Raw genomic sequence first — 124,912 nt, 5'->3', positions numbered from 1 at the left:
AAGACCTATGACTTTATCTTTTCAATATTTCAAGTTTTTGAGAAGAAGATTTTTAAAGATTTTCTCTATATATTCCTATGTAAAACTTGATCCCCCTCTTGTGGCCCCTCCCTACCCCCGGGGACCATGATTTGAACAAACTTGAATCTACACTACCTGAGGATGCTTCCATTTTAATTTGAGCTTTCCTGGCCTAATAGTTTTTGAGGAGAAGATTTCTAAAGATTTTCTCTATATATTCCTGTGTAAAACTTGACCCCCCTCTTGTGGCCCCACCCTACCCCCAGGGACTATGATTTGAACAAACTTGAATCTACACTACCTGAGGATGCTTCCATTTTAATTTGAGCTTTTCTGGCTTATAGTTTTTGAGAAAAAGATTTCTAAAGATTTTCTCTATATATTCCTGTGTAAAACTTGACCCCCCTCTTGTGGCCCCTCCCTACCCCCGTGGACCATGATTTCAACAAACTTGAATCTACACTACCTGAGGATGCTGCCATTTTAATTTGAGCTTTTCAGGCCAAATAGTTTTTGAGAAGAAGATTTTTAAAGATTTTCTCTATATATTCCTATGTAAAACTTGATCCCCTTCTTGTGGCCCCTCCCTACCCCCGGGGACCATGATTTGAACAAACTTGAATCTACACTACCTAAGGATGCCTCCACAAAAGTTTAAGCTTTACAGGCCAAATAGTTTTTGAGAAGAAGATTTTTGAAAAATACCAACAAATTTTCAATAATTCTCAATTATCTCCCCTTTAAACAGGGCGTGGCCCTTCATTTGAACAAACTTGAATCCCCTTCACCTAGTGGTGCTTTGTGCCAAATTTGGTTGAAATCTGCCCAGTGGTTCTTGAGAAGAAGATGAAAATGTGAAAAGTTTACAACGACAACGACGACAACAACGACAACGACAACGACGACAGACAACGGACAAATTGTGATCAGAAAAGCTCACTTGAGCCTTTGGCTCAGGTGAGCTAAAACGTCAATCAGCATGTATCTTAATGAAACATAATTGTACTTGCTGACAAGGTCATTGTATCGACCATAGAACTTGCGTACAGACGATTTTAACCGTTGTTCGTATGTAGAGCATGCTCTTGCATTACGAACAAGCTTGGAGACGTATAAGCAGGTGATGATAGTATATTGTTACATAAGTAAGGAAGGTTGACGATGGAAAACTAAAAGTCATTACGTTTATCCTATAGTTTTGTTGTTAGGTTTCCAAATATGAACCTTATGTCTCAGAATCTGTGGCATCTTTTACTTCAAGCTCACTTAGATATATTGAGTAAACATAAGGTAGCAAGGGGTAGTTTCGGATAGAGTATCCAGTCAATATTTTTGTAAAATTGAGAATTTCTGTACTTGAAGGCTTACGCGTGTTGCTAAAAATCATGAAATTATTTTTAATGATTTTCATAAGTTGAAGGGATGTCTCTTGTTGAAATTAATATGCAATATGTAGCCCAATATGTTAGGTACATGAGAATCAGAAGTAAAATGCGAAACCTGCGGCTATGACTGCTGTGTTGACTTTACACAGTGAAACTGCAAGTTACAGACGGGAGGGTAAACAACACGAAAAGTAGGTGGATGGGACATTGTAAACTATACACCGGTATGTTTCTGACATGTGATGGTGCAACATACACACGGTACGGAAGTTCAACCCTTTGCAGAGAATTGCCTGGGGGAGGTATAAAAAGCTGAAAAATCATGAAAAATTAGCTAAATATGAAAGGGTCAAAATTTCATAAAAACCAGTATGTAGAATTTTTTACAGGTTTTGACTAGTAATTTTCTTCAGAAATTGGTGATTGGCCTTATGAAGAATGAATTAAAGGTACTTGTGCTGAATGGGAACTGAGGAAATTCTAGTTACTACAATGAAATGTATAAAAAGACTGCCCCTGCCATTTAAGAGTAAAATTGACTAAATAAATGTTAATGGATAAAACATAATCAATGTATCTTAATGTCGAGTTAGAGGCCACATCAAGTGTTTTATCTTTTTTGCACAAGCTTTTGAATAAATTCTGCTTTTTATGAATATAGATATAAGTCAGCCAATAGAGGAATACAATTACAATATAGTACTCATGGGAATTCCGACTGACTGTTGGACGACCTGGTCTCCATATACTATATAGATGTTGTGTATCAGAAATTCAAGCATTTTCTAATGTTAACTTCAGAGTACTTGTGTGTGCAATCAGAATGGTTTTTAACGAAATAATTTTGTAGATTATCAATGACTAGGTAAGAACATTTTCGAGATTCATCTTATTTAAAACAACAACTGACGATGATATTACAAAGTCTAGACTTTAGTTTGTTTCGGGAATGGTTGTATAAAACGGTGAGAAATTGACCTTTAGATGTTATTGATTTTGTGAACTCCAACTATCACAATAGCTTTTTAGAGTTTTAAAGTATCCACATTATATTCACACCGTTTCTATAGTATATTGTATATTGCTATAGAGTACTCATGAAGTTTCTCCTTCACTACTGTAGGAATTTATGTAAGGAGTCAAGTAAGAGGAATTGTAGAATATTTATAATTACTGTTTCATGTATTTGTTGAATCTTATAATTATGTTCATAAATATCATTAAAATGCATTTTTTAACATTTTTTTCTTCTTAATTAGATTTTTTTTATCTCTTTTACAATTGAGAATGAACAAATGAAATATATATTGTATAATTCAACACTTCTTTAATAGAAATGGAAAAATCAATTGAAAAGTATTCACTATGAGTAAAAACAATAAATTGCAGTGATGCTATTTTTTTTAGCGATATTTGAAAACCATTTAATGTTTTGATTAAATTCATTCATTAAAAATTTTGTTAAAAATTTCACTTTGTTCGTATTTCGGAATTACGTACATAATTTTATATGCTTGTTATATTACAAAAACTACCTCTAGTTAACTTTTGGCGAGTCTTTGGTGAGGGTGAGAGCACGTACATGCACACCTTAGCATCCCGTCCAAACACACAGGCACATCGTCTTGCGGTTACAAAAGTATATACAACTAGACTTTGACCCGTGCGTGCACGGGTTGACATTGCATATCGGACATTTACGAAATAGGTACATCGACACATCGTATTTCTGACATCTACATAACAAAGCTATAAGCCTACAATAATGCTATTAATTTCACTACACTTTCCTTAGTTTGAATAATCTAACTTTGTATCGGGAGGGGCCCTCGCCACAGTAAGAATGCCCCATAAATATCCGTAATGGAGCAGAAAATTGCAGAATCGCTCCGAATCGATTTTGGAGAAAAATAATGAAGTTCCCTTGAAAAAAACCCAGTCACTGTAAATACCTTTCATCTAAAAATTTTTAATCCATATAATGGAAGAATTCAACACTTTTTCACCAACGTACACGTAATTTCTTTGATACAGAGACAATACACGGAACGCATTCTATCGTAAAACTGGGTCCGTAGGACATAATTCATTTTTGCAATAAAACACATTCTATCTTCACTCTCCTAAGAAATATAATGTGAATTCTTTTGCATGTTATCAAATATTTTTTGTCATCGCGATAACAAAAGAAAGCACATGTACTTAGTTGAAATGTTTATTTGTTATTTTAAATACTTTCTATCATAAGAAATCATTACTGTACCTACATTATATATGAACAGAATATATAGCAAATTTCCCATGAAAATTTACCCGTATTTGCATTATCATCTCTGGGTTTATTTATCATGCAAATATGATATTCTGGAAACATAAACTAAAGATCCCGTTAGCATAAATATATTGCGCAAGCGCAAGACTGTAAAATCCAAAAAATCCAGATGATTTCCGATTTTTTTTTGAGGAATTTTCCTTGATTATTAATTAGCGAAGCTTAACTGAGAAAAAATAAAATCAAATTGGTAATCTTCAAGTACAAATGATGTTTAAAATATATAAAACAAAAGACAGTATTCTTCCGATTTATTGCTATTAAAGACCAAAAATTCGAGTCTATTATTTTAATATAGTAGACAGTATAGATTCATTTTAATCATACATTTATTATACAACGATTACATTTGTTGATTAAATATGACACGTAGTAAATTCTTATTTTGATTTACCAATGCATTGGATATCACTTCAGGTTTCAATCAGAATTGCTATTTATTACACCGCGTAAATATGTATCACTCTTATTCATTGAATTTGTGCAGCTTTAGGGAATTCAAATCACTCGCAATTCCTTATGCATGGAAATTGTCTCATTCTAAAAAATAAGAGGTTGAAATTAAAGTTTATTTTAAGTAACTGCATTTGAGAAACAATATACGTATCAGACTTTGATGTAATAAAAATACATGCTTTAATAAAACAATTAAAAAAAAAGTTTTATTAAATTCTTTCACCTTTTATTTGTAAAAAAAATATAAATTATAATGGAATATATAACTAAACAGTTTTGGTATGGGCTGATTATAATAAAATCTTAGCGGTTATATATTAATAATACATAAAATATGACGAAAGTGTGTAAAATATTTTGTCATCCAATATATATTTTTATTTTAATTATTAATTGCAATAATTAATATATCCGAAGCAAATTTGCAGCAAACAATACTGTAAACAAAGATACAGGATAGTAATTGAGCGATGAGTTATGAATAACATTTTTTAATTAAAGTTAACATATATACAATCTTCTAATTATGTGAATACCGCAATATACTTACTACATATAACGCCGACGTCCTCAGTATGGCCACAGTTATGGTGACCTATCCTGGAGTGAGAACAACTGAAGATATTTGCCTCGCTTCCATGACATTTTACGTCGTCCAACAAAATCATCTCGAGCTGGTCACCATCAGAAAATCTGCTTGTTTGTACTGCGTTTTGCCTAAGTAAGTATCCATGTTTTCGTCACCTTATTTATTCTTTTTTTATCTTATTCTAATAAATACTTTGAAATATTCAATATTTGCAGCTAAGTAAAATAGAACACAACTTATTGTAAATTGAAAACATATAAATACCATGGGTTTCCCAAAGAACGACAAACAACTTTTGCAGCATTGCTATCAAAGTAGTCATCACAAATAGTACCATAAACATTATTCACTTGTATCTCTACACGTCCAGCACTTGAATTACCCCCTCTAAGTCGAATGCCTATAAAATGTGAAAATGAGTAATCAAATGAAAAAAACAAGCAAATATATATATATATATATATATATATATATATATATATATATATATATATATATATATATATATATATATATATATATATATATATATATATATACACACGCACAATTAAATACTTACTTACCAACTTACCAGAATAAGTAAATGCCGAGTTCAAATTGCTTTTATAAAACCCTTCGAATAAAAACCATCGGAAATAGTTATGCAATCTGAGCTCCAGTGAATTCATTTTTGATGTCAGTTGTAATGAAGTGCTTTGTAAAGAACTTGATGTTGACTCAAGGTTTGTTACGTGTGAATTGAGAGAGGACGTTTCGGTTTGGAGACTTGCTACCAAAGATTTAAGTGACGTGATTTGCAATTGGAGATGAGCATTGTCCGATTTCTCTGTTGAATTCAAGGAAGCAATATCGATAGAAAGAACCCCAAGCTTTGTCTTCAATTGACCAACTTCTTGGTGGATCGAGCGGTTGTTAGATTCAATTTTAGTTTCTTGATCATGAAGTGATAAAGTCAAATACCGTACAGATTGGGCTATGTTGTTCACTTTTTCAAGAATGATCTGAGTTCCAGAAGAATGGTTAATTAAATCAAGATCGGTTCTCAATGAGCTTACTGTCAAGTTCAGATTGTTCAGTTCGTTGAGTAAATGTTGCAAAGTCGAGGTTGTTGTCGTATTACTAACACCTAGCATCATCTTTAAATCTGTGATCTCCTTTTCCTGATCCTTCAGCTTAGTTTCTTGGGTTTTCATGTCTGCATTCATTCTGTTGATTTCCTGTACAAGTAGAGAGACTGTTGCTTCCAATCCCAATGGACCAACGGGAGTAGGTGTGGTTGGGTAACCATCGTTATGGAAAAGTAGACTTTTTCCTTCGCCGAAGAACATAACTACAAGCACAAGGGCTTGTAACTTTACATTAAACATTGTTTTATTTGTTTGATTTTCTCAATTTCAAAAATACGTCTGCTTAGAAATCCTTTGTAGAGGGTAACGACTTTTAACAGGCAAGGCATAAATGCTAACCAATCAATTAAGTTTAAGATTGAATACAGAGATAATTTTGATACCAAACGACGTAGTTTGTTTGTTCGCCCGACAATCTTAAGTGGTTGATAAATAAGTGCTTGACTTTTTTGAGAATATTTCTGATTGGTCTAGTAAAATATTTTGAAGAAATTTGTTCAATGAACCAAAATAAATATGATTTTAATTTCATGTAACGAGAAGATCGGTACAGAAACTTAAACAAAACATAACTAGATAATGTAAAATGATTAGATGACGTGTTTTTTTTCCTTTTCGAAATATGTCGTTGTTATTTTAATTTTAATTCATATATAAAACATTCTATACTTATAAAATGCCATATTTGCATTGATAATATTTTTGTTTTATCAATGTTATTGCTTAGAAAATGCGTCATATTTCATAAACTTAATGTAACTTAATGACATTATAAAAGTTATTTTAAATTTGCCTACAAAACAACTGCCATTATTTTGGACAGTTGATGCTTTGTTATAACCCTCTTTATATTATGATATATATTTATATTTTGCAGTCTTTAAAGCATAAAATGTAGCGTAAAAAGTAAATATCGTATAACATAAATAAAACTTTTGTATAACATAGGTTGAGGTTTGAAATGTATATACAAGGATGATCCTCTGCCATTTAGTCAACTGAATGGTCTGGAACGGTGACTAAATGGCTTAGCTAGACCATTTAGTCAGATTTTAGTAATCTTTGAGTCACATTTCAGTTGCCTGAATGACAGAATGATGTGGAAAGGTGACTGAATGACAGACCCATTCTATTCAGTCAGATTCTAGCAACTTTATTAGCCACCTTTTAGTTGACTCAATGACATAGCTTCATCCTGTGGAATTTCACATTGATGATGATTGAGTTGTTGTAGAAGTTCCTTAAGGATATGTCTAATTTCTAGTTTACCTCTACCACCAAGGTTCAAGTGTTGACTGCATTCATGATCTCAAGTAGGCCTAGATTTCAGGAACACAATCCACATTAAACGATAACGCAGACCATGGCAAAGAATTGCCAACATTTATAAAGATAATTTAGCCAGAATGATTTGTTTTGAAGAGACCATTATCTTATTGATAAAAGAGGACCGTCTTAGTAAAATGTTGTAACAAAGAATTTATTTACATATGATAACACGTTGTTTAAGGCCCCATTAATATAAAAAATGGTGTTATCAGTCTCATTTTATATTAAAACTTGAAACGCAATGTACATTCGTCGCAATATCTGATTTTTTAAGTTGTTATATCTTATTTTGTCCGAGTCTAAAGCTGATTGCTAAAGATTTGTTGTTACATCTTTGTCTTACAAGTACTATCGATACTTCAACATCAATGGGTACTTCAGATTAAATCAAAATAGACCAAATCGTAACTCATTTAAAATGATAATTTGTGTCTTCCGGTTCGGGAAGGCAACACAGGGATTAAAAGGATAACAGTTTTTTATACGCTATTTGTTTTTTTTTTCATTTAATGCTGATGCGCATTATCAAAACTGTTCTTATTTGTAGCCAAATAAATATATGTTCAAGCCTGTATTTATAAAATGACACAATGTGAATATAAATATACTTATAGATTAATTTCTGACACGAATTCAAAATTTCGTTTTAAAAATATATAAAATTTCAGTAATACTTGAATCTAAATGATAGCTTAGAGGACACACAGGTGATCGAAACGCTAGATTATTGAAATAATTGAAATAACTACTTGTTACTTCTATCTCTACCTGTAAAGGTATATGCAACCAACTATCCATTCTGTGAGAAAATTAATTTAGGGGTGTCGGACCGAGAGCAGTTGTTTCGCCCCAAACTTTGACAGTTTAAGGCTTAAATCTGACCTAAAAAATAACCTCTTTGGTTTAAAAATAAATATTACAAGATAAACCGAATGCCAATGGTGATAATGATTCGTTTTGTTTTTAAATAAAACATGTTTTGAATCAAACAGCTCTTTGCTTACTTTTTGGACAGTTTTATGTATGCTAAACGGTAAATGGTTATTGGCTATGCTTTTCATGTTCGTTAATTCTTCTACTGAGTAACATTTCTTTGTTGTAGAGGATAATTTTTACTCATACAAACTTCAGGATGCATATACTGAAATAAAGAATTGGACTGGCATGGAGCCGAATTTTAATATGGTGTATATATCTATGTAAAGTGAATCGTTCCGATTCTATCAAATTGTCGTTGAGCTGTATTCTACCTGTATCTCAAACGATCATGAAGTGAGCGACTAGCGCGGTAGGTTATGTTTGCCGTTGAGAGTAAAGGTATTTGTCTTGCTTAGATGTACGAGTGGTTAGTGCGGTGGGCACCCTCTGCTAGGAAAGTGGGTTTCAGAGGTCGTAAGTTCAAGACATGGCCGGGGTGGATGAAGATGACTAGAAGAGTTCTTTAACTTGAAAAAAGCTGTAAAACCTGATTAAGTTTTTCTCAGTCGAAGTTCTATAATTCAAAGATGCGGTATACTGTAAATTCAAAAAATTAACCACGAGGAATTTATATCCGCAGAAAATCGCGAGAAGCACCCCTTGTGGATTTTAAAACCTCACCATTATTTTCTCAGAGTTAGGAATCTACAAGAAATATGGATAAATGTTCTGTGTTCGTGAATTTATTTTATTGCGATTTGATACAAAACAGCGGAATCGCAGAATTAAGTACTCGCGTAATATAAGGAATTTACAGTAGTCATTTCACAATTTTCGATTATTTTCTAGTGTTTTCCTGCTTTACCAATTATATGAGATTTATTAAAGATTCTTTTTTTTCATTTTCATCCAAACCTGGTTAAAAAATTTTAATGCAGGTCCTGTATCTAAGTTATTACTTGTCCTATTTTCACCAAACTTGCATGGACGATGCATCTGGACTTACCTATAGACATAAAAGACTTGGATGCTGAATTTGGGTCCTTAATTTCGGATGCTGGAGATTAAGGATTTTAGAGGTGGTTAAAGTTTTTGTTGCAGGTGCCCTTTGATAGCAATATCCAAGTTACTGTTGGTTCTAACTTCACCAAACTTGCATGGATGGTGTGTCTGAATATACCGATGCACCAGACAGGCTTGAATGTTAAATCTGAGCTATAGGTTTCGGACGCTGGATGAGGTTACGGTTTTTAGAGCTGGTCAACGTTTTTGTTGCAGGTGCCCTCTGATGATTATATCTCAGTTACTGCTAGTCTTAACTTCACCAAACATGCATGGATGGTGCGTCTTACGTTACTGATGCACCAGACAGGTTTGGATTCTGAATTTGAGTCCTAAATTTTAGATGCTGGAGGAGATTAAGGTACAAGGTACTGGCAAGAAATGGTACTCAGCGAGAACTGGTCGCACGCCAGTCTAGATGCGTTTGATACTAAATGGTTAATTCAGTTGTATTCCTTAGCATATCTAGGAGTATGTGAGAAACGTATGTAGGTTGATTGAATGTGGTGGTGATTGTTGTTTCTGTTGTTTACTCTAGACATTTATTAGGTCTAATTGTTATGATGTTTCAGGTTATATATACGAATTGCAAATGAAATATAAACTAAGCTTAAGGTGACAGAGTTTGTGGACTTGGAGATAACTGTGTATAATTCAATATTTTTAACAATGTACCTTTATATTGTAAGAAAGAGTACACATGTATAGTGCTTTATTTATTTATTTATTTATCTATTTATTAAAACAATGTTATTCCTTTGTTCCGTCAGTCTAAAACTTTACCTGTGAACATCCGATAAAAGTGATCCTTATAATATCTGGCCGTAACTAGTGGTCACGGTACTTATGTCCTTCAAAATCAAACTATCCTAACGAGCATTGCAACTCTCTGATAATTTTTTCATACAGAACTGTTTTCGGCTTATATATATAACAAACATGTCCGAGGGTTGTTCGTAAAATTTTTGAAAACCTTAATACAAACTGACAAAAATAAAAAAAATTTATAAAACAACAATTTTCGTTAAATTCATGTGTTATTAGAGTAATATGCGACTTTTAATCATAATTAAAGCATAAAAAGGGATCTCCTAATTTCATCAAACGCAAAATGTTACTGAATTATACCCAGAACATCAAATTAAAACTCGACACTTTTCTTGTGTAGCCTTACCCAGTCATCAAATATTCGCACAAACTGTTCTATTTCATACGTTAAACTTTGCCTTTTCCGAAAACGTCTTTTTTGCAATGAGGGTCCAGATTTGGTAGATTTGAACGTCGCTTTCCCTGCATTTACTGGGAACGTTCAAATTTGCACATATGACGTAAAAAGTCATTGCCAACGTCATAATGAAAAAAAAACATCTCAATATTCGTGGAATTTTACTGAACACAAAGGGAATGTTTAAAATGATAATTAACATATCTTATTAAAATTTCGCCTTGCCTCTCTTCACCGTCCGAAGTCTAAAAACGAATCCTATTTGTAATTTAACATTTAAAATAGTATAAAATGGTACATTTAAATTTCCATTAAGTAAAGGGTTCTTAATATGCTTAAAATGAATATATACCGCTACTGTTATTTAAAAGGCTTGTCAACGAACTTTTCGGACAACTCTCGTAGGTTAAAAATACATCCCACTTTTTCCGAAAAAATTTAAACAATTGTTGACTTATTGGATAGGTACAGTCTACGTGTCACGGAGTTGCATGTAATTTTTAAAGCTACACTTGGAATAATCCAAACTGACGAAACATTCAAAGCGGCATAACTCAGACTAAGATAAAAATGCGTAAAACGGAATTTTGGTTGATGAAAGATAAAGCAAATAAGGCGGATATATTGTACACCGATTGTTAACAAAACTCTAAGTACCATTCAAACACAATTAGCACCATAAATTGCTGATCAATCTCGTGCGAGTTTTATCGTTATGTGACATTGTACGATAATATTCTTACTAAATCTTTTAAACACGTTGACAGTTTTTGCCGCAATTGGTTTTTACAATGTACTGTTAAAAGTAGTAATTGTTGTACTGCAACTTTGATTTAATACGTTTTGTTATTAAAATGTTTATGTTCTCAACGGTTACCAATTATAGACGTAACCATTGAAACTAAAAGTTACAAAACTTGAATAAGCTTCTTGATCTGACATAAAAAGATTTAACTTTTTATGTGCAAAAAAAGACGAATAAACTGCATGCGTGAAAAACTTGTTGATCATGTTTAAAGTTTAGCCTCAGTGTTAATATATTGAACCTTAGAGTGCATAAAGGTATAGATACTTATTAAAAAAAATGTACCTGAATATTTAATAACACTTAATTGCTATTCATTAATTCAATTTGAAAAATACACTTAAACAATTGACTGCAATATTAGTTTATAAAGAAATAAAGACATTAACATTATATAAAAGTGCCTATTTGGAAGGGTAACATTTAAAATTTACAGCGCGAGAAAACCATTGTCAACCGACGCGCAATGGTTTTCGAGGGTTGTCAATGTATTCGTGTCAACTGTTACCCTCCCCGACAGGCACTATTTAATTTATTAAACTGTGTGTCTTAGTTTTAGAGAATGTTTAATACTTTTATGTGAATTTACTACTTTTACTTGAATTTAAGGGCGAACCGTACGCGCATAATTTACGCACGTTTAACAATTCGTTGTGGTACCTGTTGCCAAGTGTGTTGCTAACGCTGAGGATAATAAAACGGAATATTAACTGCGTCTTAACCAATCAGATTTAAGTATTTAACATGAAATTATAATAAGATATTTTTGTTTTATTTCTAAAAATGCACTTAAAGCATGTATAAACAAATTCGTCAAAACACAGAACAATGTAAGACAGATATGGACAAGTTTGACTTTTAAAAAATTGCAACAACAAATAAACAGTGTACGTATATCCTCTATCTACGGATTTACGGCATATAAAACAATGTCAATGGTTTTTGGTTTTATATGCTGCTATGTCTTTGCTGACAACGTTCTTAAGAATATATCTTCCAATGATCCAACAACGAGGCGAAAGACTACATTCTTCATGTTATGTTAAGAATTGAATAGTTAGGTCACTCTCTTTCCTTATGAACTTTCGGATCAACAGATCGTTTCATCACAGGTGGTGTAGATAATTTCAACGGAGCTACTGTATGTCATGTATCCATTTCACCACACATGTAGATATACACTTTGGCATTCGTTTTATTCCATGCTAATTATTCATGATAAGACTCATGATTTGTCTTTATTAGCGTCCCTTAAAATGCGGTTCAGATTCCAAGCTGCTTTAATTACTGTCTGCTGATGACCTATTGCTTTCACTTGATTTTCCTTTATCATTTAAATGTTGACTTTCTGCACTGGAACTTTCGCTACTTAAACTTTTACTATTTAAATCATCGTAAAGCGCTTCAGGTTCGGGTTCTATGCTGCTCGATGAAAGGTCCGCAGAAGAACTTCCACTTTCACTTGAAATGTCTTTGTTTGCTAACTTTTCATAAACCGGCTCAGGTTCTGAAGAACTTGAGGAATCGTCCTTAGATGAACTTTGGATTTCCTTTGATGAGTATTTGTAGTCATCGTTTTGATTCTCCCTGCTTAAACTTTCGCTACCTACACTTTTACTTTTGGAACTCTGATATGCTTTTTTCTTATAAGACGGTTCGGGATCTGAGCTGCTTGAGGAATCGCCGTCGTATTTTTCATCTGTAATTTGACTTTCCGTGCTAAAAATTCCGCTGATTTTACTTTCATCTTTAGTAGTCTTGTAACCCAACTCGTCATAAAATGGTTCGGGATATGAGCTGCTTGAAGAATCGTCGTCATCCTTTTCATCTGTACTTTTACTGTCCGTGCTAGAAGTTCCGCTGTTTTTACTGTAATCATCGCTACTTTTGTAATCCTCTTCATCAAAAAATGGTTCTGGTTCAGTGCTGCTTGAATCTTCCTCACTACTTTCATCGCTAGACACTGTTTCAAATGATGCATCTGATTCACTTTCACTATCACTGCTTTCTTTCTGAATGGTTACAACTTTTCTTTTTTCACAATTACAACAATCTTTTCCAATAGTTGACATATCTTTTAGTTGTTCCCATATCCTTATAAAAGCAACCATGGCTGTGATTTTCTTTGTAGATTCAGAAGATTGGCAGAAGAGGTTGAAATATTTTAAAACGTCTCCCTTCTTGATCATATATAGCATTTTTACCGGACCTTCGCATTGAATGACAGATTCATATATTATGTCAGGAATGTCGTCGATGTTTGAATATTTCGTTTTAAGTAAATTGATGAATCTTTCAAAAGAAATGATGGTAGGTTTTTCAATAAGTTTTACCATCCAATACTTTACTTTTTCCGCAAATTGTTTACCTGCTTTTGTCCATACTCTACGTTTTCCTTCATATGGTTGATTTTTAAGTATATTAGATAAACCTCTTCTCAAAGTTTTATCCAAATATGGTTTTACATGATTGCCATTTTTTGCTGCTTTTCTTCTGAGTGATTTTAAATCGATTATTGATGTTTCACCTCGCTTTAAGTAGTTTGTATGTTTATAGTTTGATTGTGCTGACCCGGCTGTCTGCTGGTCGTTCTCATAACCATATTGCAATGGCGTTGTTGGTTTATACTTATAATTCGGAGCATCAGTTGATGATTGATATTTCCTGTAACCATAGTGTGGTGGTGTAGTAGGTTTGGTGCCATATCCAGGACTGCTAGTTGTTGTTTGGTATTTCTTGAATTTGTACTGCATAGGTGTTGTTGATTTGTAGTCATATTTTGGTGACACAGTTGTCGTTGAATACTTCGTATAATTATACTGCTGTGGTGTTGTAGTTTTGTATTCTGGAGTCTCGGTAGTTGATTTATAAATCTTGTAATCATATGCCGATGTTGTAGGTTTATAGTCATATTTTGGTGGCTTTGTTGTTGGTTGATATTTTTTGTAATCAAACTGCGGACTTGTTGTTTTGTAGTCATAGGCCGAGGTTTCCGTTGTTGTGTGATATACAGTGTAATCATAGGACTCAGTTGATGATTTTGATCTTGAGGGATAATTTGGAGCTCCGGTTGTTGTTTGGTATTTCTTGTAATCCTTTGGTAATGGTGTTGAAGTTTTGTAGTCGTATTTTGGCGCTTTTGATGTAAAATCATATTTGTTGTAATTATTTATCTCTGTTGTAGCGGGTAAACGATATTTTGGAGTTGTTGGCTCATATTTCCGATAATCATATGACTGTGTTGTACTTTTGTAGTCATATTTTGGAGAAGCGGTTGTCGATTTCTCATGATAGTAATTCATCGGTGTTGTAACGATGTCGCCATATTGCTGTGGTGTTGTTGTTTTGTAGTCATATTTTGGGGATGCGGTTGTCGATTTCTCTTGATAATAATGCCAAGGTGTTGTAGTTATGTCGCCATATTTTTTAGGTGTTGTAGTTTTGTAGTCATATTTAGGCGCCTCAGTTGTTGTTTGTTTGTAGCCATATTGTTTTGGCGTTGGTGTTTTATAATCATGTTTAAGAGTTTGCTTTGATTGATATTTCTTATAATCAATTGACTTTGGTGAACTACGGTCATAAAGATAACCTGGTGCTTCGGTTGTTGTCTGGTATTTCTTGTTATCATATGGCTGCGGTGTTGTAGTTTTATAGTCATATTCTAGAGCTCCTTTAGGTTGATTTTCATTATATCCCTTGTAAACCATCGGCATAGTAGTCGGGTCATAAACATAACTTGGAGCTTCAGTTGTTGTCTGGTATTTCTCATTACCATATGGTTGTGCTGTTGTAGTTTTGTAGTCATATTTCGAAGCTCCAATTGCTGGATATTTCTTGCTATGATATGCATACTGCTGTTGGGGTTCATGTTTGTATTCCGGTGCTTTAGTTGTTGGTTGATACTTTCTATAATCGATCGGCCATGGCGTAGTCGGGTCATGCACATAAGTCGGAACTTCGGTTGTTTGTTGATATTTAATGTAATCAAATGGTTGTGCTGTGGTAGGCTTAAGGATAAATTTTAGAGATTCGATTGCAGAGTATTTCTTCTTTTTGTACTGCTGTGGACGTTTTGTTGTCGGTTGATATTTGTTGTAATCATATGGCTGTGGCGTTGTGGTTTTGTAAATATACTCAGAAGTTGCAGTTGTTGGGTGCTCCCTGTATTTATACTGCTGCGGAGTAGTAGGCTTGTACACATGACCAGGAGTTTCTGTTGTTGGTTGATGTTTCTGATAAAAATAATGCCAAGGTGTTGTGGCTTTGTAGACGTAATTTGGAACGCTGGTTGTTGTGTGATACTTTACGTAGTCCTTTGGAGAGTGCGTAGTGGCTTTTTGGTAATTGCTTGGAGATTCAGTTGGATGGTAATCATATTTTTTAGGTCGAGTTACAGGGTGATGTTTTATGTAGTCTTTTGACTGTGATGAGGACGTCTTTGAATCATACTTTGACCCTTTGTAATCTGGATTGATGTTTTCGTAGCCTTTCTGTTGTAGCGTCTTTAGAATGTATTCTGCATTTGCTTCTTCAGTTGTTTGCAGGTAATCTTTTGGATTGTATTGCGAAATTGAGTCGTGTTCTTTATAATTATTCAACGACTGCTTGACTGATTGTCCATCTGGATATTTATAACTGTCACTTTTTTCATTCAGAATTCCGTTAAAGTGCAAGCTGTTTTGCCTGTTCATTGGTGATATTTTCCTACTGTTTTTCAAACCTCCCTTTGATGAATGCCATGCAGAAGATTCATAAACACCATTTTTTAAAAACTTTGATCCAAAATTGGTTTTCGATTCTCTATTTTTCACAGCATGGATCTTTTTGTATGGACCGGTAACTACGTTACCAAGACGGTGCGAAGTTGCGACATTATCTCTCACGTGTCCAGAAATTCCCCCAGGGTAGTTCACGTAATCCAAGTTCTTTTGCACATCTGAGAGAGTATTTTCAAACGTTGACAGTAACTGGTCATAGTCCAAATGAGGAGAATTTAGATCGTTTACGAACTGTTCGTTATTCGGATATATGTTGGCAGGATATGCATGCTCTTTCCAAACGATGTCAGGGTCGTGCATCATTTGAATCTTTGGCCGGTTTAAGGCATCATGGCCTGGTGGGTATTGAACTGGATGGACAATAACTCGAGAAAAAGCAACGTTTGTACAAAACGTCACCTGAAAAATATCAATGATTGAGAAATGAGTTTCGTGCGTGCATTGCTATATTTAAGTTATACAAAAAAGTCTGATACATCAAGATAATATTTGTCATGTTTAGCATTTAACAAATTTTAAATTTAACAAAATTTAGAACTGAAATACATTCTATTAGTAGAAAAACGCAACTTGGATATTATATAAATTTAACAAATTTCAAAATTTAACAAAGGTAAAACTGAAATACATTCTATTTGTAGAAAAACGCAACTTGGATAATATATAAATCACATTATATGAAATAAATACAACATAAACCTCAACAATCATTTTAAGAAAACGTTTCACGATTATTGACATTGAATTGGTTATAATTCATAATATTTAAAAATCATCTTTCGGTTTTTCTAAATCCGTTTTGTTATAAAAAAGAAACCTAATATAACCTGAAGTAAACTTATTTCGGATTCTTGTATCATTCGAAATAAGCAATTTAATGTTCATTCTATATGCTTGTTAAACTTAAAAAAAATTAAAAAAATACTTACTAGTACAGCAATTGATAGGAATCTCTTCAGCATAGTGATGTGAATCTGGTTTTCATGTTCTTGTTTCATTGTGGTTATATATACATGCAGGGATAATGCATTCGCATGTCACTTCCCAAGGTATTTGGAATAAACATTCTAATGAGATCATTAATATGCAATATATTGTTGTGCTACCGATAGATAAGGATGTGACATAATCCCGATGATGAATCGAACTATTATTGAGACATATTTAAGATCAATTTACTCCAGTTGGGAAGTATATAAATTATTCAACAGTGTCGGAAATTATGATAATATTTAAATAAGCTGCAAAGAGATTTATGTATCTTTTTATTGTTGACTGATTATCTTTAATATTATTTTTAAGTAAAGGTATGAGGTAAATGAAATGCTTAAGTTATTTATGTCTGTTGGCAAATAAAATTTGGATAAGGCCTGATTGCATTATTGCAGTGATTGTTTTGTTTCATAATATGACATGAAGATAATTTATTGTTTTCAATTACCCCTATACATGCAGTTTTGACCTGTTAAGCAGTAAATTGTTCTATAACAATGAAAAGAGCAGGAATTATTAATCAAGTTAATATGACATACCTTTAATTTAAGTAAGTAATGACCTTGATACAAAAAAAAAAAAACAATTTAACAAAATTTGGCAATGTAGTTTAAAAAATAATAAAAGATGAATAAAATAATTATAAAATGAAAGTAATCATATTCGTTTTCCATATTAATTTTTGTTTGGGCTGAAACACGTCCATTGGATTTATATTTTAGTATCGCTCTAATAAACTTGGAATTTCTTCTGTATTTAAAAACATGACTGGGGGGGGGGGGGGGTTCATGTTTTTTTTTTTATTGAAATATAGCAATGACGACAAACAACACACGCATAAAGTGCTTACCTTGAAATGAAATTATCTTTATTGATTTTATTGATTCTATGATTGATTATTGATTCCGTAGATCAAAAAGGTTTTATTTATAGACGATGACAAACAGGAAGATGTCGTTCATTGTCATGAAAATATTTTTGATTAACATGTTTAATGTATGAGTATTTTAAAATAACTGTCAACAAACAATCTCCAAAGAGCATGCAATCATGTTTCTATATTCTGTCATAAGTTTATGCTTCCGTCATTTTTGCTTACTACTTCAATAATTATGAATACCATTGTGCTCAAGCCTCATTCATAAACTTAAAAAAAATTACATAAAGGTCTACTTTAAAAAGAAATGAAACGCCCCCTTTATCACTTTAAGATTTAGTACAACAGAAAAAAAATGGGATTTTGCATTGTAAACGACATAAACAATACCCAGATAATAACGATGAAAATTTGTGTAAAGGGTTCCAAAATCTTCCGCATTTACAAATTATGTGAGATTTTCCCATTATAATTTCACGCAATAAATATTTTTGCGTCGCCGTGAATATCGCTAGGTATAAAAATGGAACGCGTGAAAGAGGATCTCTTGGACTGAAAAATTGATTGCTTTTCTCTGACAGGTATGTGTATTTAATAAGAAAAACAATACGTACGAATAACAATTCTCCGAAATATGAAATATTTACAGTACCAACAAAACCGTTTTTTTTAAAGCTAGTAACTAGACTTTAGGTCCTTATTACCTATTCAGCAGCTTATCACATGGGAAGAAACAACTAAATCAAAATGTTTAATGAAAATATTACGTGAATTAATTTTTGAAATTCTATGTACCATGTCTAATATAAATATTAATCGATTGGCAGAAAAGGTGTGCAAAATGTGAGGAAAAGAATAAAGAAAGAAACTCAAAATAAGAAGAAAGAGAGGGTGATAAGCCATGCATATATAGGGAATAAGGATGATATATATATATATATATATATATATATATATATATATATATATATATATATATATATATATATATATATATATATATATATAACCTTATTATGACCTTGCGATGTTAATAAATATGCATGTATAAATCATTTTTGCTAGAAATTATAAAACTTTAAGTTTCATTTTCAAGTTAATGATTTGAAGTATATAGTGCTTGTAATTTGAAACAAAAAGGGACCTAATTAGAAAAAAAAATATGTTACATATTTGTGATAAAAATAGAAATTGGCGCATAGCTTGATCCTATATCGACACCTGGCAATAAACTGTGACCAAACTATGTAGATCATCTTTATTTCGTCATGCATAAAATAAGAATTGTTCATTTGTATCATTGTAAACCAATATTTTTCCAAAATATAATTTGACGCCATGAGACAATACATTTTTCTAATGTTTTTTTGTCAGTGCTTAAAAACAAACTAGCCAGGGATGTTCAGGGTAAGTTACATCATGATGGTAAATGAATTGGTACATGTACGCTTCTCCATATAAAAGAATTTTGGTAATGTAATAATTAATTATAATTTAAAATCCGACAAGTGACGACAAAATGTTACCTTTTGCCGTGAAGAGCTAACCTTGAAATAAACTTATCATTATTGATAATATTGATTCTATGATCGATCATCGATTCCGAAGATCAAAAGAATTATTAATAGACGATGACAGACAGGAAGTTATCAATCATTGTCAAAACATATTTTTGAAAAACATTTCAAACTATAATCATGACAGACAATTGTTTATAAACTATCTTTGAAATGCAATTACTTACAGTTACCATTCACATTTCTTCAAACTTTTTGACTGTCAAATTTCAAAATCAATTTTGTATCAGTTTTACAGCTACACTTACGGTCTCCAATATCTGTAGGAAAGTTGCTCAGATCAGTACAACAAATTGATAAGAAGATCTGCTATTAGCCTGATTTGATAACAAGGAAAATATTAACTTCCATGTATATGCATAATACTGTAGTTTCATTAATATTCAAGGGTATCAATTTTTGTGGATAGAGTGGAAATCACCGTTTCAAGGATACGTAAATTCGTGGCCAATGACCCAATCAATACAAAATGTTCATAGAAATTGCATTTCAATGAACATTTAATTTTGTTGATCAACTGAACAAAGAAATCCCCGAAATTTGGTATTCAACGAATATTGATGAAACCACAATACCTGATATTTAACGTTTAGCAAAACAGGTGTGCGGGGATGTGAAGGGGATTTAAGGAAAATAAGGATCTTAAAGTGGATGAAAAGAGAAATGCGCTAAGGCATGTACCGTACACATACATGTTTTTATTGACAAAGGGTCTGATGAACCGATATTTATTGATAAAAGTTCTGAGGAATCGAATCATTTGTTTTCTACTGCCAAAGATGGTAACCCTAACTTGAGTGGTGGAATAACCTCTAATAAGAAATATAACTTCTGTTTGTAGAAAGTTTTCTTGAAAACTTCAAATAATCATTACAGGCACTTTGCTGCATGTACAAGGAATGGGGAGGGGATGAGACCCAGCTTATATTAAAAGCGACATTTCTTTAAAACTATAGAAAATAATTTTGAACAATCTGGTTCCCCCTTTTTTAACACAATGTCAAAATAAAATATAGGTAACTTTGACAATTACTAAAACACAAACATATAAATCACACTTTAAACAAGAGAACAATTGGCCTTAACGGTCACCTGAGTAGCATATGACCCATACACAAACTTGTCGAGGAGTCTCATAATCATCTATATAATTAGGTTTCATACTGGAGTAGAAAAATTATAAATTTGTAATGACGACCACCTCCCTGCTTGAAATCTTTCAAAAAGAACTGTGAAGCCTATAATTTTGGCGAAAAACTGAAAGATCTGGTCTACAAAATCATGAATTCAGTTTTCCTTTCAGGTGTGTGGGAGTAAAGAAGATAATTTTTAACAGTATATGCATTAACACCTATACATCCAATTTGGCCCTGCCCTAGAGTCAAAACCCATACTCAAGGGGACATGAACATTAAAATTTCAGTAGAAGTCTTCCTGGTACATTGTAAACATGATCATTATCAGTTTTTTTTAATAAGAATGTGTAAGAATAGAGAAGAAAATTTTTAAACGTTATATGCATTAATACTATATTGCCATAGCCCCCCTTCATGTCCTGAACCCCTGACCCAGGGGCCATGAATTTCACAATTTAGGTAGAGGAGTAAGTGGACATCATAACCATGTATTCAGTTTTTTACCCACATGTGTGTGTAGAGAAGAAGATTTTTTAAGTTTTAAAACATTTTTACTATATGGCCATACTGGCCCCACCATAGAGCCTGAATCTCTATCAAAGGGTCATGAATTTCACAATTTTGGTAGAGGGCTTCATGGGCACTATAACAAGTCATTTAGTTTTTAAAAAAATATATATGAGAGAAGAGGATTTTTTAAGATTTTCTAAGATTTAATTCAATTTAACTATATGGCCATATTGGCCCCACCCTAAAGCCTGAACCCCTGATACAGGGGCATTAATTTCACAATTTTGGTAGAGGGCTTCATGTAGATCATAATCATGCATTTAGTTTTTAATAAGTATATATGGGTGTAGAGAAGAAGATTTTTAAAGATTTAATACAATTCAATTGTATGGCCTTATTGGCCCCACCCTAGAACCCCCTGAGCCAGGGGTCATGAGTTTCACAATTTTGGTAGGGGGCTTCATGGACATCATAACTATGCAACTAGGTTATTTCCTCACATGTGTGGGAGTAGAGAAGAAGATTTTTAAAAATTTGGCTTTTTTGCATATTTGGACCCACATGTGGCGCCCGGGGGTGATAGAGCCATGAATTTCACAATTTAGATTTTCTTACCATAGAGATGCCTCACATTAAAAATGGTAACAATCAGCTTTATAGTTTTAAAGAAGAAGTAAAACATGTAAAATTGTTACAATGTAACGCACAACGCACGTCGCACGACGCACGACTACGGACGAAAACGGATAGCAATAAGTCACCTGAGTTTACTCAGGACAGTTGCAAACTCTATACTTTGTCTGCATCATTTGAATCTAATAGCATTTCATTGACATGTGTAAAATGAAAAAAAGAGTTCTTCATTCTGAGAGAAAACATGGGAAATCAAAATAGAAAAAGAAAAAAAAACCTTTATAACTTATTTCCTCAAAGAGAAAATGAATGTGCATGATATCTATACACTATGATTACACCGTAAATTGGAACTTTCAAATACAGAAGCATTCATTTAGTTCCTTTTTTTTTTGTAAAATCATTTTCCGGTTTACCTTTATAGAATTTCTAAAACTTGGTTAAATTTTGTTACTATCTTATTCAGTCAAATTTGAAACAAAAACTTTTTTGCTTGAAAAGATTAGAAACTAGAATAATTTATTATGTACTGCATGCAGAACCTTCAATATTTTATGATAAAAAAGGTAACTACTGCTGATTTCAACAATTTTCATTGAAACAATAACAAAGTGATACTCTGAACTAAATAGCATCACTTTATTTTGTTGTTTTATATGACAATGTATATTATATAAATAGTGCCGGTTTGGGAGTTCGCGTCGGTTGACAATGGTTTTCTCGGGGTGTCAATTTCAACAGTTACCCTCCGAAACAGGCATTATTTATCTTATTATACTGAATGTCTTAATTTTAAAGAAAATTTTACTGCTTTTGAGGCGAACCGTACGCGCATTATTTACGCGCATGTAACAATTTGTTGTGTTACCCGTTGCCAAGTGTGTTGCTAACACTAAGGGTAATAGAACGGATTACCAACTGCGTCTAAACCAATCAGATTTCAGTATTTAAAATGAAAGTATAATAAAACTTGATATAACTTATATACTCAGTTCGTATTTGTTTGAATTTTATGCTATGGTACTATTTTAATGATTTTTTTATTCACTGAATTTTTTTTTATACCTTGATTATATATGTTATCATTTTTTTGAAAATATGGCAAAGCTTTATTTACTTTTTTTTAACTTTAACATTTGAGTCTGGAAATACTGACGTTGTTTAAAATCAGTGTAAAGCATTTCTAAAAAAGGGGGTAAACTTAATAGCAGAGTGAAATTTTCCCTTATTAATTTAATATGTCAATATGAACTATATATACATTTGCACGAGGTGATTTAAAACATAGTCTAATTCTAATGTTAAGGAACCAATTTTTTATTGCCTGTATGATAAAATTCTAGATATACATTAGTTAAACAGACACTGATCCGCATTTTTTCTTTCAACTTATAATTATATTATTATACATGGTGATAAAAAGACTTCTTGCACATTTGTTAGAGAAGTAAATCCAGTTTCTTTAAATTGGTGGAAATGTAAATGGTTACAACCTTTTACTATGTTTCACTTCCTTTTTCAATGGAAATGGAAAGGTCATGCAATTTAATATACATGTATGCAAAGTATCAAATTTTTTGACATTAGCAAAGATAGGCAATACCAGTATTCATCGGTTAAAAAGTTATTTTGAAGATTGGATAACAAAAAGTAACTGATTTGATCGTCCAATAGTTTTTTGGAAATATAATAATTATGAATAGTTGCATTTCTTACATGTACCAATATTATTTTCCTGGTTAAAAAGAACTTACTGAGTATTTCAAAACATATTTATTACATGGCGAGGTTTAGTTACAATTTAATACAGAAAGAAACCTGAATATAAAACATCTGAACACACGTGCAGATGTATTCATATGAATAATTGATCATAAGATTCATGATGCATGTATTATAAGTTGTCTTCAAGCAGTGAAGGAAATTATTTAATAGAGCGAATTCAACAGTAAAACGCTGTTAGGAGATATGTATATAAACTATTTTTCAGGCATCATTAACTAAACACTCTTTTAATGATTGTTTATAACTGAGAACATATGCGTGTAATAAAAAAAAACTAAATATGAAAATCAGAATATACAACCATTTATTCCTCATTCAAATGCAGATGGGAAGCTGGATGTAACCCCTCGTAAAATAATTATAAATATTAATTTATTATGCAATGAAAAATAACAATTGAACTTTCTAACCATCTTTTTCGTATTTTACTTTCTAAATTTTCCAACTTTGGGAATTTCCTTTTTTAAAAGTATTATGATCATACATTACACAATTAGCTTCGAACGATTCTAATTCTTTGTGCAAATACTAGCTCTTTACAGGGAAGGAAGAATAATCCAAACTACAAAAAAAGATTAATAATAAAAAATGAAATTTTGCACCACTAATTTTGAACAGTAGATGATGAGAACAATTATTGAATATACAGATGTGCGATTTGTCAAGAAATAGTCAACAGATGTGTTAATGTAATGGTGCATAAAACACTATTTTATAAAATAACTGGTTTATTGATAGCCAACGCAAATTTTGGCGCTTTCATATTTCTGGTATTTAACACGACATCTAGTGGAGAATTATCATGCAGTTTTCCGCTTCCAGCCATGTCGTTGGGTTCGAAGCACCAACTGATAATAAGTGGGCATGTTTTACATTCCCCGTAAGGTGAGTCGACCTTTGGATATTCAAGGCATTCCGGCTGTACTCTACTAACATCTGGGCATTTATTTGGATCTATCCATGAACAGAATGGAATTTCATAAATTGGTGTTGGTGTTCTAACATGTTCCAATCCTAGAGTAATAACTATGTTTGGAGTTGTTAAATCAATATCTGTTTGAGATGTTACGAGTTGTGGAATAGGTGTTGAAGAATGATCAACAACACGAAAATGTTTAGCATGTGCCTCCTTTGCAGATGTAAATAGCTTCAGGTCTGATGCACCAGTTTTCAGTTGAATGTCTTTCTCAGGAACCTTGTCCGAAGAAACTTGATCTATTTGTGACGATATGACTTCGGAATTAATTAGTTGCATGTTTTTATTTTCTACGCTTTGTGGTGTGTTAACCCTGATAGAATCAGGTTTTGCCAAGTTTTCTATTGTTTTTGGATTGTCTAAGTCTTGTTTTCTTACCGACTTCACTAGGTCAGGTTTATCAACTGATTTTTGTCCAGATTGTAACACCTTGGGTATTTTTAAGTCATGAACGCTTGCAGCTCCTTTGGTTTTTAGCTGCGACTGTTTAAGAAGCTTTTTAGCTGAAAAAGTACTTGGTCCTCCTACGGCGTGTGAAGGTCTCTTTTAACTGAAGTCTGTTAATAACGTTTGTTTTCCCCCAACTGAAAAAAAAACAAATGAGGTTTATGAATCAGCTATCGTTCTCGTTTATAAAAGTTTTTGTTATTTAAATAATCTCAGGAAATCTAAATTATCAATAAAATGCGTATTGGGTGACTTTACTCGACAGTAATTGTTGTCTTTTTCCCCTTTTGAAAGGTAATTCGCCTTTTATGAATTTGTTGTTACATTAATCATGTTACATCTTTTTTCTTACATAAAAAACTTACATACTTTTTTACTTTAATCACGTTCTTACAATTCGAAATTTTGCATTAATACAATGTACTGTAATTTATTACAAATCGTTGCTATGTTAGGAAATTTTTGCTTTCGAAGTTTTAACACATACGTTGCTGTACACAGGATGAATCTCTGCCATTCAGTCAATTAAAATATGACTGAATGGTTAACAGGATGAATCTCAGCCATTCAGTCAATTGAAAGGTGACTGACAGGTAACTGAAATGTTACTGAATGGCATGTCTGTGCCATTCAGTCACCTTTCAAGACCATTCAGTTATCATTCAGTTGACTGAATTGCAGACCTTCATACTGTGGTTACTGAAAGATGACTGAAAGGCATAGTTATGCTATTCAGTCACCTTTCCAGACCATTCAGCTACCTTTGAGTTAACTGAAAGGCAAAGATTCATCCTGTGGTATTTAAACGTTACTTACAATTCTACCGTCATATAAACAGCTAAAAAACCCACTATATATGCAGCAAAAATAAACTAATCACATGTACCGGATTACAGAGTGTAAGTCTATCTTTCCATTATGTTTTTTGTTTTAACAAATTAAACAAGATATGTTATTATTTATACGTTCTGAGAGCTTTAAAATTTAAATTTACAATGTATTTATAAATCAAAAACAAAATGTTATCTTGTAATTGATGTGTGTGCAAACATCCATATTGTATTACAAAACCGCTGAAAAAAATTCAGTGCAGAGGTGTACCTATCCAGTTTACTATAAGATGACAAATTAGAAAGCTAGACTTTCGGATGATTTCTTTAACATGTAATCAAAAGTAAAAGATACATTTTGTCAAAGTTTTGCGACATCTTACCCAGTTTTTGTAAAAACAATTCATTATATGTTCTGTCAAACTATTAAGAGGACTGCATGGTCGTGGACAATTTTATACTGTATTGATCTCAATTAAAAGAAGAGCTAAATATCAAAATATAGGAAAAAAACCAACTTTTAAAGGTAAAATATATGTATCGTTTTCTGTATTAAATTATAGTTAATTGCTCACAATTCATATCTTAATCTAAAATAGAGCCAGTCACGCTTTATTGGATTTGATCACTCCCCGACCAAAGCCATCTCTTCTCAACACTCTAAGAATGATTCCTTATACCTTTATTGATCACATGCCACACTGAACTCTCAATTATTTCCTATTGACATTGAAAAATCTTAATATGTATGTTGAACTGATACTAATTTTTGCAATAAATGGTTATCGAATGGTTATTAAATTTTGTTCTCCGATTTAATTACAGTAAGAAGTACTTGTATTTCAATTCAACATAGAATCATCGTATTTTGATATAATGTAATGGAAAAAATGATATTATTCTTTTTGCTATTACATTACGTTTTGCAAAACGTGAAATCTTGAAATAGAAAAATGAATAATAACATTATTTTCAAGACTTACCCGCAGAACAGAAATACCAGACCATCAAAGACTCAAGGATGCCTGTTTTCATTTTTAAAGTACAAGCACAACTCTCAGTTCACTTGCTGTACTAATATAGAATAAATATCCTTGTGTGATATGTTTACATGTGAACGACAGCCTTGAGCCAAAAGAGAGTGTAAGAATGTTCCAGGTAATTTATTCAAGAAACTAAATACCGCATTTATAACGAAGACGTGTCCATGTCATGATCGTCAAACGAAAAATATTTGACCCAACAGCGTAAGGACGTCACTGCTTTGGCATGAAATGTAAAAATAGGTCGCAGATTATGAATTCAGAAGGCAAGTAGTTTTATTTATTTAAAAAAGCTTACGAAACTATCACGAGTGTTGTCAACATAGTCATTCTATGGCAAAATTAAAACTATGTATAGGTACACAGAGAGATATACATGTGTTTGCAACATAAATAGTTGTTAGAATAGAGTGTAACTTAGAGGAATATTATTTAAATGATTGAAAAGACCTACCAAAGGATTATAATAATGTCTTTTGCATAGTGTCCAAATAAAGATTGCATATAGATCGTTTATTATAACATACATTCTACGGAATTTTGTTAGAAGCACTTACAATATATAAATAGCGTATGATTATTTATGGTCGAAGAGAAATGTGTAATTATCTCCAGAAATGGGCTTGTCTGTGCCGTGTCATAAACATAAATAAAATTGTTGACCCCGGTGCATCATATTAATGGATGTAGTACAATTATGAGCGTGGTCCAATTGTCTTAGAGTCACGGAATTGAAGTGCAGTGTGCCAGTGAAAAGAATTGGTGTGCTGAAAACGCATTTCTCCAGTAGTCAACTAGAGGCTGTTTTTCTGCCTCCTTTTTTATAAAGTAAAATTATACTGAAACATTCTCAAATTAAAGTTACGATAAACGTTCAATAAATGAGGTTCAACTAAAACTTCTATTTTCCTAATAAAGATCAATTCTTACATTTGCCAAAGTTGATTGTAATTGATATTACAACGAGTTATACATAGTGCATGTGTATTCAACTGAAACATGTCTTTCTGTCTCTTCTTTAGGAAAAAAAAGGCTTCTGACTTTCCTCGTAGTGGTGAATTCGGTTTAAACATGTTGTCAAAGTCATCGCATGGTGTTAAAATTCTAAGTTCGCATTTAATATAACTATTATATTTTGATGTAAAATACTGAAATGTGATTGGTTTAGAGGCAGTTTATAATCCGTTCCATTACATGTTTCCTGAGGGTAAGCAGCACACTTGGCAACGGCTCACATTATACATTTATTGCATGATGGTGAGGGAGACATGGGGATTTATTCGCAATTGAAAATTCATATTCCCCGAGGGCAACGCCCGAGGGTGATATGATTTTTTAAGGGTGAATAAATCTTCATGTCTGTCGATTATTCATGCGACAAAATGTTAATATACCGATTCAAGGCAAGGACAATTAATCAACGATATACAAATTAAACAATTTTATTCAACACCGATAGATATCACACACAAAATAATGACAAAATAGTAGGATATCACATTCTAAATCTGAGACTGTATCACAGATAAAATAAATGTTTATTTCAAGTTTTCAATTACATTTTAACAGCAAACTAATTCAATTTTCATATTTTAACAATAGTATTCTATTCAGCATAGATTATTAACGCACAAAAAAAGACAAAAAAGTGAGATACTAAGAGTTTCTGATAGTTCTCTCTTCTTCCCATTGATGATGAAATGGGAGTAAGACTTGAGTCTCCAATCTATGTCCAGAAATTTCATAATGTGGCGGCCACTAATGCCCGCAACATCCAATACAGTGATACTTCTAGCACCCACCGAATGATTCATTTATACTTTAGAGTGTTTCCCTACATTTGAAATATCGGACATAAAGCTAGACAATGAATTTTTCCCCACATGTGCATTTGCATACACTGTTTGTCATCCTTTTTTGGGTTCAACTTTGATACATACTTTTCTCAGGAAAGCACAGGGCAGTTCATGTATGTTTTCTGAAAAAAAAATAGGAAAACAATTAATAAATTCTTTATAATCATGATAATAGCTATATAGTTGTAATGGTAATACACATATTTTAACACAGACCAGCCATAAAATAGTTCCTCAGTCCTGGTAACTGATACATCCGACCTTCAGTAACACTCCCAGAAGCATCAGCCCGGTGATTTTTATCCAGCTCATAAACAAACTGATATACCCACATTCTTCCAACTTCAACTTTTGCTACCTCAAATGTGTCTTTGGTCATTGATCTCAAATTTTCTCTTCCTTTTCAGCACGGGTAAAGCGTAATTTCAAACCAAACCTTTAATTTTAGACCAAACGAATTGATTAAATCAAAAACCGGTGTGTCTTTACTGCACAATTTCTGCAGATTTTGCCTGAAATTGGAGGGTGGTGGTCAGTTCCCTCAAGTCCTTTCCTCTACAAATCGATTGACACGGCTCTGTATATTTTGTTGCTCTCATTAAATTCATAATCTTTCACAATGTCGATGTTTTTTTTCTCTTGAAGCAAACGTTTTAACCCTTAACAGATGTTCTGTAGTGCACTTTTCTTGAAAAGATGCCCTGATTTTTCCTTGCACTAACGTTCACGTAAAATCCCTTCAACGACTTCTTCAGATCATCGACTGGCAAGTCTTCAATATTGTCTACATTTTACTCTTGGTTAAAAGGTCCCGAAAGCATTTTACGGCCACATTAATTTATATTTTCGTGTTCACTGCGTCTTTTTCATTTTAAAATGCAGAAAAGAATCCTCACTGCTTGGCTTGTGTAACCTCACCATCTTTACCGACTTTATTTTGTTATCGTTTGCGTCTTCGGGAACTACCTGGTCTTTTCCTGTAACTCGAACCGAACGTAAAATAAGTTATATTCGAATAGGTGAGACACGATGTTGTGTTGTGTTGGGAGATCAGAAGGTCACGTGAACAAATCAGCCAATCAAATTCTGTTTAAAATATGAATATTTATATGAGGTAAAATAAAACAAATTGTTAGTGAGAAAATTATTCAGTACGGTTCGCCGTAGAATTTATGTTATTTCAAATAAATCAGTTATGCGATTAATATAATTCGAGTGAATATGGCGTTTATCAAAGCGTGCGTCTGAGTATTAAGACATTTAGTTTTCTTTAGAATTAAGATACTCCGTATAATAAGATAAATAGTGCCTCTTGAAAAGGTAACAGTTGAAATAAAAACACCTCGAAATCCATTGTCAACTTTCGCTTTGAGTCGGTGGTGAATTTCAACTATCACCCTCCCAAACAGGGACTATTTATATAATGTGATACAGTGTCGGTATGAAAACTTATTCAAAGGAGGGTTGGGGTACTGTGTTGGCAGGATCTAATAAACAATTGACATGTAACTTTGTTTCTTTGTCACCAAGAATTAACTTGAAATGACACGTAGGGGTGTTAAGGAACAATATGGAAACTGAGTTACATTTAATTTCTTGGAAACACCAATATTAGTTATTATGTACATATTCAAATATTTAAGCAATCAAACGTTGACCAAAAACAAAGGCAAAATACTGGAGAATTTTTTTTTAAATTAGATTGTATTTCGTAGATTTACACATTGTTGACGTCATGCCTGAAAGTTGAATGTCATGTAAATTTGATCGGAAAGCATTCAAAATATAAGTAATCTAAGAACTCTAATAAAGTATTTTAATGTGATTTATTGAGAATTGTACAAAACAATAGTGGGAGAGATGTAAGTTAAATTCGCAGTATTGTTGAGAAAATCCTTTTATTTAATAGACCTTATGTGAAATTTTAATTCAGATTTTAGATTTTGATTTTAGATATCTAAACAGGTCTTACAATTTATTATGAAAACTATAAACGTTCATTTATAGTATTTTAGCATACATTTACGTATTCGTGTGGAAGGCCTGTGTTCTACATTAGAATTTTAATGGTATTCGTCCCAAATTAGTGATAATTTTTATAAAAAAAATCTGTACCTTATGAAATTGACAACATTTGATCTTCCGCATTACTACACAAATGCAAATATTTTCTCACCCTGATGTACTATAATACTTATGCCATTTATAGCGGATGGTAATTTATTAAAACGTTTGTTCAGTTCGTACGTTTTAGAGGGCATACTTGTTCTTTGTATGCATTCATATTATTACTTATTAGGTTAGTTACTGACTCACTACGGAAATATATTGGGTTGATCAATATCATAGATGGCGAGACGAAGCCAAGCCGTCTATGAGATTGATCAACCTTATATATTTTCGTAGTGAGTCAGTAACTAACCTAATAAGTGTTTTGTTTTCCCATGGACTATCAAGCGACATATTCATTTACAAATAGCGGTGATCTACGCAAAGCAATGTACAAGATGCCTTACATCTCGTCCAGTTAAACTCATTTAAACTCTTAAAAATGATCAATACCACCTTTCAAATACACTTTAAAAATCTTCGCTTCACCCATATTACTTATAATGTTTTGTTGCTATTCAATTTTAAACAGATATTTGAGCAAATTTCGACGCTGCCATTTTGCTCTGCTCCAGACAGAACAATGTGACGTCAATATTCAAAGGGCAACTACTCTAATTTAAAAATAATTCCAAAGGGCAACTACTCCAAATATTATAAGGACTTACTGAACATTCTGTGTTAAATAATATGATATATCGAGATGAGTAGGTGAGGCGGCTGCATATGACGGCCATATTGCCTAATATAAATCCTCAAAGAACCTACATAGAGATATATGAGGCAATCACGTGCCATGTTTAATGCAATGAAAGTGTGACATTTCAGTCCGAGGGAAAACAATATGTTATTGCATGTAAGTCATTATTATAGCTCGTTGGCTGCTTTGGTCACCGTAAGACATTATTAATAAGGTGAACAGAGTAAAAATCGGCGTCGTATTGATTTTGTTTCAAAAAAAGATATCGTGATCTGTACTTAAGAACACATGTCCGAAATGCATAAGACGTAAATAACTAACAGAATTTCTTTTACATTTCTTGTTGCGTGTAGTAAATGATGATTTAATGCATAGGATATCTGAAAAAAGGAAGACTAATGACAGTCATCATGTCCACCAGTCTCATATCAGCCAGTATTAATTCAAAAGTCTGCCAGTAAACAAAACGAGTAGCAAAGAACTGTATCTCATGAACAGAGCTCTGATAGCCATTTTACCAGAAGGATCATAATGAACAACTCTTTGCCTGGTAATGGATCCGATGGTCTCGCACCAAAATCCTTATCCTACAGCGTTAACCTAGCACTAGGAATATCATCGCTTGGAATAATACCCGTAATTTTGGTGGGGAACTTGATGGTCATTTTCGCCATGATTTTCTACCGTCGTCGGCTTAATACACCAACCAATGTTTACATAGTGAGCCTTTCCTTCGCTGATTTGTCTGTCGGTCTTGCAACTCTCCCAATGTATGCCTTCAACTACTTTTCCGCGGCTACATTCATCCGTTACAAGTATCTCTGTATTCTGAAGTATTCCTCCATTTTGTTCTCTCTGAGTTCCTCTATGTACAACCTGACGGCCATTGCAATTGATCGCTATATAGCTATAATTTATCCATTGAAGTATCCGCTGTGGATGACATCATCTAGAGCTCGGAAGATTGCTATTGGCATATATGTCTACAACATTCTCGTAATGTGTATTCCTTATTTTTGGCACAACGATGCCGTACTATCTAAAAGATGCGACTTCTACCAAGGACTCCCCCTGGCGTATACTGTAAGTTTTTCATTTGGGTCCATTTTCGTTCTTCTGACGTGCTGCTTAGCCATGTATATTAAAGTATATCGAGTTGCTTTGGATAACAGGAAAAGAACAATTGAAAGAAAGGTGCACATATACTACATGAGGAGGCAACAGCTAAAAAAGGAAACCAAGTCTGCGTCCACCATGGGTGTCATCTTGTTTCTGTTTGTGGCGTTCTGGTTTCCATTTATGATCTGTGGTCCTTTAAAATACACACCTTTGAGCCCAGAGATCGTTGACCTGATTAAGAATATAAGTCTCCTCATCGCCCAAAGTAACTCAGCTGTCAACCCCATTCTCTACTGTTGGCTGAAGTCAGATTTTGCCTGGGCTTTTAAGAAAATGGTACCCATCTGCCAGACGCGTGGATTCTCGAGGGGAATCGACAGTAAAAGAGTACCCAAAATCAACGTTATTCAAATGAATGACTCGTTCAGTGGACGAATTTAACCCTTTCTTAAAAAGAGATGTTTAACAGAATGAAATAATTGTTCCAAAGAACATGTTAGCGATAGTATGGGCACCTACCAGCGAAAATATTGTTGTTCATTTATTGTCTGTTATTTTTAATCATCCTTACTCAATTTTAACATGATGTTTGCTTCTGTTCTTTATTTCATTTCGCCTTGTGTTTTAAGTTCAACTTGTTAGGAGAAGTAAACATAATCAATTAATAATTAAATTCTGATTGTAACGCCTCGTTTGATTGGCTAAACAAATTCATATAAATCGTATAACATAACTTACCTACGTCACAAAACGACGACGCACGTGAAAAACGTATTAATCCACTTGACGTTACGTTTAAATTTTGTACAAATTAACATCTTTTAACTTATTTGTGGGCCCTATTTTCTGATTTTAGTGCTAAAAAATTAAATTATAAGGAATAAAATTATGTTGTATCGTATAACATAGGTAGAACTTAAATTCATTCCTTAAAAGTTGCAAAGTTCTTGTTTGTGATTTTATGGTTTCTCATCGACAAAGTGTTGTTTATTTGTTGTCTGTAACTATTGATCTTTTATTCCCTGTTTAGAGTCCAACTTCAAAAATATTTTGCGAACAGCTTGAGAAAAAAAAAGTTAGCAATTTCCAATAGTAAATAAAGTAATCCTTCAGGATTTTGTTCTGCTTTTATGTAATGTTTTATTCTATTTTGAACACATTAATTAAAAGAAATGAAAATGTATGCATGTACAAAAACATAACATTTTTCTGCCTCTTGTTCTTAACGAAGTAAACCGTATTAAACTTATTTATTTATATTTTCCTGTGAACGTCCGACTTTCAATTTTAGTGCAAAATTCGTCATTTATTAGAGGACCAATTCATTTTGTAGAAAGTGCATTGGAAAATAATCATGTATAGGAACATAAAGAGAATTTTTTATTATGTTTTCTAAAATGTAATTGGATATTCAACGGTTGTATTTTGATAATAAACTTTTTGCTTACATAACAATGTTTAGTTTTAATCTGATTAATGCCTTTTTATCAAATGAACTAAGATGTTCCGTATATTTTCATTTCTTAAGAAAACGTTTATTAGAAATGAATCTTGTCCACAAGAGGATCAAACATCGACTACAAAGAAAAAAATATATCATTAATCTTGCCATAAACATATAATTATATTTTATGCGATGATTAATTACGTGTGCACACGGAAAAGGATTATCTCGTTTGGAAAATTTCTCTCCTTGTGATAACAAGGTTTTAGCATGGAATTTGTGCCTCATTAAAATGTATTTACACACGCAATATGGACATAAAATTATTCAGTTGTTTTGGCGTAGAGCTTTAAGTTTATTTATAAGAAATGTTTTCCTTTATTAGTTAATATCATTACGATTTCATTTAAAGCGGAATGCTACACCAACATTTTAAGGAATCCTTGTTGTTACGGAAACGAAAGCTTGAATTTGACGAAAATGATTCTGATGTACAATGTAACAGAAATATTTCTTAAAAAACGTGGACGACCGTTCTTGGTTGGTTATGAACTGGAAAGTAAATTACAGAAATACCTGTATGTTCTTAGAGAAAACGGCGCGGTTATTAATAATTGTTATTGCAGCGGGAAAGGGTATAACAACTGGAAAAGACAAAACTTTGCTTTCCAAAAATGGGGACATCTTGATCTGACCAAAAGTTGGGCTAAATCGCTTTTACAGCGAATGAATTTCGTATAGCGTCGTGGTTCAACTGCTTGTAAGAACAATACAGTTGAAAATTTTGAAGAACTCAAAAATGAATTTCTTGAACGTATTGAAAAAACCGTGACAGAGTATGACATTCCTTCTGACTTGATCATAAACTGGGACCACGCTGGATTACATATTGTGCCCGTGTCTAACTGGACAATGACTTCGGAAGGATCAAAGCGTGTCGAATTAGCGGGGCTTGGAGATAAACGCCAGATCACGGCCATCTTCCCAGGGACACTCTCGGGTTTTCTTTGTTCTTTTAATTACTGGTACAATTAACGCTAACGGTAAGGCTATGGCACATTAAATTTAAACGTATTTATTTATGCAGTTATATAAAAGTCGTAATTTTCACTTCAGGCAAATTTTTTCCTCCACAAGTAATCTATGCTGGAAAAACGGAGCAATGCCATCCATCCTACAATTTCCCCACTGACTGGCACATTACTCACTCCGAGAACCACTGGGCAAATGCTAATACTCAGATGGAATATATAAAAAAAATTAATTCTGCCATACATTTCACAAATTAAACGCAAAGAAAATCTACCAAAAGGGCAAAAGGCCCTTTGAATTTCGATGTAGTTAGAGCACAGATGGGGAAAGATTTTCTAGAGTTTCTGGCCGAAAACAATATTAAAGTTGTATTTGTTCCAGCTTGCTGTACGGACAGATTACAGCCACTAGATGTGAGTGTACAAAAAGCAGTCAAAAATCATCTTAGAAAATCTTTTGAGGGTTGGTATTCCAATCAAATTGTCGCGCAACTTAAAGACGGCGAGGACTCTGATGTTTCTCCTGTGGACCTTACAATGAGTAAATTGAAGCCGTTGTCAGCTAAGTGTTTGGTGCAGATGTACCAACACATCAGTAATTCACCTGACATTATTCGCAATGGATTTAAGGAGACCGGGATCGCTGACACCTTAAAGGCTCATCTTGAAGATGAAATCCCGTTGGCCAGAGCGTTTACTAAGTAACTCTGAGTACCCATGACACATTTGTAAATATTTGAATAAAGAATTGTTGCTTTGATTTCATTCTTGTGTATTTTCTAACAAAAATTTTAAATGAATGATACCAGTAAAAATATTAAATGTAAGAAAATTTGAGTCCATCAAAATTACATCCGCCAAAATTAATGATATACATTGCAGACCAGAATCCACCAAATTTGTGTCCCGCCAAAAAAAACCGTCTATACGGTATCATACCTGAAAAAAGATATCATTGTTTAAAAAGGGATATATGCTTTTAATTATTCTATACGATTTATATTTATTATAAGAAGGGAACATATCTGTTTGGTTCCAACTTGCCCACTAAAGAGTATATATTTTGGTGTAATTGAAATAAATTCATACACTTTTCTCAGAGATTTGATGTTATGATTTAGCATGAGTTCAGAGATTTGTCAGTATTGCAAGTAAACAATGAGATAAAACACTCAAATGCGGTTCGTTAATTAGTTCTGTTCACTCGAATATACTTTATATTCGAATTCCCTTATTAAAACTTATTGGAACAGTTTTTTTTCTAACAATCTATAAATATTAAGACGGCAGGATGGTCGTTTAAAAGTTTACAGTTACATCCTTAACACGAAGAGCTCTATAAAAGGATGGAGTAAAAAGATCGTATTTAAAAAACTAATATAATATTTTTTTTCTTTACTTCTTGATAGTTTGTAGCTAATTAAAGCATAGCTAAATCTCTCAGGTAGATATGATGGCATATTTGTTGACCATTGAGCCTCTTTATGAAGGTTAAATCCTGCTTCCGAAAGTCTTAAGTTTCTGTAGAAAGTATTTAAAAAATATACACTCAAACTTAACCAAAATTCAATACAAAAAAGGGAGGAAGGTTCTATATGCTTCTTTCGGCGCTACGGTGCATTAAGTTTAACCTTTCTGCACTAAAGCGCAAAATTAATTTAATCTATTGTCCTCCTATTGATTTTTATTTGAATGAAACATGACATTAAATACATATTTATTTTATTAAAAACGAATAAAAGTTAAGATATTAGAAAAAATGCTCACAATTTCATCATCTAATTGATATTTTGACGTTTTGCTCTAGAAAAACGCTGTTTTCAGTCTCTTACAATTCAACATGCAAAAATAATTTTGAACTCTCAATTAAGGCATCAAGTGAATTTAATATTTTGAGACCTTTATAAAATATAAGCTAAATATGCAAATATGTGTCGATTTAAATGTTTAAAAATTGTTCAAATTGGTTTTTTTTTTCGGGAAAAAATGAAGATATTTCAATTGAGGAAACTATTTGGAAGTTTCATTTCTAATGAAAATTATTAAGCTAAAGTTACAGTACTCTAAAACGATTTGAGTTATGAAAAATGTATTTTTTTCCTAAAAACCTTCTGCCACAAAATATAATCCTTTTCTAACCTCTGTAAATACGAAAGTTTTGAAAAACTTTTTTATTCAATGTAGTTTTTGAAATTGTAAAAAAAAATATTATTCGGGTGAAATGAATAAATGATGCAGAATTTTCAGAATAGAGGTGGTCCAAAAACCTAAAACCAGACGAACGAAACTGTTTAAAACATCTTTGTTGCTATTAACAGATATTATATTTTCATTACATTTGTCCAAACAGTTTAAGGTAAACTCAAATAAAGGTAGAGAAAAAACTGAAAAAGATATGGTTTATATCACATCAAAGAATATCATTAACTTGTGTATTGTCTTGCGATGAACGATTCCGATAAACCAAACAGTGTAAAATTATAAATAAATGTAGTAATTTAAGATTTGCTCCCTAGGGTTACACATATTAGTGGAACAATTCATGAAAGAATTTTAATCATATAAAGCAATCTACGATAATACAGTGGATCAATTTATTCCTCTCCTTTGATTATTCCATGCCATATCAGATGCTTTATATGCTACAAACAAATACGCAGCAAATTGGAATCTTTCTACAGAAAAAAATAAGTTTCAAATTAAAAAGCTTTTTGATCATAGAAAACATATCGTTACTTGTTGTGTTTTAAAACAACAACACGCCTTCGGTTAAGCATCTATTCACTTTTATACAGACAGTGTGTTTATCTTTGTTAGATACTTACCTTATTATCTATATCAACAGTCAATGAATGTTGGAAATCACAAATGAAATTCCAAAGGAGTTTTGATCTTAGAAAACATCTCATCACTTAATGTGTATTAAAACAACAACTCGACTTCGGTTAAACATCTATTTATTCTTTTACAAACAAGTGTAAGACATTATCCTTAATATCTATATCAACAGTATAGTTTTTTCACGGAATGTTGCAAATCACAAATGAAATTTTAAAGGATTTTGATCACCATTGCTTTAGTGACTATTGCGAACACCTCAGGTAGGTTTATCTTATAGATAATATATAAACAAATCTGATACCTTGTATATTATGTGATTTTATATTTTCTTTTTCCAAAGTGTTAAAATATTGTATGCATGCGTCGTGATCAGGTGTGACGTGCGCTATTGAACACTGAACGTCGCAGATTTCCAATGCCACCATAAGACGAAGTACCAGTATACACTAAATGCGAAGATGTTAAAGTATCTAAAGCACAACATACCATACATAAAAATAACGCATGTGGGAATATGAAACAGGACAAACCCTGGTTTGACGAAACTTGTAAAAAACTGTTGAAAGAATACAAAGGGCTACTCCATACATACAATAATGAAAAATCATATGAAAACAAAGAAACACTTTTAGTTGGCGAGAAAAAATACCAAAAAATACATGAACAAATCAAAATATAAATACAAACGATATGAGGGGGGGCATGTTTGATTTTTTGAGAAAACACAACCCAAAACACTTTTACAGTTTATTCTTTAAGGGGAAAAGCAAGTCAGGAAAATGTAGCCTAACGAATGACGACTTCCAAGCATATTTTACAAGACTTATTGAAGGTAACAGCGTTGACCACAAAGAAAGTACTTGTGACTCTGTGAATTATAATGCCGTATATGAAGAGTTAGATAAAGAAATTACCTATGATGAAATTAGTAAGGCTATTAAAAAACTAAAATGTAACAAAAGTTGTAGTGAGGACTACATTGTAAATGAGTTTTTTATAAGATGTAATGATATTTTGATGCCTGTGTTACATAAATTTTTAAACAAAATACTAATGTCAGGTTTATTCCCTGATCTGTGGACAAAAAAATGTATTGTATCAGTACACAAAAAAGGTGACATTGATGATGTAAACAACTACAAGGGTATCTCTATTGTCAGTTGTTTTGGAAAATCTATTTACAAGTGTTTTAAATAATAGAATCCTAGAATGGGATAACAAATACGATATTTTGACTGATGCCCAGTTTGGGTTTCGACCAGGACTTAGTACAGTAGATGCTATATTTGTTTTACAATCACTTATTAACAAAACTCTATGTAACATAATACGTTTATATCGTTGTTTTGTGGATTTTCAAAAGGCATTTGACTCTATTAATAGATGCAAGTTATGGGATAAAATATATAAAGTTGGTATACGGGAAATTATTACAAGATCTTGAAAGCTGGTCATACAATGAACAAAAACTAGAAGTTGTGAATACTTTTTTATGTTATTTAACTTCAATTGAAAATTTTTACAAACACAAAAATACATGTATGTAGCAGATCAAGGACGGAAAGCACTTTTTTGCAATATCAAACACTATGAAAAATTATTCTTTTAATGTTGAAACTCAATGTTCTGTATTTGATACGTATGTACATAGTATTCTTTCATATGTTTCCACAAAGCACCCGATATAGAAAAGGTACATATCAATTTTTGTTAGAGAATTCTTGGGGTCAACAAAAAAACTACAAATAATTTAGTGTATTATGAACTGGGTAGATTTCCTTTGTATATTACAATAAGACTACGAATTTTCAAATACTGGTTAAAAATTAAAAATTCAAATAGCATTATCTTGAAGGAGGCATACAAAAGCATGCTCGTCAAAAACGATAACTGGATGGTTTCCATACAAAGCGAGTTATCTAGCATGGGTCTAAAATATTTGTTTTACGAAACTCGTTCAAATCAATGTAAAACCTACAAGATAATTGAGTGTAGAATATTAGATATTTATAAACAAAGTTTGATGTCATCTTTTTCGACATCTCCGAAAAGTGGGTTATATCTTGTGGATAATTTTTGTTTGCAAACTTATCTTAGGAGACCGATTAATTATATTTCAAAAAAATTTATAAGTATTTTTCGAACTTCATCACACTCTTTAAATATTGAAAAAGGTCGACACAACAAGGTGCCAAGAAATGAACGATTTTGCAATCATTGTAATAAAATAGATTTAGAAGATGCGTTCCTCTTTATACTCATATGTCCTTTTTACAATGAATTACGAAAGAAATATATAAAGAGTTTTTATTACAAAAAACCAAGTGTTTTTAAGCTAGCTAAACTTTTAAGTGTTAACAATACAAAGGAACTCAATAATTTAGAAAAATATATGTCTAGCGCTTCCAAAATGAGAGCGCAGCATTGTAATAATACTACAGTTTAAGCTACTTATCATACATTTATGTCCATTCATATCTTAAAATATGTACATGATTATAATGTCTTAATATGTCCACTCACTTACTGCACATTGCACATTTGTATATAATTTTATATATGTATTATAATTTGTATTCCGATGAGTTGTAAAGCTCTAGAATAATAAATTGAATTGAATTGTATATACATAATTATATACTGAGCGCATTAAAGAAGTTGTTTTTTTTGGTTACAATATGATATTTAAAAAAAAATACGTTTTTCTACAACACATATGCACAATCTCTGTCTTTGACATGTTTTGTGATTTCACATTCTGTTTTTAAAAACGGAATTTAAAAAAAGTAATAATTTAACAGCAGTTACAGCTCGCCGAATAACATTTTAAGATAAGAGCATAGTTATGTAATTTATGATTACAAATAGAACAGTTGTCAACAAATTACCTTTATTTTGCTAAAGAAAAAGATATATACAGAAAAAGGTTAACATTTTCTGCACCATTTGATGTTTGTAATGGTATAAAACAGATTTTCACATGTCCACAGCTAACCTGTGGTCTTCTATTTTAAAATTAAGTAACACTGATATTTCCAATAACTTGCATCTATTTCATTTTAAAAAAAACCCTGATTTTTTCATCTACAGGTGTTCGATGCTATAGTTTTTTTAATTCAAAATGCAGAATACATTGAAGCCACACCTTCCGTCATCAGTGAATAGAAATTATGACAGCTGGAACTGAAACGGCTCTACAAATATTTCCGCACGGGCTCAGAGAAAGTCCAGTTTTTGTCCAAGTGGAGGGAAAGGCCGAAGATGGCTGGGTATTTTGAGGAATCGGCTCTGCCTAAATTGATGACGATAAAGACATTTATTCCGGGGGTGTGGTCTTTATGTATGACGTCACAAATGTAATAATGTTTATTCCGCATCCCCATAACACGAAATCGAGAACAAAGGAATGGGTAGCAATATATAGAGGCATATATTAGACACGCTTTTTAAAACGCTTGATACATGTAACGTATACCATTCTTAAAATATTCTTAAATAACGAAAACAAAAAAAAGGTTTACTATAGATAAATATTTTTTGTCGTGGATCCACTTATCATAAAAGCAAAATCATTCAAACTTAAGAAAATGTATCATTTGTACAAATTTGCTTATTTTTTGTCATATTTTTGGACAATATGAAGACATTGCTGAATGTTTATCTTTATATATAGGTGATATTATAAAAATGGGATAAACCGCCAGGTATTCACCAGACGTATCTACATGTACCACTGATGGTCCGCGTTATACAAATGTAGCATGGCGATCCCTTGATCTTCCTCCACCCTCCTTGCAAAGTGAACAAATCCTAATTTCAACTGGTAATTGATTTATAACAACATTCAATAATTTCAACTATAAACGGGAAAAAGAATTATCAATGAAACAACCTCTGCTGGTTCGACTGTTGATAAATACAAGAACCGAACGGATTTAATTAATGAGAGTTTGATTAAATTCGATACTTAGCAGGAATTTTCGCGTATGTTTTTAACAATATTTTATACCACTACACATGATTCTACACATTGTAATCCTACTTACACACATAACAGCCTTTCCAAACAAAGATAAATAGCAGGTTCAGTAAATGTTCTCTTTACTCCTTACTAAAATTCTTACAGTAGTGAAGGAAAAATGTTAGAGTACAATACAACAAAATAGTCCAGAAGTGGTGTGAATTAGAAGTGGATACTAAAAAACTTATTATTAGAAACTTCGAGGTCTCAAAATCTTACAAAAATAAATAGCAATGAAACGTACGATTTTCAACGCTTTATACACCCACTCCCCATGACAAATTAAAATCTAGGCTTTTGATATCATCGACAGTTCTTCAATAAAAAAATGGAAGTCGTAAAAATGCTTACCATGGCATTGGAAATCTAAATAAAAATATTTTAAACCATTTGCATTGAACAAACAAGTATTTTGCATTTGACATTAAAAATAATTGAGTTTCTGATAGACAACATCAATGTAGTGTTTGGAAATAAAGTCTTCCAACAATCTGTTGGAATTCCCATGAGTACCAATTGTGCCCCATTGTTAGCAGACCTATTTTTGTAATCTTATGAAGCAGACGAAACTTGTACGTGAAAAAAAATAAATCATAGGCTGTAGCCTTCAACTCAACATTCAGGTATATCGACGACGCATTATCAAGTAACAATTATTATTACCAGTCTTACGTCGACTCGATATATCCCAGTGAACTTGAAATAAAAGATACCACAGAGTCTGCGTCGTCTGTTTCATTTTTGGATATATTACTGGAAATGAACAATGATGGTAACCTATCACCAAAACTTTGTGAGTAACGCGATGACTGTTTTTCTATAGTCAACTTTCCTTACTTTTATAGCAATATTCCTTCCTCACCTGCGTGTGATGTTTTTGTCTCAGTTAATTCGATGCGCAAGAGCATGCTCTTCGAATGAACAAATTCTAAGGCATGGAAAGCTTCTGACAAACAAGTTGATAAAACCTGACTATCAGCAGTCTCGATTAAAGTAATATTTTTGTAGGTTCTATGGTAGATATAACGACCTTGTCAGCAAATACAATTTTACACAGGGTCTCATGCTGACCAACGTTTTTCATATTAATTGTTAGACCATAATTAATTTCCTAATTGTCTACGGATTTTTACGGATCTCGATTATGACCTGCCCAATTGTGACAAGGAGCACGCGGCGGGTGTGACCGGTCAGCAGAGGATGCTCCCTGATCCTACCTCTAATATTTTTTAGGTCCCTGCTCGTATTGCTCTGCTTTAAATTTGTATTTCGTTTTTTTTGAGATGGTTGACGGTTTGTTATTGTCATTTTCTTCATTTTTCACCAAAGGGATGTACGAAATAAAAAGTCATCATGGAGTTTTACCCTAAATTACTTGTTATATTAGATCTGAATTTATCACAGAGCCATTTTTGGATATATAAGATGGTAAACATAAGTAAACGTGAAATTCATGAATTCAATTTATTTGCGTTTTAATATTGTACCTATGGCTCAATAAATGATGTCACTAGAATAAATTTTAAACAGAATGTGCAAAAGAACTATGATTTCTTGCCTATAGCAAGAGCGAGAAAAAAGATATCTTTTCAACTCGGAAGAAATATTTTTCATTCCTACACAATATCATAGAAACACATGTATTTTCACGAGGAATCAAAATCACAACCGTTACTATACAAACATCCAATCCCGCTTTCTTCACTGAGTTTCATCTATCTGTACTAATAAAACAAAGAATCACTCGCTACAGAGATACCCTGATCTCGTAGTTCCTTAGGTTACTACGACATTTACAAAATTGTTATTAACTAAGCAGTATGTAATTAATTAATGATGATTGCATTAAGGTCAACGGGGACAAGCACATTTTAAAAGATAAAAAAGTAAATACCCAGAAAATTAATAAATGCTTCGGTGGAAGGGTCTTTTTTATCATTAAAAATACAAAGACTATTGAAAATAAATTTTATACTGTATAGATTTTTAAAAAATAATTTTTATAGATTAAAATCAAAGGCGGTAACTCTGCAGGAAAAGGGGAAGGTCATTAATTAGGACACATTCCGCTCTCACATATTGATACTTCAGCATTAAAGTAATGAGTATTAAGCCAAAACATTATGCATCCAGATTCATTAAATCTGGGTTATTATGGATCGGATACCTTAAACAGAAAAAAATATGTTTCAGTTCCATTTTCTAGGTAGGGTTGGTAATAAATTCGCAAAAATGCCATTTTAATCATAGGTTATTAACGTTGGTCTCTTAAACATCACCCGTCGGTTTGTAGAATGCGAAATAAAATTCATTCATTATCAAATATGATGTCTAAACTTTAAAGTCTTTGCTTATTCAATGCTTTTATACGCCCGTAGCTGTTTTGGAGAAACGTTTCTTCGAAGAATGTTGGAACAATGCAAATCAGGGTGATGAAAGCGTGCAAGCATTTGAGAGACATAAATATATAAATAAGGAAACAAAACGAAAATTACAATAAGCTCTAAAACGACAGGAAGTTCATTTCATGCAGTTTTAAAACATTGCTTCATAACGCGCGGTATTTACTTTTTCTGCACTGCTTTGTGTGTCAAAAGAACAACGACATCCAAAAAAGCACTCAGTGCTAAAATAGGTAATATATTCGTGAACTACATACATTTTGTTAATATTCGAATTGTTGTTTGTAGGGTATATTTTAATTTCCAATATAAATTGATTAACAAACAATTTTTGTATGATGACTTTTCACAAAGAATTTGCCAATCCTACAATCAAGAAAATTTTCAAAGCTCGCGATTCAAACAAACTAACATAAATTGCACAAGCAAACACAAGACAGACACCAACCAACAAAGATATGACATAGACATTGTTGTAAAGTTTATGGAAATATATTTACACTTTTTACCTTGCTGTTTATCGTATTTAGTAACTATTATATATTGATCATATATAAACATCTTTTGAAAAAAAAAATCAAAACTATTTGAAATAAGCCGTCATATATACGTCTGATTATAAAGTTAAAAGACTGTAGTTTTTTCAAACAAAAAAGTGCATCCAGCAACAAAAATAAAATGATGCACTTTAAGCATCATCATATTTTTTAACGACAGAGCCATAGAAAAAAAACCTATTCAAAATTTACTTGTTAAAAGATTGTAGTAGCTATGTAGTACATGTAACATGCAGTTCAGGCTTCATTTTCGATGATTACGAATCCTCCAATTTCGCTGTATAAATTGGACCAATAGCTTCTGTTAAAAAAAAACAAATAAATGAAGCACCCCCAGGAACGATCCGTTGAAGAATGAGAAACACAAAGTTAGTTCTCCATAACTCTATTTACTTTACGAGATATCTCGAGCATTATCTTTGTCGGTGAAAATGAAACACAAATGTCCAAACTTCCAACCAAGATTTGGAAGCGGATATTTCATTAGCTTGTGGAAAGTTCGCTATAAGGTGACCCAAAAATGAATGATGTAGTTGAAGGATCGGGTACCCAAGTCGGATTGTAACTAGAATAAGTTCTTGATCTTTAAATATCTAAATTTTCATAAGCATTTTTTTTTTATAAAACTAAAAAAATTAATTTTGTGTCAAAGTTCATTATCATAGAATAATTATTCCTACATTGCGTGTTTGACTACATAATTATCTCTAGGGCGGGTGTATGGCCTTTATTTTTTTTGTTTAGTTCAGAGTAAAAATTGAATGGACAATCGATGGTTAAATGACGTACACATTTTAAGCACAGACGGGTAACTTGAAAATAGCAATCTGTTTAATTTAGCGTTCAAAAATTAAGTATCACTGGTTGCTACTTTTATAATTGGTATAACAAACTTACTTCTATCGTAAAACATAAGTTGCGGCATAGTGCGTCGCGCGTGCAAAACGTACGAAATTGACGTGGTTTTTTTTCTTCAAATTTAACATCATTGTTATATAACGAGTCTTGTTTTGAGTTTGGGAATACTTAATCTCTTTATTTTTTGTCTTATATAACCGGTAACAAACTGATTCAATCGAATGCTTCTTTTGGTTTATTTTTGGCCAAGTGACAACTTATCCAACCACTACCCAATGTTCGTGTCCATGAGCCCTAAAAAGATGTAAGACGTGTAAAAGAAATATGGAGTTCGATTTTAACCCATTCGATAAATTTTAGATCGCATTGTAGGTAAACTCTTACTCCTTTTCACAAATAAAGTGAAGTTTCGTTGAACATGGCCAGTCATTCCAATGAAACATTCGACCAGTCAAGGCTGCACAGTCTTCTGGAATGTGGTGGAAGTTATTTGGTTCCCCGGGCCACCAGTTAGTGTATTGAGCAACTGTTTGAGTTGACATCCATAACCATTCTCCGTCTACCAAGACGTCGGACAATCCAATCCAAAAACTTCCTGAAGCCAATTTTTTAACATACATACACTTCCATCATTTGCTTTCTATTCAAATTGTTAAGTTAAGAAAGCTTATAAAACAACTCATCAATAAAACACTGTTTATCAAGTTATCTTTTTGTTGTGTTGCATTGAGCAAAACAAGGTATTGATGACTCAGCTTTTATATTTTGATTAAACCCTGGTCACTTAGCTCTTTTTTTAAATTGCGTTTATGACAATTTTAACACACTTTGAAATAAATCTATTTTAATTACGTTCACTTGGTCCCAGATTAATTATAACCCTCACTGCTTTTCATATTCATGTCCTTAGTTAGTCAGTAAAGAAAAAAACCACTTGTAGGACCATATGAATAGTGATTATAAATTTCAAGATAAAACTAGTAGAGTCTACATAAATGCTAAAAATACTTTAAAAGTTACATGCTGATTACACGTATAACACCTGGCGGACGTCATACAACGACGAATGCAAACCGATAGTAATGGCTCATTTGAGTAACTCAAGTAATCTATTAGCGTACAGTATCCGTACCTGTAAATCTGCTGTTCATTAAATGCACTTCCAGAAATTCATCCTCAACAACTGTCTCAATTTCAACCAATCGTGATTGCATTAAATTGCAATGAACCTAAAAGATTACTATCACAAAATCGATTACAGATCAAATGAGATATTATAATAGTTGACCAAATCAATAAGAGTATTTGTTTGTAATAATATGACATCATTAGTCATGATTTATTTTAACCTCTGCTTCTGGCCATGTGGCTGGAACATCTGTAAAAAAAGCGTAGCATGACGACCCACGGTTAAGCCATCCATGAGGACACGGAGCAGACTGTGATGTCACTGAAAATAATGATAACAATTTCAAATAAAAACAGCAAACCATTTCAACCACCCCCCCCCCCAAAAAAAAAAAAAAAATTAACATAAAAAATCAAATCAAATCAAACATGGGATAAGAACTCCAACATCATTAAAAAAGTAAACTACCATGAACATTTTTTTTAAAAAAACCCCAGTAACTTGGCAATAAGAGGGACGACTTGTTTGAATTGAAAAAAAAATAACCTGAATTTTATTTATTTTACAACGATTGATAAACAAGTTCTACACCTTATATCAATTTATTTCGTTGGCACGAATGGGGGTCATTAATTTGGGAGGAAACCAGACCCGGAGAAAACCCACGTGTCCAAGCGAGCGAGCACCATACCCTTTCACGTACAACCACTGTCCATCACGGGGATCGAACTCGTGTCGCAGCGGTGATAAGCGAGTGCATTGTCCACTGCGCTACTTGGACAGTTGGATGTTTTGAATAAATATGTAATACAACTTACGCTAGAATATATTGGACACTAATATTCTTAATAAACGTGTAAAATTTCAATATTTTATGGCGGTCGTCACTATTAAATGACTGCCGTCACAATGCTCAGAAAACGACTAAGTTGCGGCATTGTAAACGCATTTTTTTTTTCTGTTTCTATTTTTTTTTCTGCGTCTGTGTTGTGTTTTCTGTAAAACTAGAGTCTGGTTTTGTTTTAATACCCCGATTAACTTTTTTTTTCCCAGTCAAATATTACATATTGATTTAAAAAATAAACATTTGATAACTGAAATATACACATGTAACGTCAATATCTACACATTTCGAACGCGTAATATTGCACCCAAGTTGCTGCTGAGACGTCATAAAATTGCTGCTTTTGCATCCTCTATGAAACTTAAACACCACATTTTACATTCTAGTGTGTGATGAAAATATGCTCTAAATTGAAAATCACTTTTTTATAAATCATTGTTAGAAACCAAAGACCCGTCTCGCATACGCGTATAATTGAATGCGAGACTGGTCGTGGATTTCCGATGATGATTTACAAAGTAATCTGAGTAAAATTATACAACTTAAGTTTGCATGAGCAATAAATACATGTATGATTTAAAGTAAAAAAAAAACACTACACTCCACACTCGTTGTTGAAAAGAGGGGTTTAAGGCTGAGACATACCGAATCGATACAAAGCAGTATTGTTCAAATCTAACAGTTATCTGTGCAGTAATTACTGTGAAACAATACAAGTCAAATATTTCAAATTATAAGTTTGGAAGTTTATTTCACGAGAGGCGATTCTGCATTTTTTGAATTAGTCGGAAGGAACACGAGATGAGCGGCTATGCCTCTTTTATAGTGCTACTGCCGACATACAAAATAAATTCTCGCATATTCTATTACAATTTAAGAATTTGCGATCAAATTTTGAAATTTTTTAACGAATTAAAAAGCTATAACAAACAGATTAGAAGAGTTTGAGAAATATTTTGACAGCGTAAAAATCTACTCTGATATATCGCATTTAATTTCATGGAAAATCTGAATATTAGTGACATTTTCATGTAAAGTGCCTTAAATGAAACAACATCAAAGTATATACATGTATACCTGTACGAATGAAAAACTTGTTTATTATTTCAGCGCAACATATTTTGTTTTCTTGTCTAGTTCAACAACCCAAATCCACTTTTTGTGTGTACGTTTGAGCTAACGTACATAAAAAAAAATCAGTCATAACATGCCTGAAAACTCACTACATTTTCATGGATTTATGGCATTTTATATTATATTCATATCAAATCAGTTACGTACATGATTCAAAATTCCTTAAATGAAACAGGTTTGTAAACGCAATCAGTATATTACTATGTACGTTTTTGAATGAGAGATTTATTCATTCATCATGTAACATTGATAATAAGAAAATTAAATTTAGTCAACATGTAAAAATGTTACTTCTCACTGAGTATAAGCTACGGCTATCGGCACTGTACTACCAATTAGTGCAAAAGAATGGACATATTTAATGCAGAAGCCTTATTGAAATTTACTTGCAATCTTGCATTTTGAAAAAAAGTGAATAATGCTTAAATATAATTAATTATTTCAACGATTATGGTTTATCACATCACAACAATACAACCGTATGCGTGAACTTACAAAGCGATTGAATAGAAGAGTAGATTCAGAACGTGGGGTGGCTTTTGTATTTTGTTGGTCTGTTGTATTTGATACACTTAATAGGTGTGCACAAATATATTTAAACAATAAACAGAAACAAAATGTAGCGATCAGTACCAAACAAATTAATGTTACCCGCGTTCTGTAATGTGGCTATTTATATAGCCCGCATGTATCGCCGAAGAAAGCATTTTATTGTTTATATTTATATCTTTTATTTGATAAATTATTAATGAATTGAATTGATCGAAAAAGTAAGTAAAGGTCATTAAATTATTGTTAATGTACACCAGAATGATATATGAAAGCTGTAGCCAGAGTGTCCTATATGGGAATTTGAGTTTGGTATCATCATGATTAGTTCGTGCAATCCCTGATTTTTCTTAGGTTGCTAAAGATTTTGACCGATCGATAAACTCTAGGTTAGAACTGGACCGAGTAGCTATAATTGATTATAAACTTGCTTCAGAACTATGAAGATACTTAAAAAGTAATATCAGTAAATATGCGATAAAATTTCCGTGCAAAATGTTAATTAAAAAGATTAAACATTTCTCTTTTTGAAAATAGATTCGTGTATGCAATTTGACAATGCCCCGAAATTGTGGAAACATAGACATCGAATTTGACCATCTTTATGTTTGTTACATGTTTCATTTTTTGCTTCTCGGCAGCTTAATTAAATAACTTAGATGTATTCAAAGGTTGGGGAGAGGACTGATATTTGTTTTCCTTAGATATCCTTTATTTATCTATCTTATGTTCGCGGGGGGAGGGGAGGGGGGTATTGCATGTGGAGTCATCAGAAGTTTGCAGAACTTTAACTATATCTTGTTATTCAAAATGTTTTGATCTCTTTTGTGAAAGTTGTAAGAAATATAGAATTGTAGAAAATTATTAATTAATCCTACTTCAAACAATTAAAGACGATGAAAGGAAGTATAGAAGAAAAAAATTCATGCCAAAAAAATTTGACGTTCGTGACGTCGTGACGTTTTCGACGAGCTACGTCAAAGTCGTGTTAACATCACTTACTAAAATTGTCATAAAATGCTTAAAATAAACAAGATTTTGGATATCTTTGTATATTTGTATTCAGAAAGAGCTGACTAATCAGAATTGACAAAACAGTGAGTTTGTGAAATTTTGACCTTAAGGGCCCTTTTCTCATGACGGCAGTCAAATAATATTCTGTTGTTTATCCAGTATGCTTAAGGAAGCCAATTCAATCATTCATCTTTGCTAGCCAATGCTTTCTGATCCGCAACGCCTCTCACAAACCCTTGCCATTTCGTACTATCAAACGTCAGGATTTTTTTCGGCACGTGATCTTCTTTCCTATTTTAAATCAGCCAAATGATGAAAAATGCCTACGATATACGTACCTGGTGCAGAAATGGCAGCCTCTGTAGACATTGATACTGACAAGTTGGAAGAACGTTTTAATGCCCAGTGTATTCAATAAATAAGAATAATGTGAAATGTTACATATAGATCGAATTCATTCGAAAGGTGAATCCTCAATCTACGAGTGCTTGCCTCTGTTGATAAACAATCTGGTGTACTAGTTGATAATGCACCATTGAATGATATTTCCATCACGAAGCTAGAAAAATAAAGGTTTTGAGCTTTTTGTGTTAGAGACACACGTGAATAAACTGTAGAGAAACTTTTGTGATTAAATCACATATGATTTGCATTTTTTTTAATTGGTCGAACGGTTTCAGTAAACCCCAATCAAAACCCTGAAAAAAATCCCGACTTTTGATAGCACGATATGCCAAGGGTTTGTGAGAAGTGGTGCGGATCAGAAAACCTGGATAACGAAGATGTCAATCATTAGACATTTATTTCAAAATGGCAAAATTCCTATCAAAATATCTCCATTGCAAGGTAAGAAAGTAGTCTTAAAAACACTAAATGTTGTAGAGGACATATTCATGTTAATATGTTTAAAAAGCAAACAAAAATCATTGAGAAATAATATTACACTGCAACCTCTTCTTTCCCCTTAAGATAGGGACTGAGATTAATTTTAGTCTTTTGCAAAATATTTAACCATTTTTCTGCGTATTGTATTAATATTTATTAAAAAAATCAATTTCACGGGAGTTCTGTTCTCCATTAGCATTAAACGAGCATAAAGGTAAACATAATTGCATTTATATATTTTAGAACAGAGTAATTGACAACACAAAAAAACGATATATCCTATTTCAATATGATAGAATAGTTTACTATCAAAGATTGTGTCTCAAAAAGAAATTTAACGTTTTACTGCGAAAAAAGGGTTATCTGTGGTGTTCCGATGGGGCCACATCGACCTTCGCACTTTCACCTTTAGGTCGAGGTGCGAGAGTGCGAAGTTGCGAATGCGAAAGTGCGAAGATGCAACGGCGAAGGAGCGAAAGTGCAAAGATGCGACGGCGAAGCGCGAAGATGCAAAGGCAAAAGTGAGAAGTTGCAAAGGCATAGAAGCGATACTACTATCGCTCCTTCGCCATCGCAGCTTCGCTCTCTCGCCTTCGCATCTTCGCGCTTTCGCCTTCGCATGTGGAGCTCTCTATCGTTTAAAGACAATTTTAGCTGTATAAAAGAACATCTGAGGCAGACGATGAACTTTTTAGAATTTATTTTCAACAGCTTGCGCAGATCCATAACTTTTTCGGGGGGGGGGGGGGGGGGGGTCGATGGATTATTATATTTGTCGGGGGGGGGGGGTGTTTCCGAGATATATTTTGGAGATTTTATTTTGTATAATTAATAAAATTAAATTTTCTCCCTTTACTGCATATGTGAAGTTATTAATATTGAATTTTCCGGGGGCGGGGCGGCGGACCCCTCTCCCCCTCTAGATCCATACATGAGCAAGGAGTGTCGCATAATGAAAATTAGAATGTTACTGTGATCCACGGTAAACAGACAGGTGGTAAGTGACAGGATTCTGGAAGTGCATATGTATACATTATGGCGGACATTACATTTTATGTGCCTGGAGTATATAATGATTAGGCATAGCCAGCACTAGTAAACATATATACACATTGACATTTCTATACACATTCATAGTAAGCACAATGGCCTAGCGCATGCGTACCAATAATATCATGGATTAATCGGAAAACCTTGGCGAGTACGGTGCCTGCATCAAATTCTTTGAATCAACCGAGACATTCTGAATGCTATCAAAAAAGGCGAAGGCGAAAGTGCGAACGTGCGAAGGCGAGAGTGCGAAGTTGCGAAGGTGAAGGAGCGATAGTAGTATCGCTCCTTCGCCTTCGTACCTTCGCACTTTCGCCATCGCATTTTTGCGCTTCGACGTCGCATCTTCGCACTTTCGCCCTCGCAACTTCGCACTCTCGCATCTTCGACCTAACGGCGAAAGTGCGAAGATCGAAGTGGCCCAATCGGAGCACCATAGTTATATTGTAACCGTTCATTAAAATTCTGTCACTTAAATTCGAATCTGTCGTGCGAGTAAAGCAGTAGAGATGTTGTTTTAAACAAAAAAAAAAAACAAACAAACATATATATGTGGTGAGGGGGTTAGGGAAATATACGTGATATATCTAGGTGTGAGTTTGTGGTTCCTCTGTGGGTAAAATTTCCATAGCCTGTTGATAATTCTATATTTTCATTCTTGAAATTGAAAAAAAAATTCAATGCTAAATTAAACTGAGTGTGAATTCTTATATACCAAAATATAAAATATAGTTCTTATTTGGTTAAAAACACTCTATTGATTCCAATAAAAAATGTAACCAATTGGTTTATATTATATTTAAGCAAAATTGTGATATAGTATACCTCGTATTTAAGTTTTTGATTTTCAAAACAAGTTTGGATGAAATAAAGTAAATTCAAACCTGTGCTAAGGAAGCAAAAAACTATAACCACAATTCTCATATTGTTGATCGAAATGTATATGATTTAGCAAGTCTTATCCAAGACAGTCCCGATGTGTACTGATAAAACTATGCACTATATACTGACTATGCATCAACAGTATTGATAAACTTTGACAAAACTGACGGTACTGATAATTTTAGAAACGTACCGAGACACTCCTGAGAATATTAAACAATACTATTATATCTTAATAACGGTACGGAGAAACCTAGAGAACTGGCAAGCACTGAAAAAGAACTGACCTCATTGTTTTCACTAAAACTGATTCCTATAAGAGTTTAAAATCAAATTTATTTCACTTTTGATTCTATGTATTAAGCTTAGTCGTTATATTTTAAACCATAAAGATAATTTTATTTTTGAAACAAAGAACACAAAATCTAAAGCTACTAATAGTTTCTTAGGTAGTTTAGTAGTAGCTTTAGATATTGTGTTCTTTGTTTTTTACTTAGGTAATTTATTTTTTGGTTCTGAAGAAGGGACTGGCTGTCCCGAAAATTTGACAGTTTGTATTGTTCGTGTCATTAGCCATTTTTAGTGCTTTATATATATATATATATATATATATATATATATATATATATATATATATATATATATATATATATATATATATATATATTGAGTTTACATAAATGTGTCTTATTCATTGTTATTTTCTTCATTTTCGAAAATTTTTCGTTTTCAAAAGATGAAAGAAACAAAAGAAACATTAAATTGTACTGAAATACTATTACTTGTTGCATGTACCTTTTGACAACAGCTTTGTGAATACAGACACCTGATCATTATTTATAGTCAATTACATTTGATATAAGAGTAACGGAAATTCAATTTCTCTGTACATTTGCATGAAGGGTGTTTGGAGTTATATATGATCTTGTGGACAATTAGGTTTGAACATTGTTTGTTTGCTGTACATTCCATGCAATTTTGATGGTCAGAGTAAACAAAACGCCCTTAATAGCCCATCCAGATACATGTACTTGATACCAACAAAAATGGGAGAAAGTACATAATTTATATGTATATGCAATTAAAATTAGAGAGCCACATTCGTTATCTGTTTAATTGTGCAAAATCATCTTGGGGTATTAAATAATAGTAGTATAAGCCGTCCCGCTGGGGAGTTCAACTGAGTGCATTTTTTATGCAAATGAGGTGTTGAACTCCCCCAGCGAGGACGGCTGGTAATCCAGCTTCTGGGAACTCAAGCTAATAATGCTATAGTACATTTGTAAGCTAATAATGCTAAGCTATAGTAAGCATAATTTCATGGCAGTTTTTATTGAGTAAACTATTCTTCTGGTAAAAACACGTCCGATCTCTATGAAGTCACCGAGAATTATGACGTTGAATAATGACGTTATAACGTTATGCGCCTTTCTAGAAAATTCTGAGGATGACGCAACGTTATTGTTTTTAACGTTCTAAATAGCACGCGACGTTATTGAATGTTCTAGACAGTTCTTAACGTTAATTATGTACTTGAACGTTATTCTCTAATCATTTGAATCAAGTGCATCATGCCGCTCACATCGCTTAAAGGAAATCTTCTACTCCAACAGCGCCGCTTGAAAGAATATCAGTTGAAGCAGAAAAGGATTCGACTTTTGAAAAGAAATGAAGAACTGCTCCGACATTTTGCGGAATTGGAGGACAAGCGCAAGATAATAGATATGTTAGCCTCATTGTTTATTTAAAACAAGCTAATTAAAACGGTGGCTTTCTTAACGTGAACCGATGTCTAATCATACATGAGCTACTAGTATATGTAACAGTACATGATCGATTTATCTAGGACTGTTTGAGTCTCTAAAAATCATTATATGTAATTATTTCACTTCAAGGAAATCCTGTAAATGGTTTAATTGTCCGAATTTTTCATTACAAAGAGCGACGATTTAGATAATATTTCCCTCTTACCTCACAGGTTTAAACAATCGTGAATTATATTTTCAATGTGACTTTGAAATAGTGAACATTTGATTCGCGTAATATTTATATAACCTTCTAGGTTCTAATTCGCAGAAAAAACATGACACGGGAAAAAAAATCCTGATATAGGGTACATTTGCTTAAAAAATTGAATCATTTTATCCTTCATTTTTAAACCATTCATTTAATATGTTTACAAAAATAATCATAATTCAAAAGATCCAAATAAAGTAAAACGTGTTTTCTTTCCCTATGCTACAATTTATTGCTAATTGGGCTTAGAATAAAAATACTTTCTTTGAATGCCTTTAATAATCAGATTGTGAATTGAAGAATTTATATGAATATAATTTCATTCAAACTATAATACTACATGTAAATTGTAGTTCAAACTTTTTAAATTGTAAAGAAATTTGTTATAAAAGTGTTGAATTTTGTTATTATTCAACTTTACGGCACTCAAAATCTGTTCGTTGTTTCCGTAAACTTGTTACATCCGAACTCGTAATGACCATAATTTTTTAAAAAAGATTTACTTAAAATTCTACCGGGGACTCACATATATATATCACTATATTTGAGATTTCGCTATAACCGTGTTTGTACTTAACGACTTTTACTGTATACTGTATGATAACATGTCTATCGACTTTAATTATGTGCTTCTATTTTGACAAGATTTGTCGAGGAAATAGGTAATAACGTCTTAATCTAGATTTGCAATTCTTCAAATAGTGATATTTCTTGTCAAATTCGGTTGTTTGCAAAATAACGTCGTCTAGTTATCAAGTTCCTTACCTTGTATACTTTTGATTTATTTTCCACAAAATGTTTAAAGCTGCTTGGTCCAATTTTTTTGATATTACAGTATCAAATAATTGTCCATACAAACCATTTATCTTAAAAAGTTATGGACTTTCTCCTATTTACACCAGCAGAATCGGTCTTCTTTAAAAGTTAGAAATAATCAAAGTAAATATAAATATCTTTGTTTTGGGCAAACGAATAAACAAACCAAAATGCATCATGGGAATGTTTAGAAAAGGGAACCGTTTAATTTCGTCGCCCGAATAATTGGGATTATTCAAACTGCATGCTATGCATCTACTGTAAACAAAGCAAACTTCAGAAATATTAGCGAACAACACGTTCACAGATTGATTTGTAATTTGCCTTAACATTACACCTCTATTTAAAGCGATGTCAAAGTTGTAATACAACCATACCCGTCTTGACCTCAGGGGTGAATTTTAACATGGAGCAAAATAACGCGATACTCTTTTATGTCGTTTGTTTTGTTAAAACAGTTTGTGCATAATTTTTTTTTTCATTGAAAGTTGGCTTAATTGACTGGAAAGACTACGGCAATGTCTATTATTTTACATAATTTTTATTATACTTAGCATAATCATCGTTTAAAAGCGTGCACAAAATTTGATATGAAATCGGACCTAGCAGCTTTCAAGTATATTTATATCTAAAATTTATTTAACTTAAGTCGTGCACGTAAATGCTAAAACTCCATTTAGGTATTATCTAGGGATGTCATTTTACTCAGTTGGCTTATTAAATTAATCGGAAACTTTAGTCGAGCGATAGTCGAGTACTCGATCATTTATTTGAAACTTTGTGTCCTTTATAAATCAAGTAATGCTACTGTCACATTCATGTTATATTCAACTAAAAACATTTGAAAACTTATAATAATATGTAATAAATGTATTTGATTTTTAATAAATCGAAAAATATTTTATCTAAATATCTTTTAGCAAATATCCCGGCTCTTCCTTTTTTCTTGTGGCTCTAGTAAAACTCATAATTGAGCTCCTTATCATCTAAAGCAAATTATATGTGATCTGTAACATGTTAAAAAATTGTCTGTAGTTTAAACAATATTCTATTTCAAATTGAAATAGGATCGGACAGCAGGAATTCGAACAGATATTGTCCGTGACTAATAAAACAATCATAGCATAATAAGTAAGAAACCGAACGCCTTGAGATAATGATCGATATGATTATATTTTTGATTATACAAATATCTAAACTCCAAAAAAAACTGATTAGAAGAAAAAAAATTGTTCTCCTCAAGTACATGTCTGCATAAGTAAATAAAAAGAGATCAATTATTAGCCGCTTAAAAATACATCAGGGACATGGATGGAAAAAGTGTAACTTACGGATCAAACATTGCCGAGAAAAGAAAAACTATTATCCAATCTTCAGCACTTTGAATTCGTAAAAACATAAAATCGAGTTCTTAAGTAAAACTTGGTTAAAGTGTGTGTGAAACAACAGGAGTCCGTGTTAAACTATTTGTTAACTGTATGTATACACTGATCAATTTCTGCTGCGGATGTTGAAGAAAGTGACAAACAACATGTGTATTGTGGATACCAGACTAGATTTGGTTTGTACAAAACCTTTCAAAAACTGTCAATATACAAGCTATATCCATTCTACGGCTGCTGTTGAGAATGATAGGGCATCCTCATCAGGAGAGTATGTATGTTTATCTACAAAAAATTATCAATTAGCTGTTAATCAATAAATACAATACAGAATATGTAGTGATGGAGCTATTTATACATATAAAAAGTTGAAACTTCTTACAGCAAGACACGAATTGATTTGTATTCAATTCATTAAATCAATTCAATTAAAAAATACAAGTACATATTAAGTAACAACAAACTGTGGTTTCATTAATATTCAAGGGCATCAATTTTCGTGGATGAAGTAAAAATCACAGTTTCAAGGATACGTAAATTCGTGGCCAATGATCCTATCAATTCAAACTGTTAGTAGAAATTGCACTTTAAATTAGACATTAAATTTCATGGATCAACTTAACAACACAATCCATGAAAATTGGTATTCAACGAATAATGGTGAAACCACAGTTATACATTCAGTTGCTTAATTATTTACAATGAATTTTTATTTCGATTAAATAAATGCAATAACATGTGACTATAGATCTAATCGATGAAAAAATGTTCCTAATTGTTATTTATTTTAAATGAACACATTAATTCCAATAACTCGTATATACAGCTTATCCTGTTACAATGAGCTTTTTATGTTGACAATCAAACACAAAGAAAAACGTGACTTACATGTATCTTACTGGCTATTATTTATACAAATTGTGTGTCTTAGTTATCTACTTCTAATTAATATGAATGATAATGACCAAGACTTACCAGTAAGGGCGTCCTGTCTGTCAATATACCTATAGACATACACCTCACTGTAGTATCCAACCCAGAGACGGTGAGTGTTGATATCAAAACTAAGTCCGATCTCTATTGATTCTGTCAATAGATGTGACAGGAACTGACCGTCCCTGTCTATTCTTTGTACCGTTTTGGTTTTACAATCACACACCAGAATGTGTGACAGCGCATCAGTACATATTCCATGTGGCCTTAGTCCGGATTTGGATGGATGTCCTGTGTAAGAGAAACGATGTCCACCACCACGCTCTGTCACCACTACAGCACCAGACCAAAAGATAGAGTTATTGTCGGACACAACGATATCACCATTGTTGTTCTCTGTTATAAAGTTAGGTGAATTATACAGGCCCCGGCCTGTGCTGTCGTGTTTTATGGTTTGTGTCAGTTGTCCGCCTTGGTTGTATCGGGTTACCTTGCCTGTCGGTGTACATGCATTTATATAACACATCGCGACTAATATATCCCCAGTGAACGTGGAACAGTACAAACACTGTGGTCTCCATGAAGAGTATTCTGTTTCTATAAATATGGTGGTTGTTTTCATACCGTTTGACAGTTTCTTGATGTTATAATTGCTATCTATATAAAAAAGGTCACTCTCACAGTTCACTGTGTGTAATCCATATGAATTAGTACATAACTTCCCCAAACATACATTGCGAAATAAATCACTACATACATCCTCCACACGATGTAGAGGGACACCTGTTGTGTCTGTCAAGATGAGATTATTTTCATCATCACTGACCCAGATCCGGTCTGATGTCACACAGGAAATGTGCTGACAATGGCCAACACATGTCACTGTGGTAGTGTGAAGTAAATTGGGGGAAAACATCTGTTTTTGCAAACACTGGTTTCCTTGGTGCGGTTTGTCTGTCTTTGTGGTTTGGATTCCATTCAAAGACTCCATCATATGACTTTGATCTACGAACATCAAACAGAAGTTTCCAGTCATGTTTTGTTGCAAGGAGTAGATGTACCTAATTCAATACTCTGAATAAATAATTTATCAAACTCATTTAACTAAATTTAACGTATCTCGCTGGTATATAAACGTATTATAAAGTTTTCATCTTTTAATTTCAATCAGTTTGAGCATAAAAAGTAAAACGACTACATGTACATACATGTATAATAATATGTATTCACACGTAAATAATTAAATGCAATTACATGAAAAATTTTCCAATGAATTAATTACAACCACCATGGAATGAATAAATACCGAAATAATTAATTACTATAGAATGTTTTATACATTTACAACAAGAACAACAAAAATACATACTAAGATCTCATTTCCAAATTTGTGATAACACAAATGTTTCAACACAAATGATAATGACTCAGACTTACCTTTCAGAGCGTCATGTTTGGTGATATATCTGTAAACATATACCTTGTTGTTGTATAATAATCCAACCCAGAAACGGTAAGTATTGATGTCAAAGCTCAGACTGTACAGTATACCCATTTCTTGTGGTTCTCTTAGTAGATGTGACAGGAACTGACCGTTCTTGTTTATTAGATGTACTGTGTTGTTTTTATAATCACAAACCAGGATGTGTGATAGCGCGTCAGTGCAGATTCCACGGGGCTCTAGTCCACCTCCTGTTGGAGGTCCTGTGTAGGAGAAACGATGTCTTCCTCCACGCTCTGTCACCACTACAGCGCCAGTCATATTGAAACAATCAAAGTCAGACACAACGAGATCCCCATTGTTGTTCTCTGTTATAAAGTTGGGTCCTCTATACAGTACCTGTACTGTGTTGTCGTTTCGTATAGTTTGTGTCAGTTGTCCACTCTGATTATACCGGGTTACCTTGCCTATACTTTTGTTAAACATTCCGACCAGTACATCCCCAGTGGACGGGGACCAGTAAACACACAGTGGTACCCATGCAGAGTCTGTTGTCACTATAAATGTGGTGGTTGTTTTCATATCGTTTGGCAGTTTGTTGATGTTATCATTCCTATCTATATAAATTAGTTCATTCTCACTGTTCACTGTGTGAAAACCTCTTTCACTAAATAAACCACTACGGGAATCCTCCACACGATGTAGAAGGGCACCTGATGTGTTTGTCAAAATAAGATTTTCTCTATCACTGATCCAGACCTGGTCAAAATTCGCGCAGGAAATGTGATAACAATAGCCAACACCTGTTAATGTGAAAGATTGTTTTAACTCAGCACAATACAACATTTTCATCAGACTGTCGTTGCCTATGCGTCGGTTTCCTCTCTCTGTGATTTTAATTGCACCCAGTGACTCCGCCACATCTTCTTTGTTAAAAGAATCGTCATGGAAACCTGGTTAGTGTGGGGTTTAAGATGTATCTGGAGGAAGGATGTCTTTTTGGATGAGAGAAATTGTAGCGGTTTGATAACTCTTTGTTCATATCTGCGTATGTATCTCTGTAGGCTGACAATGTGTCTGTTTATTTCCATCTTCTGTTTTAAGCATCTGTGTTTGAAATCAAAGTAACAAAACACATTTTTTAGAAAATCATTCTGTATATAGTGAATGACATCTTTATGTTCCTGAGCCTTTGTTAACATCTCTGATTGACAGTTTGAGAATTCTGAGCGACAGGTTTTAAAATCAGTCTTGATTCCGGGCAGGAGAGCAGGTCTGTAAATGAGAGCATGACTTCTGATTGTGTGAATGGTTTTTCTGTGTTGTTGTTGCTTTGTTTCATATAATGCTCCAGAGTGTAGGTGTTTTGGATACTTCGTATAAACATTGCTAAGATTGTTCAAGCAAATCTCTTGTTTTGGGAGGTAGTTTGTTTTATCATTGTATGACACAACATTATGGTCTATTGTTTTGAGATCTCTCACATGATTTTCTTTACACGGATTGCAAAGATCACACTTGCACGATATACAACAGTACTCTGTGTCCCCCTGGCACTTAGAACACTGATGGACTCGGTATGGAGTGCTTGCTGTGTCCATTGTGTTGAAGATGCAGGTGTCAAAATTACAATCTATTCAATAAAAAGGTAGTGTTTTCAAATGAGGTCAATAACATTCTTTAAATATATTAATAACAAACTTATAAAGAATGTTTTCATATAAAATCGATGTTACTTTAAAATGATAAAACATATCTATTTTCCCTAAAGAGATACGACATTTGTACATGTTGTTGAGAGAGAAATAGACAGACAGACAGAGAGACAGTTTACATCTTAAGGAAAGAGATTATGGGAGAAGTAGTTGGCGATACTTTATATGCTAACTTTCTATCTCTTTCTGTGAAAAGTTCTTTGCTTAAAATGCACTCCCCCTTCTGTCTGCTAGTTTGTCTGTCTGACTGTCTATCTGTCTGTCTGACTGTCTGCCTTAATTATCTAGTAATAATGCATTGAGGTGGTTATAATGTAATATCCGATCTTAATTCATACTATCTTCTTAAATGAAAAATACTTAGTCTTTAGTTTTTGGTCTGCATCAACACATTAATTTAGTTTTACGATTTTTCACTTAACAGTAATAATAAGACGTTGAATAGCCTTAAACAGCAGTTTTAAACACCCCCCCCCCAAAAAAAAAAAAGATTGATATAACACCATATGAGAAAAAAATAACTACTTATCATTTATATGTGTACATGTGTATATAGTGTGTTTCCTATCAGAGTGATCGGTTGATGATTTATCAAATATTAAAAATAGATAGTGTTTTTGTTATTAACTAGATACCAACGAATTTTAAATATGTTTTTATACCATGGATGACTTTTTTATTAACTTAATGTGTTGTTTCGTAGATAACATGACAGGAAATTGCACTGTTTACATTTCTACATGTAGGATTTGTATCAGTCAATCAAATTGTTGATCATTTTTATCAATTACTAATCGACACCATATAATCAGTTCAATTCATATGCACTGACAATATATCTTGTACATACAGTTGTTTGTTGCTGATTTTTTGTTTGGATTTGTAAGTATCAGAGTTAAGGTATGTTACAACTGATTTGATTTTTTGAAAATCAGTTGTACTGTTGATTAATAGCTGACCAATAACATGTTTCTGCAAGATTGAACAGAGTATTTTTCTATGACAGTTAATAAATTTACATTTTTACACAAGTACGGTAGGTAACATTCTGCAACACAATTATATTTTAATTAAAACCTATCTTTAAATCGATATAATAATATAAAATACAATAATTCTTATTTTATACTAGCCTTCTACATTAGTCATAACATTACGATCATACGATTGTTGTCACCTGTATTTATATCATTTTTATTTCTTGCTTCTGTACTATTGATGATAACAATCCTAATTATAAATAATCAAGTAACAGTTACTTCATTTGACTTACTCTGAAGAGGAATCTACAATGACATGCATGGAAATTTTGTTTATCTTTCTCCCTCACACGTTTTAAATCTTTGATATATTCTGTGGCAAGCTCAAAATTATGAGAATGGGTCAGGATAATTTTATCATGCAAGCAATAAAAACAAGCAACCAGCAGTTCACTGCACCTCTGCACACATAAAACTATATTTCCGAAATATATTTTACACATAATGATGAAATCAAATATTAGTACACATTCTGCTAAAGAGTTAACCTTGAAGTTTGAAACAAATGACTAAAGGGTGATGTTTACTGAGAAAGAAAAAAAATCCTCTGGTGATAATTTTTTTTTCAGTGCTTTATTTCACTTTCAAAATGTAAGTAATTGACCTAATATGTGCGTCATTAGCCCTTATATATTTTTTTGTTTTTGAAATGATAAGAAAAATCCGTTACAATATTAAACTTCTATTCAGATTTTTTAAATTGTCAAAATATTAGAAATAATAAAACTCTTTCAAAATGAAATACACTTCATTAAGGTATCCCATTCCTCAATGTCGATGTCGTTGTATGACGAATTTCTTGAAAAGTATATCATTGAAATATGTGGACAAAACATACTAAAAAAATAAAAAAAAGATAACGGGGGGGGGGGGGGTCAATATTCATCCCTCTGAGTAATGGCCCATTTAATTTGACATTTTTGCACCTAAAATATAATTTAAGTCTGATTAGGATTTGTTGTAGGTATTTTAGATAGCAAACCTTACCCCGACTAAATATGGCTTAATACATTCATTTCAAGGCAGCTACAACATGTTTCATATTTATGACCCTGAATATATGATGCAATATATACATTTGTTACTTAAAGATGTCTGAATGTTATAATAATACCATAACAATCACTATTTCCGCCTTCGTCAAATAAAAAAAATATATTATTTGACAAATCTGGCAATTTGGGCACAAAAAAAAGAATTTGATACGACCCTTGAAACAAATCAAGAGGAAAAAAAAGTTTTGTTTTAATTTAATTATTTGATGACTTTTAGCAAAACTTTTTATAAAAGGAAGAGAAGAAAAATCCACAGGACAGATATTTAATGAAAAAATGATACATTTCAAACAAATTCCCATGGAGTCATAAGTCAAAAATTTGTACAAATTCTTTAAAAAGAGCCCCTAAACAAACGATGTTTGATTTTTTATCTTAAAATAATTATCATATCATTATAGATCATGTAAACATTTTCATTCGAAAACCAGACCCTGCCTCGTTAATTGTAAAGAGTTACGCTGTTTTTATAGTGCCATATTTCATCTAGAATTGAACGTAAAAAATCAAGGTGAAATATCATTAAATATAGAAACAATGATACATGTAAGCGGTGATAAGAAGCAACATTCTTTCAAAAATCAAAACGTCCAAAGGAAAAATGGAAAACAAGAGCAGAGCAATCACACACCTCTACAAAAATTAGAAGTAGGATCAAGTATATATTGGTTAGTCAGCTTACCTGTATTTTGACCAGCAAGATATCTTTTGTTGTGTGTTCTCAACCATATTGTTGACCTGCGCACTAATTAGTTATGTGACGAAGCCGCTGTTAATGATTCATGTTTAATTTATGCCGAGCTGATAAGACTTGTCCGTATTTGTTCCAGAATTTGACACAACTTTTGTTCATCTAATAAAACTGCAAATTCGAACCAGGATCATGAACTTTTTGTGCATTATCAGTCTGAGTTTGTGTAAACATGAGACCTTGTAGATCTACCTGGTAAAGGTATTTGTCTAATCAATATTGTCCTCTCACAACTTCTTGTGCAATTCCGGCTGTGCGTTAGAAACACCTCCCCTTTTATAAAACTTGATAAAAATACAACATATTTTACGATTTCCTGAGATAAGAGCTAAACCTTTAAAAAATTCAATGATCCACCCTTAGTATATTTCACAAAGAAGCATAAAAGACTACCTAGCCGAGTCTTACCTTGATGGACAGATTCTCCATGTTGTATACAATGTCGCGATGATTTTCCGAACTCTGCCAGAAGGCTGCTATGTTGCGATTAGAGTAATGTCTTAGAGAGAGAGAGAGAGAGAGAGAGAGAGAGAGAGAGAGAGAGAGAGAGAGAGAAACACATTCATCATGATTCATCATTGTTGTTATCATTGCTGAGAGAGTGCAATTAGTAATTTTACAATGCTTCCTCGTCGAATCCTGAGTCGTGTGATCAAATGGATTAAGTATTAAGATATTGATAAAATTACTAAAATGTTATAACTTTAGCACCCAACTTTATATGTATTTGTATGTCTTTTTTAAACAGAAAAAAATATTGTATTTTAGTTCCATTTTCTAAGTAGGGTTGTTTGTGAATTCGCAAAAAATGCTTTTTTAATCATCGCCATAGGAATTTTACGCTAGATCTCTTAACCACCGCCAGTCGATTTGTAGAGTGCGAAATAAAATTCATAAATTATCAAATATGTATTTACTTTGTCTGCACTGCTTGGCGTGTTAAAGGACCAACGACATAAAAAAAAATAAGTATTCAATGCTTAAATAGATAATATATACGTAAACTACATTTGTTGATAATTGAATTTGTGTTTGTAGGGTAATTTTTTTTCAATATAAATTGAGTAACAACAATTGTTTTGTATGATGACTTTTCAAAGAGAATTTGCCATTCCTACAATCAAGAACATTTTCAAAGCTTGCAATTATAACAAACTGACATAAAATTGCACAAGCAAGCAACAAATATATGATATACTAGTAGACATTGTTATAAGGTTTACGGAAATATACTTCGATTTTTTTTCCTGTAGCATTGTTTATCGTGTTTAGTAACTATTATATCGATCACTCATTAATATCATTTTCTTTTGGAAAAAAAACCCCTACATTTTCAAACTATTTGATACAAGCCGTCATAAGAGACCGTATTTATCCGATCAAAAAGTGCATCCAGCAACAAATCAAAGTACTGAAGTACTGAGGGGAGTTGATTTTATCAATTATCATTTATTTTAATATCAATTTATCTTGCATGGCAATTAGTTTCCGTTTGTATTTGAATTACGCACTTTTTTATTATATGAATTTTTAGACTTTTCCGACAACAATTTCGAGAAACCCCATATGAATCATGTTGTGTTATATTTAAGATAGATTTCAACTACTAGTATGTATTAGTTATCGAAACAATTCTAATCAAATTATAATTGTCCTTGATTTTCTCGAGTATGCTTCCAAATATTATGAGTTCGAGTTAGTGTTTTTAATCAATGTTAACTTGGCTTTTTTGCAATTGTCTGATACTTTGTCAAAATTTTACTCAATTCCAGCCCTCATAATTGTAGAAAATTGACACAACGGTATTTTATGTAAAAAAAGACCCAAAAGAAAATTTGTTAAAATTACTACTGATCGGGAAAATCAAAGCAACTTTATCAAGGTAGATAATTTAAATCATTAGAATTATTCAATTTTGTGATCCAAGAGAAAATTCACATGTCGCACGGTATCCGTTATGCAAGGTTTATGAAAACCCCGAAAACTCTCAAACTGCTGAATTAATAAACAAAGTTAATATGTGTATACCGATAACAAACACAGGCACCTGACGTTAGAAATATTCCTTTTTACAATAAGATTCCAAGTACTCTTACAAGAACAATATTTGTCACGGTCGCCATTTTGATTTTTTAGACCGACTAATCTGACACGATTTTCTTGCAGCGGTTCGTGCAGAATTAATAGGTAAAAATAAATCTGTTCGTCACTTACTACTTTTTGTGTAAACTCGTGAATCACCTACAAGAATTACGATAAAACCGTTCCGTTCATTAAAAATCCTACTCCGAAAATCAGAGAAATAAATAACAGAGATTTGCAACTCCGCCATTAGCGCGTAAATGTTACGTGACCAACTTTACTTTGAGAACTACAAGTGCAACAGCAATCATGTATAAGTCATTAAATTTAAACCTGATAGTGAACAGGAACCTGTAAATATGTTTAGGCATGTTTTGATAATGAAACATCTACAACAAGTTTAACTCTTTATTTAGTTTTAAATTACTTTTTTAAAACTTAATGTCTTTTCACAAAGTAATGGTAATGGTAATGCATTACTTTACTCATGTAATGGTAATGTAATGCATTACTTCAAGAATATTAAGTAATGGTAATGGTAATTTAATGCCCTAATTCATGAAGAAATGATAATGTAATGCATTACTTTACAATGTGATTCACCCCAAGCCTGATTCCAACTAAGCCGGACAACATGAACATTAACATTTAACTTGGTTCTTCAATCGATAAGATTGTATATATTATTTGATCCATTGGTAACCCAAAATGTATAATCTATATAGATTTTGCTTACAATGCTTTGTTCAAATTTTTAAATCAGTTTAATTAATTAAAGAGCCAATGGACGAGAAGGCAAATTCGGACTTGTTTTTTATTTTCTATGTAAAAAAATTCTTTAGATACGAACAGCAGTCATACCGCAGGTAGACTGGAAGCCAATGAAACACCTATTTAATATGTAAGACATCTGTGTATAATCCGTCCTAATTTAACTCGCGGGGGTGTTAAGGAAGCATATGGAATCTGAGTTGCATGTAATTCCGTGAAATCACAAATCTTAGTTATTATGTACATATTCAAATATCTAAGCAACGAAACGTAGATCAAAAGCAAATAAAAAATACTGAAGACAATTTTTTTCCAGAAATTAGTTTGTGTTACGTAGATTTACACATTGATGACGTCATGACTAAAAGTTGAATGTCGTGTGAATTTGATCGGAAAGCATTGTAAACATATTCAAAATATAACTGATCGAAGAACTCTAATAAAGTACTGTGGTGTGATTCATTGAGAATTGAACATAAGAATACTGGGAGAGATGTTAGTTTTATCAATCATTCGCTAAAAGGTATGTAAATTTGCTTTTATTTCTCGGCCAGGCTTTCCTCTGTCGTTGTTTACGATGTAAAAATCCGACTAGAACAACACTACCCCGTATATATTGAACTTGAAATTTTATACGTATCGTTAGTTTGATCAATGCTTAAATTGAAAAGTGCTGCTAGAATCCCATGTTGTGTGTTGTTTTGATGCAATTTGCCGTTTTCCGTGCAAACTATATAAAAGTTGGGAAGGTTTTACTAGAACCGGATAAATAACTTTTTAATAAGAACAAACATAGGATTCTAGCAGCGGTTTTGATTAAACTGAGATGTTTTGCTTTCACTTGGTATGCTTATTTTATTTTGGAAACCGTGGGGTAGTGTTGTTCTATCTCATTTTATGTTAAGGAATATACGTAAACTATTTATAGTTGTCACGTGATAATGTACCAATGTGGCAGTAATGTACTACCCAATTTTATTGCACTGACGTCTATTTTAAAGGATAATACTAAGTTTTTGATCTTATTCAAAATAATTATTTAATTTCACGATTTTGAATATAACAGTAAAAATAAGACGCTTAATTGGCCATATGCTTCCTTAACACCCCTGCGCTTCAGCTTGTGCATGAAGTTCGGTAGTATTCAGGTGAAATATTGTCAAAATAAAATTAACAACTTTTCTAAAATGGTACATTGCGTTTGGAAACATTACATTCGATTCAACCTTCAACCTCTTCTATTGATTAATGAGCTCGAACACCAACTGAATCGCCAACGGCGTTGTGCATTCAATTACGTAACTCATTCCACATTTGAACCCGAGCGGTAATATTTTGATCAATAAAACTATTTGTTTATTTTCTATATAGAATTTAGTTTATACACAGAGGACTTAAAAAGAATTAATGCGTGTTTTTATAATATATATTTACTGATATGCATGAAAAGTTTCTGCACTATTTTCTTACACGTAGACTCAATTTATGTGTTCTACGCGTGCCTTCCGGTATGAGACTTCAGCTGATAGTAAACTAATAGACGGGGTCACGTGACCCCGTCTAAAACTTGTATGGATCCAAGCACTATTGATATCGAACTCTAGTCTCGTTTAACTAGACGCTCGGCTGTCTCCGTTAATATCCGACAAGCAAGAGAACCCCCTTTCTGCTTGTCGCAGATTTACGGAGACAGCTGAGCGTCTGGTTGAACGAGACTATATAAACTTTGGCGAAAGAATATATGAAACTACAAAAATATCTAAATTGTTCATAGTATATAAATGCTGATTTTTTCAAAGTTTTAATAGATAAGTTTCCTTCAAAAACAATGCTTCAGCATACATTACATCGAATTTTTGTTTATTATTTTCAAGAATTTAGTCTTGTCAGCGGTGATAATTTGTGATGAGGGCCAAACACTGTTTCACTTTCGGTTTGCCAAAGTAACTTCATAGGAGAGTTGATTAAAATCAACTCCCAAAAATAAATGTCACACTTTAAACATCATCATATTTTTTTAACGACAGTGCCATAGAAAAAAACCATCCAAAATTTACTTATTAAAAGATTATAGTAGCTATGTATTACATGCAATTAAGCTTCATTTTCGATGATTTACATGTATATATCTCTTATATACTCCAGAATTACTTACGAATCCTCCAATTTTGCTGTATAAATTTTGTTCAAAAGCTTCTGTTAAGAAAACAAATTAGTGGAGCACCCCCAGGAATGATCCGTTGAAGAATGAGAAACACAAAGTTAGTTCTCCATAACTCTATTTACTTTACGAGATATCTCGAGCATTATCTTTGTTGGTGAAAATGAAACACAAATGTCCAAACTTCCAACCAAGATTTGGAAGCGGATATTTCATTAGCTTGTGGAAAGTTCGCTATAAGGTGACCCAAAAATAAATGATGCTACATGTACATGTAGTTGAAGGATCGGGTTTCCAAGTCAGATTGTAAATAGAATAAGTTCTTGGTCTTTAAAATATCTAAATTTTCAAAAGCATCTTTTTTTAAAATTAAACTAGAAAAAGAAATTTGTTTCAAAGTTCGTTATCATATAATAATCATTTCTACATTGCATGTTTAGCTACATATCTCTAGTGCGGTTGTTTGGCCTTTAGTTTGTTTGTTTAGTTCAGAGTCAAAATTGCATGGAAAATCGATTGTTAAATAACGTACAAAGTTAAAGGACAAGCTGGAAACTTGAAAATATCAATCTGTTTTATTGAGCGTTCAATAATTAATTATCACTGGCTACGTCTTTTATGATTGGCATAACAAACTTACTTCTATCGTAAAACATAAATTGCCTGCGGCATAATGCGTCGCGCGTGCAGAACGTATGAACTTGACGCTTTTTTTTCAAATTTTATACAAATTAATATAACTTTTTTATAACGAGTTTATTTTGAGTTTAGGAATACTTGATTCATTTGGTTTTTTTGTCTTATATAACCGGTAACAAAAAGACTTAGTCAAATGCTTCTTTTGGTTTATTATTGGCCAAGTGACAACTTATCCAACTACTACCCAATGTTCGTGTCCGTGAGCCCTAAAAAATGTAAGACGTGTAAAAGAAATAAGGAGTTCAATATTTAACCCATTCATATATGAATTCGATAATTTTTAGATCGCATAATAGGTAAACTCTTACTCCCTTTCACAGATAAAGTTGCGATGCCATGAACATGAGAAGTCATTCCAATGAAATAATTGACCAGTCAAGGCTGCACAGTCTTCACCATGGGAGTGGAAGTTGTTTGGTTCCCCGGGCCACCAGTTAGTGTATTTAGCAACTGTTTGAGTTGACATCCACAACCATTCTCCCTCTACCAAGATGTCACTCAATCCAATCCAAAAATCTCCTGAAACCGTTTTTCTACCATATATAAGTTTCTATAATTTGTTCTCTTCAAACACCCTTCAAAATTGTGTTGTTCATAATGTGAAAATTGAAAGCTACCTTATGGAATAATTCATCAATCATGACATTGTTTATCAAGATATCTTTAATATGTTGCATTGAGGTAAATAGTGTTATGATGATGAGCATTGAATATTTTGATTAAATACTCGACATTTAATTTTGTTTCTAAATTTGCGTTAATTACAACATTAAATCCCTTTAAAAAAACTATTATTTTTAATGTGCGTTAATTGATCCCACAATCAAACATTTAAAAAAAAGATCATAAATGCATTCTAACCCTTCCGTACTGTTCTTATCCATATCCTTTGTTAAAAATATAAAAAAAAGATTAAAAATTGTATCGAATTTGACCAACCCGTATGTAACCATATGAATGATGATAAATTTCAAGGAAAAACTAGTAGTGCTGAAAATGCTTTAAAAGTCATATGCCAGATATAACACCAGGCGGACGTCATACAACGACGATAAAAAAAAACCCGATCGTAATGGCTGGAGCTACTCGAGAAATTTATCAATGCACAGTATCCATACCTTTAAATCCGCCGTTCAGTAAATGCACTTCCAGAAATTCATCCTCGACAACTGTCTCAATTTCAACCAATCGCGATTGCATTAAATTGCAGTGAACCTAAAAAGTTGTACCACTTAGTCGATTACAGATCAAATGAGATATAGCTGACCAAATCAATTAGAGTATTTGTTTGTAATAATATGACATCATAAGTCAATATTTATTTTAACCTCTGCTTCTGTCCATGTGGCTGGGACGTCTGTAATAAAGGCATAGCATGACGACCCGCGGTTCACCCATCCATGGGGACACGGAGCGGACTGTGAATTTGCTGAAAATAATGTAAACAACTAGACTCTTGTTGCAAAAGCAACAAAAAGGTCTTCCGTTTTGATATACATGTATCAATTTTACTGTAAGACATTGCTTTTCTAACAGAGAAAAAAGTGGATATGATAATTATTGTGAATGATATATACGGACGTTACTTACATGTAAAACAACGAGAATGAAAAAGAAATCAATTTCTGAAGTACTTTCTGTGACAACCGGAAGTAACGCCGAACTAAACAAAAATGTTAACCATTTGTACAATCATAAGTTAATCTTTCCTCAAAGTTTGGTTGTTCACGTCTCTGCCAAATCTAAGATCTCTTTGACACAATATTTTTTGTCTCGGGACCGGAAACGGACAAACGGAAGTGATTAATAAAAACAAAAGCTGGTATTTCTCATACATTTGCTCAGCGTACATCACTGTTTGTCAGGCTATGTGAAACACCCAAGAAAGTCAGGTAAACTTGTTAAAAACATGATTTGTTTGAACCTTTCCGGTAAGAACCGGAAGTGACAGTTGACAAAATTAAACCCGTCAAACACATCCCCAATCAAATTTCTATCAATCATGAAAGTATCGTGTCTAATTCGTTTACATTGACAAAAATCTCGCGGACATCAAATTTGTAAAAAGGAAAGCTACATAGAGACATTTGTGATGTCTCACCGGAAGTAAAATTTATTTGCTTATTTAACATTATATAGAAATGAAATATGTAAGATTGTATACTGATATTTTCATCTTATGTAAAATGAATAAAATATGAAAAAAAACAAATTTTTGAAGTGCTTCCGGTGACGACCGTTAATTACGCCGATCAAAACAAAATAGTGTATACACATGTACATACATAGGTCTATCATCCCACAAAGTTTGATTGTTCAAGTCGTCACCGTTTTTGAAATCTCTAGGAAACAAGGTTTTTTGTCTCGGGACAGGAAACGGACAAACGGAAGTGTTCAATGAAAATGAAAGTTAGTATTTCCTAACCATTATACAACAGGTCTTTATTGGCTATAAACATATCTTATATTGTCAAACAAAAACAGTTAAACTCTTAAACAACTTGAATTGTTTGAACTCTTCCGGTGTGGACCGGAAGTGACGGTTGACAAAATGAGAGCAGTTAAACACATCTTCTATCAAATGTCTATCAGCCATGTAAGTTTTGTGTCTTGATCACTTACAGTTTCTGAGATCTCGCTGTAATAATATTTGTTTTAAAAAGAGTACCTGAGATATTTGAGATATCTCACCGGAAGTAATTTTTTTTTGTTTATTAATCATCGGATAGATGACATATGAAAGGGCTTATACTTATATTTCAATTTTGTGTGAAAGAAATTAAATGCGTAAAAACATAATTTTTGAATTGCTTCCGGTGACGACCGGAAGTTACGACGAACAAAACAAAATAGTTTAGCAATATTAACAATATACTATAGGTCTATCATCCCTCAAAGTTTGAAGGTTCAAGTCTTTATCGTTTCTGAGATCTCATTGTCCATAGCTTTTTGTCGCAGGACAGGAAACGGACGACAGGAAGTGAATTTTGATAAAAATGAAAAAAACGCCTGGATATATTATCGTTCTCTATCAGTCCTAAAAATTTCAAGAAAATCCATCCAGAAATCTGGTTAAACTTTTAAAAAACTTGATTTGTTTGAACTCTTCCTGTGTGGACCGGAAGTGACGGTCGACAAAATAAAAACGGTTAAACACATCTTCTCTCAAATGTCTATCATCCCTGTAAGTTTCGTGTCTTGATCACTTACAGTTTATGAGATCTCGGGGTTCAAATATTTGTTTTAAAAAAGGCTACATGAAATATTTGAGATATTTCACCGGAAGTAGAATTTTTATGTTTAGTTAACATCGGAAAGATGCAATAAGTAAGCATTTATACTTATATTTCAATTCTCCGAGAAATATATTAAATGCGTAAAAGCATAATTTTTGAAGAGCTTCCGGTGACGACCGGAAGTTACGACGAACAAAACAAAATAGTTTAAACACATCTACAACTATAGGTCTATCATCCCTCAAAGTTTGGAGGTTCAAGTCTTTATCGTTTCTGAGATCTCATTGTCCATAGCTTTATGTAGCGGGACAGGAAACAGACGACAGGAAGTGAATTTTGAAAAAATGAAAAAAACGCCTGGAGATATTATAATTTTCTGTCAGTCCTGAAAATTTCAAGAAAATCCATCCAGCCATCTCTGAGAAATCTTGTGGACAAAAAAAGGAAAAAAAAAAATAATAATAAGAAACACTAGACTCTTGTTGCTATAGCAACAAAAAGGTCTTCCGTTCCTCATGTATAAATCTGTGCAAAAGATATACTTCTCTTGTAAACAGAAAATAGATATAATTTATACTGTAAAGGAATTCCCAAGAAATAAACAAAACAAAAAGACATAACGTCATTTTTTGAGTACTTTCTGTGACCACCGGAAGTTACGCCGGATCATACAAAACACAATAAACATTACCTTGTCTTTCCTCAAAGTTTGGATGTTCAAGTTTTTGTTAGTTATAATATCTCGTTTAGAAAAGATTTTTGTCTCGGAACCGGAAACGATCGAACGGAAGTGATTAAGAAATTGAAAATACGTAGTTTAGTACATTTACCTATGATACGTTATTGTTCATTACATTGAGTAAAATGTTTAAAAAATGCTTAAGAAAAAAAACCTTTTATTGCTTGAACACTTCGAGTTAAAACCGGAAGTGGCGAACGACCAAATGGAACTCGTTAAACACATGTTCATTCAAATGTCCATTATCCATACAAGTTTTGTGTCTGTATCTCTCACAGTTTCTGAGATCTTGAGGGTAGTTTGTTTTTTTAAAAGAAGGCTACCTGAGATATTTGAGATGTCTCACCGGAAGTAGAACTTATTTTTGGTTTTTTTACCATGTGTAGATGACCTATTGTATTTTTATAACCAAAATGTTACTTCCATGCTAAATATCCGACATATTTTTAAAAAATCAAAATTTTGCGTTCTTCCTGTGACGACCGGAAGTTACGCCGGATGAAACAAAATAGTGTTAACACATGTCCATACACAGGTCTATAACTCTACAAAGTTTGGTTGTTGAAGTCGTTACCGTTTTTTAGATCTCGTCGATATAAGGTTTTTTGTCTCGGGACAGGAAACGGACAAACGGAAGTGCTTAATGAAACTTAATTTTTTTATATCTTGTTTACTTTCCTATTTTACATTATTAATCATCGAAACAGCTTAAACTATAAAAAAAAAACCCAGTTTAACGGATTAACAATTTGATTTGTTTGAACTCTTCCGCTGTGGACCGGAAGTGACGGAGGACAAAATGAAACTGTTTAAACACATCTTCAATCAGCTGTCTATGAGTGGTGAAAGTTTTGTGTCTTGATCACGTACAGTACCTGAGAACGTGCGGGTACAAAATATGTTTTAAAAAAGCTACCTGAGATAATCGAGATATCTCACCGGAAGTAGAATGTTTTTGTTTATTTAACATTGCATAGATGACATATATAAGGATCTATACTAATATCTTTATTCTATTGAAAATAAATTAAATACGTAAAAACAAAAAAAATTGAAGAGCTTCCGGTGACGACCGGAAGTTACGACGAACAAAACAAAAATGTTTAAACACATCTACGACTATAGGTCTATTATCCCTCAAAGTTTGGATGTTCAAGTCTTTCTCATTTCTGAGATCTCGATGTGACAAGTTTTTTAACGCGGGACAGGAAACGGACGACAGGAAATAAATTTTGAAAAAATGAAAAAAACACCTAGAGATATGATCATTTTCTATCAGTCCTGAAAACTTGAAGTAAATCTATCAAGCCATCTCTGAGAAATCTTGTGGACAAAAACTGGGAAAAAAATAATAATAAACTAGACTCTTGTTGCTATAGCAACAAAAAGGTCTTCCGTTCTTCATGTATAAATCTGTACAAAAGATCCATTTCTCTTGTAAACAGAAAATGGATATAATTTATACTGTAAAGGAATTCCCAAGAAATACAAATACACAAAGACAATATGTCAATTTTTGAGTACTTTCTGTGACGACCGGAAGTTACGCCGGATCATACAAAACATAGTAAACATACATTCATACATTGCCTTGTCTTTCCTTAAAGTTTGGATGTTCAAGTTTTTGTTAGTTATAGTATCTCGTTGAGAAAAAGTTTTTGTTTCGGGACCGGAAACGAACGAATGGAAGTGATTAAGAAATTGAAAATACGTATTTTAATACATTTACCTATGATACGTTATTGTTCATCACATTAAGTTAAATGTTGAAAAAATTATAATGTTAAAAAAACCAACCTTTTATTGCTTGAACACTTCGAGTGAAAACCGGAAGTGACGTACGACCAAATGGAACCCGTTAAACACATGTTCATTCAAATGTCCATTATCCATACAAGTTTTGTGTCTTGATCTCTCACAGTTTCTGAAATCTTGGGGGTAGTTTTTTATGTAAAGAAGGCTATCTGAGATATTTGAGATGTCTCACCGGAAGTAGAACTTTTTTTGGTTTTTTACCATGTGTGGATGACCTCTTGTATTTTTATAACTAAAATATTACTTCCATGTTAAATAACCAACATATTTTTAAAAAATCAGAATTTGGTGTACTTCCTGTGACGACCGGAAGTTACGCCGGATGAAACAAAATAGTGTTAACACGTATCCATACACAGGTCTATAATCCTACAAAGTTTGGTTGTTATAGTCGTTACCGTTTTTGAGATCTCGTCGATATAAGTTTTTTTGTCTCGGGACAGGAAACGGTCAAACGGAAGTGCTTAATGAAATTTAAATTTTTATATCTTGTTTACTTTCCTATCTTACATTATTATTCATCGAAGTAGCTAAAACTATCAAATATAAACAGTTTAACGGATAAACAGTTTGATTTGTTTGAACTCTTCCGCTGTGGACCGGAAGTGACGGAAGACAAAATGAAACTGTTTCAACACATCTTCAATCAAATTTCTATGATTCGTGAAAGTTTCGTGTCTTGGTAACGTACAGTACCTGAGAACTAGCGGGTACAAAATATGTTTTAAAAAAGCTTCCTGAGATAATCGAGATATCTCACCGGAAGTAGAATTTTTTGGCTTATTTAACATTGTATAGATGACATATGTAAGGATCTATACTAATATTTTTATTCTATGGAAAATAAATTAAATACGTAAAAACAAAAAAATTTGAAGAGCTTCCGGTGACGACCGGAAGTTACGACGAACAAAACAAAAATGTTTAAACACATTTACAACTATAGTTCTATCATCCCAAAAAAGTTTGGATGTTCAAGTCTTTACCATTTTTGAGATCTCGAGGTGACAAGCTTTTCGTCACGGGACAGGAAACGGACGACAGGAAATGAATTTTCAAAAAATGAAAAAAACGCCTGGAGATATGATCATTTTCTATCAATCCTGAAAACTTCAAGTAAATCTATCCAGCCATCTCTGAGAAATCTTGTGGACAAAAACTGGGGAAAAAATAATAATAAAAAACCTTACAATCACTATAAGGTCTTCCGTTGGAAACGGAAGACCTTAAAAACCTTACAATCTCTATAAGGTCTTCCGTTGGAAACGGAAGACCTTAATTACAATCACTATAAGGTCTTCCGTTGGAAACGGAAGACCTTAATTACAAGCAGAAACAGCACCCCCGCTAAAAAAATAAAATGATAAAAACAAAAAATAAATTCAAACATGAGGTGCGATCTCCAACATCATTAAAACAAAGTTTATCACAATGACAAAAAAGCAGTTCTTAAGAAAAACCTCAGTTTAAAATAATGAACAGTGAGATGGATAACTTGTTTGGAAGACTCGCATAAATATGTAAAACAACTTACGCAAGAATATATTGGACAATACCATGCTTGATAAGCACGATATATTTTAATATTATATTACGGTCGTCACTATTATATCATATGCTGTTGTTAACCTCAATATGCTTACGGAAGCCAATGCAATCATCAGACATTTATTTGTACACTCGCTAATGCATTTCCTCTATAGACGATGATCAAACCGTTGTTATCTCTTTTTAAAACGGCAAAAAAAACGGACTATGAGGTCACTGTATCGCAAAAATAATCTTAGTCACCGTATTGCAGAAATAATCTTGGTCACTTCTTTTCTATGTACTTAAACAAAAAAACTACAGTTTGATGTTGAAACACACCAAGTATGCCAATGAAAACAAATGACTTACAAATAAAATATCTTAATAAACCCCTTTGCGTCATTTTTGTCAATTTTTCCTATTGATGACAATAAATAATAAGAGTCACTTTAGATCATGTTTTTGGTTCTAATTGTAAAAAAGCTGCACTAGAAAATGTTACATTTACAGTTTGCAAAGTAGCAAAAATAGTCAGTCCAAATCTATATTTCACTGCCAATTCCGATAAGGTCCCTCATAATAACCCAATATCACCATCATTTCAAGTATAAAGTTAATTCAAAATAATGTATACCAAGTAAAACTCAACAAGCATTCCAGGAGTATTGCATAAGCAATACACGTCCCCTACAGGTTTGTGTTATTCTATGAAAGCTTCGAAGCATACATCTATTTCAAAACTATTATAAACTAATCAGAGATAAGGAGCTAGAGGAAATTCAAACTACATAGTAGATATAGAAATTAAAAACAACAAGAGGCCCGATGGGCCACATCGCTCACCTGAGCAACACTGGCTTTATATGGGCGTTCAAGGGATATTGTGCCATGTGGCCCCTCAGTAGATTAACCAAAAATGAGTATCTGAATGTTCACCTTTTTTTGCATATACTTAATCTTTGACATATTTACCTTTATGGAATACCATTTTTACCAAAAATAAGATCATATGCAATATAAATAACTAAATTTTCATTTGGTGTACACAGTCAACTTATAGTTTCCTTTATTTTAGCCCCCCCCCCAATCACTTTATAAAACGATTAAAATACATGAGAGCATAAAGGTACATTTTCTCCCTCCACTACTAACTAGTAATAATTATTGTATTTTATAAAATTCTATATGTGAAAAAAGAAAAATGTACCTCAATGCACTAGAATGAATGCGCTCAATTCCTCGAATTGAAAACATTATTGGCCTTCTCCATTATAGACGATTGTCATTTACCAGGCATGAATTCATTTCGTATGACGTTTCATATCCCTACTCACTTGATTGAAGAATAAATTTAACTATAAATATTGTCACATATGTTTTAGAGCTATAATTCAAATCAATGTATTGGCAGGCATGTCGCTCTATTGTATCAAGGCCATCCACTATTTTCATCTTTAATTAAAAACAACATATGTGTACAAAGATGATTTTCCGTTGCAATAATTTTTTTAAGAACACCGATAACGCTTTTATCCTCATAATAATGTGTCAGGACTATGTAAACTGTTAAAAAAGCGTCGTTTTCATTTACTTGTGTTCGAAAAACTATCGAAAACATTTGTGTAGATTTTATGCAATTCATCGTTGAAGAAGGGGCACCAGAAAGTAGTTACAGCGTATCATCCTTTTAGCAAGACATTTCTATTGATCAAACAAAATTTCAGCGTCAATCGTAGAATCATCAGCAATATACATAGCTTGGTTTGAGTCATGTTTTTGTTCACATGACTTTATTACATTCAAATTAAGATTTTTAAACTTGGTATTTCCTATTCAGCATAGCTGCATTTAAAATATAAACAAACTAAAGCATGGCCTATGCTTTGTGTACAAACATATAGTAGCATTGTGCGCAAAGCTCTGTATCTTGCTTATAAGTCGAAGCTTGATTCTCAGGTTAGTAAAATTATAGGAACTTGTAAACAATTAAAACAAGAGAAAACTGCACTTAAGCAAAGAAAAAATCAATTTATTTTTCATCACATATATACTTTAGTTATATATTTCTAAAAGTAAGAATAATCTCCGTTTAGATTGAAATTGCTGAGCATCTTAATAGAACATGTTGCATTAATCAACCATTACGTAGAGATCATACTGAATTACACGCACCAACATAATTTGACCCCCCCCCAATGGTGGCCCCACCCTACCCCTGTGAAAACATGGTTTGGACAAACTAGAATGAATCAACACTACCTGAGTGTATTTGATTCCAAAATTTGATTCCACACAAGTTCAAGCTTTTCTGGCTAATTGGTATTTGTGAAGAATTTTTCGCTATGTATTCCTATGTAAAATTCGACCTCCCCAATGTGGCCGCACCCTACCCCTGGGATCATGGTTTAAACAAATTTGATTCTACACAACCTGATGATGCTTCCAAACAAGTTAAGCTTTTCTGGTTGAGATGATTTTTCTCTATGTATTTCTATGTAAAAATTTCGACCCCCATTGTGGCCCCACGTTGTCCCCGGGGATCATGATTTGAAAAAAATTGAATCTACACTACCTGAAGATGCTAACGTTACCACACAAGTTACAGCTTTTCTGAATTTTAACTGAATTTTAGAAGATTTTTAGTGATTTTTCTATACATTTGTATCTAAAAATTTGATCCCCCATTGGGGCCCCACCGTACCCCCGGGGATCATGGTTTGGACAAACTTGAATCTACACTACTTGAGGATGCTTCCACACAAGTTACAGCTTTTCTTGCCAATTGATTTTTGAAAAGAATATTTGTAAAGATTTTTCTCTGTATAGTTCACCTCAGGTGAGCTAACAATTATTTATGTCTCTGCTACATGTACACACACACTTAGTATTTCCATCAGCAAAATTAATCTCCGTTTAGACTAAATAGACTAGAGAAAATACTGACATCTAGCCTAAAACACATGGCAGTAATCAACTATTACGCAAAGACCATACCGTATTATTATTAGAATTTGTATTTTAGTTGTTAAAGTACCGTACCTGTTAATGTATCTTATTTTCCGCAAGTAACAGTCAGCTGTCGTATTTGATTGATACGTAAAAATTACAAAATACAGGCGATAGTTCCCCTAAGTTACAAACCGTAATTCATGAAAACAAAACGAAAATCAAAACAAGCTAAAACCACCGTCAAAGGTGAAAATGTCAACGCATTGGAATATTTAATCTCAATCTATTTCACAAAATCGGCATTCATGTATATTTCATGTTTCAAATATTCCTTTCGCACGCAAACTGATCCACAACAACCAAATTCATCTTTGTCAGATTGACCCATTTCTGATACGTTAAAAATGGCCGCTTCTTTGTTTCAAAGAGGGTCTTGAGATATGGAATACCGAACTTAAACTGATTGACCCCCATTCTCTTTTTTCGTAAATTACTCAAATTTGAATCAGAATTAGCCCCTAATTTTTGCAAATTATATTTTCCTTTACATAAGGATAATTTAAGCTAAACTACATTAATTTCATCCAGTAGTTCTTGAGAAGAAGATTTTTAAAAATGCACCCCTTTTCCTATAGTTTCAAGGTTTTCTTCTCTTGAATAAAGATCGGTTTTTCATTTCTGCAATTTATATTTGCCTTACCATAAGGATGCTTTGTGTCAAATATGGTTGAAATTGGCCAAGCGGTTTTAGAGAAGAAGTTCAAAATGTAAAAAGTTTACAGACGGACAGACGAACGGACGGACGGACAGACGGACGGCGGACAAAATGCGATCTGAATAGCTCACTTGAGCTTTCAGTTCAGGTGAGCTAAAAAGGGTAAAAAAAATACTCTTTATTTTAACTCCTGGAATTTCGCCAAGTCCATAAAGTATTTGCTGGTAGAGATTTGTGAAAACAATGCACTGCTATGCAGAATATCATTTCCTACCGTCCCTTGTACCCCGAATCAACAGACCAATAGCAACTCGATTGTAATAATAAAAAAAAAACCCGTCCATTAAATTTACAACACAATGCTTGACACTATTTTATAGAACTTATTTGTTAGTTAGAAACACTAGAAGGGATTATACAAGTAATGCACGATACTATTATTGACTACATACTTTTCTCGTTTATTCAATATACACCAAACCTGATAACGAAGCTGAACATTAAACAACTGGAATACAAAGAAAATTTTTTAAAAAATATGCCACCCAGACGCTACAAAAGTGTAAACTTGATCTGTAGTTTGACGTTTTAAAGCTGTTCAGCGAATTTCATATACTTTCTCAAATGCATCAAGAAAAAAGTGTGGAAAACTGGAGTGGGACAGACAGACGAATGGACGGACAGGCAGAAGGACTGACAGACGGAAGGACTGACAGACGGAAGGACTGACAGACGGACGGACGTGGATGAACGCTATAGTCCCATCCGGTGAAACCGGTAGGGGACTAATACCATCTCTGGCTTCTCGCTCCGTTTCGTTCTGTAAACATATTAAAATCTGATGAAAAACGATGTGATATTGAATCGTCTTATTCTGCCACCAAAACGATATCATCTGAATACTTATCTTAATAACTTCTTTAATTGGATGCAGTCAAATTCTTTAAAGCTTTAATTGATCAATTATTTTTTATAATATTATTCCGTTTTATTATGACAAAAATGCGTTGTCTGGTCGAATATAATGTTACGAATTATTATTGTTAAACATTTGATCAAATACGTTTCTTTCTTGATATTAGGCAACACAATATAGCAGGCGATAAAATAACTAAAAATCTTATACAAAGGTCCATTCTATCTAAAAAAAAAAAATAGACAAACACATAAGTCTTTGTCTTTATATTTTTCCTGCTTTTAGTGTCAAAATTTACTTTAGGATCATTACCGTTTGAATTTCTGATTTAAATCAACAATGTTAAAAATTGTTTCATGTCAAATTAATCCTCATTTTCTTATGATAATGATGGGGTATGCCCTTGTACCAAAGCTATTTTTTTAATTTATCATCTTATGAGGGCATAACAAAGCAAAGTGACTTTTTTTTCAATAACAAAATCATCAAATAAAGCTTTTTCTTATATACTTAAATTAAAGTGCTTGCAATTGGTAAAACAGACATTTTATGATACCAATCAAAATGTAACAAATTGTTCATATCATATTCAAGTATTAAATTTAAAAACATGTTGGGATAAAATAAAGTAAGCTCAAACCTATGCCAAGGAAGCAACAAACTATAATCACAATTCTCATAGTGTTGATCGAAATGAATAATATTTAGCAAGCCTTATCAACTGTCCTCTGAAAAGTGCTGACATTCCCAATGTGTACTGATAAAGATATGCATGTACTGACAATGCACCAGCATTAGTGATAAACTGTGACAAAAACTTACGGTACTGATAAATTTAGAAACGTACCGAGACACATATAGAGTTTTGAGAAAGTATGACATTACCATCATATCTCAATGACAGTACTGAGAAACATTGAGAACTGGCAAGCACTCAAACTGACTCATAAAAGTGAAAAATCAAATGTGTTTTACTTTTCGCATTTGTTTTTATCTTTGTCGTATTATTTTAAGGTCATATAATTATTTTTTTTAACTTTCTCAAACAATTAATACTTATAGCATTTGTTTAGATCAATTTACGGTGGTTATCATTCGTGTAAAAAGTTTTTGACATAACACTTTGTATATTCTTGCACAACTTGTCATCATAATTAAAAATTAAATTAAACATTACGTAGTTTTAGAAGGTTGATAAACGTAGAATAAGAAAGTGAAAAAAATCAGTTAAAAAGTGTTAAGTTGTAGATAAAAGAAAGTAAATGCTGTTCTTTTCTTGAATTAATATGTACGGAATTGAAATGTGTGTTACTCTTTAGGGATCCTTTTACCGTGCGTAAGGTTGAGGATGTCTTGTAATAAATGTGTGATGCGGCTTTTCATTAGGATAATTACAGAAAGGATCGAGGTTTAACATAATACGTGATAAACATTGATAAAAAGAATTTCTCATGGTTCACGATGTAATATGATTTTGTCCAACTGTTTGTGTGTTTTCTATACTTTCACCAAGGCTTGAGGATAGAAAATACACTCCTCTTTGGATGAAAATCATTAACAATCCAAAATCACGAAAAATCCTTTTTATTTTTTGATTTTACATATACGTGCTTTATATATTATTATTTTATTTATTCACGATAAGTTTTAAAGGAGGGGGTTGGGAGAGTTTGACCTAATTATGGAATGGTTCAAGACCAATTCTATGAATTTTTGATATGTATTTATTAAATTTGAATTATCCAGACCCCACCACTTAAATCTGCACGTGTCTCATTAGAACATAGGACAATTATAGATCTGTTATTGCTTGATTTATAACATACCATATATTTTTTTTTACAAAAGAATGATATAATATATGAGGTCTATAAAATCCAATTTTTCGAGATGTTAAATTCTTTATCAAATAAAAGTTTGACGCCTTTCTAAAACCTTTTGATCTTTAGTGTAGTAACCACCACACACACAGACACAACAGGGACACCCCTGTCCTATTTTGTCTCCTTTACATCAACCATATTGTTATTGAAGCAGTATACTGTGAAATCAGACTAATTTTACATTACGTGTCGTAGGGATCGGTAATGTCTTTTGCCACGTTAATAAACAAAACAATTATGATTATGTCTTGCTTAACGAGCATTTTGTTTATCAAAGAAAACGAATTTGAACTATAAAACAACAGCATTAAACGGAATTAAATAACAATTCGTTTTCAAAAGATAAACATCTAATTGTAATAAAATAGTACTACATGCTTCTTGTACGATTTGACTGATTTGTGAAAAAAGACCACCGATCATTGTTAAGAGTCAATTACATTCAATATGAGAGTAATAGAAAATCAATTCGTCTGTAGATTAAAATGATGTGTTTTTGACAGTTATATAAGCCAGTGTATGAGAAAGGGGGTCTTATGACATAACGTCACAAAGCGCGGAAAATGTTATACATAATAATCTTTTGGACAATTAGATTCTAACAATGTTAGTTTGCTGTAAATGTTATGCAGATTGAATGGTCGGAGTAAACAATGGGCGCTAATAAACTTATTAATAATAGAATTGTTGCATGTAAGTTAGGTTTTCTCTCAGATATAACTTGATTTTCCAACAAAGTTGTTTCTTTGTGGGGCCTTTTCACATGCTATTTGTTAATTCAGAATCTGTTGTTATACTATCGAATAAAGACAAACTTAGAGAAGATTGCAAAGTCCAGTTTTTTATGCAACAAAGACAGACGCAAATAAATGTAAACTATACAAATTGCTTTAATTTTTATTGCCCGACGTCATGACGTGAGGCATATTTATGGTTTGAAAGTTGCATTCTTCGAAACAGTGCAGACAATGGGAGCAAGCAATATCATGATATTTCACAAATAAAAAGATTAGCCGATGCATGTTTAAGGTGTCAAAATTTACATTCACAATTGATGAAAATGTTATATTGGATGTATTAACAACAGCGAGCAAGAATTGTCAAGTAAAAGGGATGTTCACCATGCAGTGCACGTGTGTAATCCTGATTTAAAAATAGATCAGCATTCCACCATATTTGAACGGTGGAAAAGGGAGAGGGGTCATCGCAACAAGATGTAACATAATGTATATTACAGTACAATGTAAGTAATAATTGGTGTTGTAATATCATTATTACAAGAGAGTCATCAGTTTGGATTAAAATGAATATATATTTATAGAGCCGGAATGTTTACTGGAGGAACAAAGTCGCCAAAGCGGGGTGTGGCCCGATTTTTGTTCTGTTGGGCGATATCGTTAATCTCGAAAAGGAATCATAACTCGCGTGTCCTACTTAATGTACATTACTACAGCTAACAATTACTAATCAAGTGTGTTTGTTAATTCAATAAATTTCTTCCAAAACATCCGATCAAAGGATGTACATACATGTATGTAACTGTTACAAAACAAATGGGAAAAAATTCATCTGACCCCCTCCCCATGGATCTCTGCAAATGGATGGGTTCATTCAAACAATTGGATCAAGATCTCAGCCTTTGCATGAATGGTTAAGCAGGACAATTAGTGGACGAGTCCGTTGGAATCATGTGAATACCCCAGAACACACCGTGTGTTTACGTCATAGGCACGTAGCATCGGGAGTTTGATTATGGATTTCCCTCCACTTTTGTTGAAGCAAGAATGAGAAACACAAAGTTAGTACTCCATAACTCTATTTACTTTACGAGATATCTCGAGCATTATCTTTGTCAGTGAAAATAAAACACAAATGTACAACCAAGATCTGGAAGCGGCGATTTCATTAGCTTATGGAAAGTTTGCTATAGTGGTACTGTACCAGTTATCGGCTAAGACCAGTTATCGGCTAAACTGAGAGTTCGGGTTTATAGCACACGACAATCCAAGATTTTTTAATTCAGTCGTCTTTTTTGAATTAAGAAAAGTAAGTTTGCTTGAAAACTTTCTTGAATATGTTTTATACATGAGCTTAAACGATCAATCTTTCAACATTGGGGGAAGTGACGTAATAAGTTAAAAATAGAATATTACCTCTTTGGGACACGTTATTATATCCCTTCTATGATTTGACATATAATATCAATACATTTAACATTATAAACAAAAGGAATTCACAAATTTTCCGAGAGATTCGTAGCGCAATTGAACGCCTGGTTGCACAATTATGTATTGAATAGTCTACGATTATAGCCGGTTACAAAATTTGGTCGCTCTCTGACGCTTTGTTGACATTAAAAGGATGAGAGAGAGAGAGAGAGAGAGAGAGAGAGAGAGAGAGAGATGTTCAGTCTTTACTACACAATAATACTAGTAGTTACTAAACACGATTAACAATGCTACAGGGAAAAAAGGGTAAACATTACAACACTGTCTATATGATATATTTGTTGGTTGGTGTCTGTCTCGTGTTTACCTGTGCAATTTTATGTCAGTTTGTTTTGATTGCGAGCTTTGAAAATTTTCTTGATTGTGGAATTGGCAAAGTCTTTATGAAAAGTCATCATACAAAAATTGTTGTTAATCAATTTATATTGTAAAAAAAAATTTACTCTACAGACAACTATTCGATTATTATCAAAATTTATGTAGTTCATATGAAGAATATATGTCGTACAAATTCTCGTGGTTTATATTTTGCAAACATTTTTTTGTTCGTCACACAAACGTATTCTCGTTGTATGTAAAATCAATATAATTCAAGGTATGCGTTTTCTCGCGGCCAACCCAAACCATATAAGCAATCATCTTTATCAAGAGGAATTAGATAATATATATATTTTTAAATAGTTTTGTTGATAATTGATTTCGAAATATATTTCTTTTAGAAGGCTAGATTTTCTTCAACAATCTGTAATGCTTGTTTTAATTTGATTGCGTTTCGCATTCTTCAACGGATAGTTGCTGGGGATTGATTCATTTTTTTTGGTTTATTTACAGCAAAATTGGAGGATTCGTATGCATACCTGGAACATATAAAATTCATATAAAGCAGCCAACCTAAAGTTGTATTTCATGTTCTTATGTAGCTATTGCACTCATTAAACAAGTGAACTTCAGATGAGTTTTTTTTTGTCAATGAGAATGTATATATATAAAAAAACTATAAAACAGTTAAAAGTGTGTATTTTCATTGGGTTGCTAGAAGCCATTTTTCTGTTCATAAAAACTACACGTTCTTTTAACTTAACCAGACGTGTGTATTAAGTCTTATCTAAGGTTCGACAGGAGATAATATTTACATAAGATCAATATTATGAGGACCGAACACGATCAGCAATGTCACAGATTAAAGTGTAAGAATTTTTTAACAAGTAATACTGTGGTTTCATCAAAATTCGTTGAATACCAATTTTCGTGGATTTCATTGTTAAATTGATCCACGAAATTAAATGTTCATTGAAGTTCAATTTCAACTAACATTTTGTATTGGTAGGATCATTGGCCACGAAATTATGTATCATTGAAACTGTGGTTTTCAGAAAATCCACGAAAATTGATACCCACGAAAATTAATGAAACCACAGTAGCTTTCCAAAGGGCTTGCATGACTAAACAAAATTATTCAATGGAAGCATGCATGTATCAATTAGGCTATCTTAACAGAAATAAATTTTAATTTTCGCTGCTAATCATAAATTTATAAACGGAACGTGCAGATTTAAGACGAAATGTCAGTCTTTTTTTCTTCAATTTAGAACATGTACATACATGTATATGTATCACTTGGAATTCAATTATTTCATTAATTCAATTTTTTAGGAATGTACACATATCATATAAGTGCATGTTAGCTTGAAAGCTGGAGATTAAATAGTCTTTTTTTAAAATTGTATATGTTATATTAAGATGCAAAATAAACTGAAAGGCATTTTTTAAAATATCCCAACCATATGAAATATGAAAGGGTATACAAACACGTATTGTTTTTAAATGTGTGTGAGCCAGCTTCATCAAAATCATCTTGACAAGCAATTAATCAAAGTACTGTAGTACTGAAAGCCGGGCTCTTTTGGTGTGTGTCTTTTATTCTTTATGCATGTTCTGATTATACATTATTTTCTTTTGAAAAAAAAATCAAAACTATTTGAAACAAACCGTCATATACACGTCAGGATATAAAGTTAAAAAGAGACTGTAGTTTTTTCGAACAAAGAAGTGCATCCAGCAACAGAAAGGATATGCCGCACTTTAAACATCATCATATTTTTTCAACGACAGTGCCATAGAAAAAAAACTATCCAAAAACTTGTTTAAAGATCATAGTAGCTGTGCACTGCATGCAACTCATTTTCTTTTTCGATGATTTATATATCTCTTATATACTCCAGGTATACATACGATTCCTCCAATTTCTTTGTTTCAATTTGGTCCAATAGCTTCAAATGATTCAAATGATTAAAGCAGCCCTGCTGAACGATCCGTTGAAGAATGAGAAACACAAAGTTAGTTCTCCATAACCCTATTTACTTTACGAGATATCTCGAGCATTATCTTTGTCGGTGGAAATGAAAAAAAAAATGTCCAAACTTCCAACCAAGATTTGGAAGCGGAGATTTCATTAGCTTGTGGAAAGTTCGCTATAAGGTGACCCAAAAAGGAATGATGTAGTTGAAGGATGGGGTACCCAAGTCGGATTGTAACTAGAATAAGTTCTTGATCTTTAAATATCTAAATTATCAAAAGCATTTTTTTCTTTATAAAACTAAAAAAATTAAGTTTGTGTCAAAGTTCATTATCATAAAATAAAATAATCATTCCTACATTGCATGTTTAACTACATATCTCTAGTGCGGTTGTTTGGCCTTTAGTTTGTTTGTTTAGTTCAGAGTCAAAATTGCATGGAAAATCGATTGTTAAATGATGTACACATTTAAAGGACAAGCGGGGAACTTGAAAATATCAATCTGTTATTTGATTGTTAAATAATTAAGTATCACTGGTTACGACTTTTATGATTGGCATAACAAACTTACTTCTATCGTAAAACATTAGTTGCCTGCGCCACAATGCAACGTACGCGCAAAACATATGAACTTGACTTTTTTTTCAAATTTCATACAAATTAGCATCGTTTTTATATAACAAGTCTTATTTTGAGTTTGAGAATACTTAATCTCTTTATTTTTTGTTTTATATAATCGGTAACAAACTGATTCAATCGAATGCTTCTGTTGGTTTATTATTGGCCAAGTGAAAACTTATCCAACCACTACCCAATGTTCGTGTCCGTGAGCCCTAAAAAGATGTAAGACGTGTAAAAGAAATAATGAGTTCGATATTTAAACCATTCATAGATGAATTCGATAATTTTTAGATCGCATTGTAGGTAAAATCTTACTCCTTTTCACAGATAAAGTTAATTTTCGTTGAACATGCGAAGTCATTCCAATGAAACAAACGAGAACCAGTTCTTATGGCTGCACAGTCTTCTGCAATTGAATGGTAGCTATTTGGTTCCCCGGGAACCCAGTTAGTGTATGTAGCAATTGTTTGCGTTGACATCCATAACCATTTTCCTTCTACCAAGATGTCGGACAATCCAATCCAAAAACTTCCTGAAACGATTTTTCTACCATATATACACATCTATCATTTTCTTTTCCTTTTCAGATGTACCCGTCAATATCTTGTTAATCTTACCGTGTACATTGACGAGTTACGTAAGCTTAGGAGATAACTTATCAATTAAACACTGTTTATCAAGAACTTATCTTTTTAATTTGTTGCTTGAGCTAAACAAGGTTATGATAATTAGTATTAAATATTTTTGGTAAACTTTGAACATTTTACTAATTTTTCATATTGCGTTAATAACGACATCGACGCACTTCGAAGTAAACTTTTCTTTGAAAAGTGTGTTAATACTATGAAAAAACAAAATCCAAACTAAGTTGAAATCCTTCCTTTTCTTGGAAAGTGTGTTCATACTGTGAAAAAACAAAATCCAAACTAAGTTGAACCCCTTCCTGCTTTTTATATACAAAGAGTTTTAAAAATTAGATCGATATTTACCCATGGGACTATATGAGCGGTGATACTAAATTTCGAGGTAAAACTAGCTAAGAATGCTTTAAAAGTTACTTGCCGGTTATAACACTTAGCTGGCGTCATATATATAAGGCCGAACGTAAACCGATAGTAATGGCTCATCTGAGTACCTTTAATACAGTTATTTCATGCATATCTTTAACAATTTAATGATATGCCACGGTATGCAATTTTAATGAAAAGGTAATAATGATATGGCTCATCTGAGTAGCTCGAGTAATCTATCAATGCAAAGTATACATACCAGTGAATCTGCTGTTCATTAAATGCACTGCCAGAAATTCATCCTCAACAACTGTCTCAATTTCAACCAATCGCGATTGCATTAGATTGCAGTGAACCTAAAAAGTTTCTATCATTAAATCGATTACAGATCAAATGAGATATAGTTGACCAAATTTATTTTTTGTAATGATAATACATCATTATTCATTATTTATTTTAACCTCTGCTTCTGTCCATGTAGCTGGGGCGTCTGTAATAAAGGCGTAGCATGACGACCCACGATTAAACCATCCATAAGGACAGGGAGCAGACTGTGATGTTACTGAAAATAATGATAACAGTTTCCAACAAAACAGCAAACACCCCCCTCCCCCCCCCCCCCCCGAAAATCAATTCAAACAATGCAAAAAGTTTTTTTTTAAAAACTTCAGCTTAATAAACTACTAATTAGAGGGACGACTTGTTTGGATAAATCGAATGAATATGTAATACCGCTTACGCTAAAATACATTGGACAATAACATGCTTAATAAACATGTAATATTTCAATATTATTGGCGGTTGCCACTATTATATCATTTGCTGTTGTTTACCTCAATATGCTTAAAAAAGTCAATGCAATCATTAGATATTTTTTAACACTCGCTAATGCATTTCCTTTTAGACACTGATCAAATCGCTGTTACCTCTTTTTTAAACGGCAAAAAACAGACTATGAGGTCACTGTATCGCAGAAATAATCTTGGACACTGTATTGCAAAAATAATCATGGTCACTTCTTTTCTATGAACATATACAGACAGACTTCAGTTTGATGTTAAAACACACCTAGTATCGCAATGAAAACATATTATTTACGCTTGAAAATAACGCACTATGAGGTCACTGTATCGTAGAAATAATCTTGGTCACTGTATCTCTGAAATAATCTTAGCTTCTTCTTTTATATTATGTACTTATACAGAAAGACTACAGTTTGATGTTAAAACAAACCTAGTATCGCAATGAAAACATATGATTAACGCATAAAATAAACGCACTATGACGTCACTGCATCGTAGAAATAATCTTGGTCACTGTATCTCAGAAATAATCTTAGTTGCCTCTTTTCTATGGACTTATACAAAAAGACTACAGTTTGATGTTGAAACACATCTAGTATCGCAATGAAAACATATGATTGACACATAAAATATTTTAATAAACTCCGTTAAAAAATTCCCTTTTGCGTCATTTTTGTCAATTTTTTCTATTGATGACAATAAATAATAAGTTTCACTTAAGATCATGTTTTTGGTTCTAACTGTTACAAAGCTGTACTGGAAATGTTAGATTTACAGTTTGCAAAGGTACCAAAATAGTCAGTTCAAGACTATATTTCACTGCCAATTTCTATAACATCGCAAAACTAATATCACAAACATTTCGGGTAAAGTTAATTCAAAATAGTGTATTCCATGTAAAATTCAATAACATCGTTGGCTTCTTGGTCCGTTTCGTTCTGTAAACATATAGAAATCCGATGAAAAACAATGTGATATTTAATCGTCTTATTCTGCCATCGAAATGATCTCATCTGAATACTTATCTTAATAACTTCTTTAATTGGATGCAGCCAAATCCTGTTGAGCTTTAATTGATCATTTATTTAATTTAATATTATTTCACTTTATTATAACAAAAATGCGTTGTCTGGTCGAACATAATATCAAAATACGTTACGTTTTACGAATGGTTATTGTTAAACATTTGTTCTAATACGTCACCTTGTGACATCATAGAAACGTGATATTCAATGAATATACAAGGTCAAATACTGCTTGACGCAAGGTCGTGCAATTGAACTCCCGATTCTTTCTTGATATTAGGTAACACAATATAGCAGGTGATAAAATCACTAAAAATACTATACAAAGGTCCATTCTATCTTAATGTAGACTTGCATATACCAGTCTTTGCATTTTTAGTGTCAAAATGTACTTTAAAGTTATTACCGATTGAATTGCTGATTTAAATCAGCAATGTTTAAAATTGTTTTAGTCAGATTAAACTTTACTTTATTATAATAATTTGGGGATATGCCTTTGTGCCAAAGCTATTTTTTGATTTATCATCTTATCAGGGCAGAACAAACTAAGTGACTTTTTTCAATTAAAAAAAATCATTAATTAAAGCTTTTTCTTATATACTTAAATTATAGAACTTGCAATTGGTTAAAAAGACATTTTCATGATACCAATCAAAATGTAACAAACTGCTTATATTATATTCAAGTATTAAATTTAAAAAAGTGTTGGGATAAAATAAAGTAAACTCAAACCTGTGCCAAGGAAGCAACAAACTATAATCACAATTCTCATAGTCTTGATATAAATGAATATGCTTTAGGAAGCCTTGTCCACTGTCCTCTGAAAAGTGCTGACATTTCCAACGTGTTCTGATAAAACTATGCATGTACTGAGAATGCACCAGCATTACTGATAAACTGTGATAAAAACTAACAGTGCTGATAAATTTAGAAACGTACTGAGACACTTAGACAGCCTGAAGAAAGTATTGCATTACCATCATATCTTAATGACGGTACTGAGGAACTTAGAGAGGAACTGGCAAGCACTGCAAAAAAACTGGCTTCATTGTTTCCACTATAACTGACTCATAAAAGTGTAAAATCAAATTAATTTTCCTTTTTTGGTTTTATGAATTAATCTTAGTCGTTATATTTAAAGGTCATAAACATTTTTTTTTTTACTTTTTCGAACAATAAATACGTTTATCATTTGTTTAGATCAATATACGGTGGATATCATTAGTGTAAAAAGTTTTGGATATAACACTGTATATTCTGTGTACAACTTGACATCATAATTAAAGATTAGATTAAACACTACGTAGGTTAAGCAGGTTGATTAAAGTAGAAAAAAGAATGTGAACAAAATCAGTTGAAAAGTTTTGAGTTGTAAATGTGAAGAATTAAATGTTGTTTTATTCTTTTTATCAATTGATATGTACGGAATGGAAATGTATGTTACTCTTTAGGGATCTTTTTAACATGCGTAAAGTTTATGAGGTTTTGTAGTACATGTGTGATATGGCTCTTCATTATGATTTTTACAGAAAGGATCAAAGTTTAACAAAATACGTAGTAAACACTGATAAAAAGAATTTCTCATGGTTCACAGTGATATTTTCCAACTCTTTGTGTTTTTTCTATAAGTCTCGAGGATTGAAAACACACTCTTCTTTGGTTGAAAATCATATACAATCGAAAATCACAAGAAATCCTGTTTATGTTTTGATTTTCCATATATATGCTTTATATATTATTATTTCGTTGATTCATGATAAGTTTGCAAAGGAGGGGGTTGGGGAGAGTTTGACTTAATTATAGAATGGTTCAAGACCAATTCTATGAAACTTTGATAGGTATTTATAAAATAAATAAATTTGAATTATCCAGACCCAACCAATTAGATTTGCACGTGTCGCATTAGAAGACAGGACAATTATAATTCTATGATTGCTTTGGTTAATAGCAAGCGCAGCTCGCCGGCGCGCAGCCCCGGCGAGCGAAGCGAGCTCTTAGACCCAGTGTGCGCGGGAAGAAGAACGAGCTAAACCTACAGTTCATCAAACAAAATTTTTTGTCTACGTCCCATCATGATCTCTAATGTTTTTACCCGTGGTGCTATGCCAAAAATGGCCGACTTTAAACTCGTCATTCAAGGTTTGAAGACACGTTTAGAGTACTGCATATGCTTTGGCGAGACTCAAGAGATTTGTTAGTTTCGTCCATACCTTTGTATTGAGTTGAGATACGTAAACAATGACGAACAAAGTTATGCATGACGTCACAGTGCTCTCGCGCTATATTTCCCGCGATAAATTTAGAGGTGGATCAAACATCTGTTATGCGTGTACTAGCTATTTCAGTATAGACAGCGATACCTGTCTCATTGGCATATGATTTGGGTTTTTTTTAATATAGAGATTATTAAAGTATATACTAGCAAGAGCCATACTTTACTGTCATATCGATTAATTTTTAAGCTAATTGTGCATGCACAATGTACAGTAGCAGGTAAGTATATGAGTATATCAGTTGGGAGGAAATAAACAATAGGGTATTTTGAACTAAATAAAAAGGAATAAGGGGAAAAAATAAACAGTTAAAAAAATTATGTATGCATATAGTCAAACCATTAAATTTAAAAGTGGGAAATTACACACCTACAAACAGGAACCGGACACATACACAGTCTCTGTCTCTGTCTGTCTGTCTTTCTCTCTCTCTCTCTCTCTCTCTCTCTCTCGGGAGAGGGGTAGGGGTTTGCGCTGTATGTATCGTAGAGAAATAATCTCTCAAAAGTTTTTTGACGTTCGTTGATACCTAAATAACACTAGGTTGACACTGATGCAATGTATGTGTAATTCTTTCTGTGCTTGCCAGAACGGTAGCACCGTAAAACATATTAACATACCATATGTTGTCTACAAAAGAACGATATATGAGTTCTGTAAAATCCAAATTATCGAGATGTTGAATTCTTTTTCTTAATCAAATAGACGTTTGACGCCTTTCTAAAAAACCCATTGAACTTTATTGTAGTAACCACCACACCCACACAGACACAACAGGGACACCCCTGTCCCATTTTGTGTCCTTGACATCACCCATATTGTTATTGAAGCAGTATACGGTGAAATCAGACGAATTTTACATAAATGTGTCGTAGTGATCGGTATTGTCTTTTGGCACGTTAATAAACACAACAATTATGATTATTTCTTGCTTAACAAGCATTGCATTTATCAAAGAAAACAAATTTTGAACTACAATGCAACATCATTAAACGGAATTAAATAATTCGTTTTCAAAAGATAAAACAAACATTTAATTGCAATGAAATAGTTCTACATGCTGAATGTACAATTTGACTGATTTGTGAAAATAGACACCCGATTATTGTTTAGAATCAATTACATTCAATATGAGAGTAATAGAAAATCAATTCGTCTGTACATTAAAATGATGTGTTTTAACAGTTATAATAGCCAGTGTTTGAGAAAGGGGGTCTTATGACATAACGTCACAAAGCGTGGAAAAAGTCATACATAATAATCTTGTGGACAATTAGATTCTAACATTGTTAGTTTGCTATAAATGTCATGCAGATTGGATGGTCAGAGTAAAAAATGGGCGCTAATAAACTTTTCACATGCTATTTGTTCATTCAGAATCTTTTTTTAAACTATCGAATAAAGACAAACTAAGATAAGATTGCAAAGGCCAGTTTTTTATGCAACAAAGGCAGACGCAAATAAATGTAAACTATGACGTCAGGCATACCTAAGGTTTGAAAGTTGCATTCTTTGTAGTAAGACTTTTCATCCGGCACCGACGGCTTAATCTCGATCTCCTCGGGCGTGATTTCTGATTCAATGAATCGAAGTAGTTAGCAGAAATTCTGTTAACCATTCCGGTTACTTTTCAGTTTTCCAGGACTTACGAAGACAATTATTTTTTTAATAGAGCGTAAGTTTAATTCAATTCTGCTTCATGATTGGCTAAACAGATTCTTTAATATCGTACTAAATAAGTTGCTTGTTTTCAGAATTATATGATGATACTTTTACATTACATCTAGATACTTTAACATTACATGCTGATACTTCAACATTACATGCTGGTACTTCAACATTACATTCTGGTACTTTAACATTACATGCTGATACTTCAACATTACATGGCGATATTTTATCATAACATGCTGATACTTCAACATTGCATGATGATACCTTTTAATCATATGCTGTTACTTAAATGTTACTTGCTAATATTTCATAAAATGATCGTATTTCATTATGCTATCATTTAATAATTATTCATTTGATGAGATATCGGCGCTTCTGATTGGTCGAAAAATTTCTTTGATACCTGCATCAATAAAATTTTTGCCGGATCTACTTTTCTCAACTGTTCTGATCTAACACTTTTTATAGAACGGGAATTTCCAAGATAAACACTGTCAACAAAATGTAAAGTTGTGTCTGTTTTATTGTCAGCGAACAAAATGCAACCTTGTGAATATAAATACTTGAAAGTTTAACCTTAAAAATAATAAACAAAACACATTATTTGATTCACGAAATGGAAAATTAAGCGTCTTCTCACGATTTCGTCTGCTTGAGATCAATCAACTTTTACAGCGAGGCTGGCTGTTACTTTTCCAGGAATATTATAACGAACATATAAGCCTATAAACTTTCACGGTAACACTGCTGTTCAAATTTGGTAACGATAATTTTTAAATTTACACACGTACATGATCGGTCATCAGAATAAGCGTCGTAAAGAAAAGCTATGAGTAATGCATCAACTCTTTCGGCGCATTCCAAGCGGCAGATATACCATTTAAGTACATCACTGTCTATCTAGTTACCACACCGTTTACAAAAGTCGCTTATACATACTATTCTTTGTCGACATATCAGCTATTTTCGTCCAAGATCGCCTTTCCTTGGATGGTTATGTCCAGTTGCATATTCCAGCGATCTCACATGAAAACTAGTTTTATTACGAGTTTTTCTGCACAGTGAATAATATCACAAGCTATCGCATGTATTTTCCTTTTGTTTTAAATTCAGCCGGTTCAGATTTTAACTCACTATTTGTGTTTAATCCATTAAATTCAGCTCAATAGCTCTGCATCAGCTGAAGGCGCATCCATTTTGAATATTGTTGCTGTTGTTGTTTTGTATTCATACGCGCCGCTTCATTTACATTATTTACATTTGTGATCAATGACACTTCACTTGTTTTTATTTAAAAATGTTTTATTAAATGATAAGAAATGAATTTAATATTTTTTTCTATTGATCGACGTATCAAAGAAAAACTTGACCGGAAAACTTTTTCATCAATGCGCTACGCGCATTGATGAAGTTTTCCGGTCAATTTTTTCTTTGATACGTCGATCAATAGAAAAAAATATTAAATTCATTTCTTAATTCTAAAAAGCTTTAAGCACCGGGATCGTAATTCCGTAAAACTTGGGGATATCATGAAAAAGAGAATAAATGACTAAAGTCAAGCTACTCAACAATTCAAACAAGTATCATTTTCTTATTTAAAAATGACACTTTTCGAATCCGATTGGTATTTTGTAAAATCTCTATTGTCAAAACTTCGGCTTGTGGTTCTTTGTTGAAAGTAGATTCTTGAGGGAATTGGGGCAAGGTTACATTCATTACATGTATATTTGTTGGAACATGCGCCCAAATATCTATGTGTCAAACGACACCTGCGTCCCTTAATTATCACGCCTCCTTGTTTGGGCGCCTTCAAATTTTGCTTATTTAAGCTATGTTTATTGTTTTTTGCACTTTGACGCCATTAAACTATGACTTTACCGTATAAGGGACTTTTTTAAGGAATCAAAGTTCGTACAATCATCCAGTAGATCCTCGCACACATCACGTAGCAAACCTACCCCTTAGTCTCGAGAAAATGGATGGGGGAGGATCAGGTGCATATTTAGTCAGTTAAAGCATATCTTGACAGCTTACACCATAGCATACCAAAGCATTGGAATCTCATACAATAGCATCAAATATTTAAGCATACCATTAGATTATTCGTAATAGATAACCATAATTCCATAACATACTATAAGCATAACATACAACATAATTACAACTCGGGTTTTAATGATTAATCAAAGTACTGATTTACTGAAAGCCGGACTCTTTCGGTGTGTCTATTTGCATATTGTGTAGTAAAGACTTAAAACTATCTCTCTCTCTCTCTTTTTCTTTTTCTCTCGTGCTTTTAATGTCGGCAAAGCGTCAGAGAGCGACCATATTTTGTAAGCGGATATAAACGAAAATATGTCTGTTTAGAAGAAAAAAGTTCAACAGTCAGGATTTTTGAAACAAGCATTATATATTAAGTCCCCATTTCTTCAATGCGCAGCAAAGTAGTTCTTAATTAATTAATGCGATTGGATGTGTCCAAAATGCATAGTCTTGTTTTTAAAACATGTTATTAATAAGAAAACTAAGATAGACAATGCTCTTGAAATTAAAAAAAAAGAAAGAAAATACCAACACTTTTGACAATACGTGGCTTTTTGTGTATCTATTTGGTATAGCGGAAGCTTTTACTTTGACGGTGTTTGGTTTTTTGTTTACTTTTGAAGTTGTTCTATTTATAGTAACATTGGCGATTTGCCTGCCTACAGCCAAGACTCTGCTTTCAGCAGAGCCCGGCTTAAACAAGAATAAATGTTTAATGGTAAACATTATCTTTTTTCATTATTTTACGAAAGCCGAGAAGGATCATTCGAGATTCGAGATTCGAAATACGAGATTCGAAATACGAGATTCGAGATTCGAAATTCGAGATTCAATAATTATCTAAATTAACCAATCAAATCATGGATCTGAAACCTGTATCCTAGCAACATCAAACTGTTCTAAATAAAAATCATACGTACATGCTCTTATATACAAATAAATGCTATGTTCACTTCTCCCTACCTAACTAAATAATTATTTGTATTTACTTTTACACAAAATATCTAAGTAGACTAGTAATAATGCAGTGTGCTTCGCGGATCTAAGTGATTTTGTTTGCCCTGGTGCATTTCCACCTGCGTTTGAACCCTAAGGTATTTCACCACCAGTAATAGTTTAAAACCCGGGTTTATTCACCCCTTTTGTGTAAAAATGCATTTTTGGTAGAGAACTTCATAAGCGTAGCTAATTTTTTCTGTAGGGGGTCCTCGGCCAATTTTAAAAAATTTTACTATGTAAATTTAATAAGCTCCAATTTTCCCGAGGAGGGGGTCCAGATCCCCTGACCCCCTCCTTTCTAGATCCCCGCATGAAGATTAGTACATGTATCTAAATAATCTAAATATAAATAATCTGTCCTGTTTCACTAATAAATATAAGCATTACTTATCGTATTTATGTATGCATAAAGTGATACACTAGTACTATGATTATAAACAAATCATTGAGATATTATCACATCATACGGAATTATCAATAAATACAATTTTTTTTCCTTTTCCTCAGTAAACAACTTATTATGAGTCTTACTTTTGGAATTGTTTTCAATATAGAAGGATACCTACTCTCTACAATTAAAGGTAGGGATGATAGGGTGCCAATTTGTTCACATTGCCGATTTCTTGTGCAGAGAACAGTAAAACCTTTTATTTGATTGTGCATGAATATTTCAAAATTAATTGTTGTACATATATTTTGTTATAATTCATTCATTGATATATCAACAAGAAAGAATAAAAGCATATGTTTCACAGCCAAGTTAAGTTTCTGTGTAGTTTCCTACCCCCCTACCCCCCACCGCACCAAAATTGACAATAGTTACAATTAAGTCATACAAATGTTTACTTTTTTTGTAAGTAAATCTCTAAAGATGTAAATAAGCACTGCAAACAAAGATGTGTGTATTTAATATACTACTACATTACACTTAGCCAGATAAAATGTAATCAGGATGAAGCTACAAGGGGTGAGTGGTGCAAATTTACCAATTTGTCGCCATACACACAGAACAAATAAAGAAACTGTGAGTGGTGTGTGGAATGCATAAAAGATGGCGGCAAATTATCTCAAATAATCAGTGCAAAAACCCACAAATAGGCTGTTATTTGTTACATATCCTGCAAAAACATTGATAAAAAATGTTATCGTCCCATAACACAGCCGATTAAGTTAATGTGTACATATGGTCAACGTACATGTAATTCTAATATACAAGAAGGCGGACGTATCAGGCGGGGATCCAGAAAATTAAATTTCAAAAATGATCGGTTGAATTACATTAAATGCTTTGAAAATTGTTTTAAACTATCGCACGGGTCAAAATGCGTGATAGAAGCTATGTACAGTGTAATTGGAAACTTTCATTTTATATCAATATGTAGTATTACCTATTATAACAGATGAGAGTATAGCACAACTGCCACAAGCAATACATGTCCTTTACCGGCACCACCTCCCTCCCCTTAAAAAAATGAAACAATTGCCGTTTTATTTGCTAAAATGTGTGTGGTTCAAGATTTTTCTAAAGGACATACCCGATTAGAATTGAAAAGAGTCGTACGTTTAAAACTAATTTTGTCAAAATTTTTAGATTCATTTGGTTATATTTTGGTCCATTTGGGTAAATATATGCACCAGCGCAGCTCTAATTTATATATAATCAGGCCATAAATTCAAAATATTTTCAAAAATTAATAGCTTTAAATCCAGTGGATGAAAGAAAAGGAAAGCAAGTCGAACTCGATGAGTGCTAATACCTGTGTTGAATGAATGGTACAGTAGGATATGCGCAAAAAAGTCCCGTCTACTCTTTCCTACCCTATAAATATTGGAATATTAAATCCGATTACAAGAGTCAAATTAAAAATCAAGTACGGATATGTACCTGTTTATCAAAAGTAAAACTACTCATAATTTATTTACAGTGCATCGTTATGGAGCTACACAGAAAGTTTTATATTAATTTGCCGAGCCAAAAAAAAACAAACATGGAAAACGAAGAGAAAACAAAGCGGGGCCAGAATAACTGACAAATTAATTAGGACTATATAGCCCCCCCCCCCCCCCCTCTTGAAATGTATATACTGAAAACAGATTATTGGCGTACAACATCCGCACACAATTTAAAGAAAATTTCATGTTTTTTTTTTCATTTTCGCTAGCTAATGTAAGACATCACAAATACCCCAAACCCCCTCACGGAAAAGGAAATGCTAGGTGATGAGAGAGAGAGAGAGAGAGAGAGAGAGAGAGAGAGAGAGAGAGAGAGAGAGAGAGAGAGAGAGAGAGAGAGAGAGAGTCGATGTAAATCACAGGTGCGCTAACACCGTAAAAATTAAAGCTTGCTAGTTGGTCTGCCCTACCCTAGCTACCTCCTCTCTTTTCTCGTTTTAGAGGCTTAATTATTGTCTATATATGCTTGTAACAAATCAAATCAATTTCAAATTCTAAATCAAACTGAATATGACACTACAAAACTCTCTCTGTGTCTGTCTGTCTGTCTGTCTCTCTCTCTCTGTCTGTCTCTCTCTCTCTCTCTCTCTCTCTCTCTCTCTCTCTCTCTCTCTCTCTCTCTCTCTCATATCGACAATGGCATTGTCATACCCTACAATATACTATTCTTATCTAGCTGGATTTTTGTCTTTGAGGTTGTAAATCATTATATCTTCTATGGTTTAAAACTTTATCATAACCTATATTTTGACATGTCGATTATTTCATTGAGTTTCGTTTCATAGCTAAAACATTTAGATTAAACAGATCTTTCTTCGCGAGCCGATTTTTACACGGTTGGGGCGAATACACTTCGGGTTAAAATTGTTCGGGGGGAAATACATACAGGGCAAACAAAACCACTTAGATTCGCAAAGCCAACAGTGTTATTTCTAATTTAATTGTTTATACTGTGTGGGGTAATTCATCAATGTTAATTTAACCATTTTATAACCACTAAGAGCTATTAAGACATTTATTTGTAGGAAAGAGCATGTACGAATGATCTTTATTTAGAACAGTTTGATGTTGCTAGGATACAGGTTTCAGATCCATGATTTGATTGGTTAATTTAGATATTGAATCTCCAATTTCGAATCTCGAATCTCGTATTTCGAATCTCGTATTTCGAATCTCGAATCTCGAATGATCCTTCTCGGCTTTCGTATTATTTAACATCAAAATATTTTAAAATGTTCCGTATGTTGAGGAGGCGTTTTTGTTCAAATATCAAGCATACTATACCATACCATACTATACCATTAAGTCTTTCATTTTAACATCATAGAATTGCATACCAATCTCAAAGCTTTGTATTTAAACTTTCATATCATATTATTAAAGTTGCATACTTTATGTATAAAATGACTGAAAATTGTCTGCACTGAATGCTACTGCATTTATAAGAACAGTAATAAATATTGTTAAAAAAGATTCAAAACATTAGTAACTACATACAATACAATGATACCATTGCGTATTTTCTGGCATACTTAGTAATGAGCAAACTCAATCAAATGCATATTTTTGTTTATTATAAGCCAAGCGACGGCTCGTCCAATGACATTTTCCTCTCCGTGAGACCTGTAGAGATCTAAGATGAGCATTAGAAACACTGAGTACGATTTCGTACATGTAAAAGTCAAAAATAGAGTTTGATCAGTATGTAAATCTTCCCAGTATGAAAACTTACTCCTTTTAACAAATAAAATTATTTTTGTTTGAACATGATTCGTCATTCCAATGAAACGAATAACCAGATTTTAAGGTAGCACAGTCTTCAGTGTTTAGGTTATTGGGTTCCCCGGGCCACCAGTTTGTGTACTTAGCAATTGTCTGGGTTGACATCCAAACCCACTCTCCCTCTACCAATGTGTCTGTCAATCCAATCCAAAAGCTTCCTGGAAGAGTTAGAATGGGTTTTCAGTTGCTGACTGGCAGAGATTTATTAGGTGTTTGTTAGATTTTCAACAAAAATTAAGACTTTTGAATTACTGCAACTTCAGATTAATACCAGTCATACTATTCCACCCCCACCCCCCCCCCACCCCCCCCCCAAAAAAAAACACCCGGATGTAAATGTTTATATATTTTTACACATGCAACGTCTATCACAAAAATGTACAATCCCCTGGCAGTGGTTGTCACAAATTTTAAAATTTAAAAAATGCTACGTACCGGTAGTATACTTAGTTAAGTTTAAACTGATAGTAGTTGCGTAGATGCTGTATACGATTTAATATTTACGCACGACACCCGAAACCCGAAATAAGTACACAACGACGGATGGGAAAAGATACCAGAAGCAATGAGTCAAGTAGGAGACTCAGATGACCTAGAAATGCTCAAAATCCTTACCTGTTGCCTTGTTGTCCATCAGATGCAATCGAAGAAATCCATCCTCAACAACTGTCTCAATTTCAACCAATCGCGAATGCATTAAGTTACAGTGAAACTGTAAAAAGGATATAAAAATAAAATACATTACATATCAATTATAGATATGTTTGAGCTAGGTTTCAAAAATGTTTCTTGAATGTAAGGATTTACGGCAATTCGTCAAATATGTAGACCTCTGCTTCTGTCCATCCGTCTGGGGCATCTGTAATAAAGGCGTAGCATGATGACCCGCGATTCACCCAACCATGAGGACACGGGGCGGGCTGCGACAATACTATAACAAAAAAGATTGCATGATGAAAAAAGAAACCTTAATATGACGGACGTTCCTCACTTTAAGTTAATTTTCAGTGAAAGATTGGTCCTTTTTTGTTTGCATTCAAACATTTCAATACCAAAAAAACTAAGGGAAGATTACCAGTCAAGTTTCTGGATTTAAAATATTTTAGAAATTTCTTATTTTAGCATGCAAAATGCAATTAGACGCTTATTGACATTGATTAAGTTACGTAATACATTTTCCATTTTCATTAGAAAAATCATACAACAGCAAAAGTAAATATGAAATTACGTTGTTGAAATCTTCACATTGCAAAGATAAGAAAATATTATAAGATAGGTCGTTTCTGACCTTCTTTAACGAGAAACAAAGCTAATAAAACACCACTTTTACGATACCAAGAACTTTGTTAATCATTTCAAGGACACATAAGTAAACATTTAATGTAATTAACAGAAGTTTCATTTGTGTCATTGAATAAAAATTAAAGACTGTATCATTTCGAAAGCTAAACAACTACGTATACCTATAAGAACCGCTATTTTCCGTTTAGCTATTGGATTGTTATCAATTGAATTGGTGAAATGTACATATTATAATATTATACCTAAGATGTGTTCATGTCCTGTACATTATTGTTTCTAATAATCTTTGAATAAAAATGAGATGATTTATACAAAATGACTAAAGTCAGTGTTATGAGAGAGAGAGAGAGAGAGAGAGAGAGAGAGAGAGAGAGAGAGAGAGAGAGAGATTGAGATTTAAGTCACAACAAACAAGAAACAAGTTTGATATATATATATATATATATATATATATATATTCAAACCAATCTTTAGAACAAACATGATTATTGACTTATATTGTGTTTCTTAAAGGTCCCGAGAAACAATGATTTTAAATATTCGTCACAGCTTCTCAAATTTTAAACAAACTACGTAGAACGGGCATGTTTACAGTTTGTAGCCATGCATAAGACCAAGCAAAGAATTATTTTTCCACATAAATATGTCATCCTTTATTTAAAACACTGACCACTGCAAACCCGGATGAAATGCTCGTTTATGTTACATATTTTTACGATCATTAAAAAAAATCAGAACAAGTTCACAGTTGACATAATATAAATCAAACCTGTGCCTAGAATAAAGGAAGTAATCAACACGCTTCTCATGATAGCTATGATTGTGATTTAGCAAGCCTTATCTACTAACCCAATTCATGTGTGCTATTCGTATAAGACGGTCATTGGTTTTCATTACTTTTCAAATTGATGTGGATCATATTTGTGATCATAACGCTAACAGCCTACTGTGCTTGCAATAGGCTGTTAGCGTTATGATCACAAATAATGCAATGAAATACATTCGTTTTAATAGATAATATTGCATAGATTTGAAGTAGCTGTTTTTATTCCTGTACTGTATATGTAATTACATTATAGCTACTGTGTACAATTCGTTTGTATTGCACATGTGGGGAGAACGGACATAATTTATTTTGTACATATAGAGTAATCTTTAGCAAAAGTTATTCTCAATCAGCTTAATGGAATTAAATTATCATGAAAAATTCCTTAACTTTGAAAGAAAGTTATGTTTTACGTGAAGAGAAGAGAAAATTTGGGTAAAAGAAAACCCTTTATCTATAAGGAATGATTTTTTTTGAAAATATCATCAAGAATTTAACTCAACAAACAGCTTTTCGGTTATAATTTGGTTTGTTTTTACATATATATCAGTTTTAAACAAAGTTCCTCACTTCTCATTTAATGTTGGACAAGAAAAGAAACAGGACCTTGTCCAGGTAATAAACGCAAGATGAAGATAAATGAAAAACACAGAATTTGAGTTATGGAAGGAGTCTTCTCATTATAAGACATATTTTTTATATCAAGAAATTTGTGAAAGTTTGACAAAGTCAGACATATTATATAACCAAATGATTTTATCTGTTTAATCAAATTTGACCACTTTGTTCTCTTAAAAGGTCAGGTCAATGTCGCTATTTTTTTTTTATCTCAGCTTAAAAGTTGATAAAAATAAATATAGATTTTGCAATTACATTGACATCTGTTTAAGATATGAAGTTTCTGTTCTTCAATGATATGATGTCAATCAGCTTGCACTACGAAAGTGGAATTAATATTTACACAAAAATTGATATTGCTTACCCAGTATTTCCTATAGATTTCTTAAATTTTTAAGAAATTTTGATTCTTTTTTCATCCTACAATATTAAAGTGTTTCTGATTTTTGGGAGTTGATTTTAATCAACTCTCCTATGCAGTTACTCAGACAAACCGAAAGTGAATCAGTGTTTTGACCTCAGCACAAATCATCGCTGCTGACAGGATTTAGTTCTTGAAAATAAATAAATTCGATGTAATGTATGCTAAAGCATTGTTTTTTCAAGGAAACGTATTTACAAATACCTTGAAAATAGTCAGATTTTAAATGGTACGAACAATTTAGATATTTTTGTAGTCGTATGTATTCCTACGCCAGAGTTCAATATAGTTTCGATCAACTTGACGATCGGCTGACACCGTAAATCTCTGAGAAGCAGGAGAGACTCTCTGCTTCTCAGAGATTTACGGTGTCAGCCAAGCGTTTGTTTGAAAGAGACTAGAGTTCAATATTGCTTGGATCCATACAATTTTCGAGAAATATTTCTATTACTGATACATAGTTTGATTGAACTAATTTTATCTTCAAATAATATTTAACATGATTCATTTGGGGGTTTCTGGACATTCTTGTCGAAAAAGTCCAAAAATTCATATTAAAAAATATGCGTAATGCAAATACAAATTAGAAACTACATGTACTTGTCATGCAAAATAACATATTATTGATTTTAAAATAAATAAATATTATGAAGACCTCATATCAAAATATATATTGACAGAAAAAGTATTTTATTGACCATTTAATAAGAGAGAAAAACTTATTTTTTCACACAATCTCTGTCTACAAAAACAGCTAATACCTAATAAAAAATTGATAGGCAATTCATATTTTAAAAACATATTCTGAAACCTAACTATCTATTAGATCACATTAGTTAAATCAATTCCAACATTAATGTTATTGTACTTAAAATCGTAAAAAGACTCATATATCTACATAAATTCTGAATTGCAAAAACATCTGATATTTTCCTACGCCAGTGTTCTGCAAAATAAGTTCTTTTTTATATTGAAATTCATATTTTGTCGCATTCGGTCGACAACGTTCCACAAGAAAAACCGCAAAACATTATCATCTATAGACATAGCAAAAAATAAATCAGATATTTTCAACGAAATGTTGAGAATCTGAGTTAATGAAAATAAAACTAAAATGTGTCCATATACTAGTAAGTAGAATGGGGTTTGAACCGACCATTATCGAAAGCTAATATAAACGAATTGAAGTATAACTACATGTAAAACAAGGAATCTTACCTATCGTTCTCTTTAGTTATGATTTCTATGTTTATAATGATTCCAAATATTCTTAGTGGCAAGTATTGCCAGAACACATAATTTACTGTCAATGACGCAAAAGGATGTACAATGCCTTAAACAAATTTCTTTGGGCATGTAGACTTTGTCATCAAGGCAATGCTTATATATGCATATCTTCCAAATGATAACGGACTAATTTATAAATAGAATCGCTACAAAATAAAAAGACTTTGACAATTGTTCATTTTTTCTTAACAATTCCATTATTTATACGTTTGTTTAGAAAAGTGTTTTTTATTCAAAGATTACGGATATATCTGCAGTGACAAAGAATCGTTGTTGCTAAAGGTAATTAATTAATATATAGTTTGATTTTGTTTGACACAAGACAATGGAATCTTGGAATCAAATGGATTTCAAATCAAGTTACATAAAACGAGAATACGTTTGTGTAGCGAAACAAAAATGATTGCAACATATGAATCACGAGAAAATGGACAACAGATAATGTTAGAGTACAAAGTGTCAACCATAAAGAATGTCTATGGGTTCCTGTCAAATTTCTTATTAAATTTCTATAGGAAACTGAAAAAGTGAAGAAGATTTTTAAAGTAAAATTCACTAATAATTTTTTAAACAAATTTTGTCACTTACACCAATTTCCTCCAAAGTATAGAATTTACGTTAAAAAGTACGTTTAACAGAGTTTAATTATCAAAACAGCAATGTGCTATAAAGTGTAATCAATATATAATGCAAAGATATGTGTAGGTATTTTTTATTATGATTTACAGGCGTACTCAATAACATGCTAATATTTGATTGTTATTGGCCAAAGAGCAACTCATCCTATCACATTTTCCTCTCCGTGAGACGACCTGTAAAGATGTATGATGATTAATAGAAGCAATGTCGTACGACTTTATACAAGTTAATACACGTGAATTCCATTTAACTGTAAATCACATTGTTGATGAAAACTTACTCCTTTTCACAAATAAAGTTAATTTTCGATAAGCATGGTGCGTCATCCCATTTAAACGAATAACCAGAATATAAGGAGGCACAGTCTTCAGCGTGATAATTATCTGGTTGCCCAGGCCACCAGTTGGTGTAATGAGGTGTTGTTTGCGTTGACATCCACATCCACTCTCCTTCTACCAAGATGTCGGTCATTCCAATCCAAAAGGCTCCTGAAAACGTTTTTCTATTACGTATAAATCTCTAAAAAATATCTTCTCTGTAAATATATACTAGTCAATTTGATAAATTATGAAAAGGTTTGGTCAACAAGGACATAGTGAACATACACAACATTTAATTTAAGATTATCTTATGCTAATGCACGTATAACTCTGCATTGATCTGTTAATTTCTTTTAGGATAGAGCCAAATCTAAAATCAGTTCTTTATTTAAAGGGGTATGGTCACGATTTTGGTCGATTTTTTTCTGTTTTAGCCGGGCTCTGCTGAAAGCAGAGTCCTGGCTTTAGGCAGGCAAATCACCAATGTTACTATAAATAGCACAACTAAAAAAAAAACAAAAAAAAACAAACAGCGTCAAAGTAAAAGCTTCCGCTATAATAAATGGTACGTTACACAAAGAGCCACGTTTAGTCAAAAGTGTTGGTATTTTGTTTCTTTTTGGTTATATCTTTTTTAGTTTTCTTGGTAATAACGTATTTTAAAAACAAGACTATGCATTTTGGACACATACAATGCGCATGGATTTCCAGGAACTACTTTATTGCGCGTTGAAGAATAGCTTAAAATCGCGAAAAATATTCCCCCGCGTATGTTGAAAAATTAAAACTTTAGAGGGGTAAATCATGCATCCGCGTCTTTAATACCCACACGTATTGTTTGACAATAGAAAACGCGTACTTTACCACCAGTGTAAATAACCACTCTTACAGTATATATATAGTATGTAATATATCATATTCAACTTGAATAGAATTTGTATTTTCTGCGTAGATGCAGATAATAATTCATAGTTATATACAGCATACTTGCATGACTCCTGACGGACGAAAACCGTTTTGGTTCGAATAAATGCACAGTTTGACTACGGTGTACGTACCCGTTAATTTGTTGTCCATTAAATGCACTCGCAGAAATTCATCCTCAACAACTGTCTCTATTTCAACTAATCGCGAATGTAATAAATTGCAGAAAGACTGTAAAGAATATATTCTAAAAAAGGATTACAGATAAAATTGGATACAAATAAACAATGTATATAAAACTCTTTTTAGAATAATAAGACATCATAGATATTGAGATAGTTGACCTCTGCCTCTGTCCATCCATCTGGGACATCTGTAATAAAGGCGTAGCATGAAGGCCCGCGATTCACCCATCCATGAGGACACGGAGCGGGCTGAGAAACTACTAAAGAGTGATGTAAAAAGTAACAAACAAAAACAGCAAAACTAGTCCCTCCCCCCACACCATCCACCCAAGAAAGAAGTTGCAAATGTGTTCCTTATAACCAAAAATGTACATTATTTAAACATATTATTGTTATTTCTTCATAACGGATGGAATTAACAAAGATTTTTTTTTTTCAAATTTGTTCGCACAATAAAAGGAGTATCCGAAACCGTGCATAGAGACACATTATAGTTCTTGATAGATACGACAATATTATAAAACCCTAATTGAGATATAACCATGTAATATTTTAACATCCAATATTCATAACAAGTTTGATCAAAATAAAATAGTCTAAACCTGAGCTAAAGATGGAGAACACTATAATCACGCTTCGCATAGTGTTGACGGAGATGAATATGATTGAGCAAGCCTTATCTATTGACCCGTCAAAACATATCACCTTTAACACTCTTTATCTTTAATAGCAATTCAGAAGAGGAAAATTTCCGTATTTATACCTAGACATAAGGGGTTTTTTTTACCACACAATCTTTACATTCTAGGAGAAATGCATGCGCCTCATCGATTTATGTTTTATTCCTTATTTATCAGGTCATCAAACATTGAACTGTTATGATCTACATTATACCAAATGTGTCAATCGTCTTGCATCGATAAAAACAGTGACTTTGTAAAGGAGGAACTGCACATATTTATCTACGGTAAAGATATACTCCCTCAAAGTATTAGCACAACCATAACATATACAACCAATAAACTCCACAAACAAAGTGATCAACATCAAAGATAGAAGAAATCATTTTTACGGTATTGTGGGGTGATCAAATACGGCCAGGGTGATAAATCTAGTAAAATGCAAATGGCTTTATGATAGATTTGATTACTATTTGATAGATATGATTAAGTACAGATTTACGTTTGCACCAACACTAGTCATTCGAATACATTTTAGCACTGACACCTTTTCACAACACGTATTCATATCCGTGCATTCTAAACTACACCGTAAGCCCGAACATTTAATCCCGTAATTTACAATATCATACACTCAGTTTCTAATCTATCTTCCTAAAGAATGAACATATCATTTAATGGTTAAAAATGCAAAACTGTGTTTCATTTAAAAAGAATTAAAAAGTCAAACTTGATCCCTTTAAAAATTGCGGATGGTGTTGGTTAACATATTTTTAGTAGAATGCATAGTTTTTTTTTTAAACGAATTGAATCGGATTTTTTCTAATCAAAAACGAAGATATTATACAACAGCAGTTATTTATCTTTGTCAGTCAATAACGAATGTGCTTTACTAGTATGATGCTAATGAGTGAAAAGGTATAAACCATGCATGTTCTCTTTCGGAAAGTGTACTGGGATAAAATGATTCTCGATTTTCAAATAAAAATTAGTTATTTCAACTAAAACAAAATTGCTTATTATTTAATTAAATTTATAAATACGCAATCAGACTGTTTATTTTTGTTTTACAAAAAGGTATTTAAATGTGGATTTCTGAAAAAAATAAAACCTTATTCAAAAATCAAATTGCTAATAGTTTCTCAAAGAAGTGTGTCTTCAGATTTAAATTAATGGAATGGTATATAACATACATGTATGCATGTGAATTAAATTATTAATTTGCCACCTCATAGGGTATATTTTCAGCATTCATTTTAAAGTGAAAACTTTGTTTTAAAAATTTTACAATATATTGGGGTTTAAAGGTACTAACATTTAACTATTCATGGATATCTCACAAGGATTTTTTAAAAAAAATTAAAAAAAACCGCTATGGGTGAAATCGTTCATCTGAGCAAAAGCAGCTATAAAATTGAGATCCAGATTTCTTATTAGAATTTGGAGAAGACCTTAAATGCTTGTTCATATAACTTTAAACCTACTTTAAGTTCAAGAAAATGAAATGAAATCAACAATTTGTAAAAAGCTGTACGTAAAACGTAAAAGGGTAAGCATAACTAAACTGCTTAATAAGATAAATCATGATTCAACAACACAGCACGTTTCTAGCTTCGTAAAAAGTGAGCAAAAAGGCATTTTCGTACAATTCTTTTTAAGAAGAATCCACAGCCGTCGCCGACAGAAAAATTTCCACGTAAAATTGAATAACTTCTGGTTGCTCACTTAAGTGTACGAATAACGATCAAAAGCTCACACTGCTTTAATCACAGTGAAAGCCACCTTTTTTTCATTTGCTATTGTAACTAAAATCACAAACTTTACTATCCGCAAGCCATTAAATCTATCAGTACGCGTACGTAAAACGAATCAATATATGTCCTTTTAGATAGTGTAGTTTTATTCATTACCAGCATATGAAAAGCAATTTTCAAGAAAAAAAATTAGAACGAGATATATACGAGATAACGACCCCAGTTCTAAAAAATTTACAGATTAAAACAAAATCGGAGCGAAATGCCCCAACATCATTCCTAGTTAATTGTCTTACATTTAAAGCTTATGCTTGGGTACATGCACGACTTCTTTATTGCCTTAAAAGCTAGTGCCTGTTTACCGATTTTTGTTCTTACATTAAAAGTCAGTGACTTGTTGAGGGTTTTGTTTGCATTGAAAACTCGTGTCTGGTTCTGCTGATGTTTACATTAAAAACAAGTGCATGGTTAATGTCTTCTGTCAAAGCACATTCCTGACGGCAACATGATAATAGTATATCAAAATAGCCCAGATCATAAGAGTGATTTGGTTCGCTTATTGCCGTAGTATTATTCATTGACATTTTTTATAAGTGACATGTTTAAACAAGGTGCACGTATCTTTTGTCGATCTTCTCAATGAAACTGGGAACTGCGCAAACCGCCAATTATTGCAAAAATCATGAAATCAACTTATATACATGTATAATGTAGAGATATTCTTAAAGAATAGCCAAACAATCTGAAGGTAATGATCACTACCCTACCACCTAAATAAAATATGTAAAGTATGTACTGTTTAAATTTCACAGTTTTCTAACATATATCCTGGGACATGTGCACGCTTATCAAATTTTACCATGCTGCCTGGTCCACCGGTTTCATAAACGGTAGGATCGTTGCTATAAATAGAAGAGATTGCAGAAAACGATGATTTTGCATACATTAAGAACATCAGTCTTAACCTGAAATTATACTTTCATAGTTTTTTTTACTGTTAATCTATAAAAAGTCCAATAAATTTGTCAACACCAATGCTTTCACGTTTTATTCGCTTTTTTATAAATTAATAAATAAATAACACATGAAATATTTTTTTAAGACAATATAGCCCCATACATTGATATTGATGTTCAAATTTCTTTAAAATATTTATCTGATTTAGTCTTAACCAATTGAAATAAAATCATCTTAGTAACGGGCTTTTCAAGATCACATTAAATGTTTTTCTGGTAAAAATCATGAATACATAGTATGTTGTTCCAAAAGTTCAGTTAAATTAAACCTTTGCAAAGCTTATTAATTCGTCACTCTAAAAAATGTTTATCTTAATAATTGCCAAATAAAAAAGAGGATTTGAACAAACCGTTGATTAAAATGTATTTTTGAAATCGCATAATTATATAGTTTCTTTCTATTTTGGTAAGCATAATGGATCGATATTGATATTTAAAAATGTCAATAACGTACGCTAAAACACTTATCACCTGATATGCTTTCAAGAAAAGCCCTGTATTCAAAAATGTTTACTGCTTTTAAAGATTGTTTTAAAATAATCCACAATTTTTCTTCAACGTAAAGTGTAATTCTTAAAACAAAATCGGGGGTGGGGGGGGGGGGGGCTGGGGGGGGGGGTGGAGGGGGTATATTTATGTGCGGTGCTGAGCGTATAAAATAGAGATAACATACTTTAACATATAGGTTTTTCCTTTTGTTCCGACCTACAATGTGTTCAATTAGACAGCATGTGTTACTTTTTAAAGATACTGACAGTGAAATAAAATCAATACGTCATAAAGGTTTTAGTTTATGTGAACTGCACATCATCAATAAATTCCAAATAGGACATTGTTTGATTTCAAAAAGACCTTGGTCAACAGTGCGACGACATATGGGGTTTTAAGAGACGTTATTGACATTTCAATTTATATCGACTGCACATCATAAATAATTTGCTCATAGGGTATTGTTAATTTTAAAAAGGGATTTCAGCACAATATGTATTAAGACTTTTTACTGCTTTTTAAGATTGTTGAAAATAATTCATCATTTTTCTTCAACCCAAAGTGTTATTCCTAAAACATTTTTTTATTTGGGGGGGGGGGGGGTATATATATGTGCGGTGCTGAGCGTGTAAAATAGAGATACATGTAGCATAGCTTTAACGTATAGGTTTTTTTTTTTTGTTCTGCACTACAATGCGTTCAATTAGATAGCATATGCTCTTTTAAAGATACTGAAAATGAGACAAGACGGATAACAAAGGGCATTGTTTGATTTCAAAAATATATTGGTCGACAGTTTGACGACATATGGAGTTTTAAGTAACGTTATTGACATTTCAATTTATATCAACTGCACATAATAAATAATTGGCTCGTAGGGCATTGTTGATTTTAAAATGGATTAAAGCATGAAATTGATAGACACTGCAACGAAATATAGGGTTTAAATTTACTTAAAACCCTTTGAAAATTAACAGATATATTTAATGTGCAGCGTCCGGATTCTCATCGACTGCGATCGTTATGAAATGAGTCTACTAACCGCATACTATACTTTAATTAATTCTGGTCATCTTCTTTTTTATTTATGTGCATATAACAGATTTTAACAAAATAGCCCAACGTAGCAATGCATTTGACCCCACGTTCATCCCATGCCAGTGGATGTATTGACAAACGTCTGGAAGATCAAAGCTATTAACATATCAGAACGAGGTGCTATAAATAAATTAACTAAAGGTTATTATAAATATTTAGACAAAGATAAAATCGTTTTTCGTTAATTATTGTAGGGATGTCAGAGGCATATCTTAAGCCTTAAAAGTTTCTTCTATGTGATTTAAGCGAAGTTTGAATGATACATTCGAGAGTACGGATTATTTCATGTTTCGGGACAATCCTGCATAAAGGACCTTATCAAGCAATCAACTGTTTAATATTATTTCTTAGATGTATCTTTAGCAAATAGTAATGAATTCGTAAGGTTTTTGTTGTTGATATTTTAGGGTAGCTCACTTAAGAAATATTCAGTTCACATAATGTTCACATACTTAACCTTCAAAGTGTTATATTTCAATTTTTCACTTTCGTTTTTCAATGCTTTATGACCTCTGGGTTTTTTAATCTATCATGAACCTCGAGTTTTTTTTTAATTGTGTGAAAGGTGATCAAATGTTTCGTTGGTTTGCTTTGGGAAGACAATGTATTATTAGCATGATCATTTTTTAAACCACACTATAATAGTTCAATAGGAAGAAGATTAGGAAAACAGGCACACAATGCACGAGAAGTTTCTGAAATTATTGGATTGGAGCAAAATATCCCTGTTCATAAGTCTTTAGGCCAAACATAGAAATTGTCTGTTGTATATTAGTTTAAATCGTAGAACTCAACTACAATTATAATACAGAAGGCAACAAGTTCTAAGTATTATTAATAATCGAAGTTTTCTCTTTTAGATAATCAATTTCTTATATATTTTTTTTTTTATAAAAATGATGTTTTAAAGTTCTTTTATATATTTGTAATTCATATTTTGTTGTATTTGGTCTACAGCGTTCCACAAGAAAAATCGCAAACCATTATCATCTGAGGAGATAGCAAACAAATAAATCAGATATTTTCTACGAAATATCAAGAATCTAAATTAATGAAAATGAAACTTAAATGTGTCCATATAGGTAAAATTGCGTTAAAATTTTCAATTATCGAAAGAAAATATTAACAAAATGAACTATAACTACATCTTAAACAAGGAATATATCGTCTGCTTCTGTTATGATTACTATGTATAGTAATTAGACTGGGCATGCCTCCTTTATTTTGATTTTTTATAATGTAACGATGAAGTTGTATACTTGAACATAATATATTAAGTGTATTAAATAAAATAACTTTTAAATAGTTATACTGATGAGGAAATAGAAATGATATTGTTTAGAAGCCAATTTGATATTATTAATAATTTCGAATATGCTTAGTACATGTAGCAAGCATTGCCAAAATGCATAATTGGCTGTCAATGTCGCAAAACGATGTACAGTGCCTTAAACTTGGGACACGAAAACTTTTGTCATCAAGGCAATGCTTAAATATAAATATCTTCGAAATCATACCATAATATTCTTATATAGAATTGCGACTTAATATAATGATACTTTAAAAAAAAAGTAAATGACGATTGTTCATTTTTTTCCTTTTAATCCCATTATTTATACGTTTGTTTTGAACAGCTTTCTTATTCAAAGATAATGTACATACCAGCAGTGTGTGATAAAGAGTCGTTGTTGCAAGGGGTTATTGATTATATAGTTTGGTTTTCGTTGACACAAAACCACGGATTCATGGAATTAAATAAATTTTAATGACAAAACGTTTGTGTAGCAAATAACAAAGAAAAAAAAGATTGCAAAATAAAAACTACGAGAAAATGGACAAAGTAAAAAAAAAATGTTTATTGGTTCCTTAGATTTATATTCCTTATTGAATATCTAGAAAAAACTGACGCAGATTTTTTAAATGAAATTAGCAAACAATTTCTTAAACGACTTTTGCCGCAACAATTTACTCTGAAGGATAGGGTATACGTTTAAATAACATTTTTTATTTATCAAAACAGCAATATCATGTAAGGTGTTAACAAAATATATTACATAATGAGATGTATGGGTATTTTTTGATATCATTTACAGACGTACTCAAAAATGCTAACTTTTATTTATAAGTGGCTAATGAGCAACTCAACCAATCACATTTTCCTCTCCATGAGACGACCTGTACAGACGTAAAGATGAAAGGTGATTCATAGAAACAATGTCATAATTATACAAGCAAATACAAGCGAATTCCATTGAATTGTTTGAATTGTAAATCACATTGTTGCTAAAACTTACTCCTTTTGACAAATAAAGTTATATTTCAAGGAGCGTGATGCGTCATTCCATTTAAACAAATAATCAGATTATAAGGAGGCACAGTCTTCAGCGTGGACGTTATAAGGTTCCCTGGGCCACCAGTTAGTGTAATGAGGTGTTGTTTGCGTTGACATCCACACCACTCTCCTTCTACCAAGATGTCGGTCATTCCAATCCGGAAGCCTCCTAAAACATTTTTAAATATAAAAATAAATGTCTTTTAAGAATAGAGATAACATACACAACGTTCAATTAAGCATTTATGCATGCATAAACAAACGTTGATCTGTTGATTTCCAGGATATAGCCACATATAAAATCAGCACATTATGCAAACACTGTTTTAGTAATGAATAAAACCTGAAAAGAAGGAATAGCTAAGACAGGGTTCTACACGAATATATACCTGTATAAATTATCTTGAAACATAATTGCTCTGATTTGTGAAACTGTAATTTACAAATGTGTTTTCATATCTATTCAGTATACCCACACTGAAAAGTAGCACAGATATTGTAAGTTTTTTTAGTACCATTCACTGAAAATAAGGGAGGTGTTTCTGCGGAAGAAGAATTTCCTCGACCACTATCAACAAAAATACCTTTAATCCACTCCATAGAAGGGCGTACACTAATTCCAAGGAAAAATACCAGTCATATCGTTTTAAATTTGTTTTCTAAAACAGCTTTTTTTTTAATGAAAAAAATGACAATACCAATCTGTCAACCATCTAAAAATTCAATAAAAAAAAATACAACTTCAAAGCAGAGCAGCATGGACCTCTAAAAAGACAGAGTTAGGATTAGGAGGAGTGAGCATTGTCTGCTGACCAGTCGTGTGATTAATTATGGTCTAACAATTAGTATGAACAATCAGTCCGCTTGCGACCCAGTGAACGATTATATTTGCTGACAAGGTCGTTGTATCGACCATAGAACTTACAAAACGATGACTTCAAACAAGACTGTTGATAGTCCAGCGGGCTGAGAAATTACTAGAGAGTGATGTAAAAAGTAAAAAACAAAATCAGCAAAACTACCCCCCTCAGACGCCCCCCCCCCCCAAGAAGTTGCAATTGTTTTTTCTTATTACAAAAAATTTACATAACTGTAGATTGGCAAATAATTACGATGGTTTGAATTTCACTATGTTTGTGATTTGTTATTTTCCCGTGGAATTAAACCCATTGTGAATAATATCATTAGTTTTCAAAAACTTATTAATGCTTATCCCCTGATCAATTAAACTTATTGCGATTTGTACTTTATTAAAAATCGTCAAATTTTAACACCTTGGTGTTAAAACGACTTACAGTAATTAAATGAATTGTTCTTAATTCTTCATAACGGATAGAGTTAAGAAAGATTTTTTTTTTTCAAATTTGTTCGCAAAATAAAAGGATTATTCGAAACCGTGCATAGAGAAACATTATAGTTCTTGATAAATAAGACAAGATTATAAAACCCCAATCGAGATGTAACCATATAACATTTAAACATCCAATTTTCATAACAAGTTGTGTCAAAATAAAATAGTATAAACCTGAGCTAAAGATTGAGAACACTATAATCACGCTTCGCATAGTGTTGACGGAGATGAATATGATTGAGCAAGCCTTATCTACTGACCCTAATTATATGCCCAAATTTAAGAATGAGGTCGTTCGTATTACAAAGTACACATATAAAAATTATCTATAAATTGATAACACAAAACGTCAAAACTTAACACCTTTAACACTCTTTATTTTTAATAGCAATTCAGAAGAGGGAAATTTCCGTATTTATACCTAGACATAAGGTTTATTTTTGACCTAACAATCTTTACATTTTAGGAGAAATGCATGCGCCTTATCGATTTATGATTTATTCCTTATTTATCAGGTCATCAAACGTTGAACTGCTATGGTCTACATTTTAACAAATGTGTCCATTGTCTTGCATCGATAAAAATAATGACTTTGTAAAGAAGGAAATGAACGTATTTATCTACTGTAAAGATATACATGTACTCCCCCAAAGAAGTAGCACAACCATAGCATATACAACCAATAAACTTCACAAACAAAATGATCAGCATTAAAGATAGAAGAAATCTCTTAGAGTATTGTGAGGTGATCAAATACGGCCAGGGTGATAAATCTAGTAAATTGCATATGGCTTTATGATCGATTTGATTACTATTTAATAGATTTTATTAAGGACAAAGGACTATTGGCGGTATGGTCAAATATCTGCCCCCGATTTCAACCAAATTTTAAATATTATCGTATAAAAATAAAACCTTCACAAATCATTGTATAGAGGATCCCAATAACTTCAATCTTGATTTTAGTCATCTATGCTCATTCGTTGATTATCTACGACGTCACCTAAATGACATAATTCTCGCAAATTTGCAAACAAATGAAAATATTCTCATTTTTGCTCTATATTTTGCATTCGGAAGTATAGAGCGCAGGTCTGCTCAAGTGCAATTTTAACATATGTGTTTCTTCAGATAGTTATACACATTATACTAAAAAATGGTACTTGAGCAAGCCTGCGCTCAATGTTTCCCAGTCGAAAAACCATCGGAAAACACCCATAATTTGCTACAAAACATCAATTTATCAAAATAATGCAATCTTCATGACGTCGTTTCTACATTATGACGTCACTGTGGTGATAACCTTTAACACCTTTATTTCCAATATGATTTTAACTATCTTTACCTTATTTTTAAAGCTCTTTCTAAAACTTTGATTTTGGGGGCAAAAAATGCATAAAACCGCCCATAGTCCTTTCTACAAGTTTAGGTAGCAAGGGACAATTTCGAATAAAGTACCCGTCAATATTTTTGTAAAATTGAGAGTTGCTGTACTTGAAGGCTTATGAGTGTTGCTAGAATTCATGAAATGATTTTAAATGATTATCATTAGTTAGAGGGGTGTCTCTTGTTGAAATTGATATGCAATATGTAGGCCCCTTATGTTAGGTACATGAGAATCAGAAGTAAAATGCGAAACCTGCGGCTATGACAGTTGTGCTGACTTTACACAGTGAAATTGCAAGTTACAGACGGGAGGTAAAATAACACGAAAAGTAGGTGGATGGGACATTGTAAACTATACACCGGTAAGTTTCTGACATGTGATAGTGCAACATGCACGCGGTACGGAAGGTCAACCCTCTGCAGGGAATTAGCTGGGGGAGGTCTAAAAAGCTGAAAAATCATGAACAATTAGCAAAATATGAAAGGGTCAAAATCTCATAAAAACCAGTATGTAGAGAATTTTACAGGTTTTGATTAGTAATTTTCTTCAGAAAATGGTGATTGACCTTATAAAGAGTGAATTAAAGGTATTTGTGCTGAATGGGAACTGAGGAAATTCTAGTTACAGAGTTCCGAAGACATGCATCCGTTGGCTACAATGAATTGTATAAAAAAAACTGTCCCCTGCCACCTTAGATTACGTTTGTACCAACACTAGTCATTCGAATACATTTCAGCACTGAAATCTTTTCACAACATGTATTCATATTCATGCGTTCTTAACTACACCGTAAGCCCGAACATTTAATCCCGTAATTTTCAGTATCATACACTCAGTTACTAATCTACCTTCCTATAAAATGAACATATCTTTTAATAGTTAAAAATGCAAAACTGTGTTTCATTTAAAAATAATTCAAAAGTCAAACTTGATCCCTTTAAAAATTGCGGATGGTGTGGGTTAACATATTTTTAGTAGAATTCATAGTTTATTTAAAATCGAGTTGAAACGGGTTTTTTCTAATTAAAAAATTATTTAGCAGAAGTTATCTATCTTTGCCAATCAATCACGAATGTGTTTTACTAGTATGATGCTAAAGATTGAAATAGTATACACCATGCATTTTTTTTTTCGGAAAGTGTACAGGGATAACATGATTCTTGATTTTCAAATAAAAATTATTTTTCTCAACGAAAACAAAACTGCGTATTATTTCATTAAATTTATATGTAGACAATCAGTCTGGTTTTTTTTTTTGTTTTACAAAAAGGTATCCAAATGTGGATTTGTGAAAAAATAAAACGTTACAATAAACCAACTTGCTAATGGTTTCTCAAAGAAGTGTGTCTTCAGATTTAAATAAATGGAGTGGAATATAACATACATGTATGCATGTGAATTGAATTATTAATTAGCCACTGCCCTGCCTGTTACATGTAAGTTCATAGGGTATATTTCTAACACTCATTTTAGAATTAAAACTATTTTTAAATGAGTTTACAATGTACTAAGATTTAAAGGTACCGACCTTAAACAATTCATGGATGAGTGGGTGATTTTCAAGGCTTTTTTGATAAAAAGGACAATTTGGGTCAAATCGCTTATCTGAACAATAACCATGATAACAGCCATGAAAATGAGATTAAAAAAAATCACTGGATTTTTTGAAATAATTTGGCCTATTTTATAGCAGGACGGCTTTATAGTAACATTACATATTAAACATCAAAAATACCTTAACCACTTGTTCATATAACTTTAAACCTCAATGTACTTTAAGTTCAAGAAAATGAAATAAATTCAGCAATTTGAAATAAAAACCTGTATGTAAAGCGTAAATGGGGTAAGCATAATTAAACTTTTTGCTATAATATATCATGATTCAACAAGGTAGCAAGTTTCTAGTATAGTAAAAAGTGAGCATAACTGGCACATTTCTACAATTCTTTTGAAGAACAATCCACAGCTGTCGCCGACAGAAAATTATATAATTGATTCATGAGATTTTGTGTTAATTTTTATACATAACGATCAAAAGCTTATACTGCTTTAATCACAGTGAAAGACACCTTTTTCATTTTCTATTGTAACTAAAATCACAAACTTTACTATCCGCAAGCCATTTAATCTATTAATACGTAAAACGAATTAAAATATTTCCATTTAGAGAATAAAGCTTTATTCATTACCATGGTGCGAAGTGCCCCAACATCATTCCTAGCTAATTTTCTTACATTTAAACCTAATGCTTGGGTACATGCACGACTTCTGGATTAAATTAAAAGCTAGTGCATGTTTACCGCTTTTTTCTTACATAAAAAACTAGTGCTTGTAAGGGCTTTTGTTTTTATTGAAAACTCGTGTCTTGTTAACTCCTTTACATTAAAAACTAGTGAATAGTTACTGTCTTCTGTCAAAGCACATTCCTGACGGCAATATACAGTATTTCAAAATAGCCCAGATAATAAGAGTGATTTGGTTCGCAAATTGCCGAAGTATAATTCATTGACCTTTTTATAGGTGACATGTTTGAACAAGGTGCTTGTATCTTTTGTCGATCTTCCCAATTGAATAAAATGGGAACTGCACATACCGTCAGCCATTGCAAATATAATGAAATCAACTTAAGGTAGAGATAATCTTAAAGAATAGCCAAACAGTCTTAAGGTAATGATGAATACCCTACCAATTAAATAAAATTTTTAAAACATAGTTTATATTTCACAGTTCTCTAACATATATCCTAGGATCTGTGCTTCCAAATTTTACCCAGCTGCCTGGTCCGTTGGTTTTATTAAAGCAGGACCGTTGCTATGGTTAAAAAAGCTTGCGGAAAATTATGATTTTTAATACATCAAGAATATCAGTCTAAACCTGAAATGATACTTTCAGAATGTGTTTAATTTTATCCTACTAAAAGTCCACAAATTTATCTTTTACACACATGTTGTTATATTTCACTCGCTTATCTATTACTAAATGAATAACTTTGCTAAAACATGAAATAAACTGAATAAAATTTCTCAGTCAATTATTGCTCATATGAACAGGTTAATGTTCAGAATTTTCCAAAATATTTATAGTATTTACTCTTAATCAATTGATATTAAATATTTCAGTAACGAACTTTTCAAGATATCTCTGGTAAAAATCTTTACTACATATGTATTCATATGGCAGGTTTTTTTGTATTCTGGTATTATGGATCGAGATCGGTTTTTAGAAATGGCAACAACATACGCCAAAAATTCGAGTGTAAGGTACATGAATGAACTATTGTCAGCAATATTCTATGTATTAAATGTTCATGGATTGTCTGTAAATAGGACCATAGCTTTTTAAATGCTTCTTTCATACACTGTATGCGTGATTCACAAGATGCAATTATAACGGGTTGAAAGCCCACGATCGAGTGACACGGTATTTAAAGGTGCAGTCACTTATCATCTCACGGATGAAAAACTCCTTTTATTATTTCTGAATGATTATAAAAACAGTCCAGGTGATTTTAATTCATGTCCTTATATCTAAAATTTCTTTAAGCCTCATTTAATACAATCATACAAACCTGTATGTAAAATTTATCGGTTCAAGCATGTTAATCTTTGTTTTTTAAATGTCGTAAACTACAAAACCAAAAATACGCATTGTAATAGATTTATGAGGATGACGACAAAAAATAATTTATGTAACATGACAGAATTAAGTTTTAATGTGATTTGCATTATGGGCGACGTCTCCAAACATTTATTATATTAAAAAAATGAAAAATTGGTTTGCAGGAAATTGCACTCTTTATGACATCACAATTAACCTAGTAAAAATCTATTGAAAATTGATCATTAATATTAATTTGCTGGATATTTATTTTGTGTAAACAAAAGCTACACTATTCTTTTGTGTGATATTAAAAAAGCTGAGGTGTGTTCAGCAGAGAGAGTGCTCGTAAACGCTCTGCAAAATTTTTACTAGCGTTTACGAGCACTCTCTCTGCTGAACACACCTCAAGTATCAATTTTTTCATTAAGTCACAAGTATGACGCAGCTGCGACGGAAGACCTTATCATTGCTTGCACGACCTCGTTTCTTAATTTATAAATATGTTTCGTATTTCCTACGGGTTCATCTCTTCATTTTAAACTTTTTAAAATAATTGTATAATTATATAACGATCAAATGTTTTTGCCAATCACTTTGAAATACGAATTGTCTTGTTTAGATTTATTATAACAGTCGTGATTTTCATAAAAGTTTTTTTTGTTAACTTTACAATTTATGCATATGTCAACGGAAATTTAAAGCATTATTCTTACAGCTAGTGTACTTAAATCTATTTGTAAACATGACCAACATTTTATAAAATAAGAACACGAAATACGAATAACTTGAATCAAATTATCTCAGAACATGATAGGACAAAACCAAGTAGGACAAAACAAAATCGGAGCAAAAAACCCCAAAGCCATTTCTATTGAGGGCGTTTAAAGCTAGAGCTCGGTAATCTCTAATTCTTAAGATTGTTTATGCAAACCATGAGAGCAACATGACAACGGTATGCCATAATAACCCAGATGATTCAAGAAATTTGACTCCTAAATTGTCGTCGAGCAATGTATTAACAAAAGTACAGCGGCATGTCCGAACAAGATAATTTTGGTAGATCTTCTCAACTAAATGAACTGAAAGCTACATGTACCGTCAGTTATGACAATGACAAACCCATTAAATAAGCATATTTTTTTCCAAATAATAGTATAAAAATAATAAATTTGTTTTGTTACTCATGAATTTCGGTATAAATTGTGATAACACCGAATTAAAAAGTATAGAAAACATTGAAAGAGGTACCAATCTTTCCTTTTCTTCTCTTATTAAAACATAAATTTTAAGTATGAATTTCTGTTTTGAACCAACCTATTAAAATTAAGTTTGACACGATTTGAAATGATTTTTTAAATCTGAATTGTTTACTGAGGAATGAAGTTGAAAATCGACTACGACACGAAACAACACGCTGATAGATACACTTTAATTAATATTTGGATTTAAAGATTTGTTTAACGTTTTAAAAAGCTTCATTTTTATACATCTTAAATGGTAAGAAGAAAAATTGAACAATGCATGACTGAGGCAAACGCCAGACACTATTTATATATCATACAAATGACATTGGTCGATAGAAAAATCACCTTACAAAAAACCTTAACCAATAGATTGAGTGAATGCAAACAAAATCATTGCAAAAGTCTTGTTAACATAACAAATATTGTTATTTCTTGATCTTGATTTTAATGTTATGTCTTACACACGGTTTGCGAAAAATTATCAAAAATGCATTACTAACGCATTGTAGAAAAAATAAAGAAATCTGACTAAAATGTGATTTTCCCTTTAAAAAAAAATTGAAATAAAGTAAGTAAACACGCAATAAAGATTAGGGAATAAACTGTTAGATACCTCGTTATAAGATGAATCATTATCTGATGGCTGGAGTGTGAACGGTGACTATACTGCTGGTATTTTGTTCAATATTAAAATCTGTTCACTGTTCGAAAAAACTTCGTTTGGTCGCTTCATGTGTAAATTTTAGGTGCATGGATATTCAATTAGTAAAAAACGAAAAATGTTCAGAAAGGATTAAACGTTTTCCGAAACATGGTCAACCAATT

The 124,912-nt window shown here is 32.4% G+C and overlaps 5 protein-coding genes and 1 long non-coding RNA gene across 9 annotated transcripts; 1 reads left to right on the top strand and 5 right to left on the bottom strand.

Moving 5' to 3' along the window:
- Nucleotides 1–31,864: 31,864 nt before the first annotated feature.
- On the top strand, nt 31,865–34,033 carry LOC105344757 (adenosine receptor A2b). Its single transcript, XM_066073332.1, has one exon. It carries the CDS (start codon nt 32,034–32,036, stop codon nt 33,060–33,062), a length of 1,029 nt encoding a protein of 342 aa, XP_065929404.1. The 5' UTR covers nt 31,865–32,033; the 3' UTR covers nt 33,063–34,033.
- Nucleotides 34,034–44,433: 10,400 nt separating this feature from the next.
- On the bottom strand, nt 44,434–53,410 carry LOC136272326 (perlucin-like). The gene is made up of 5 exons (XM_066073754.1): nt 53,265–53,410; nt 47,125–47,225; nt 46,908–47,004; nt 46,160–46,370; nt 44,434–46,069 (listed from the first exon to the last, which is right to left on the bottom strand). Exons 1-5 carry the CDS (start codon nt 53,302–53,304, stop codon nt 46,033–46,035), a joined length of 486 nt encoding a protein of 161 aa, XP_065929826.1. The 5' UTR covers nt 53,305–53,410; the 3' UTR covers nt 44,434–46,032.
- A 3,774-nt stretch (nt 53,411–57,184) lies between these two features.
- On the bottom strand, nt 57,185–64,732 carry LOC117683576 (uncharacterized). 2 transcript variants are annotated; one of them, XM_066073750.1, is made up of 4 exons: nt 64,343–64,732; nt 59,847–61,483; nt 58,452–59,414; nt 57,185–57,761 (listed from the first exon to the last, which is right to left on the bottom strand). In XM_066073750.1, exons 2-4 carry the CDS (start codon nt 60,700–60,702, stop codon nt 57,694–57,696), a joined length of 1,887 nt encoding a protein of 628 aa, XP_065929822.1. In that variant the 5' UTR covers nt 60,703–61,483; nt 64,343–64,732; the 3' UTR covers nt 57,185–57,693. The 2 variants fall into 2 exon arrangements, with proteins under 2 accessions (XP_065929822.1, XP_065929823.1); XM_066073751.1 differs by lacking the exon at nt 64,343–64,732 and having other exon boundaries at nt 59,847–61,977.
- Nucleotides 64,733–70,253: 5,521 nt separating this feature from the next.
- Nucleotides 70,254–92,744, bottom strand: LOC105344755 (perlucin). Of its 3 annotated transcripts, none has more exons than XM_034453096.2 (5): nt 92,623–92,704; nt 71,453–71,553; nt 71,243–71,339; nt 70,433–70,643; nt 70,254–70,330 (listed from the first exon to the last, which is right to left on the bottom strand). In XM_034453096.2, the coding sequence occupies exons 1-5, from the start codon at nt 92,660–92,662 to the stop codon at nt 70,294–70,296; spliced, it is 486 nt and encodes a 161-aa protein (XP_034308987.2). In that variant the 5' UTR covers nt 92,663–92,704; the 3' UTR covers nt 70,254–70,293. The 3 variants fall into 3 exon arrangements, with proteins under 3 accessions (XP_034308987.2, XP_034308986.2, XP_011450930.3); XM_034453095.2 differs by lacking the exon at nt 92,623–92,704 and adding an exon at nt 82,665–82,789; XM_011452628.4 differs by lacking the exons at nt 70,254–70,330; nt 70,433–70,643; nt 71,243–71,339; nt 71,453–71,553 and adding exons at nt 89,134–89,264; nt 89,368–89,584; nt 90,322–90,418; nt 90,524–90,624 and having other exon boundaries at nt 92,623–92,744.
- A 10,484-nt stretch (nt 92,745–103,228) lies between these two features.
- LOC136272325 (uncharacterized) lies at nt 103,229–104,742 on the bottom strand. The gene is made up of 3 exons (XR_010710305.1): nt 104,686–104,742; nt 103,445–103,545; nt 103,229–103,326 (listed from the first exon to the last, which is right to left on the bottom strand). It is a non-coding gene; the product is annotated as an uncharacterized lncRNA (long non-coding RNA).
- A 3,005-nt stretch (nt 104,743–107,747) lies between these two features.
- LOC117683577 (perlucin-like) lies at nt 107,748–109,818 on the bottom strand. Its single transcript, XM_034453099.2, has 5 exons — nt 109,739–109,818; nt 109,296–109,396; nt 109,086–109,182; nt 107,988–108,195; nt 107,748–107,880 (listed from the first exon to the last, which is right to left on the bottom strand). The coding sequence occupies exons 1-5, from the start codon at nt 109,776–109,778 to the stop codon at nt 107,847–107,849; spliced, it is 480 nt and encodes a 159-aa protein (XP_034308990.2). The 5' UTR covers nt 109,779–109,818; the 3' UTR covers nt 107,748–107,846.
- Nucleotides 109,819–124,912: the final 15,094 nt, after the last annotated feature.

This window comes from Magallana gigas, chromosome 10 (genome assembly GCF_963853765.1).
Source record: "Magallana gigas chromosome 10, xbMagGiga1.1, whole genome shotgun sequence".
Classification (NCBI taxonomy): Eukaryota; Metazoa; Mollusca; class Bivalvia; order Ostreida; family Ostreidae; genus Magallana; species Magallana gigas.
The sequence above is the reverse complement of the archived record's forward strand: the minus strand, read 5'-3'. Positions and strand labels throughout refer to the sequence as shown.

Coding starts and splice junctions, on each gene's coding strand:
- LOC105344757 (XM_066073332.1), top strand. CDS start 32,034: ATGAACAACTCTTTGCCTGGTAATGGATCCGATGGTCTCGCACCAAAA.
- LOC136272326 (XM_066073754.1), bottom strand. CDS start 53,304: ATGAGAATTGTGGTTATAGTTTTTTGCTTCCTTAGCACAG. Junction 47,226..53,264: donor TTTTTGCTTCCTTAGCACAG/GTTTGAATTTAC, acceptor CATTATTTTCAG/TGACATCACAGTCTGCTCCG. Junction 46,070..46,159: donor CACTTTATTTGTGAAAAGGA/GTAAGAGTTTAC, acceptor ACATCTTTTTAG/GGCTCATGGACACGAACATT.
- LOC117683576 (XM_066073750.1), bottom strand. CDS start 60,702: ATGAAAATGTTGTATTGTGCTGAGTTAAAACAATCTTTCACATTAACA. Junction 59,415..59,846: donor CAAACATGACGCTCTGAAAG/GTAAGTCTGAGT, acceptor TGATGTTCGTAG/ATCAAAGTCATATGATGGAG. Junction 57,762..58,451: donor CAGACAGGACGCCCTTACTG/GTAAGTCTTGGT, acceptor AATTTTTTGTAG/ATAAACATACATACTCTCCT.
- LOC105344755 (XM_011452628.4), bottom strand. CDS start 92,662: ATGAGAATTGTGATTATAGTTTGTTGCTTCCTTGGCACAG. Junction 89,585..90,321: donor AATGAACAGCAGATTCACTG/GTATGTATACTT, acceptor AAATCGTTTCAG/GAAGTTTTTGGATTGGATTG. Junction 89,265..89,367: donor AACTTTATCTGTGAAAAGGA/GTAAGATTTTAC, acceptor ACATCTTTTTAG/GGCTCACGGACACGAACATT.
- LOC117683577 (XM_034453099.2), bottom strand. CDS start 109,778: ATGCGAAGCGTGATTATAGTGTTCTCCATCTTTAGCTCAG. Junction 109,183..109,295: donor ATGGATGGACAGAGGCAGAG/GTCAACTATCTC, acceptor TATTCTTTACAG/TCTTTCTGCAATTTATTACA. Junction 107,881..107,987: donor AACTTTATTTGTGAAAAGGA/GTAAGTTTTCAT, acceptor ACATCTTTACAG/GTCGTCTCACGGAGAGGAAA.